The 137,968-nt window shown below is 37.7% G+C and overlaps 6 protein-coding genes across 11 annotated transcripts; 4 read left to right on the forward strand and 2 right to left on the reverse strand.

Annotated features, from left to right (window-relative positions):
- Positions 1-1,038: 1,038 nt before the first annotated feature.
- On the reverse strand, positions 1,039-34,337 carry Smg6 (Smg6 nonsense mediated mRNA decay factor). 4 transcript variants are annotated; one of them, XM_028321311.1, is made up of 24 exons: positions 33,040-34,337; positions 32,521-32,657; positions 31,290-31,450; positions 30,834-31,094; positions 30,633-30,750; positions 30,050-30,330; positions 29,610-29,744; positions 29,394-29,503; positions 29,046-29,223; positions 28,404-28,893; positions 28,216-28,326; positions 27,639-27,833; positions 22,876-22,937; positions 22,465-22,616; positions 18,413-18,573; positions 16,265-16,338; positions 16,090-16,187; positions 14,538-14,700; positions 10,855-10,972; positions 7,597-7,776; positions 4,736-4,889; positions 4,170-4,406; positions 3,549-3,718; positions 1,039-2,214 (listed from the first exon to the last, which is right to left on the reverse strand). In XM_028321311.1, the coding sequence occupies exons 1-24, from the start codon at positions 34,064-34,066 to the stop codon at positions 2,164-2,166; spliced, it is 4,824 nt and encodes a 1,607-aa protein (XP_028177112.1). In that variant the 5' UTR covers positions 34,067-34,337; the 3' UTR covers positions 1,039-2,163. The 4 variants fall into 4 exon arrangements, with proteins under 4 accessions (XP_028177112.1, XP_028177113.1, XP_028177111.1 ...); XM_028321312.1 differs by having other exon boundaries at positions 30,834-31,106; positions 33,505-34,335; XM_028321310.1 differs by having other exon boundaries at positions 30,834-31,106; positions 33,040-34,335.
- Positions 34,338-36,962: 2,625 nt separating this feature from the next.
- On the forward strand, positions 36,963-39,005 carry LOC114364956 (TAR DNA-binding protein 43). Its single transcript, XM_083287624.1, has one exon. It carries the CDS (start codon positions 37,132-37,134, stop codon positions 38,362-38,364), a length of 1,233 nt encoding a protein of 410 aa, XP_083143750.1. The 5' UTR covers positions 36,963-37,131; the 3' UTR covers positions 38,365-39,005.
- A 7,712-nt stretch (positions 39,006-46,717) lies between these two features.
- On the forward strand, positions 46,718-49,209 carry LOC114364959 (uncharacterized WD repeat-containing protein alr3466). Its single transcript, XM_028321319.1, has 6 exons — positions 46,718-47,180; positions 47,530-47,753; positions 47,836-48,025; positions 48,117-48,318; positions 48,562-48,759; positions 48,989-49,209. The coding sequence occupies exons 1-6, from the start codon at positions 46,957-46,959 to the stop codon at positions 49,160-49,162; spliced, it is 1,212 nt and encodes a 403-aa protein (XP_028177120.1). The 5' UTR covers positions 46,718-46,956; the 3' UTR covers positions 49,163-49,209.
- A 90-nt stretch (positions 49,210-49,299) lies between these two features.
- Positions 49,300-73,118, reverse strand: ssh (Protein phosphatase Slingshot). The gene is given in 9 exon segments (XM_028321320.1): positions 49,300-49,895; positions 49,897-51,136; positions 51,286-51,555; positions 53,397-53,591; positions 54,547-54,612; positions 55,432-55,595; positions 56,441-56,612; positions 72,272-72,333; positions 72,771-73,118. Coding segments are annotated over 9 exon segments (2,568 nt in total). The 5' UTR covers positions 72,825-73,118; the 3' UTR covers positions 49,300-49,550.
- On the forward strand, positions 63,742-67,378 carry LOC114364958 (general transcriptional corepressor trfA). Of its 3 annotated transcripts, none has more exons than XM_028321316.1 (2): positions 63,742-63,854; positions 64,108-67,378. In XM_028321316.1, exon 2 carries the CDS (start codon positions 64,108-64,110, stop codon positions 67,315-67,317), a length of 3,210 nt encoding a protein of 1,069 aa, XP_028177117.1. In that variant the 5' UTR covers positions 63,742-63,854; the 3' UTR covers positions 67,318-67,378. The 3 variants fall into 3 exon arrangements, with proteins under 3 accessions (XP_028177117.1, XP_028177119.1, XP_028177118.1); XM_028321318.1 differs by lacking the exon at positions 63,742-63,854 and adding an exon at positions 63,871-63,889; XM_028321317.1 differs by lacking the exon at positions 63,742-63,854 and adding an exon at positions 63,922-63,941.
- A 22,879-nt stretch (positions 73,119-95,997) lies between the features above and the next one.
- Positions 95,998-117,025, forward strand: LOC114364957 (uncharacterized). The gene is made up of 5 exons (XM_028321315.1): positions 95,998-96,235; positions 107,502-107,643; positions 112,348-112,465; positions 116,558-116,673; positions 116,904-117,025. Exons 2-5 carry the CDS (start codon positions 107,589-107,591, stop codon positions 117,023-117,025), a joined length of 411 nt encoding a protein of 136 aa, XP_028177116.1. The 5' UTR covers positions 95,998-96,235; positions 107,502-107,588.
- The last annotated feature ends 20,943 nt before the right edge of the window (positions 117,026-137,968 follow it).

A 137,968-nucleotide genomic window follows, 5' to 3' on the forward strand; every position in this document is an offset into this window, starting at 1 on the left:
TCGTTAGTACCAAAATATGCTATAAACCGCCATTACGTAACCACTAGCGCCATCTGTCCAACATCTTTTAAATTTCAAATAGAAATATCGATGACCTTTCACATGCAGATTGCACCAAATTAACATTTATTCACTAGATTTATCAGTCATTTATTACTCGATCGTCTGTTGTAACTACTACAATGATGTTATTTAGATAAATTAATTACCATTTTATCAAAATGTCTCATCCAATTGATAGATAAACACGTAATCCAACGGGTTATAAGTTTAAATCAATCATTATAATTATTTAATAGTAAACAAATGGGAGTTGTCCAGTAAGCGTTTTCCTCTCAAAGGTAAATTGGTAAATAAGCTAACGCAGCGCCTAAAGCGAGATGCGCTACACGGCAAATAAGTATAACGGGACTTTTACAGCCTCCGAAGCGGTGCGCCCGGTCGCGCCTCGGAACTTTGCCAATTCCCATTGCCCAAGTCTTAACGTCGGAATTTCTCACTTGTGTGACCGTTAATAGATTTACCATTCATACGTGTATAATGCTTATTCAATATAGCAAAGCATCTGAAACAACCTTAGCCTCATTGCCTTGCGGATTACCATCTCGCCCGTGGTGAATATCCTCAACTAACGATAATTCGATACACACTTTGTAATCAATACACGAACGGCTTTAGTCAATGCAAAAAATTTGGCCTTCTATAAATTATTATGATTTATTTTTAATTAGGAGTAGAAATCATGACAATCATCATCATATTTCTAAATAAATAAAAACAGTTTCGAAGTAATTCAATGTTTATTAAAACGTCATGATTAAGACAAAAGTAACAGCATCAAATTCGTTCCAAAAATTAAAATTAAAACTCGTTATAATTATTAATAATTATAATAGGAGTCTATATTTATTATATTCTGTTTTATACAACACACTTTTTTTCTACAATAACCTGTTTTAGAAATTTAAACACGATGATGTGTGAAGAACACAAGTAGGTCGAATAACATGTAATTTTTATTTATATAACTCTGTACTTACTCAGCATTATAGTTTTATCTTGTTAATTATTGTTTGTTGTACTAAAATTCAGAAATACTCTGGTCATGCTCGCGATACATGTAATTTTAAGCAATAACACACTGCTAATCGTAAAGTAATTATGTATACAAAACTAAAATTAGTTTCCAAAAGTAAAATTGGTTCTGCTGTTTGATATAACTACTTTTTAATCTTAACTATACAAACGCAAATCTGTGAAATGTATATTATTTCATTAAATGTATAACTTTTATATAAAAAAATCACGTAGTGTAATTGTTATGATAAACTATAGTTTTTAATAGCACACGATGATCAACGAGATGTAGTTTCCCAATGCATGTATAAAAGATATTAGGTGAACGAAGTCTAAGTCATGCTAAAGTTGATGATTGAATATAATTAATTGAAGTATGTATTCTTACACTAAACATTGCATTCAATAATTCACGCTAAATAAATTTAAGATGGGCGAATGGCACAAGACACTTCGCTGCACACATGCAAATTCATTAATAAAATTATTTGCTTTGACATATTTGCGTCTAAAATTTATTAAAAATAACTTCATTAGATAATGATGATTTAATCTTATTAAAGTGCAGTCGATTTATTCTGTACGAGTAATAATAGTCGATTGACAATAATCTATAAGTGAAAAAGATTCTACGCAAGCTGTACTTGACGTTATAGATAGGTAATACAGTATATTTTATTACTATTACCTAACTACAAATTAATAAAAATATACTTAACTTGTAAAAAAAAGTTAATATAAAATAATAGCTCAGCAACACTAAATTTACGATTTATCTAATACCTCGAAAATATATTGAAAAAAGTAAAGATAACAAAGTAAATGTAGCCTAGAAAGAGGAATCCTAAGGCTCTTAACAAAAGATTATTAACATTTAAACCGTCTATTAGTGTGTTCATTTTACTTAATCTATTCAATTCCTATTCTATTACAGAGCGCCGCACGGGGCGTCACAGCTAGCTACTGACTGTTGGCGGCGTGCTTGTAGATCTTATAATTATCACTTTCCACAAAATTAAGTCCCGCATTATCATTATCAATTAAGTTCATTATACAGTATGATCTAGTAAGTTATCGGCTTGCGCGTCAGTTATGTTCGCCATTTTTCTCATCGGTTGTCGGAGCCTGTGGATTATTCTGTAACAATAGATAATACTTATTTTTACTTACAATCGACGTTATCGAAAAAGGTTTTGAAGAAGTATGTTCCAGATTTGTAATAATCTAATGAGTACTTCGAAATTAAATGAAGCGATGGTATAACACCGTCCACTCAATAAACAATTTACCACTTTTGCTTTTAATCTGTCATTATATGACGTCACGGCTGCTACGGCCCGTTACGGAGTAATCCAGCGTAGGAGCGAAACAGTTTACACGTGCCATTCGCTACGTCACGCTTCGCGAATACGTAACATTGGTAATATGATCATTATAGTTTTCTCATTACGTGACGAATAACGTAAACAGACGTGTCATTTTGAACACAGTACATTATTTATAGCCTCGCTAATATAACACTTTGTAAATAACATACATTGAAATTGAAAGTAAATGAGTATTGGTTTGTATAGAGATAATAACAGTTATTAATTTAAAATGACACTAAAGTGGTGGCTTTAATCAAATCACAGCTTAGTGAATATTAAGGGAAGTTTTTCTCTCTATTTAATATTTCTAGCCGCAAAGGGAAAATAATTAATCGTTGATATAGTATTAATAATTCAGTTCATAAGTGCTCCTGCATAAAAAAAGAAAAGTATTCCAAATAGTTTCCGGTGCCATCAAGAGATGGCGCTGCCTGTAATAAAAATCACAGTAACGGATCACCAAAAAATCCATCTTTAAAACTCTGAGCAGTGGAATTTGTCTTAATGTTTAGGTTGATTATAAATCGCCTTTGTGTCCAAGCTAAGTCACCCAATGATGCACACGACAGCTCAAAGTAAATACTGAGGCATGTAATTGCAATAAGTGCAAGGGCTCTTTCGTGCCATGCGGATTTGCTCAAACGGTATAAAAATACACATTTATAACATTGTTATTTGCAAGTACAACGCATGCCATTCCCGCGTGCGTGATCAAATCCACATGGGACTAAATTTGGAATAAAATTATAGATTTTGATGTCGACTGTTCATTTGTTATTACTACTATAGTTCCAAAATACTGGACTGTCCTATCGATGACATTGACAGTGGGGCGCCACCGTCAATACCGGATCGCTGGTTCCGATTTTTGCCATGTTGGAAACCATATAGTTGAACGATGGTAGCGCCCCCCTGTCATTGAGTTTGGTGGGACAGTTCAGCTTGGGTCATCTATACTTACTTAGTACTTTCCCCCGGGACAAACTTGACCTTCAACGGTTTGGTTTTAATTGGCGGTCAAGCTGTAGATCCTGGCTACACAGGAGTTGCAGCGGTGGGAACGAGAGGTGGGAATGGTCCCGTGTTCAATTATTAGCTTACCGGGGGTGTAGCGTGAGTGACACCGGCCCACTGCACAAAGGATGGCAGGTCTCGCGCGGGCATGTCGGCCGCTAATGCCTTCACTCGCAAGTTGCGGTCGTCCGTCAGCAACACCACTTCTCGCACGCGGCGCACGCATTTCGTCTCTCCGTTGTCTTCGTTCCGAGCGTCTGTAACGTAGGAGTTGGTTAAAGAAAGCGTCGAAAGCGTCCTTGTTATTGTATGGTGTGGTTTGGGTCACCCAACCCTCTGGGGCAACGAACTCAACAATGATTCTTCATGCCAATGGCGAATCAAGGGATCACGTGGAAGTTTAAGTGAGCAAATAACACCCGTGGGTTGATTGACATTCGTCAAAGGGTCCCACATAACTCGCTGCAGCCTCTACTACAGCAGGCATGCTTTTAACGCGTATGCTCCCTTCAAACACTGATGCGCTTTAGTTCACCACAGCACAGAACCAGTCACTAGCGTCAGCGGCGAAATTCTCATGCAGACTGAGCGCAGTGGCCAGCAAGCGATCGTCATTTGTCGCGAAGCCAGTAGTGAGCCTCTAGTGGTGGGCAGCCGGAGCAGCTCCCTATACCAAACCTACTTTTCTTTTTTTCTTTAGACACTCACCGGCTTCAGCGGCGAGATTCTCGTGTAGACTGAGCGCAGTGGCCAGCACGCGATCGTCATTGGTCGCTCGTGGTTGGTCTCGCTCGGCGGTGAACGCCCGTGAAGCCAGTAGTGAGCCTCGCGTGGTGGCCAACCGAACCGCAGCGGCCGAGGCGTCTTCGCGCACCCACGTGAGCGCCGCCAGTGCGTGTGCACCGACGCGGGAACACTTCTTCAGGCCTTCTAACTCCGTCATCACTGATAAGGGAGACTTTATATTAGTGTATGTAGCATTCAGTCGAGCTTATTTATAGCTTTGTAGATAGATTTTATAACCCAAACAGCTGCACTGCTATTAAGCTTAATTCGTACTAAAATGCAGCCTCCGGCCAGTCATGTCCATTCACAATGATGTCAGTCACGACGTAATGTCAAAGATACAAAATATAATAACGTTTTTTTTTTTTCGTTTTGTTCAGTTCAATTTATTTACTGTAAAATAAACAAACGATATCTAAGCTTTAGAAGAGTGACTCAAATCAATACACCCCAATTTTGCCAAAATATTGGGTACACCAACAACTCACCCACTAAAGGCACCGCCAGGGTGTAGGGCTGCGCGGGCGCGGCGGCCACGGCCTGCAGCAGCGGCAGGTGGTCGATGAAGCAGTTGGTGTCCGGCACCAGCCAGCGCGGCCGGATCTCCACCTCCACGCTCACCCAGCCGCCGCGGAGTATCTCCTAAGGACAAACAACCCATATAATCAATTTTGGTCTAAAGCCCGGTCTGTGAGCACGTAGAATTTTGTCCAATGACCCCTAGCTACCCATCCTTATCGCTCGCGCGTAATTATATTGCTGTCGCGACTGTGCGACTGGCACCCGCAGTAATTGTGCGAGCGCGATAGCAACATAACTACGCGCGCGCGAGCGATAAGGTTGGGTAACTTGGGGTCATCCAGACAAAATTCTACGTGCTCACAGACCAGACTATAGTTGTTGCAGTTCACGAAGGCGAGTGAGCTTTACATGTTCTGGCATGGCTCGCTACTGTTCGTTTTTCAAAAGTTTTGATAGACATTACACTTATTATGTGCATGTACACGTACACACACAAGTAAAGCTCACTCGCCTTTGTGAGTTGCAAGAACTATAATAATATTAATAAGACACTTGAATTATTCTCGTAAGATAACAAGTCTGCAACTTAAAATAGATAAGTTTTTTTTTATGCCTAGTCAGCCTAGATATGGACTTAAAAACTAGTACAGGGACATTACTGCTCCTCTCGATTAAGCACTAATGTTTCTATACTGACTCATTCATGCCTTTGGTACACAGTCGACTTGACAATACAATTTGACAGGCCTCGCTGCAAGCCGAACCATCCTACTACATACACGCATAGCTTACAATACGTTCAATTTGTATGAAAATGTCACACCGTTTTCACATCGCGCTAGTTATATCACCTGTGTGGCAGAGGCATTAATGCAATTCTCACCCTTTCAACGTCAATACCATGCAATCTTAATGATAAGACAATTATAATTATTACAAGTTCCCATATTTATAATAATTATATTTTTTATACTACAGTAGTGAAAAACTATGTTAGTGGATCCTCAAGTTTCTGTAATGGCTTTTTTAAATGAAAAGTAACAACCCGTTAATACATGTGAACCACTTTAAAGACCATTGAACCAAAACTCACACATTAAAAATATAAGATATGGAAAGATATTCCACAAATCTGCTAAGCAATTCAAACATTAAGGTGTAAGGAGCAAGCTCCGTATATTTAATAACTTTTTAATAGCTTTAAGTGCGATCCGTTTGTACAGTCTCGCAATCGGCGCGTGTGAAATGCAAACATGAATACCATTTGACGGTCCAACGCGCGCCTAATGCGAGCGATATTAATAACACCATATTATCAGACGCTTCAATCAAATACGCTTATTATAACAAACGCTTTTGATTTATTAAATAATTGAAGCTTTTGAATCCAATGGGCACCGGCGCATGAAATGAAAACTTAACGTCTAAAAAAAGCAAAATAATTGTATGATTGAACCATTTAAATTAAACGCCGTGCATTGAAGAATTGATACCGACTGCCATAAGAAGCTTCTATATTTTTATTTTTATTTTCATTGATTGCGCGTAATTTGTCTGCAGTCTGAGAATTTTCTCAGACGTATAAATAACTTTAACTACACTCGCGAGCAAAACTATGGAATCACTTACATGAAGTTGTTTCCACGCGATCTTATGTACTAACGAATTTGTTAGTAACAAAAAAAGTGCCACCATTTTAAAGATTAAACTTTTACCTTTAAATTGATACCAAATTCATTTAAATCACACCAGTATTTAAAAAGATATCGCGGCTGATGTGAAGAAGTAAGGAAAAAGACATGTATCAACTGTTTGATACGTCGCGAGTTGCGGCCCATTTAACCCCTATAAAAGCACGTGTTTTCGGATTTTTGCTTTCACACGTTGATCCATACACATCTCAGCTTCTTTTGACACTTTACCTGGGATTCTACACCTTCAGAAGCAGCACAAATCCTTGCACTATTGCAAGAAGGGCTCAGCCAGCGGACTGTCGCATGTCAGCTCCACATAAGCCAGTCCTGGGATTCGAAAGTTTTAAGACGCGTTCGGGAGACTGGTGGCTTTATCCCGAGACCAAGTTCTGAACAGCGCCGGTGCACATCGCAGAGGGATGACCGTTTTTTCATGTCAACCTCTCTATGAAATCATCATTTGAGTGGTATCGACGTCCAGCAAGAGCTCAGAAATGTTCGTAGGATAGCTGTTAGCGTGTGGACAGATCGTCTAAGATATAAGCAATAGAATTTGACTCCAAAAAGGCCTGCCACAGGCTCGAAACTGACGGCAGGTCACCGACAAGCACGCTTTCAATTGTATTGTAATGTAAAAGTTTAATCTTTAAAATGGTGGCACTTTTTTTGTTACTAACAAATTCGTTAGTACACAAGATCGCGTGGAAACAACTTCATGTAAGTGATTCCATAGTTTTGCTCGCGAGTGTACTTTATTATTTGTTGGTAGGCATCATAAAATTATAGAAACAAAATATTAAAAACGAAACCAATGGATTAATTCTGCTTGAATTTGACGCGACTTTTGTTTTATATTTTTAAAGTTCTAAAATACACCTGTAATACCTATTTGGTTAAAGCTAGACTAGTCTCGACTCGAGTATTGACATAGACCGATTACGAATTCCTTTAACATAGACATAATACTATGGTCCACATTCTAATGATTGATGACATGCAAATATTTTAAAAATATTTTGAGTGACGTTTCTGATAACAATATATTTAACCGTAATAACGGTATTCCTGGAGCTATGATATGAAAAAGGACCGCGGTGTCCTGTGTGTAAAAAAAATATTGTAAGCGTACAAACCTGCATTCGCTCTCTGCGGCGTTCGAAATTAGCTTTCCTAGACTCCAGCTGTTCCTTGCGGCGCAGGAGTTTCTTGGTCGCCTCGTCAGCGCCTTCGGGACTCGTCTCCACCCCTTCCACCAAGCTCGTCGGCCCACTTGCTGTGCCGCTCACACTTTCTTCATCTTCTGAATCTTCCGACTGGGATAATAACCAAGGTAAAAAATACGTTCGATACTTAAAATCTGATTTTCCTTGCGAGTAGATTGGTAGGAGACTTGGCTGTCAACAAATTGTTTACATCATTACAGATAAACTCGCAACACGACGCGTGTTTTCACTTTATATGCATGGCTGCCATTTGTCGATGTTGTATGCAGCGATGTTTGGTGATAAGAAAAACGCGGTGAGCGTCATGTTATGTGGTTAAAGCTAACTCAGCTGTGTAAAAAATATTCACATGTTCATAGTGACTGTTATAAACTAAATCATAAAATGTAAAGCAATTCCGTTTAACTTATTAAATCTCTGGTTGTTTCAAAGGTTGAAATAGGCAATAATAAATATCTCGCACGTGTATAAGTGTAATTCAGAAGTGTAAGAGGCTTGGGGTCAAGCTCGCCACTGCGCAGCGACGGGTTAAATTCCTCTTAAATTACAAGACACGACCACGACAACGCTTTATCTAATGTTAAAGCTTATAAAACCGAATCTTATGTAATTACCGGACAGTTGCATAAATTTATTCTACGCCATAGCTAATTCTGTTGATTTTGCATTAAATTCAAAACGTTCATATCGCATTAAACCTTCCATTAAACCCGATGAGAGTCGAAGTAACTACGTTTTATGCCTTTATACTAGCAGCATAAATCTCGACGTAAAGTTCATCTTTACATACAATTAAACGATTCAGCTCGGTAGGAGACTTAAAACGTTAACGGCGGAAAATAATTTCAGTGCGAGCGAGGCACTCACGCCGTAATTAGTATATAAAATAGGAAGGAGAAATATGTGCCATAAAATCTTAGTGCGATAGTGCAACGATTTTCATGTGTTGTTAACAACCGATATAGCTTAGCATAAAGATGAGCTCCCATGATACCTTATTCATGCATAAACTCGTTATGTGGAAGAGGAAATCAGGCATTTAGGGAAATAGACAAACGAGTATTATTTGCCCTATTAGCCAGGTGCTGGTAATACTCGGCACACATGGGTGATAATGGGTATTCCGCATTTAATAAACAAAAAAATAAATAGTTCACTTCCTACATAGAAAATTATAGCAAGAAGGTTCATTGTATTGGTGCATGTATAGAATATATTATCTATTCAGATTGATGAGCCATAAACGCAATATTATTGACTATTGTAAAAAAATCGCCAACATTCCTGTGACCATAACATAGAAAATAAATTAAGCCTAGCATTATTCCTTATAAATACTTAAACATACGTTTATTTGCATATCAATTACTAGAAACTGCTAAAAGAGAGGCTTATCTGCAAACGATTCACGTAAGATTAAAATTAACATAGAAACGGTTCAAAAGCCAGGATTAACACATAGGATCTATTTTAATGCTAAAGTGACGAGAGTGAACCGCCGCAGGGCGCTGTACTAGTCTGACTAGTTTAAACACAAGTTGCACCTAGAACCGATTAGAGTGGTTAATTTTAGTTACAAATCATTTTTCTGCCTTTATTTATGAGTAAGCGTCGGTGACAACACGCTACTACACTTTCGTAGCATCACTCTAACAACATGATTATCGAGTACGTAAACTGTGTTCATTACATGAACTATTTATACGTAACCAGATTATTGTTGTCAAAGTAGTGAACTTGTGAGGTTATTTTAGTCATAATAATCATATATTTGAGTACCGGCCAATTATGAGTGTCAGATTACAATCAGGTTATGTTATTTACTAAGGACTTGGGGCTATGTACCTTTACAAAGTAATTTTATCGCGTGTTAATTAATAATGATGGTGAGCCAAGTCTGTTTAGTTAGCCTGAAATGTGGATAGTATAGTTATAAAAGAAAACATTAAGAACATGGTCTTGATTTTTTAAAGATTAAGAGATTGATAAAGGTGACTGAGTTTCTTCCGCCAATTCTTTTCAGCACCAGCCAAAATATTATCACGAAATGACGGTATGATAAGTAATAGTACGTGTTCCGAAATGGGGTTAATAGTAACAAAGAATTTGAATTTAAAATTGTTAATTACATTGAAATAAGCAAACTTAAAAGTTAATTAACTTGACACTGGCTATCCGTAAGCCAAGTCATAATGAAAAGAAAAAATAACAAATGAGTGCGAACTCATTTGGTCTTAACCTAGCCGCAGACTACCGACTTTCAGTTGGCCGATAGTTAGGTGGAGCTGCAATGTTAATCAGTGCGCACATATTATTACACTGATTTGGTATCATACAAATTCGAAACCGATCCAACTATCGGCCAACTAATAACGACCGTTTCCCATATTCAATCCTTGGCCAAATCGGGAATTCGGGATTTCAACTGTCAATTTTAATTCAGTTTTAGATTGAATATCCACAATTTATCCACAATTTTCTATGCGTTTACGCTTTAATATTGTTATAAACAACTAGCGGCCGCCCGCGACTTCGTACGCGTGGATCCCGTTTTACCCCCTTTATTATTGGTTTTTGGGCCTTCATTTGCGCCAGCTCGACCAGGTTTGATCTATTGTGGCAGCCCTTGTCTTTAAAGTTCACTGCTTAGTCCCGTTGAGTCTAAAAATTTCCAGATCCTTTGGAGCGTGATATCTGCTATCTCATCCGGGTGCATGATGTGTCGCCCGAGATGGATACTTCTTTTGCTCATAAGCGGGCCGCTTGAGCAAAGAACATGCATGGCCGTTTCTTCTTCTGTATGGCAGAATCTGCACAGAGTTTTTACCCCCTTAGGGATGGAGTTTCGTAAAATCCTTTCTTAGCGGATGCCTACGTCATAACATCTACCTACATGCTAAAATTCAGCCCGATCCGTCCAATGATTTGGGCTGTGCGTTGATAGATCACTATGTCAGTCAGTCAGACCTTTGAGTAAAACATATATGTATATTTAGCTATGAAAATGTAAAAACATCGAAAAACGCAGATATTTTGACTAAAAAACATATTGAAATTTGACAGTCAACTGCCGTTGACGGATTTGGATTAGAATTGAATATAGAAATCCAGCATAAAAGTTTGTAGTTTGCGGGATGTCATATCGGTAAAAAACTTAAAGCATCATACCAAGTGCTGCAGCGGGGGGTGTAGCGGCTGCGCGCGCTGCACGGCGCTCACGTAGCGCGGCGCGGCGCCCGCGGGGTACTCCAGCCGCAGCACGGCCGGCTCCACGCCCACCAGGTACCTGCGCCCAAACCATACCATACAATCGCTGACCCATTGCACGTGATTTACACCGCTCCGATATTGCCGGTAGTGTAACGTCTTTGTTATGTGTACAGGGTGATTTATATCTATGAGAATGTGATACTTTTGTTGCAACAACCTTTCGTCAAAATTGACGCTCCACCATGATTGAAAAACCAATTGTTTATTTACTTACAAAAATTTGACATTGAAAGTGTGGGTGGGGCACACTAATGCCCGTTTTCACCATCAATCTCTAATTTTTAAGTGACCCTTTTAGACAAAATTCCTGTTATGTGTTTCCTGGTTTGATGGTAAAAACGGGCGGTGATAACACACACTTTTTAAGTGTAAAATCCAAATGTGTATCATGTTACCTGATAAATTTGCGTTATGGTGGTAAATGTGCAAATACCACAGAAAACTTTTCTGCGTATTTCATATTTGCGTCATAGACGACGCTCATGATGAATGATGCTAATGTCCTCTAGGTATAATCGAGTTGTGATAAGTGCAAACATAAAAAAGACCACACCCACCTCACTCTTAATACCATTCTAAATATACATTTATTCATAAATAGCTTTATTCGCAAGAAAATTAATAGCTAGAGCTATCTTTTTGCAAAACAATATTCAAGTACACGCACAACCTTCCCATTATGAAAATAAATACATACAGATTACAGGTATTTAATAAGTTTTTATGAAACACAATTCATTATTAATGGGTTGGGAGGATGAGAAAATAATTAGATACGATCATTACTGGTCGGCATATCATCATTCAAGAATTTACTTTCGTTTAAATGGATAAACGTACAGGCTAAGTTAGCACATAATGCAGTCGGGCAGCAACAAAAGTACTTAGTAAGCTTAATTTATAGTATTCAACGAGTTAACTGACTGCAGCAGTATTTAATGGTGAGTACACACCGGGCAGACGTGTACAGCCTAATAAAGGTAGGATCAAATATTCATTGGCTCGCTGTGTGTGTACGCGGGGTAAGATTTGCAAGCGACAGTTATGTATCAGCGTGGACGCGCAACGGTCTCATGTCGCACGACTGAGTAACGTGCTGTGTTTAACCAACATGCTCTCCCTCTATGTGAATGTTACGCTCATTCACACATGTCTTAATAGATTTCTGTTAACTGGGTGGAACAACGGGACACGGCGCTTTGAAGACTATTATTATATTCTCACATACTATTACGGTTATTAGTCTATAAAGGTATTATTATATTTATTAAAATCAAATATAATTAATTAATACAAAATACTGTATCGTTGTGAAGCAGTGTTCGAGTCTTTTTGTCGCCAATTAAAAGTTTTAACGAGTGTGTAATACCTGGCATACCTACGGTGTCGAGACGAGAACACTCACGGTACATCTAGTAATACATCAATTTCAAACAAGAAATAAAGTTACCACTGCAGGTAGCGTTGCGTCATCCTCCGATCCCGACTCACTTAGTCACAAAGAACAGCCAAGTGCTGGTTCTCAGCGCGTCATCATAAGGCATAATTAGACCTGCTGGCTATAAATCAGATCCAGGACCCAGCCAATCCACTACCTTAAAAGGTACCACTAACACCTGATCTTGAATCATATCCTGCCGGTGTTGCATCTTCCTGGCTAATGATCTGAACCTGGCTCATAAATTCAGAAGAACAGGACTTGCTTGTCAATCGCGGGCACTATGCAGCGGGGCGCGACAAAGACGGCTATACTGGTAGCGACAGCTAGTTAAACATGGCGTCCTAAAATGCCTACGGTCTTCTTCCAGTGGTCCTAAAATCCCTACGAATCTGAACCTGACTCACTCAGTGCCGAAGAACAGCAGCTTGCTGGTCCTTAGCGCGTGCTCGGGGCGTGGTGCGACAAAGACGGCTGTACATTACGTCTTCTTCCATCCAGTGGTCCTAAAAGCCCTACGGATCTAAACCTGACTCACTCAGTGCCGAAGAACAGCAACTTGCTGGTCCTTAGTGCGTGCTTGGCAGCGTAGTGCGACAAAAGTGATATTATGTTCTATCACCAGCGAGGGGCTACACAATCTTGCGTCCTTTCTCAGTGTTCCTAAAAGCCCTACGGATCTAAACCTGACTCACTCAGTGCCGAAGAACAGCAGCTTGCTGGTCCTTAGCGCGTGCTCGGGGCCTGGTGCGACAAAGACGGCTATACATTACGTCTTCTTCCATTCAGTGGTCCTAAAAGCCCTACGGATCTGAACCTGACTCACTCAGTGCCGAAGAACAGCAGCTTGTTGGTCCTTAGTGCGTGCTCGGCAGTGTAGTGCGACAAAAAGTGACATTATGTTCTATCACCAGCGAGGGGCTACACAATCTTGCGTCCTTCCGCAGTGTTCCTAAAAGCCCTACGGATCTGAACCTGACTCACTCAGTGCCGAAGAACAGCAGCTTGTTGGTCCTTAGTGCGTGCTCGGCAGCGTAGTGCGACAAAAACTGACAAGCTTCATCACCAGGGAGGGCCCGCCCAGTCTTGCGTCTTTCCTCAGTGTTCGTAAAATCCCTACGGATCTAAACCTGACTCACTCAGTGCCGAAGAACAGCAGCTTGCTGGTCCTTAGCGCGAGCTCGGCGCGTGGTGCGACAAAGACGGCTATACATCACGTCTTCTTCCATCCAGTGGTCCTAAAAGCCCTACGGATCTAAACCTGACTCACTCAGTGCCGAAGAACAGCAGCTTGTTGGTCCTTAGTGCGTGCTCGGCAGCGTAGTGCGACAAAAACTGACATGCTTCATCACCAGGGAGGGCCTGCCCAGTCTTGCGTCTTTCCTCAGTGTTCGTAAAAGCCCTACGGATCTGAACCTGACTCACTCAGTGCCGAAGAACAGCAGCTTGCTGGTCCTTAGCGCGTGCTCGGGGCGTGGTGCGACAAAGACGGCTATACATCACGTCTTCTTCCATCCAGTGGTCCTAAAAGCCCTACGGATCTGAACCTGACTCACTCAGTGCCGAAGAACAGCAGCTTGTTGGTCCTTAGTGCGTGCTCGGCAGCGTAGTGCGACAAAAACTGACATGCTTCATCACCAGGGAGGGCCTGCCCAGTCTTGCGTCTTTCCTCAGTGTTCGTAAAAGCCCTACGGATCTGAACCTGACTCACTCAGTGCCGAAGAACAGCAGCTTGCTGGTCCTTAGCGCGTGCTCGGGGCGTGGTGCGACAAAAACGGCTATACATCACGTCTTCTTCCATCCAGTGGTCCTAAAAGCCCTACGGATCTGAACCTGATTCACTCAGCGCCGAAGAACAGCAGCTTGTTGGTCCTTAGTGCGTGCTCGGCAGCGTAGTGCGACTAAAAGTGACATTATGTTCTATCACCAGCGAGGGGCTACACAATCTTGCGTCCTTCCTCAGTGTTCTTAAAAGCCCTACGGATCTGAACCTGAATCACTCAGTGCCGAAGAACAGCAGCTTGCTGGTCCTTAGCGCGTGCTCGTGGCGTGGTGCGACAAAGACGGCTATGTTGTCAGCTAAACATTACGTCTTCTTCCATCCAGTGTTCCTAAAAGCCCTACGGATCTGAACCTGACTCACTCAGTGCCGAAGAACAGCAGCTTGCTGGTCCTTAGCGCGTGCTCGGCGGCGTGGTGCGAGGCGTTCGGGTCGGCGCGCACCCACGCCGTCGCCGCCTCCATATACATCAGCGGCGTGAAACCGCCCAACGAAGCGTCTTCGGGTAGTCGTACAGATACGTATCCTACACAAAGAGAATTTAAAAGCTTGTTAGATACAAACTAGCTAATAAATAAACATATTTTATGTTATATAATAAAGCATAATGTTGGAAAAAGAGCTTTTATTAGGTAATGTCATGTTTTCGATGAAGGCTGCGCGAGAATCCAACTTCTTGGCGAAATCGTGCACATAACGCACAGATTTTTTTTTGGTATGATTTACGAGAAGTAAGAATCATAATCGAGGATAACGCTAAACAACAATATGAAAATGTTAGTACTTTACTACATCGGTTCCCAGTAATGGGCCCATGGAGGTGCAATGAATCAGACCCGATGTAAAATACCTATGCCAATGTCAGGAGTGGAATTCCTGATCATCGTTTGCAACGCAAATAATGAGTCAGGCTCATCGGATTCAGTTGAAAAACCACAATTTATCTGATGCAATCCTTATCTTTTTACTGCTAATATCTGTTATTTTTATTCTTCCAATCACCATTTTTCATTAAATGAAAATATTGCAACAGATATGAAATGTGATCATATTAATGAGTCGATTTAAAAAATATAATTCTCACATATAATAAAACATACATTTTAACATTGCATACAAATGAATCAATCAACGATCGTGTGTAGTAAAGTCTATCATATGTATTATCATTGTGTAGATGTGAAATTAGATCCCCGCCAGGTTTGGATGGGCGTTGAGCAAAAAGCAGTGAGACGACTTTAAATGATGGGATATTTAGCGTCGGAATCAAACCGCGCGGCCTTCAAGGTCGCATAACGGGCGGGCGAGATCACTGCGAAACGTGATAATTTACGAATTCCATGGGCATCTGCTACAGTTACCTAATTATTTATTTATTAAGAGACAACGGTTTTTTCTAAGACAACACTACATCACAAAGCTTTTGGTACCGAAATGTTAGAAGGGATAAATTGTATCGTGTTATTTATTGGTGTACCTCTCAAATTAATTAATTAAACATTAGTATTCATAAATCGAAAGTGTTAATAATGATCGAGTCTTTACTGGCCACCTCGGTGATTTTTTGCGAGGTCTTCCCATAAAATTGTAACTTGATATACAAATGAACACAACACAGATTCCTGCTGTTAACACTGTTTAATAATATCGGCTCGAATACTGGTTTGTTTGTTACATTTATAAAATACTAGCTTTCCGCCCGCGGCTTCGCGCGCGTGGACTACATTATCTACATATTTTACGGAACCCTATTTTTTTCCAAAATAAAATTTAACCTATGTTACTCGTGGATAATGTAGCTTTCGAATGGTGAAAGAATTTTTAAAAACGGTCCAGTAGTTTTTGAGCCTATTCATTACAACCAAACAAACAAAGTTTTCCTCTTTATAATATTAGTGTAGAAATATGGACTAACCTTCTTTTGGTTCGTTTTCAAGTTCTATTGACTTGTCATCTAGAGCTTCAAGGATGTTCATGAGCTTTGCAAGCCAATCCCAAGGGTCGTTGTCGCTTCTGAAAATAAAAACACGTACAGGTACACGCTCCAAACGACATAATAACGCGCGTTCCGATAAAAACCGCATACTTACTCCATCTCGAAATTGTCGAAAGTTGGTGGTGGATTCCATATACTACTGTGGCATAACATCCAGTCGGACCACACCTGGAATAAACATTTTTATTAAATACAATTGTAGAGGAAATTCAAACTTCAGATTTTCAGATTTCGTAATAGAATAGCTGGCAAGCATGATCGAGGTTCGATATCTTCATTTAACATTAAGCTACACTCGCGAGCAAAACTATGGAATCACTTACATGAAGTTGTTTCCACGCGAACTTGTGTACTAACGAATTTGTTAGGAACAAAAAAAGTGGCACCATTTTGAAGATTAAACTTTTATCTTTGAACTGATACCAAATTCATTTAAATCACACCAGTATTTAAAAAGATATCCCGGCTGATGTGAAGAAGTAACGAAAAAGACATGTATGAACTGTTTGATACGTCGCGAGTTGCGGCCTATTTACCCCCTATAAAAGCACGCGTTTTTAGATTTTTGCTTTCACACGTTGATTCATACACATCTCCGCTTCTTTTGACACTTTACCTGGGATTCTACACCTTCAGAAGCAGCACAAATCGTTGCACTATTGCAAGAAAGGCTCAGCCAGCGGGCTGTCGCACGTCAGCGCCACATAAGCCAGTCCTGGGTTTCGAAAGTTTCAAGACGCTTTCGGGAGACTAGTGGCTTTATCCCGAGACCAAGTTCTGAACAGCGCCGGTGCACATCGCAGAGGGAAGACCGTTTTTTCATGTCAACCTCTCTATGAAATCGTCATTTGACTGGAATCGACGTCCAGTAAGAGCTCAGAAATGTTCGTAGGATAGCTGTTAGCGAGTAGACAGTTTGTCTAAGACATAAGCAATAGAATTTAACTCCAAAAAGGCCTGCCACAGGCTCGAAACTGACGGCAGGTCACCGATAAGCACGCTTTCAATTTGCTCGTACACATCTCGATTGGAAGGCGAGTAATGGAGGCGAGTTCTGTTCTCCGATGAATGCAAACTGTGTTTGCAGGGCAGCAGTCGAAGAGGTCGGGTTTATAGGCGGCCTGAGGAGCGATTTGTGCAGTGCTGGTTCGCTGAAACAGTGGCTTATGGGGGTGGCTTGCTCGACTTAACATCGAGATGTGTACGAGCAAATTGAAAGCGTGCTTATCGGTGACCTGCCGTCAGTTTCGAGCCTGTGGCAGGCCTTTTTGGAGTTAAATTCTATTGCTTATGTCTTAGACAAACTGTCTACTCGCTAACAGCTATCCTACGAACATTTCTGAGCTCTTACTGGACGTCGATTCCAGTCAAATAACGATTTCATAGAGAGGTTGACATGAAAAAACGGTCTTACCTCTGCGATGTGCGCCGGCGCTGTTCAGAACTTAGTCTCGGGATAAAGCCACCAGTCTCCCGAAAGCGTCTTAAAACTTTCGAAACCCAGGACTGGCTTATGTGGCGCTGACGTGCGACAGCCCGCTGGCTGAGCCTTTCTTGCAATAGTGCAACGATTTGTGCTGCTTCTGAAGGTGTAGAATCCCAGGTAAAGTGTCAAAAGAAGCGGAGATGTGTATGAATCAACGTGTGAAAGCAAAAATCTAAAAACGCGTGCTTTTATAGGGGGTAAATAGGCCGCAACTCGCGACGTATCAAACAGTTCATACATATCTTTTTCGTTACTTCTCCACATCAGCCGGGATATCTTTTTAAATACTGGTGTGATTTGAATGAATTTGGTATCAATTCAAAGATAAAAGTTTAATCTTTAAAATGGTGCCACTTTTTTTGTTCCTAACAAATTCGTTAGTACACAAGATCGCGTGGAAACAACTTCATGTAAGTGATTCCATACTTTTGCTCGCGAGTGTAGATTAAAATGAGCTAATCATGATTAAAGTTTCATTTGGACTTTTTGAACTGACAATATCACTTTTTGATATTCTCGACATTTTTGTTAAAAGATTTTTTTGTTTTAAAATAAACGGCAGGTTAATAAAAGGCATAGATAGAAGCCAAAAAGTTCAGTCAAATTACACGTCCGTACATAGGCGGAAAAAAAAATATTACGATTATGTCCGGAAAATTCAGGACAGTTGGTAACCCCAATCACGATAACACACGCTCGCTTATTGAGCTTACTACCTATACCCCTACCTTTCCATGATCTTTATTGCTGTAATACCTTTATCGCAGGCAAGAGCAGTAACGCGTCGGCGTGTTGCTGCGTGTGCGGAGGCTCCGGTAGCAGCGCACAGCAGCGCTCCAGCAGCGCGCCGAACATCAGCAGCGACACCCCCAGTGAGCATTCCAGCCACGCTGTGCGCTCGCCGTTGTTGCCCCCATCTGATGCCAAATAATATACGCTTCAGCAAATAGTTTAATACACAGAAACATTGTATAACAGGGGGCAGTAGCGCTCCAGCAGCGACACTCCCAGTGAGTACTCTAGCCACGCTGTGCGCTCGCCATTGTTACTCACAACCGTTGCTGCCAAACATTAGAGGGTTCAGCAAATAGTTTAATACATAAACAAAGACACAGATTTAGGTGAAAAATGTTTCACTAAGCACACCTTTTTTAGACGTCGCAAACGCTAGGCGCCACAATAAAATTTTGCCCCGGTTAGAAAAATCGTAGATCCGAGGCTGCTTATACGCACTACAGATATATCCAATAGATTACGTAGTTAAATTGGTTAGTCAGGTTGTGGGGACGTTTTATGATATTGCGTTTATAACAATCAACTCCCAAGCAGAAACCGAACTCACGACCCTCCGCTATTCTATTAGCTATAGAAAATTATATGGCATTTTTAGCTGAGTGGCGTTCAAGCATTTGTATTGCCAAAAATATTGAAAAAGACACGCCACGTTGCGTCAGGTCCCCATTACATTCGTTTACGATATCATGTTGTATTATGTACAGACACTTGATCTGTAATCACAGCAATTGAACCCGGTGCGTCATACATTAATATAAATATTATTGAGGTATAAAAATCTTATAGCTTTACCGGTAGCAGTGTTTGGCTGTTAAATATTTGCACAGATCGCGTGATGCCAGATTTCTCACCAAGAGTGGTGGCAATAATCAACAAACAATAAGTACGATGGCCGCAACACATCCTCCTGAATTATTAATTACTCGGCTTCACATGATTATGTAAACTATACTGTATAATCGAGCATGTATTCACAATGTTAACTTTTGATAGTGAAAAGTGTATTCCCTTCAAAGTTTGAAAGAAAAACTGTTGATGAACTGACAATTATTTTTTTGCATGCATTGGATACGATTCGTCACGTGTAGTTACTAAGAATTTTTTACCCTCATTTGTTATTCAAATGGTGCTTTACATTAGACTTGAGAGTATTAAGCAACATACGCAAGGCGTGGCGGGGATGATGCTAAGTGAATAGCGATGGGGATCCACGGTCACCTTCGGTGGATGATGACCGACACGTAAGTCCTGCTAAGCCGGTCGGGTATAAATAGAGTGGGCTAAAAATATACAGCACGGATTGCACTGACAAAGCTACTACGCTGGCATATTCAACATAATACATGTACACCTATCTATTTATCCATGAGCATGACAATGACGATAATAACAAAATTTATTGAATAAAAACAATTAGGTATTTATTTTAAAGCAGAATATTGAAATGTCAATCTCAAGATATTTAAAGTACCTGTCGTTACTTCAAAAAATCTTCTCCTGTACTTTTACACAACCGAAAAATACTTATCGCAGAATCTTTCCTGGAACTTCCCGAACAACACGCTCCGCCAAAGGGCATCGCCTTGCCGAACGGCGTAATTAAGGTGGTCGTCCACCATAATTTTTCTATAATAATTCAAAACATCATTACAAGTAATGGCGTAAAAGAGCGGCCGTCACAGTGCCGTCGCCAAGTCAGTTTGTTGAACCTGTCGCCGTCAAATGTGTGCATTTGTGCGGTGCGCGGGCGCAGGCGGCCGCGACGGGAGCGCAGTGCATCAACCTCCGATAACTTGTAATTTGTAATTACAAACCTTTACTGCGCCCGGACGGAGCCGCAGGAAATAGCCGCATTTACAAGCCCACGTTATATATTAATTTCGTAAATCGAATACGTTGGGGTTATTACAATTCAATTACAAAACGGTTTTATCTTACTCCCTCAGCGCGGAGTCGTCGATGAAACGCAACGTGCAATAAATCGTGTTTAAAAAATAGAATATAAAGATAATGTGTCGCGTATCATGTAGAACACAAACTGGTCCCCACTCATAATAACCGTAACACTTAACATTAATATTTTATGATCATATAATAAAGTACATAAAGTTTATTTTAAGCCGAAATGCCGCTTATTATTTTTCTATTATAATAATAAGCACTAGTTTGGTATCCTATTATATTAATGCAAAAATTACATGATTCAATTATAGGTACGTGTAGAGAGTTAGAGAATCAGTTGGTTAGCTTGGCAATAAATAGATGCATTATTATCTTATATTTGGTAATACAGATTATGTATTAGTTATGTGTGTTTCGACATCGTGGGAATGAAATAATGTGCAGTGAAATAAGCAAAAGCACGTTTAATACAAGCTACGCCTGATTTAGGCGTTGAGGTGAGCAGAGGCTGAGCAGCTTTGTTTTTGTTTTATGCAGCTGTCATAAAGGAACAAGTTTTAATTACATTTTATTGCGGTTTACAATACTTAAGTTTTTTATATGAATTTATTTGATATTGTTCTAAACGAAAATAAACTTAGGTACACGTAGCTAAAAAATAAGTAATAAATATGGTACTAACGGTTTTAAATATGCAAACGTTCGTAAAATCCATGTGGCTTAAAATGATCTATTGTAGTTATTATTAAAGGCGGTATTCAGTTCAGCGAGTTATTCATAAATGGGAACGCCTCCATCAAGTCCAATACAAATCCCGCAGCTGTAACATTTCTCTTAAATAATTTCGGTGTGCAAAAGAATAAGAGCTTTTTGTATCTTGACATTCGGCTAATTCAGAAGAACTATTATACGTTAAGTATGTGTTTAAGTGTTAACTGGCAAGATCTCTAAAATGTTGAAACTTTTAAAGGAAATTATACTCATTTAAAATAAACCAAGGTTGGTTAACCAAGTCCAATCACTTGGCTGTTCCTGTGTAGAGCTCATATTAAGGCGCAATTAGAATTATTGGAGCTATTAAAGGGAGAAATAACGAACAATATAAATGCGTAAACAATTAAGTATGTTATGTTAGGAATTTACGAGGAAGCCAACCATCTAAAGAAACCTGGCATAATAATAGATTAATTTTACACTATCTATTAAAACTGTCTACCGCCTAGCTCTGTGCGTCCAACTATAAAGTGTATAATCAATCATTCCGTTTGACAGACTGATTGTCGACTGGTCGACTGGGCTCCCGTTTAAGTAGCTGCTTGTTGACACAACTAATACATGTTCTTTGCACGCATGCACTGTTACATTGTAACTCGTAAGCGTATCGATAAAATAAATAAATCGACACTATCAAGCAAAATCTTAATAAAATGGATTGAATGGAAATTCTATATGGGTAATATAAATAGTATCGAAGAAGTTTATGAATAAACAGTTAATTATTATTGTTGCTTTTATTATTTACTCAGGACAAGCAACATTATACATAAGATATTAGGTGGCCTAGAATTGGTTTGACCAATAGACACGTTTTAGAGGATCAGTAGGATCGCGGCATACTGTTCAAAATGAAGTGATCTCCATTCTGCGCTCTTCACTTGGAACATAACAAGAGTAACTGCATTCAGCATATTATGTATAATCTATGGAGCAACGGTTACACGGCCGTAGTCTCCATTTCCTTGTATCATCGTGAATTGGCTACACAAGTAGTAGGCATACGTTCCACCATCTTACTATAACTATAACAAACGTCAAAAGCCTGACAAATTCCATACAAAAACACCGGTTATAGTTACGGTTAAAGTTTAGATGGTGCAATTGAGGCTTGATTCTCAATTACCCATTTACGGACCTAGTCTCATTTTCCAGTCTATATCGAGCGAGGTGGCTGTATCACAACAGGTGCTATAAAGGATATGTGGTCTAACTTTGAGCGTGGTGGCTGTGGTCAAACATTTTTCAGTCGATTTAGCTGTGTGTGGAACTATTCTGCACTCTCCTCTATAAGACTCGCTGCATTTTATCAGGAGATGTAAGATATCTGGGGTTACCTTTGAGCGAGGCGGCCGTAGTTTCTACGGCGAACATGTTGAGAGCTGTCAGTTGCAGCAGCCTCGCAGCAGGCGTGGGCAGCGGCTGACGGTTCAAAAGCGCGCGGAACTGTCGCAGCATAGCCGATGCGCATTCGTGGAACGTCTCCATGCTAGGGCAAAGAAACAATGTAAAATTGTTGATATCGTTTACCTTGGAACGGAAACACGGAATATTTTTGTCTTATAGGAACATCCGGTTAAAAGACTGTAAGTAATTTAACTAAATTGAGAAATATAAGTCGCTTAGTATTGATACAGTACGCCTGTCTAACCACAGGACCATGGTAATTCTCAATCTCAGAGTTCGAAAGATTATTTTTATAATGGAATATTAAGTGATGTATGTAATTAATGTATTATTCAACTTACCCAATTTTAGTGATAAGCTTTCCATGGACGTGCAAGTAACTGGTGATGAAGCTTTTATTCAACTGAAACAAACATATAAACTTAATAAAATTAACTTGAGGTAAACTTGATTAAACCTTACTGTGCAGGACTGTTTATTATCCGGCTATAAAAACTGTACGGAACTGTCGGAGCCAGATAACTGTGACTGGAGTGGATGAGCGGAGTGGGCTGTACGGATGCGGTGAAACGGAGAGCGGTGGACTGTAGACTGTTGAAGCTCCGCTGACGGTGTCTCCAATCGCTGCACTACTATACTATAATCGGTGGTGGATCGTTGCCACGTCTTCGTACCTCGTGGCTTCTATACTATGTGCGGTGTGACGCTATAAACGGTAAACACGGTGCGGTCGATGTCACACGCTATAGGAGTCCGGTCTATACGGTATCCGAAGTCGCTATGCTATACGGTGTCCGAGGTCTATGCTGTAGTCGTTATTCTATTCACTATCTTGACTATGTGCTCTTGAGACTCTTGAGTAGACTATTCTTCGCTGTACTATCGGAGACTATTCTCTTCGGTTGACTGTGAAAGACTATTCTCTTCGATTGACTATGAGAGACTATTCACTTCGTTTGATTAGAGAAGACTATTCTCTTCGGTTGTTTAGAGAAGACTATGCTAGGTGCGGCCCGGCAGCCTGTTTAAATACCAATTAACTCCGCCTATATTCTAGAATATCCCGCGGTCCGCCCGTATTCGGGAATACGCAAGTACTTACTCGAACTCGCGGGAGTCGTAAACAAACTATAAGGCGTCCGGATATGAGCCTTATTGCGTATGCGCTAAGGGCGGTTATCGCGGGCGCGCGTGCTATCGCTATCCTTTGCGCGCTCGCGCTGTCTCTGTCTTTTTTGGTACTTGCCGAGCGCCGATGATTTATTACATACCCATAGGTACGTATATTTATTTTCTGCGGTTTCTATTGATATTTTTAGGGTTCCGCTCGGCCGATTAATAGTCGTCCTGCACATACTCCCGCCGTGCAGCGACGGACTCGTCGATGCAGAAAAACAGCTAGCAGGACGACTGCTGTTTCTGCTCGGTGAAACGGTGACGGAGATAACTGTTGCGGTTTCTATCTTGCGGTTTGTTCTGTTGCTCTCGCCGGTACTAGAGTCTTCAATCTCCAGTTCTTCTCTTCTATCGGTTCGCGTTGTCTATCGACATCTTCTGTTGAGCGCCGTTTGTATCTGTTACGTGATGTTTGGCGTGATTCGGACGATATGCTGTTGTTGAAGTTTCTACGCTGTTCCTCTATATTTCTTCCACGCCCTGAAGCCTCCCGCCGGTGTGGAAGCTGTGATGACTCCTGTAGGTTTCTATTTGAGGATGACTCTCGCTGGTTTTGGGACGATCTTCGGTTTCTAATAGCGCCTGACGGATTTCTATTAGCAATTTTATCGACGTGCGTAGGCGAAACTATTGCGTGTATTTTCTCTGTAGGCGCGACGGTTTCGTGGTGCAGTAATTTATGGTGGGTTTTTCTACACCCATTTACTTTACACGGTATCCCTGGGCATCTATGTGCTCTTGTCCAGGGACGAAGACAGCGGAAGCACAAGCGGTTCTGTTTTGCAAGCTCCCAGCGTTCGCTGCTATCGGCTCTTTTTATCTTGCCGCAATCGGTGACGGAGTGGTTACCGTCGCACACTGGGCACGACGATCTCTGTAATCTTCTGTTTTCCTCCATGTGGAAGACACCCTGGGCACATGGTTTGCTATCTTCTCTATAGATCGGTTCGGGAGCGGCGAACTTGGCGCACTTCTCGGCTTCGTGCTCGATGAAGTGGCTGAACTTTATGAGGTCCGGTTCCTCCTCTGTGTGCTCCCATGCGAAGTCGTACCAGCGGTACCGAAGCGCTGGTGTGAGCTTCTCTGTTAGACTGTGAACTATTTCGGGATTGTACAGGTAGTGTGTCCGCCCAAGTGCACGAAGAGTCGCTACGCTGTTCTGTATTCGGGTAGCGAACACACAAACCTGTTCCGGCGATTCGGAGAGTGTCTGTAGTCTCCTTAAATTTTCTATCTCGGACAGTGCGATCGACTCCGGTCGGCCAAATCGCATTTCTAATGTGCGCATAATATCTTGCGCCTTCGCGTTCACTATGAGCAAAGAGGTCACGGCTTCTTTTGCTCGTCCTGTAAGTGACCGCCGGAGTCTGGCGATATTCTCGGTTTCGGTGAAATGACTCGCAGTTTCTGTGTACGCCGATTTAAATGCGAGCCAATCGTAGTGTGCGCCGCTGAAGTTCGGCAATTCTCCGATGTACTGTGGCTGCTGTCCGGCGCGCGCTGCGGTTGCGATGGCTGTTGCGAGTTCTGTTAAATCTATAAACTGCTTAGATGACGTCGGCTGCGGTGCGGTGACGGTTACAGGTGATAGCGGTTGTAAGTCGCCATCTCCTTTCAAAGATGCCGAGTCATCGTCATCATCGGACTCCATCTCTATTAGCTTGCGGCGGGCGATGGCAAGCTCTAACTGTAGGCGGGCTATCTCTGCCTCCGCCTTGGCTAATCGACGGGCGCAGTCGGTATGCGAGAGCAGTGCTCGCGGTGAGGCCGTCGAGTGCTGTCCTGTGACGTCTGTGGGTGGAACTGATGGAGGTTCCTTTCGAATCAATTCTTCCTGCGCGGTTACGGCAGACTGCTGTGATGACGTCACGCCTTCTGGTGGTGGCGTCATGGGTGGCGTAGCTGGCTGCGATGGTTTCGATTTGCCTTTCCTCGATCTTGTCACAGGCATCATCTATTTGTGCTATACTATGCCACTTCACGAAGGCCGCTTCGGTGTTCTCGAAGGTTCTATAACTTCGGGATCGGTAGACAACGATCCGGCTCGAAGGACCAGAAAAACGACCGTATCGCGTAAGAAATAAGGCTCATATCCGGACGCCTTAAAACTTTGTTTACGAGTCCCGCGCGTTAGAGCAAGTACTCGCGTCTTCCAGAAAGCGGGCGAACCGTCGATTCTCTAGTTAGTAGGCGAGCTGGAGCGGTATATAAACCGGCCGCCGGACCGATCCGTCATCAGTTTTACTCAAGACAGTTCTCCGAACAGATCAAGAGTGAACCTCCTCCGACCGAAGAGCTACAGGAAGACTTCTCACCGCGATAGAAGAATAGTGATCATAGTGACGACTTCAGCATCAGAACCGGACACCGTTATTGCTTCGTGACTTCGGATACGTTTCACCGCGCACCGTATCGACGCCGTCCTTCGACAAAGACGAGTCAACGATCCACCCACCGAACTTCAGTGTGCAACGACTGGAGACACCGTCTACCGGAGTGCCACCGTATACAGTCCACAGTCTACAGTCCACCGCATCATCGTTTTCACCGCGTCCGTCGACAGCCCACTCCGTGTACCTACTCCGCTACGATTACCCGGTCTTCGTAACCGTTCCGTATATTTTTTTGACCGGATAAATAAACAGTCCTGCACATTTTTATGCCGAAAATGCTTGGTTTTAAAATTACAGAGAGAGATCTACCGCTGCCGAGATGGTGACGTCATCACTCGGTAAGATATTAAATTAATAACAAAAGATCAGCACCAAAAATAAAACAGGAAGAATACGATGCTTCGCACTGCTATAAAGAAAAAATATGAAATATTGATTTGGACGATGCGATGGTGGTGCGATAGCTACGTGTTGCTACACTGTCCTGCGTCACTGGTCTCTAAGTTGTGAGCACCTTCTTGGACTTTCTTCAACCACTTTATACTTCTAGGGACTGAAGGTTTCTTCCTTACCACGACCGAAGTCATGGTGGCCAGGTGCTCGTCTTTTTTGCGAGCGCCTTTCAACGCTCAGCGCCGCTTTCTATCAGCTGCTTTATACTTTTAAGAACACTAGAGGTAATTTTTTACCTCGACCGAAGTCATGGTCCCGAGTTGCCGCACTGGCCCGCGTCGCTGGTCTCGCCGTTCCGAGCGCCTTCCAATGCTGCGCGCCGATTTCTTTCCGCCGCTTCGTACTTTTAGGAACAGGTTTCTTCCTTACCTCGACCGAAGTCATGGTGGCCAGGTGCTCGTCTTTTTTGCGAGCGCTTTTCAACGCTGAGCGACGCTTTCTTTCAGCTGCTTTATACTTTTAAGAACACTAGAATTTATTTTTTACCTCGACCGAAGTCATGGTGGCCAGGTGCTCGTCTCTGGTGTCGTGCTGGACGGTGGTGGTGCGGTGTCCGCTCGGCCGCACCCACACCTCGCGCCGCATCCCGTGGCCCGAGTTGCCGCATTGTCCCGCGTCGCTGGTCTCGCCGTTCAGAGCGCCTTCCAATGCTGCGCGCCGCTTTCTTTCTGCCGCTTCGTACTTGTAGGAACAGGTTTCTTCCTTACCTCGACCGATGTCATGGTGGCCAGGTGCTCGTCTTATTTGCGAGCGCCTTCCAACGCTGAGCGCCGCTTTCTTTCAGCTGCTTTATAGGTACTTTTAAGAACACTAGAGTTTATTTTTTACCTCGACCGAAGTCATGGTCCCGAGTTGCCGCACTGACCCGCGTCGCTGGTCTCGCCGTTCCGAGCGCCTTCCAAAGCTGCGCGCCGCTTTCCTTCTGCCGCTTCGTACTTTTAGGAACAGGTTTCTTCCTTACCTCGACCGAAGTCATGGTGGCCAGGTGCTCGTCTTATTTGCGAGCGCCTTTCGACGCTGAGCGCCGCTTTCTTTCAGCTGCTTTATAAGTACTTTTAAGAACACTAGAATTTATTTTTTACCTCGACCGAAGTCATGGTGGCCAGGTGCTCGTCTCTGGTGTCGTGCTGGACGGTGGTGGTGCGGTGTCCGCTCGGCCGCACCCACACCTCGCGCCGCAGCCCGTGGCCCGAGTTGCCGCATTGTCCCGCGTCGCTGGTCTCGCCGTTTCGAGCGCCTTCTAATGCTGCGCGCCGCTTTCGTTCTGCCGCTTCGTACTTTTAGGAATAGAAAAAAAAATCGTTCAGCCGAATCGTATGACATGGATCATTAAATAGCTCTCATGCCCGTCACAGGCAGGCGTCAAGATTTTTTGTACACATGTTTCGAAGTCAATATCGCGACTTCCATACTATTTTTGCAAAGATAGCGTGCACCAAATGAACGACAGTTTAGTTGGTAAGTACAATTATATCGGAATATTTCAATTAAACCAATCCCAATGACCTCCCACAAAATCTTTGCATCTTCAGAAACATCTTAATACATGTATGTATTAAGTGACTGAAATTAGAATTAATAATGGAAAGCGGCTATCAAATGTCAAAATACTGACTGAAAAATGTTGTTTCTAATAAAATTATTAAGTTATGTACTTACTTTTTTTCTATTCTCGTCAAATAGTGATAACAAACTTTCACGTGCCGAATGAAACGGATTTGATGACATTAAACTTCGCATATAATAATATACTGCGTCTAATTTTCTCCTCTAAAATAAAAATAAATAATTAGTAGTTAAAGATACTTTTAACCATTTTGAAAAATTATAAATTTAATTAAACTTACAGCGTAAATGGCTAATATTGCCAATTGGTTATATGGCCGTCCGTTTTTAGGGTTGATTTGTTGTGCTTTTGTATACCAAAACTTGCTTTTAGCGAAATTATTTGTCTCATTTACTTGCTCTTTATACCTTGCTAAATCTCCGAGGAATACATATAATTTTTGAACTGAGATCAAGGCTAAACCCACATAACCAAGTCCTTTGGGGGGCACCACATGATTGTCGTTTATGTAATCATCTACATTGAATTTGTAACACTTTTCTAACATCTGAATCAGACTTTCAAAGAAACTATTGCCTTCTTCAATTATTATATTGATTAACTTCACTATCTTAGGCTTATCATCAGGTGAGACTTGTGGAAAACTTTTCCTTAATAATTCTATAAAATTATAGTACAATATTTTCCAGAAGTGGTGTTCAATGTTATCAGCTTGGCAATATTTGAGATCAGACATTAATAGTCGCTGGAGGGCACTTTGTAGGAATTTTCTGTAAAAGGAGATAAAACATAATCATTAAAAATATGACTATGATCATGTTGCAGTTGTTTTCTTATGACTTGAACTACAATTGACATAAATTGAATAACAAAATTTTAATCGAAACATGCTCAAAACACGTGAATCACAATGTTGAATCACCTGGTTTCGGTGACGTCATCCCAATGGGCGGCCAAACCAAGCGGGCCGCGCACTATGCGCGCCTGTAATAAGGCGTCCGCTCTGTCTACCTCCTGCAATAGTGCGCGGTGGCGAGCCGCACGCGCTGCGTCTCCTGCTTCGTACCCCGACGCCACGCGGGTAGATGTGTCTTTCATTGCTGGAATAATCACAGCGAATTAATGGATGGATGAAGCAAAATTTAACACACAAAAGTACTGTCCTAGTAGTACCTACGTTTGGATATCTATGTATTAGACTTTGATAACAAATTAATGAAGATCATCTCTAGTAAAATTAAGGAAAGGATAAGAGCATAAATTGTTTTACCTCGCTCCATTCTGGTGTCCACTTTGGAGGGACTATTTTGAACAATAATTGGTCTGGATGGATTATGGTGATCATACAATGTTTTTTGGGGTTCCATGGAGCCTCCTCGTCTGCAAAAATGTAATTTCATTATGGGTATGATTACACCAAATCATAATTTATGATTGATTCATGAGTACAGATACACATAAGTACATATTTATGAACTACACTTACCCTTGGTTATTTTGCATGTGTGATATAGAACTTTGTGGCAGTATAATTAAGCCTGGTTGAGATGTCGAAGACTCCGAAACTGATTTGTCTGACATTGTACTATTCTTTCTAACACGTTGATTATTTTCAGCAGGTCTAAAAAAATAAACATATAGATTGTATATCAATATACACTTTTTAAGTAGAAGTAAATATGAAATTGTTTATATTGATCAGATCTTTTGAAACAATCCATCATAGAACTAAGCTCTGTATAAAGATACGAGCAATTAGTTAAAATAATATTATGCCTATTCAGGGTGACAGTCAATCTCGGCTTATTCCTTGAAAGGGGTTATAATACAAGAGGTCATTAGCAACAAAAGTACCACCTTTCAAAGAATAGGTGTATTTTCTTCATCATCCTCATCACCCAAAAACATGTTAAGAATCAAACTCACTTGTCATGAGAATTGTGCTTTTTAGATTCGAGGATCTCCTCCCTCCAGTTGAGAGTGCCGGAAGAGGAGACAGGGGCGGCGGGCGCTGCGGCGTGGTGCGCCGCTTGGGCCGCCTCCGCGTTCCTGCCGCGGCCGCGGGAAGACCGCTTGCGGGACCTACGGCTCCCTCCGCCACCCTCGCCATTCTTCCCGCTGGCACTCGCCACACTGGGCGCGGGCGAATGGCGACCGGCTTCGATGCTCGGCGCTCGACCGCTCGCCCACGATCCGTTGTTTCTTTTCTAGGGATAAATTGAATGTGTTATCTTTAGGCAATCTAAATATAAAAAAAAAAACTTAAATATCATACAACTAAATTCTTAAATTATAATAATCTCGCAAAAGAATTTCGCATTATTTTTTTGTAGATATCAAAACAAAGACACACTCAAGACTAAAGAAAATTAAAAAAAATTACAGTCATCAAGTAAAACTGAAAACTTGTAGCATTTTTCAGTGCAAGTATTAGTAATATTTTTTTATTAGGTACTAGAGGATTTTGTAAATAATTATGGAAGTGGAAGAAATGAGTGGCAAAGCCTACCTGGTTATTAGATGTTGATTTGGAAACGGGACATGGAACTCTAAAGCCGTCATTATCCCTGGGACTTAATGCTCGATTTCCTGAAGTGTCTCTACTATTACACTGTGACACAATCCTCCTAGAAGAAAAAAGTTTTAGATTATCAGCACAATATTTCTAAAGGCAAGAAATATAAAAGCATTATAAAAATAATCCACACACCCGTCTGTACTTTGTTCCCTGCTATAGGACCGTAATGATCTCCAGCGATCTAAGTCATCTCCGCTATTTCCAATTGTAGAAGAGCGATTACTCTTGTGGCTGTCTCTTCTTTCTCTGTCTCGGTGTTTCAGGTTTGTGAATATCGATTCATGTTGCACGCTCACGTTGCTGTCTCTTCTGTTTCTGTCTGAGTCATGCTGTATACTTGCATTACTATCCTTCCTGACACGTTCTTGTTTCTTTTCAGAATTTTTTTGGCCTCTGCTTGAACTTCTACATGATTAAAAAATACTTTTAAATGAAAAAGTTAATAAAAGTTCAATGAAGTAAAGGATTTCAACAATGACTCATTTACATTGAAATGTAACTAATAATTATTGTGAATGAATGAGTAACAAAGAGGCATTTTTGAAAAAATATCTAAGCTACTGAGGAAAAATTTTATGTCTGTATTACCTACGGTCCTTGCGTTTAGACCTTCCACTTCTTTTAGATTCACGGGGCTCTACTGGTTTATTTTCTTGTGAAACAGCAGATTTCATATTTTGTGAGAAACTAGTAGAAGTATCACATACTTCATCTAATTTAATATTTTTTTCTACTTCTTCTGTCCAGTCCTGCAAAACATGATTCAGAATTAAATATCAATAAGCTAAATGTGGATTTTGAGTGAAGTGGAAAATATGACTAAGCTTAAGCCTGAATGCAAAACAAAGATTAAAAGTAAATATGAAGTACTAGCTTTCCGCCCGCGGCTTCGCCCGCGTGGAATTTTGTCTGTCACAGAAAAACTTTATCGCGCGCGTCCCTGTTTCAAAAACCGGGATAAAAACTATCCTATGTTCTTTCCCGGGACTCAAACTATCTCTATGCCAAATTTCATCAAAATCGGTTGCGAGGTTTAAGCGGGAAAGCGTAACAGACAGACAGACAGACAGACAGACCTATGTTCTTTCCCGGGACTCAAACTATCTCTATGCCAAATTTCATCAAAATCGGTTGCGAGGTTTAAGCGGGAAAGCGTAACAGACAGACAGACAGACAGACAGACAGACAGACAGAGTTACTTTCGCATTTATAATATTAGTTGGTAAAGTTGGTAAACTAGTTGGTAAATAGTTGGTAAATATTATACTAGCTACCCGCCCGCGGCTTCGCCCGCGTGGAATTTTGTCTGTCACAGAAAAACTTTATCGCGCGCGTCCCTGTTTCAAAAACCGGGATAAAAACTATCCTATGTTCTTTCCCGGGACTCAAACTATCTCTATGCCAAATTTCATCAAAATCGGTTGCGAGGTTTAAGCGGGAAAGCGTAACAGACAGACAGACAGACAGACAGACAGACAGACAGAGTTACTTTCGCATTTATAATATTAGTTGGGATATGATATATTATATGAAGTATGATTTTTTTAATAAACTTAATAAAAAGGAAGTCAATCAGATACCTTCCTTTTCATTGAGTTTATTAAAAGGCAGCATTGTGTAACCACAATTCATTATGAGAATTATCATAATAATAATGTTTCCTGTGATAATAATGTATCCTGATATTAACTGATGCAATATTGTAATTACAAGTACTTTTCAATCACCACATGCTCACAAGAACTAACAAATAGGTAACTGTATGTTTCTAATAAACTGAGAAATTTATTTTAGGTAATATATAGTTCTGTTAACTTACAAGATTAGTCATATCCTGAAGACTTGTTGTTATTTGTGATATTGTCTCATTCTCATGTTCAATATCATTTTCCAGTGTTTGGGGTTCTATGTGGTTATTGGACACATCATTTAGTTTATTCATGCCATTCTTAGATGCTGAAACATTATAATCACTATTATAATTAAGTTCATACATTTCTTTACTCACAGTAACTGCCCACAACTCCGTTACTAAAAGTCAGTTAAGCCTTTTTCTTTCCTTAGAAAATGAAAAAGTTTATTTGATCACTGCCATTAAATAAATCTCACATAATATTAAATTAAGGTGAAAATCAGTGGTTTGATATTCTTATGTACCTATACTAACTACTTTGTTAATGTAATGTCTGCCACTACTGGTTTGTCCTGAATATTTTCATTTACTAAAAATACAGGGATGACTGACTTTTTGTCTAAAGATAGTGGACAGAGTATTTGATTCATATTCAGTTACATGGCATTATTAGCCTGCAAAATATGACTATTTTTTGTTACTTACTACTATCATAAAAGTCTTTCTCAGTTTCAACACTGCTAGTCATATCTGGCGGGTCACTTTTATTATCTAAGGTATTTGGATCATACAAGTTCATGTATGAGTTGCTGGGGGTAGATCGCCTAGAATTTTGTACTTCATAGTTTTTCAAATATGAATTTATAAACTTTTCTCTATCAAAAGTTTCATTTTCTCGGAGGCGACCTCTACCTCTTGAAGGTAAAGTTTGCGACCAGTTCAAATTAGAATTATAAAATTGACTTTGATTATAACTAGGTGCAATAGAACTATTGGAACCATGTCTGTCTCTGTTTAAATGATCCATGCTTTCAAAACTGTGGTGCCCAGATTGCTCCAAAAATCTTTTCCTAAATCTGGGGGGTATATTGTCTAAATTCACCATGTACTTAGGTCTTGATGAGTCAGAGCTATAGCCAGCAGAATTTCTACGACCTGAGGGAGGCTTACCTCCAGCACCAGTCAAATGTCGACCTGTAGAAGTTTCCATACTTCGACTGTCACGGTTTCTATCAACATGATTTTTTTCTTGGACACAATGTGTGGGAGATATTGACCTTGTTTCTGAGGCCTGCCTATGCTGTCTATTAGAATTGATATCATTATTCGATCCTTCTTTGTATTGGTCACCATATGATCTGTCCCTTCTTGGACCCCCTCTTGAATAGGATCCTGCACCACTATTAAATCCTGATTTGTCTTGTCTTTTGTACATTTTTCTATTGAACTGACTAGAATTATCAGACCTCATAGATGCTTTAGCTTGTCTATCAACATCGGAATTTGAATCTCCAGATCTTGGTACGTACAATAGTTGTTCAGGTTTCTTGTTACGTGAATTAAATTGCTCCTTAGAAGGTTCACTTAAATCATCGTTTACAGAATTCTGCGACCCGTAATGGTCAACTTTAGCATCCAAACCATAGCCAGATCGCCTTAGAGGCCCACTGCCAGGTTTGTAGAACTTTTGTTGTGGTTTGTTTCTTCTTTGATCTCTGCAGTCATCATCCATAGTATTTATTCACTATATCGGGCAAAGTATTTAAGAAAATAACATATTGTTGAGAAGGCAATCTATTTACGATTTCTTCAAAAATAATATGCGATAAAACACTTTAGGTTATGACAAAATTATCGCTTGATTTTACAAAATCTGCATATAATAAATAAATTCGGCTAAATTAATTCCACTTATTTTAGTATTGATAGCAAAACAAATTAATTCTTATCACAATTTATTGAGGACAAAATAATGTTGCATTTATTTTCAGTTTCAATAGTTTTCATTTTATATCTATCAGCCACAGACAAATAAACATGAGCAATTTGCAAAAGTTTGACCAATTGGACCCTATAGTTTCGAATACTGTCAAATTTCTATTGGTTCATATGCCAAACAGCTGACCAATAAAATTCGTTCTCTGCACTGATGAAGGTTTGATTCTCTTTGGTTGTAATGGCGCAAGTACACTATGCGTGTAATTAGCCAAGACGTAACGGTTACTTTTCTCAAAGAGTAAAGTAACTTTTCTCCTCTCTCCTCGTGTGTGTCGCCCATACTTCGGTGTGTTCGACTTGGACAATTTCCCGCTTAATGTACTTTCCACCCATAGCTGGGCATTAACTCGTTAATCCGTTAATCGTTAATTAACGAAGTTAACATTTCTATTAACGGATTAACTTTTAAGTTAACTTTAAAAAATGTTAACGGACTCGTTAACTTCCGTTAAATTATCCGAAGTCCGTTAATCGTTAATCCAGTACCTACTATTTACCAAAAAGATACAGCAGGCACGCTGAAAAACGCTAGAAAAACGCGTTCTGACAAGTACGTTCGGGCTTCCAGAACTTCCAGAACCCAAAACAACAGTTTTTGTAACCTCTAACGACACTTGTTAGTTAGTGTGTGTGGGACAACTCTTGCAAGTACTTGCAACCGAGTTTAAGACCAGTTTTCCTCAACCGATTGAGCTGAAATTTGGTATACTTATGTAAGTACCTACGATGACATTGCAATGTTATGGTATCATTGAGCTGGTCTGATGATGGAGTCATGAGGTGGCCATAGGAGCTCCTAAATGAAACGGCGGCATCACATCGAATTTGGGTTCGTTAGATTTATCTTTTCGAGCACTTTAGTACTAGATGATGATGGAGTCAGGAGGTGGCCATAGGAATTCCAAAACGAAACGGTGGAAACTTATCGAGTTTGGGTTTGCTGGATTTGTCTTTTCAAGCACTTTGGTGCTAAATTGTATTGTAATTGAACCAAGGCTCTGAGATTGAGATACTACTAAAAGTGTAAAATAAAATAGTAATTAAAAAACATTTTTAAAAACAAGCTTTTATTCTGAAATTCAGTTGTAGGTACTAAAACGAAAAAAATAATTGTGCTTATGCAAGGTTCAAATAATTTCGAAAGCTTGTAGTGCAAACATAAAAGAGGAATAAATTTCATGCGCGATACAAGCTGTAGAAATTATTTGAACCTTGCATACAATTATTTTTTCGTTTTATTATCATGTGTTAACGGATAACGATTAACGTTAACTTGCGTTAAATCTTGCGACATGTAACGTTTTCACGTTTAACGAAGTTAATTTTTTTATTAACGGTTTAACGATTAACGAAGTTAACTATTTGATTAACGGTGCCCAGCTATGTTTCCACCATAATATTGTGCTCTCTTTATAGGAGTGTGGCCAAGTGTGGCAGACAATGCAAAAAAAATTATGACCAATAGAAGCTTCTAATAATTTTATGTTTCATTCATCACTAAAAATAGATAGATTCGATTCCGATTCCGGAAGTTCGGAACTTCAAAAGGTTTAGGCATTTTCTATAAGTCCGGACACCTAATTTTTGGAACCAAAATTACTAAAACACAGCAAAAATTTAATGTTCATGAAGCGTTTGATTGCGTTTGATAAAAAAGTAGCTTTATGACAGCTTTTACGTAAAAGCACAGTCGTTCAACAGCGTACGTCAGCTGTTTTGACCAATCGTATCGCAGAATCAGAAGCGCGTTTGGATTGGAAACGTTAAAAGTTACCGTAATCGGGGCTCAGCTTTGCGCTTCAATTACATTTTAGCATCGTTTGAACTCTCTGTCTCATCTGTGAGATCTGTGGCTATAGATGACCCACGCTGAACTGTCCCGCCAAACTCAATGACAGGGGGGCGCTACCATCGTTCAACTATATGGTTTCCAACATGGCAAAAATCTGAACCAGCGATCCGGTATTGACGGTGGCGCCCCACTGTCAATGTCATCGACAGGACAGTCCAGTATTTTGGAACTATACTACTAACTAGCTGTCAAAATGATAGCGCAATACGAAATTTGTCAAAAAGCAGATTTTCGTTTGTCGTCCAATCCAATAGGCTAGTTTCCTAAAAAAATTTTTTTTGTCCGTAATGTTTAATATCAAAAAATATTGATAGATATGAATAAACGCGGAAAAACGTTTCATTTTTACACATTTTTATTTCATTTTATTTATTGACAAAGATCTACCAATTTTCTTATTATTTTAAAGAGAGAAATAAGTATACCACTGCCACTAAATGTAAAAATTAATTTTCTGTTACTTACTTACTTTAGGACTGTGACAAATGTTAATAAATTTGAATTATGCTACCTACATTTTTAAGTTCATCGCCTTTTAGGAGTAAACGAATATGAAACAAATAATCTTTTCTTAGAAAGATTACGTAATTCGGCATTTTTTAAGCTGCGTGGCGTTTTTTTTTTTAACATAAATTAATTGGTAACCCTGATGATGTAAAATGTCAATTTTAGAAAGTTGTCTATTAATGTAGTACGATCACATTTAATTGATACTTGGCGTCTAATAAAATCTACAAAATCCCTAAAGAAAATGTATTAAGTCTAGTTGGTCATACTATGTTTTCAACCTGCAAAATTGCAATGGGTACATAACCCGTGGCTGACGTTTAATTTTATTTATTTATGATATGAAATTAAAATTGTACATTTGTATAGTGTTTTAAGAATAATATCCGTGTTTATTTTTATCGACTTTTAATAATTATATAGTTCATGAATAAGAAATAATGTCCTTCGAGTACTTGCCCGTGGCTGAAGACGAAAACGAAGAACCCATAGAATTGCCTATCGAAGAAGATGGAACATTAATGCTAACTACTGTGTCAGCACAGTTCCCTGGCTGCTGTGGTCTAAAGTATCGACACCCAGAAACGAAAAACATCAGAGGGATAAGGTTAAGAGATGGCAGATTGTATCCTCCCCCTGAAGGATGGGGCAACCAATTATACATTTGTAGCTTCCCTAAAGAAAATAAAAGAAAATCTGGTGAAAACTCCGAAACCTCTTTAAACAAGAATAAGAGGAATGATAATTTGTGTTCTGATTTGATTGTCCTTGGCCTACCTTGGAAAGCGACTGAGCAAACTGTACGTGAGTATTTTGAAAAATTTGGAGAAGTTTTAATGGCTCAACTGAAAAGAGATCCTAAAACTGGAATGTCTAAGGGTTTTGCTTTCATACGATTTGCCTCCTACACTTCCCAAATGAGAGTTTTAGCGCAGAGGCACATGATAGATGGTCGGTGGTGTGATGTTCGGATACCGAATTCTAAAGAAGGCTCAGTTGCATCAATGCCCTGTAAAGTGTTTGTGGGACGCTGTACAGAAGAACTGACTGCTAATGACTTGAGAGAATACTTTTCACAGTTTGGTGAAGTAACTGATGTATTTATTCCAAAGCCATTCAGAGCTTTTAGTTTTATAACATTTTTGGATCCAGAAGTAGCGCAAAGCTTGTGTGGGCAAGATCATATAATTAAAGGTGTATCTGTAAATGTTTCTAATGCATCACCCAAACAAAACAAGAGTGGTGCTAACCAAAGGAATTTACCAAGTAGAAATTATGAAGAGGGGCACCCGCACAGCGTGTCGAACAACAATTCTTGGAGCAGCCGTAATATGGATATGGTAAATATGCAAGCTCTTGGTATGTCAGGTCAACATGGACAGACAGCCGTGGCAGGTGGAGGTGGGCAGGCTCAAGGGGGCAGCATGCCGATAGGGATGGGTGGGTTGCCCGTGAACCAAGCTCTGGTTGCAGCAGCTCTAAACCAGGCAGGCTGGGGCCTCATCAACAACATACCGTCAGGTGGCTCCGAGCAAGGTGCCTTCGCTGGTCCCGCTTCATCTGCTCCTCCCGGTCCACCAAACTTCCTCTCCTGGATGCAACAAGGTACTTCAGCACAAGGACCTTCTAGTCAATGGGGACAAAGACACCAGTCCCAAGGCCACTCCGTTTGATCCAATATCTGATTCAACAAGCTCATGATAATCACTGTGATTGTAGCAACAATTAGATAAAATGTCATTTGTTTTTAAATACTTACTACAAATGGGTTGTTCTGTTGGTGAAGAGTGGTACCTTGTGTGCTACTGATGTTATTTATTTATTATGGATTTGCTTGTGTTTTGTTGATTTTCTTAAACCTATAAAATATAATACCTAAATAAGGTTGGTGTAGTAATACCCCACCCTTACTTTGAGTGGTAGATAAATTGTGTATTAATTAATATTTAATATAAATGTTGGTGTGCTTTTATAATTTATCATATTCATTATTACTTGATGGCCTCTTTCACTTTGATTATAATTTTTTGCTTATCATGATCATTGCTGTTAGCCAGATTTATTTATTTTTTCAAAATAATGACTAATTCATAAAAGATAAATCATTGAATTTATTAGGTTTGTATGGAAACAAAAACTTCAAAAATATAAAAATGCTTAGTTAAAAAAAATAGTTGCCACAATTCAAATACTTTTAATAAATAACTACCTACTTTTACTTGAAAGCAAGCAACAATGTGCTTGAAGTTGTACCATACAATACATAAAAATTTTGTTTGCTTGTTGAAAGATTTCAACTTCAAATAATGTAAAAAGGGGCTATTTAGGTGTATAATGTGCCTACCACACATAATAATTTATTTGTTTTTAATGAGTATCAGGTTTTTTTTCTCACAAATTGTGTAATTTAAATTATATTTTAATTTCACAAATTATATTCGATGAAGAATACAGGGTGGGCCAAAAACTTTTGCAAATAGCAACGCTTGATTTCTCGATAACGGTCCGAGGTTGGGACGCGTAGGTGATGTTAAACTGTGCATAATTTCGTGAATTTTTAGTCACTATTATATGGAGCGTTTCACGGGACAACAGTGCTTTTTGTGTATTTTTTTTACCAATGTAATGATTCCTGTGGAACTGTTTAGAACTGGCAGAATACGCCGTGTGTTCAATTGTTAATTAATCAGAGCTTGGGTTGAGAAGTTCGAGCAAACGGGATCGATAACCAACATTAAAAAAACATTTTGGATACGGTATAATCTGTTTACTTAGGATGACAAAAAATTCATGAAATTGCAGTTTCCCTCCACCCACGCGTCCCTACCTCGAACCGTTTTCGAAAAATCAAGTGCATTGCTATTTGCAAAAAATTTTGGCCCACCCTGCACTTTCTTCTAACCTGCTATAGTAGGGAATTTAGTGCAAGAACCCCTCCACTTTGGTATAGAAGGCTCATTTTTGCAACAGTGGTTCTTTGGGTGCTCCTGAGTGGATTTCCGTCGGTAGACATCGGGAGCCCCCCCTGTGGTAGCAGGGGGAGGGGGGGCAAGTTTCCTTCCGCCGCGCTTCACTTTAAGGCCCATATCTTCAAAACTATGGGTATTAGGGCAAATGTGGTATCATTTTCGGATAATTAAATGATGGCGAATTCATTTCTAGAACAAACTTTTTGCCTTTTCATACAAAAAAAATGAAATATTGAGTAAAATTCACAAAAACCAAAAAGTATTTTTTTAAATAAACCTCGTTTACTTTTAAACCACTGGAGATAATCTAATAAAAAAAATATGACCTGAAAGCTACATTTATCAGGATTATAAAAATATAACATTGTATGGTACTTTTTTCGCAAAAAGTAGGTGAAAAAAATTTTTTCTTCAGGACACAGCGGGCGAATTTTATTGCGCATCGGAAAAAAATATTTATTTTATCCATGAATTCATACTATTTGGTTNATGTAGCTTTCAGGTCATATTTTTTTATTAGATTATCTCCAGTGGTTTAAAAGTAAACGAGGTTTATTTAAAAAAATACTTTTTGGTTTTTGTGAATTTTACTCAATATTTCATTTTTTTTGTATGAAAAGGCAAAAAGTTTGTTCTAGAAATGAATTCGCCATCATTTAATTATCCGAAAATGATACCACATTTGCCCTAATACCCATAGTTTTGAAGATATGGGCCTTAAAGTGAAGCGCGGCGGAAGGAAACTTGCCCCTCCTCCCCCTGCTACCACAGGGGGGGCTCCCGATGTCTACCGACGGAAATCCACTCAGGAGCACCCAAAGAACCACTGTTGCAAAAATGAGCCTTCTATACCAAAGTGGAGGGGTCTCCATACAAATCATTGCACTAAATTCCCTACTACTAGTACTATTCACATTAATTGGATTGACAAGGTAGGTAGGGTCCTGTAATGGCTTAGAGTTAACAGAAAAAATAAGTAATGGCATTTTTATCAGTCGAAAGATTTATCATTAGTTTATTTTTTGCCCGATTGCGACGCGAATTATAAACTGGCATTAATTTTTATTATATGTATAGAGTGTCCCAAAATGGGTGACCCAAATTGCTATGGGATGGAATTACGTTTTATTTATTTTCTTAAGTTTAAGCTTATAATTAATCCGTTTTGAGTTTATTTGCACCTATTTTATGTTAATTGAAAGTGATTGTATTGTTTCACTGTAATAAAACTTTTAAAAATAATGACTAGACTGGGAGTTCAGAGCACTTTATTATTTTTTCTGTTCTATTATATTACGGGTAGATCAGAGGTCAAGCTGCCTCCCATGGCAATTTGATTCACCCATTCTGGGACACCCTGTATTTATAGAAAATGAGATTTTGTAATTTAAAAATGGGTACACTCGTCATTTGTTTTTGTATCGTATCGTACGTGATACACATCGCCTTGCATACACATCCATCGTTTCATCCCGAAAAATAGTGCTGATGGTTACTCTATTTGTAATTTTTTTCACCCTGTGTCTACAAATTAATGCATAACTTGTAAATTAGCTGATTGACTAAAAGATTCGAAATGCTTTCCTAAACGCCTTAACTTTTAAAGTATAATAAAAATATTTTTATATCCCTCTGACAGGGCAAAAACGATTATTATAAACTATCATACCTTTTTGTAGAAACAGAAAAATCTTTTGTTGACTTGACCTGACTTACTTTTTGGGTTAAAAGATTCAAAATCCCTTTTCTACTATTTATCGTATCAATATTGACTTAATTTTGTAATCTTTAGTTACCAATCCAATGTGTGTAGTGGTGAACGACCAACAGCGACAATACAAATAAAAAAAAAACAGATTAGGTGGACTTGGATTTGTGAATCATATTCTGACCAATGAAATCAATCAACCATACACAATCTGAATACACATCTTGAATTTGCATCCCACTTAACATCAGGTGCGATTGTGGTCAAATACCTGCCTTGATATGAATAAAAAAAATAAAAAAAAACATACTTATTTTATTCAATAAAACACAAATTTAAATTAGAAAATCAGGAATATGTCCCAAAAATCCATTTGAAACTTAATTAATTTGAAATGCTTAATACAGGGTAGCCCAGATGAAAATTCACTTTTGAAAATTCAAGGAAACGAAAACTGTACATTTTTTGTAGCACTTTAACTATTGCAATTTAAAGGAAATTTAGTGCAATTTATTTTAAAATTTACTTTTAATTTTATAATTTTTATCGTACATGTGATTCCCTTGACGTTTACAACATTCGGTCAACATACATCAACATTTTGGAAAACTTTCGTTAGAGTTTCCTCGAAATGGATTCAGGATGGATGAATGCTGCAGAGTTTTTGGATTATTAGAGTATACTCTGCTCATAAGGTAACCCCACAAAAAGAAATCTGCTGGAATGAGATTAGCGCTTCTTAGAGGCAGTGAGATTTCACCCCTGCTTAATTGGTTTGTTGCATTGAAAGGATGATGAATTTTTGAGAGCGCTATGCTGGTAGGCTGAAAAGCTTTTTGATTTCAAAGCTGCAAGATTCGCATGGGGCTACGTGTCACACTTCAAATGAGAGCATTTAGATGGTAAGAGACATGTTCCCACAAAAAATAATTTCAGGCAGGGGTGACATCTCCTGGCCACCAGGAAGCCCTGATCTCACTCCAGAAAATTCTTTTTTGTGGTGTTACATTAAGAATAGAGTATACTTTTATAATCCAACAACCAGCAAGTGAAGCAACTGAAGCTGAGCATTCGGCAAAAAAATTAAAATAGGTTTCGAGGTAATTCTAACGAACGCATTTCAAGATTTTGATGTATGTTGATCGAATGTTGTAAACGTCAAGGAAATCTCCTGGACGATGTAATTTAATAAAGGTAAATTAAAAAATAGCAGGCAGGCAGGTGGGCAGGCCTCCTACTAGGTGGACCGACGATCTGGTAAAGGTCGCGGGAAGAGCCTGGATGCGGGCGGCGCAGGACCGTTCATTGTGGAAAACCTTGGGGGAGGCCTTTGTCCAGCAGTGGACGTCATTTGGCTGAAACGAACGAACGAAATTAAAAAATAAATTGCTTTAAATTGCAATAGTTAAAGTTCTATAAAATGTTTCCTTGAATTTTCAAAAGTGAATTTTCTTCTGGGCCACCCTGTATTTCATACATGCCTACTTACTGGCTATTCTAAAAAGTGTTATTCTGTTGGGTTTTTTTTTTTTCAATTAATATTATTTGATGACTATAATGAAAAATGTATAATAATGGTACGATTTTTTTGTTTTGCCATAACTATAATAGAATCAAACAATACTTCTAGAATTAGGGGAAACTGCTTTTGTACATTAATAGATAATATAATATGTTTTAACAACAGACTGTTGAAAGTTCATATGTACTTGTATAGTAAAAAAATAGAAATCTATTGAATTGTTATCATTGTTTATCAATAATGTTGATTATAATAAATTTATTGTGTGTTTCCTCATATGGATGTGGGTATGAAACTTGGGAGACAGATTGTCTATTTTTATCAAAGAATATTTTTGTGAATATGCAATGTGGTATTATTTATTGAATGGGTAGATAAATGTAAAATGTATGCAATGATACAATAGCCTGTGTATATTGTTAGAAAAGAAAAAGGTAAAAGAATGAGTTGTACAAATTTCAAGACTGTAAATATGGAAACAAAGAAGTCATACTTAGCTGTTATGCAATCAGTGGTATCCTAAAGGTGTCTATATATAGAATATATGTAGCGAGATTCTAGACGATAATACGCCTAGGTACCTACCTAGCTTACGTATTAAGACAAAATAATGTTGAACAGATTTATTGTAGGTACCTGATTTCTGTCCAAGAATAATATAATAAAACCATGTTACTGAAATTAATTTTAAATTCTTTGAACACCGAATCACAGGGCAAATAATTAACCAGTCAAATATTACCAGTCATTTGCATCACTTGAATTTACTAGGTATGTACTTACCATAATAGGTAGTATACCTATAAGTACGAGCATACATATTACATTATTCATCATTTGTAATATCAAAGTAAGCTTGTCTATAAGAATCATAATTATGTCCTAGATGCATTTGTAAAGTAAAAGGTACTTCGCACATTTTCTGATTATCGGAATGCCAGCATCTTGCGAAGGAAGGAAATGAAATGTAATTATGCTTGTATCCGAAATTATTAAAAATGTCTGAACAACCTTATACTTACATGTAAGACGGTAATCCTTTTTTTAGATTATGAAAAAAGCATCCTTTCCACTGAAAAAAAGAAGAGTAGGTACAGAATTTCTGCAGGGTGACTTGTAAAGGCTTAATAAATAATACACACAATTAAAAGTCTCAAGATTTCTCAATATAAAGTATATCATAATATCTCAAATGTTTGACTTACCTAGGCTTCGACATAAATAATGCTGCAAATGAACCGTATAGAAGGTTCACTCATTACAAGTCATCCTGTATATTCAGGTTAGTTAGACATAATGATGGACTTGATTTTGTTTTTATTATGTATCTTATTGTTTTGGCAAATTTTTGTTGTTTAACTTATTCACATAGCCATTTTATTGTTTGGTTCTAATTTATATGCATGTCGATTGTCGGTATTTAATAAGATTTTAAGTGTGTTTTACATAAGCGAAATAACGTTTCTATTTACAATTTTACATAGTTTTCGAGCCTGTAACTTACAAAAGTCAATTTCAGTGTAAAGTAGCTTAAGTTCAACCTATAATAAGTACTAATGTCTCAGCAGGACAGTCTTATTGTATTTAGAAGAAAGGGAGGTAGGCATTTTGGAAACCTCTTTAAAAGAGACATCCATTTACAAAATTTTATGTGCCTGGCGTGTTTAAATAATGAATTATTTATATACACAAAATATATTAATGATTAATCGCTACGCGATAGTACTACTACGTCACGAAAGCTAAAGATGTGTTGCCAACCTACCTTCTTAGTACTTATTACCTACACTTTTTCCTCACATTCGCTTGATTAGATGGATTTATATTTCCATAGTTAAAGTTTAAAGTTTTCTGCCTACCTATACCTTGTTACCAGTTTAACTAAAGCGCTAGCCTCCATACATCTTGAATGCAAACCAAATCTTGATACATGAAGAACCTAAAGTGACTTAATTATTGTACGTTGGTCAATAATGTGACATTCATGTTTACTGTTATTTTTCAATAGAATCATGTTTGGGGATCTTTTATATTGTTTTATTTTCATAATACTTTCCTGTAAATACTTGTTTGGGTTTCGCGGTGTTATTAGTGTTCGTTCGGACTCTATAGTCCTCATTCATGTAATTAATATTAGTTAGGTAGTAAGTGACAAAGATCTTTAAGTACTGCTTCTGGTATTGATTGTAGGTTGCGCAAAACCGCACTGTTGCAACTGGATGTTTCAAATGAAGAAAATGTGTGTTAACCCTTTTCTTTTCCGATCCAGAATTTTGATTCTATTGAAAAAAGAAGATAAAATTATTCTTCTCGGTAATAAATCGGTGCAAAAGACAATAATTCTTAATCAGTACAAGTACTTATGTAAATCGGATAAACATGTTCTGTTTGAAAACCGCAAAGCCTAGCTTATCATCTAATTACTATGTAACAAATGAAACCAATATTAAGCTTTCAAGTAATTATATATTTTTAAAGCTCGTTAATATAATGATTATACTTTTCACCAATATAAAGGTACAAATTCATGTGCAACATAAGTCGCTAGATAGTCAACCTCGTAGTCGAGAAGGATGAAGTCTTGAGGTGCTCCGCGTCATGGCTCTTGCATGGTTCACATTACGCCCGGTGGATAGCAAAAGTGACTATGAAAGAGTTGATTGTAAATTAGTAATAGTCGTCTATTTATTGTCTGAGTGTGTTGTATTTATGTGGCGTAATATTGTAAATACCACTTAGAGTGAAATTATTGTGGTCATGTATGTACTATTTCACATAACTAACTTACTAAGTGCAGTAAACTACAAGGCACAGCGGGGATCATCCAACTCGGATAACTTTCGTCCATGCCATATTAATTTGTGAAATTTCCTCGCCACTAAATTCTTTATAGTGTAATTTGTTATGCTTAGCTAACACCATCATCACAGCATGGTTGCGTGAGATCCCAGGATACGCCGTGCTTAGTAGTCAGTTGTCAAAAGCAATAAAAGAAAAATTATACCAACCGAATTGTGAACCTCCTCCTTTTGTTGAAGTTGGTTCATAAATTATCTCAACCCGCCACGTGACGTCACAGTTTGTTATTTATAGGTAGCTTGGGGTCATTGGACAAAATTCTACGTGCTCGGCGACCAGACTTTATAAACAGGCACCACTTGCTACCACTGATTCCGCGCCAAAGGATTCTGCTTCTTGCACAACCATGCGGTGTTCTGGTGACAGACGTTAATGAAGCGTATCTTTTTATTTCGATTTATTACATGTTTAAAAGACAAGGTGCGCTCACTTGTGACACTGAATAATTTATAGGCCATGACGCTCTAAAGCACGGTTTGAATTTTATGAGTGGAAAACGTTTAATTAAGCGTGTTATGTAATTACAATTTTATGCACTTGTAATATTAATGATTAATGCACATCCTCGTCATTTCTGCTCCGTGATATTAAAATTACTAAATACCAATGTGCTGGCAGATTTTGTTATTTATACATACCTAAACGATTGTACATTTTAATTTGAGTGTGGATAATGAATACTTATTGACATGAAATAAAATTTATTTAGCGTTGCAATTTTGTTTCATTTCATAATGCCATCCATTTTCAATTGAGGCTACTCTTGTTGCTGTGTGTACAAATGACGATATTTATAAAAACTAGAAGAATAGGAAAAATATCTGCTCAGTGTTTGTAACACACAGCAACATGAGATTGGCTTAAAATTGATTTGAAAAAACATGAAAAAAAATAGTTTCTCTGAAATGGTGATACTTTTACTAAATCATCCATTAGCCTTAACATCTCATTAAGTTTGAGACGCCCTGTATAAAGTACCTACCTACATAATTACTTAGAAGAAAACAGTGTTTAATACTCGCTAAATTTGTCTTTGGCTTAATTATTACTTTGTTCGTCTTTGGTTACATTTTGACTTTCTAAAAGTCACATTTTAATGACGTCACAAAAAAAATTGTCAAAATTTTTGTTGTTGATAATGTGCAAAAAAATCATTGTAATTTTTATGTTTCGGAGAAATTTTATCTAAGACTTAACATGCAGAGTCATGGAACCACGGCGGAAGATTCAAGCAGGACCTATGGCTCCATCTAGCATGAAGTCTGCAAGGAAAAGCTTTGCAGTTACCAATACGTACATAAAAAGTAATGCTAGCGCGCCCCAAAAGGAAATTATAACCGTACATACGAGCACTCCTCATGTAGAGAAAAGATCATTTCACGCTGAACAAAATCAAGTATACCAGGGTGATGTAAATGTCCTTTCAATTATGTAAGTGAGATAAGGCCCCATAATGCGATTTGAAAATCTACTTCCTCCAAGGCTGGTGCAGATATGGGCTCGAACCCACGACTTTGGCGGTTGCCGGGCGCCTGATCTTTACCACTGAGCAATGGAGACATTGGTAAACCTGACAAAATTATCTTCTTTATCTCTAATTCTGATACTAATTGTTTATTATCGTATTTAGTATGAGTAATATAGTGAAAGTCACGGGAAGCCCTTATATGCAGGCAGCGCAGCAGCTGAAACGAACGAAGTAGGTACGTTAATCTATGTGATAACTAGGAGATTCAATTCTTAATTTAACACATACTTACATACCTAAAACCTTCCGCAGAGATACCAACAAAGATATAATGTGTTGTAAATATACGGAAGATGTCAACGACATTGCTGCTGGCTTCACAGACGGCACCATCAGGCTTTTTGATTGCAATACCGGCAACTGCACACACACCCTGGTCGACGATGAGTGTCGAGCGTACCCAGGCCCTGTTACCGCCATCAAACATCGCCCAGTGAGCAAAGCTCATCCCATAACAAATATGCTGTTGTCATCGTGTTAGTACCTACTGTTCGTCATCTCTTTGGTAGAAATCCTATAATTATTTTTCAACGTCGCACTTAAAATATCTATTTTTAGATGTAAATGGATGCATAAAATGCTGGAAATATAAATATGATCAATGCCTTTACACAATACGAGAAAAGCGACAGACTTTGGGACTGTGTTACCACCCACATTATACGAAATTTATAACCTACGGAGACGATGCCAAGCTAAATATGTACGACGAGGAAGCGCAGACGCAAGAAAGAGCATTTTATTCAAGGTGTCACTCACCTTCACGTTAGCTATAAAAAATAGAATTTAAGGTAGGTATTTATGAAAATAGATTCAGTACCTTGGCTTTTTATTTACAGTCAAAGAAAGAACATAGTAGACGGACACACATCAAGAATTTTTGCGTGTGCGTTCAATCCTAAATCTCATCACGAGTTGATATCGGGCGGCTGGGACAACACTGTTATGTGCTGGGATGATAGACAACCTTATGCGACTAGGTATTTTTTCGGTATACATATGTGCGGGGAGGGACTGGATTTTGATAAGCCAGGAAAACAGGTAATGCAGTAAAAGAGCTTTACGTAGGTAACTAGAAGTACTCTAAAGCTCGTTTTCACCATCAATCCCTAATTTTTAAGTGACCCCTATGTAAACAAAATCCCTGTTATTTGTTACCATAGGGGTCACTCAAAAATTAGGGATTGATTTGTGAAAACCGGCATAATTCCTTAGATTAATGGAATTCAGTAGACACAATAAGTAAGTGGAACAAATTTATGTAAAATGTTTTTGACGTTTTAGATATTGACCTGCTCTTGGCAAGACAAAGAAAGTATTCAACTTTGGGATTATGGGTCTTGTAAACTAATCGAAACAATAGTACCTGACAATTACCAGTCAAAGCTGTATTGTGGCAAATTTGTCCCGAGAACCAATCTAATTGTTTGCGGAGGGTCTGACTCGAATATGATGAGAGTTGTAGATATTAATCTGAAGATAGTAAGTTCATATAAAAAAGAACTTTTATTACGTAAATGTAAACGTTTTTTGGGTGTCTTATTGTATATGACATTGATGATGATAGATAGATAACACAATGTATGTAATGCACATAGTTATGTGTAGATGTGTTATTGAAAAATCGTTTGTAGTTGTAATTGTTATTCGCGGAAAATCAAATCTAGAAGGCCGATTGAAAGAACTAAATAACGATGATGACAATTTTCAGACAGAATGTTCAATTCGAAATAATCCTGGAGGGATATATGCATTCGACTACGGCACAATTAGAAGGAAACCAAGAAAAGTGCCTGAAACATACAAAAGGATAAGCGAAATTGAAAATACTCCAAGAGTCGCCTTTGTTACTGGCAAAAGGCTGCAAACAGTTGATTTCGGATAATATTAAAAGTCTTAAAGCTGTAAAAATCTATTTATATAATATTTATAGCGTCAGATGTGTCAATTTACTTTAATTTATAATAAATCAATTTAATATGTATGTCACATTTTTATTCATCATTCATAAATTTTTCACACATGGTTTTAAAACCGATACTCTTACGGGATAAGGTGTATGTACAGAAACTCAAAACTTAAAAGTTGTACATCAGTTCTATTTTGAATTTATTCTCTCTTTAACATTTCGCTACGCACAAACAGCCGTTTAATACAATTTACGTGATAGACAAATACACTGTGATTTCATTTGTAAATAGTTATAAAACTCTAGAAAGATAAAATATCGAGTTTGGCAAGAATTCATAATAAATAAAAAAACATAAATACTTCTACATAGTATTATACACAGGATTTGAACATCTATTACTCGACCGATTCAAGTTGAGCCTCGTCAACGGATGGGTCTTTCCGTGTTGCAATTGTTTTTTGTTTTGAGCTTTCGACATCACAGTTGAGACCACCACATCGGAGTAGTCGAGCGGCGCCAGCGACACCACGGTGGGCGCCGGCGGCGGCCGCTCCCCGCCCGCGCCCCGCACCGCGCCGCAGAACGAGTTGCGCACGCGCGCGCGCGTCTCCGGCCGCGACCGCCGCGCGCCGCCCGTCGGCTCGTACTGGTCCACCAGCAGCCGCACCGACAGGTCGCCCGCCGCCTCGCGCGGGGCCTTGCNGGCCGGCGCGCAGCCACGTGTCGGCGGGCGCGGACGCCGACAGCCGGCCGCTCCACGTGGAGGCGCCGCGCGCGCGCGAGCGCTCCATGCGCGCCGCGGCGCTCGCGAGCTCCTGCAGTATGGCACACGTCTCGTTGAATTTGCGCTCGTTGTCGGAGATGTCGGCGCGCGGGCGCAGGTCGGCCACCACGGCGCTGTCGCTGGAGCTCCAGGAGCTCTGGCGGCTGGGCGGGGGCGCGTCGTCGTCGCCGCGCGCCGGCGAGCCGTCGAGGTTGCGCTCGAACGAGTTCGAAAAAGCGTCACTCGGTTTCGTTTTCACGTCCACGATTCCACTGTCACTTTTCACTATATTGTCACTGTCGGGGGCGTTCCTGCCGTCCTCGCCTCGCGGCCAGGGCGCCTCCCCGGGGTCCCACGTGTGTATGCGGTCGGCCTCGGAGGGCGCGCACTTGAGGGCGGAGGTTCTCGCCGGCGAGAGCTTCGCGTCGGCGGCGGGCGCGTCGAAGTTGAGGCGCTGGTGGCGGCGGAAGTCGCGGCGCTCGGAGGCGGCGTTCTCGATCTCGCTGACGATGTGGCGCACGCAGGGCGCGCCGTCCTCCTTGAGGCGGATGATCTGGTTGGGCGAGACGCTGTAGGAGCCGTGCGCGCAGGGCATGAGCATGTGGCGCGTCTCGGAGGCCAGCGAGAGGTTCTCGAGCGAGACGGAGGTGGGCGCGCGCAGCTGGGCGGCGAGGCGCGTGTCGGGCGCCCAGGAGCGCGGCCGGCCGCAGTAGGAGCCGGTGAGCGCCAGCACGAGCGGCGTGGGCTCGGACGCCTTGTGCTCGGCCTTGGCCGACGCCTTGGGCGACTTCAGGTTGGTCTCGGACTTGGACCGCTGCAGCTTCTCCTTGTTCTTCATCGCGTCGAGGATGCCCTGGTACGTCTCGAGCTGGCTGAGGAAGTTGGCGTTCGGTTTGATGCAGTTCCTTTTCGCCTTCACGTGCTTCAGGGCTCTGTCGAAGTTCCAGTTGAACGCCTTCATGGCGTAGGCGATCACCACGGAAGCGGACCGGCTGATGCCCATTTTGCAATGAACGAGCACTTTCGAGCCCTCGTTCCTGGCTTTGTTGATGTACTTGAACGTGTTGTCCCAGTGTTTCAGTAGATCAGTCTTCTCGTCGTCGTACACTCTAATATTTAAATAGTCGAACATGCCAGGGAAAAAATTGTCAATTTCTCTCGTCACATTTAAAATATGTCTCACCCTGAAACAAACAAAACGGTAGTTTTGAATGAAGCGTAAAATTTTTATTTTAAATCTCATGTGAAAATCAGTTCGGGTCCGATGCAAATTTCCGTTCCGATCGTTCGCCTGCGAAGTGTGGAATCGTGAATGTACGAGTGTGATGTTTACCCATTGCGTTGCAGCTCCTCGAGGTTGCTGGCGTTCCACTCGGAGCCGAGGTAGACGTGGTCGAAGACCTCGGTGGGCGCGTCCATCTGGCCGAGGATGGTGAGCATCTCCTGGTCGATGAAGGACTTGTACTCGGCCAGGTCCATGTCGAGCTCGTCCTCGAGGCGGCCGCGGATGGCCTTGCTGGTCACCTCGTCCAGGTCCACGCTCATCATGATCTCCTTCAGCGTGCAGCGGATCACGCGCTCCGTCTCGTCTCTCTCTCGTGGCCTGGAAACGATGCGATTATAACATTAGATATTAGATACGTTGTTTATGTAAAATTAGTGACCCGACCCGGCATCGCACGGGTGCTAAGTATACATATAAGTAAACCTTCCTCTTGAATCACTCTCAAAAAAACCGATCAAAATCCATTGCGTAGTTTTAAAGATCTAAGCATACATAAGGACAGACAACGGAAAGCGACTTTGTTTTATACTATGTAGTGATTATGTACAGTTATGGATGGATTTTATCATAACTTCTACATAATAATGGACTGAAAAATACACACACTTTTGAGATGAAACTCTTCTTTTTCATTACTTCAGGGTTAATTTTATCAAATTATCTAGTTTAGGATACTGATATTACGTTTTAGACAATAAAATATTAACGCTACGTGGAGGATTATACTTTTTTGTTTGATTTGTTTATCAAGACAATGTAAAAATAATAGATTTAGATCAGCACAAACAGTGTTATAGCCATCTCAGCTAGTCCTTATTTCAGATTTCTCACAAACATTGTATCGTTTTGCTATGTCCGTGTTACAAGGCAAATAATATTGAAACACTAACGATTCTGTTCCTCAAATTATCCTAATACTACAGAAATATGATAATTGATCTTTGCATGCAAGTAACGTATTTTAATTAACGCATCGGCCGACGTCCGATCCTTTTCGAGGCCGAGAAACGAGGTCTAGGCGCTCGTATGCGTGATCTGTTACGTACAAATACCGTTCTTTAATTATAGCCTTTTAGGTAATAAACATCGAATACTGTTATTCCATGTGTTTCCTTCCGCTGAATTTTCCTTATTGACGTGTGTGTGGGCCGAATATCAAAAGTATGCCGCTATGTTTTGATTTAGAACATTGTTCAAATGTTCAGTCACTGACTCAGTGACTTATGGTGAAGAATATTAACTTCCGGGATTGATCCAGGAAAGTAACTCGTGGTTTTATCATTTTTGTAACCAGCATATGTCTCACTTAAGTCGGGCAAGTTAACAGGACCAATCAAAAGTTCGGAATAAGTGTCACTGGAGTGCAGTCCAGATAGTCATCTGAGTCTCCGCGAGGCGAGTGAGGGCAAGAAGCCTCGATTTAGCCAATACTTTTTGAGGTGTAAGGTGTGGTCGCATTCGAGCGCTGCACGTTACTAATGCGCCTTGTCCTATCAATCCCCAAGCGGTCATACCGCGACCGCGTTATAATTATCTATTGTGTCTCCATTCACGGCGCTTGAAGGGCTACGGGGTCATCATCAGAAATAGGACAGTTGACAAGTCTAATTTTATCAAAAAATGCGAGCCGAATGACGCGAGGGAGTATTGGACCGATACCAGACAAACTCGTTCACACTGCTCCGGTCCGGTAATTCTAGCATTTCATCATCATCATCATCAACAGCCCTTTACAGTCCACTGCTGGACTATGAGCCTCCTCTACTATAGTGGAGGGTTTTGCCATAATCTCCACGCTTGGCAGGCGGGTTGGATTGAATTCTAGCATTTACCGAGGGATAATGTTAGCTTCATACAAATTGTACAGCCACTAGCCCTTCCGGGAGTTTTACCGGTCCGGCGTAGTGGCAGAGTAAATACAAATAAGTAGGTCATCTTCATAGAAACGCCCGAGCGCGGTTTGTATATGAGCGCGCCAATACGTACTGACAAAATATAGCGTTGATTAGCGGTGAGGTGCGCTGAATTTTGTCAGTGTGTGCGTGCGCGCCGCATACGTATTGGCGCGCGCTCACATACAAACCGCGCTCGGTGCGTTTCTATGAAGACGACCTACTCATTTGTATTTACTCTGGTAGTGGGGACCGGGCCTAACTCACTTGAGTCTCAGCGAGTCGGGCGAGGGCGGGCGGCGGGACTCGATGCAGTCCATGGCGTGCCACTCGTTGAGGCAGGAGCGGTCGGAGTCCACGTGGCCCTCGTAGTAGGCGCACCAGGCGTGCGACGTGCCGCCCGCGAAGTGGTTCAGCTCCCTGGCGCGCCCGCTCGCGCGATGCAGGGTCTGTAGCGCCGACCTAGAAAAAGGTAGAAACTGATTGTAAACAAAACATTTTCTTATTTTTAAGGATATTTATTTATTTAATGACTTTATTGCACACACAACAATGTTCAGTACAAAAAGGCGAGCTTAATGCCTTATGATATGTTCTTGTCAAGTATGCACGGAAACCTAGATGTTAGACTTTAAGGCTCGCCGCAAATGGGTCGCCGTCGCTGGTCACCGGTGGCTGTAGTCTGTGGCCCATTTGCGCCTAGCCTAATGCGACTTGAAACTTGTTACGCTTGGGCAGGTTTTGGATTTTTATTTTGGTGTATCTGATACAAATAAGAAACATATAATAACAACAATAACAAGACTTTCATCGACGACATAAGACTATCATCGATGTCCTTTGGAACTGTATTCAAACCACTTTGTTATATGTAGCTCTTTTATTAATTTCAATACATAAAATGTGTAGATTTGAAACTGCCCCAGGTCACTAGTACATAATCTCGTAAGATTATCAAAGAGACAGTAACTCTCTTGGGCTGATTCTAACTGACATTGTCCTGAAGTAATGGTATTTAGTGGAAAAATGTTGGGATGTCTAAAATAGCATTCAATATTGTTACTGAGGATAAAATTATTTTTTATGACTTTTGTATAGAGCGAGTATTGCGAGCGAGTAGACTATTTACCTAAGAAAATTCATACAAGCCTAGTTAGTATTCTCACATTACACCTAAACAGTTGACATAATACCAGTATCCTTTTTCGTGTTGTGCAAATAAATATTCTGGTTACCTATCAGTTATTTCTAGGACACATATACTGTACTAGAAAGCTCATCAAAATAGAACCGTTAATGCCCCGTAAAGTAGATAAAGTAAATGGTTAAAATTAAATAACGAGGATCATTACACACATGGAATGTGTAGATAAACAAAAGTATTTAGTTTTAGTGAGCACAATACGATTCCACTCACCACATGGCCTGCACCGACACCGGCTTGAATATGTGTTGTTGGTTGCACACACGCACGCTGAACCCTCTGTGGACAATGAATCCCTAATTAGTTATTGTTCTTAGCTCACTTAAATGTATGTGGACAAAATGGTTTCTTGTTATTATACAGCGGACTATCATGTTTGGTAGCGTTACTGTTACGTTTAACAGCATGGCTTTGTATTGGCATAATTCACAAAAGAGTTATTACGAGGTTAGTAGGATAGAAATGTCGTCATCAGTAGCGTCGCGTTTTAGATTTTCGTGACTCGTCTCCTCTTTGTATGCCATTTTACCGGAAATATGAATCATTTACTTGCATCTGTAATTCAGTCAGTATATTTTCATTAAATCTATAACTGATAACCGTGAAACATAAAAATATCTCACGCTTACCTAACGCCGTCAAGCTTGATCAACCTGTCAGCAAAGATCTACGGCACGAGGCAAACTGCGCCTGTGTCCTTTGCTTTGTTAATCTAAGCAGCTAGAAAATAAGCGCTCAACCATCCTGGTTAAGCTTAACCGAATTATCAGCGAAAACCCAGTTTAGGATACGTTCGCTTCAGTATAAACTGGAAGATAAAACGCTAACCTCGTTAAGCTTGATCGACGTATCGGCGAGGACCCGCAGCACGAAGCCCACGCTGGAGCGTTCGTTATTATTTACTAATGTAGCTGGAATATAAAGCGCTTACCCAAGCTTTTTCGAAGTGACGACAAGTTCTTTATATGCTTTTTAAAAAGAATTTAAAGTGTTCTGTGCTCACCCATCGCCGTCAAGTTTGACCGAAATGGCGACAAGGACCGACTGGTCTGGCTTGTGACATCACTAGACTTTCTTCAATGAATTTAAAGCGCTCACCCATCGCCGTCAAGCTTGATCGACGTGTCGGCGAGGACCCGCAGCACGAGGCCGACGGTGGTGCGTTCGTTGCAGTCGATGCCGAGTAGCGCGGCCTCGTCGTCGCGGCACACCACCACCAGGTAGCGCGTGCGACCCGCGTGAGCGCTCTCCAGTTTCACCGCCTTTGGACAAATTCACACTTAGAATAGAACATAAAAATCTTTTTTCGACACAAAACAAACAAAAATAATAACAAACTTAAAATAAACAAATTAAGTATTTTGTGCTAAAAAGGTGCACACGCGCGCCTCGACACTGGTTTTCAGCGGGTTCACTTTGGTAAACTAATCAAAAACATGCACTCTTTTCGAAAATAGCCATCATTCAGTTTCAGCGACAAGTTACGCATGCATTTTAATTTATTAAAATTAAAACTCGCCAATTAATATTACAGGAATTTTACATAATGTAAACTAGTTTTCTGGACAGCCAGACCTTTCAAAATTAGATTGATGAGTTGTGCAATAGGTAAGTTGATCCAGTTAGTACAGTAGTAGTTACAGTATCTAATTAAGAGCACATTGAATATTTTATAATGTAACAGAAAATAATATGACTGACTGACCTTATGCTCATAACATCTCATTATGAGCATAAGGGCGCCTTCAAATTAGTTAGAGGCGTGAGGAAGCGCCACAGTGGCGCCACTGCTGCGCCAGCGTTTCCTCATGCCTCTTTACTTCTTATTTGAATTTGAAAGTGCCATAAAGCTTCATGCCATATAAGCTACTAGCTTTCCGCCCGCGGCTTCGCCCGCGTGGAATTTTGTCTGTCACAGAAAAACTTTATCGCGCGCGTCCCTGTTTCAAAAACCGGGATAAAAACTATCCTATGTTCTTTCCCGGGACTCAAACTATCTCTATGCCAAATTTCATCAAAATCGGTTGCGAGGTTTAAGCGGGAAAGCGTAACAGACAGACAGACAGACAGAGTTACTTTCGCATTTATAATATTAGTTGGGATTTACCATTTTGAGCGTCTCTTCAGGTCGCAAAAGATAAAACATGGATTGTAGGTGGTGCTGTATATCGGGCTGGGGGTGAGCGCGCGCGGGCGACGTGCGCTGGTCGGCACAGCCCCGCTCGGCGCCGCCCAGCACCAACGCCGCTCCTTTGTTCGCGAAGTAGCACTCATTGAGGCTGCAACAAAAACATTAACCCATCAACCACATGTAAATAAGACCACCTACTAAAATATCTATCAAGAGAAATTACACCTAAACGCACGCACATAATATAAGTAGTACCGGCACGCGCAACACGTCGTCCTTCAATCGAGCAATACAATATTCGCATGAGGTACTCGGCAATAATTATTTTTTAAATATAATGCAACCGCGAAATGTATGAATGACGCCATTTTTAGTAAAGTTGCCGCAATCCGTCTTGCCGTAGCGTTTAACCTCCCTTTCACCGGCGCGGGCGCAGGCCGGAGCTGGGCCCGCGCAGGGACGACGCGCTGGCTGGAGTGCACTCGACGCCGCGCCGCTCCACATAAACACGATTACTCATTGGGGACTCTACGCAACGCAACGATAAACTCGCAGATGGCATCAAACAATAATAAAAACAGAACACTCATCTTATGTTTATGATGAAACACCGAAATTAATTTTACAAGTTCTATGAAAAACCTCACACAATCATGTTATATCAATTGAGCGGGAAAAGTAAAGGAATAAAAAACGGCACATAAACAGGATAATTCTAATAAAATAACACTGTGTGCTATTTTAATCTACAGTATTTTCAAGGAAGCGAATGTGCTCATTAATTAATACGAAGAACGGTAATGGGAGCATCTTGCACCGTATAAAAATATTTTGCGTTTGTAAATTATTAATAAGAAGTTAATGTAGCTATATTTGAATGCTAATGAATTATACAGTACATTATATTTCCTATTTTTACTAATGTATGTGTATCCTGTAAAGATATGTAGGTAATGAAATATTTACTAGTATGTAGTACCTACTCAAGGAAAACGGTAACAAAATGGTTAAATATTTGTATTATGTTGGTGGTGTGCCACACTGCATTACTACGATTAGGCACTCTTATTATGGCTAAAAATATAAAGACAAAGGTGCGATTACGGCCGCGCAGTGACATTTAACTTTATACGGCCCGTCGAGCGCCTTTCAAAAGAGGTATTTGTATCGGACGTAAAACGTATGATGAGGTCATCCGAAAATAGCGCTACGGGAAACATGTGGGATGAAGATAGTATAGCTATACAAGGGAAGGTGAGATGGGCGGTTAATAATAGAGTGAAAATAATAGATTTGTGGTGACGTTCGTGAGGATAGGCTGCAATTCCTAACGTTGCCTTGCATTAAACGGCAAGGGCGATTGTTCTCAAGGTTCATTAAAAATAGCGGCGGCGTTTTGCCAAAGCAAAGCGGTGTTGCCCACCCATACTAGTCACGGGAGCGCAGGCAAATCGCTCGCACGGCCAACGCAACTTTACCCGATTCGGGCAGATAATGGGCTCGGTGCAAGGCACGGCGCCCAGTAGCTAATCAGTGAATAGATTTAGATAATTAGACATCATATCTATTCTCCAGAAAGTGATCACATCACATTGCAGTACGTCAAGAAACCTAATAATCTTCTTTGGTTTAAATTACTCGTGTTTGTTGATTTAAGATTTGTATTATTAATTCAAACGAAATTGAATGTAAGCTGAATTTTATTTTTCTTTTGTTATTGGGATATTATAATCTTATTATTATTACATTATGCCCATGTTGAAAAATTTGTTTCTGAAATTCTGATCAATCAAAAAGATGCCTCTCAGTTTATTGCAAATCATAAATCTAAATTCGTTGCTAAGTTGTATACTGAATGGAATAATTAACTTGATTACTGCAAACTAATATTATTTCAGAACTTCTATAATTTGCAAAAGAAAGGTCGGATCCATATTTGAATGATTGTGTAACATTATTAATTTATAAAAGAAGCTAAAGATCTTAATATTTCTTCCTATAAAAAGTAGTTAAGGTAATTAATTTGTAATCAGTTGTCACATACCGACATTACTTTATGAAATTTCTTGATACAGAACATACTTTACATTAGTATGTTATTTACACTAATACGATACGACCAACAACAAATATGTAATGAAAATAAATGGATTATTTAATACACATTTACTAAATAATATTTGGTCATAAGTGTAATCTTAATCATGTACTCGTACGAGACCACTCCTTTAAAGATAAGTTCTTATCTAAGTCAGGTATACATTAAAATTAAATGTTCCCTTCGATCTCTGTAAGTTTAACAATGTCTGCAGACAATATAGTAGTTTTCAATTCGACATTGTGATCTCCATCCCAAATTATGTAAAAACACGAAAGGAAACCGAATTTCTCTCAGTTTTTATCGAATTCATTTTGAGCAAGATATTATGGACATTTAGTGGATACGTAAGAAACTTTATAAAGGCATTACATTTGTACTATTTTTTTCATTAGTCGTGGACTACATACTTAAGCAGCAACAACAACTTTTCGTCAGTCGTAGATCCCTATTCGATGACGCGAGAACCGCTCCTGGTTTTACCAGAGCTTCTTGTCATACGATAAAAAATCGAATCAGAAAATTTCCATAAAACATAAGGTTTATTGTGGATGCCAACGAGAGTGAATCTAAGAGAGATGAAAAGACTCTCCTTTTAGTATTTGAGGACTTATCAAGAGCTTTCACGTAATATTGTAACAAAATATAAAAAAATATAAAAAAAAAAAAATGTCACTCGTTTCCATGAGGTATAACTTGGTGATTTCTTTTTGAGAGATTAAGTTTTAAAAAATCCTCTAGAGCGTTATTAAAATAGTAGGGAAACACAATTCAAACCGCGAAGAGGCAGTAACAATCCGAAGCAAACCTGGTCCTCTAAATTACCAGATTGTAATGATCCTACCTATTTCCATAACATTTAGAGTAACGATATCATAATATGGTTCAATAAAAGCTTTTAGGATATTAATGGGCAAGATCAAAATCTCATTACCACTGATTACATGGCGTCTAATTTATTGTGTTGATGATATTGGCAAACGTAGAAGTAGAAGGTACTTCTACTTTCTCTCATAGTTTAATTTATTATTTCAAGATAAATGTCGTACATAAAGTTTAATGCCATTCATCCTATCGCATTCCATGAAGTCAAAGTAAACAATGCAACGTGAGGTAGGTACTAGCTTGTCTATGTCTGTATTTTGGTTCAACTGGCGCGATTTATTTTGAACTAGGAAGGTATACCTATTAGTTTACTGTGTGTGCACTTGAATTAAAAAAAACAACAACATGAATGCTTAAAAACAAAGTGATATTCTATTTAATGTTATGTGCCTCGAAAACATTGATAAACAGAATATAATAAATGGTTTACGACTTATTAAAAATATGTTTAAACAATATTTTTAAACTTATTTGCGTCAATTGTACTATAGATCAAGGTAGGTATATGAATACATAACAGTTTGTGGTAAGTTTAGTTTGCGAATTTTGTCATGAATAAAGTTCACTATTACCTGAAAGCGACCATGTTAAAAACGAATCATTGCAATCCATCCGTCCAACGTTTAATAAATAGCACACATTTGTCACTGTTTAAAACACTTGCACAAAAACATAGCGACTTCGCGGTCGCAATTATCGGTACGTATGCAGTACACGTGTGTTGATGCGAGGCAGAGGCGCGTATGTCAACCAAGCATGGTCAGACAAGAGTCACGGTGCACCGCGCGCTGCGTCCCGACCGACAGTACGAAAACGATGCGTGCGCTATGGACGTAACTTGCTCGCTGAGCCCACCCGACGAGCGACATCATTACTTCCCTCCGAGCCGAGCACAAACTGCCGCGTAAATATAGAAACTGGACGCTGAACAGGAACACGAGGCGTTCAGGAGCACGCCCGCTATACACGCGCAATGTTATTGCTTGATGGCGAATATAAATAAAATAAAAGATGATGAAACGCCACAAATAACATGTAAGCTTTGTCTGCGCACTTTAATACGAATTAAACCGCAGACCACAACATATAATCTAGTCAATTATTATTGAANCTGTGCGGCACCTTTAAAAGAGCCCTCCGAAGCTTTAAATCTTATACTTACCTTTTCAGAAAATCAGATTGTTGTCAAGAACAATTAATTAATTACACGAAAGTAATTATTGATTTGTTTTTCCTAGATGGAAAATAGAGACCTGGTACACCAGGTTGCGCCCTAATCACTAACCACTTGACCATAGAGTCAATTTATTGTCTTAATGGACTATGGTACATTTAGTTTTTGATTCCATTTATTATGGTATCTTCTACTCACAGACAAACAGCGATAATAGAATTAAATATGAGCTCTACCTGAACTTTAATTTCTCTCATTTGGGGGTCGTTGCGGGTCAAATGACAAACGTGACCTTCACTGGTTGGGTTTTATTGGCGGTCAAGCTGTAGATCCTGGCTACACAGGAGTTGCAGCGGTGGGAACGAGAGGTGGAAATAGTCCCGTCATTTGGATGTTTGCTCTACATTGAAGATTTTTATTAGCACGTAAGGCTACATTTTGGCGTCCAGTTTCTCAGCTCAAACACTTAATATTCCAACAATGAAAGTGAGAGCTTGGTGTAGGTAATATTTTATCATGGCAGTGTAGAGTCACGCTCAGGCGATTAGAATCGTACTGTTTGCCTGCCATTAGCGAGGTATGCGGGCGATATCTGGCAGATAAAGATGTCCTGACTGACGGTTAGCGAACGACATTGTTTTTCTATGCCCTCGCCACATCAGGGTAAGGTGGCATGCTATGTATTGTAATAGGAGGGTTTTGCAAAATAATGCATAGGTTTGTGTTGTCTTACTTGCAAGTTTCAGTTCCACCCGTATTAACAAACGATGTTTGCTTAAGTGAAGCAGCAAATCGAACGCACAGCGTTGAATAGAGAGAGCTCTGTGATTGGTTCGTGTGTCACCTTGTGCGTCCACGCGCACTGTGAGACCTCATAGTAATGTTTGTGAATACGGGTGTAAGAGTCAGCACATTTTTGTTTTACTCCTATTCAACTGCGAAAAACTGTTTGTGTTTTTTCTACACTAAAAATTGCCACAGTTGATAATAATGTAAGCTCTACCAACTCGAATAGAAAAGCTTCCATCTATTTTAGGCCTATCTAACTAGTACTTATCTTGTCATAAACTTTAATGTGATAGTCCCAATAAAAACGAATTAATCATAGGCTCCGTCACATTATCATTACTATGATGTGCTTGGCATATAATGTAAGTACATTATACTTGTATATTATGTTATAAAGTATGACCGGTGCCGAGTTATCGCGAGTCAATGACCGTGACTTCCTAGATGCGTTGGGTACAGTCACTGGCAAAATTATTGTGTTGAATATTATTGTAGAGATGTAAAGCTCAAGTTGTGTGTTTAAACTTTTAGTTACTTAGCTATCTCTACCTAAAGATAAACTAAAAAGACTTACTTACTCTTTACCAACGTAGGTAATGTGAAAACTATTAGGTAGTTAGCTTACTTTGACTATCAACGAAATCTATGAAGCAATTTTGATTACCTACCACTCAAAATTGAATATTTTACCACTTGATTACCTAACACTTTCAAAGTAGGTAATTTTAAATTGCAATCTTGCAATTTAGGTAAATATTTGAGTACCTGCCTAACTATATTTTCATCACAAAATAAGTCGGTGTTTATTGAAGTAATTTTTATTGAGACTTTTAATTGATTTTATTTAATTACCTATCTCCGTGGCTTCGCTTGTTTCAATTAACCAATCGTAAGTACTGAATGGCAAAAAGATTTCAATTAACTGACATTTCCTGTGAGCTAATAATAATGCTATGCTTTCATACTGTGATAAAGATGAGAACGATAGCCTATTAATTCAATTCCAATTCATTGGTTTCTGCACGTGGCTTCGCCAGCCAATTCAAAATGGTACTTAATTTTGATTTAATTTTAAAAAGCCTTTTTACACGTCCCAGTATTATTTTAATACTACCACTGCCTCGACAATAAAAGGGCCAGCTGAGAAGAAGCAGCGCAAGAAACTCAATTGTCTAGCGTAGATTTTCGTTCCCGAAATTTATTTTTAAGAGTAATGAAGGGTCAAATATCCATCTCTTATTCACCCCCAAGTAAGTAGGTCAACCCTGACAAATTACAAAATTATCATAAATATTAGGTAACAAACTTATCTAAAAACTACTAAAACCGTTTACTTTTAAACAGTTTGCCTTATCTGCTACCAGTAAACTACTATCAGCACGTGGATAAATGTTTATTACTGTTAACTTTTCAATATTATCGATTACAAACATACTTAGTCGAGGATTTTTAAAGCAGATAGTCGCAAATATTTGTTTGGCTTGTTAGTTCGACATTTTCAATTGGTTGCTTTGCGGGTTCGAAATTCCGAATCTCTCGGCGGATAAAATGTTAGGTTCGTTCGTTTCAGCCAAATGATGTCCACTGCTGGACAAAGGCATCCCCTAAGGATTTCCATCCGGTCATGCGCTGCCTAAAAATGTTAGGTACCATTTTGTTTTGTTGTATTGTAAGGAAGGTTATGATGACATTTTATGCATTTTGCATTATCAAATTACCATGGTTTGAGGAGTTGGGACCCAGAAAGATAACTTTATGTACCTAACTCCTGTTTCGTAACGATTAGAGCTCGCTCTTATGCGATATTGTGAATTAGGAAGCCATTGGCTAATATAATATCAATACGAAACAATGTAAAAGATACAAATCGATCTTTGACCGGCAATGGCATGTTTACGTTTGTTTACGCGCATAAACTGCATTGTGTGCAATGTCATTCATATTGCTGACTTTCGCTGAACTTAGCTCAGTCCAAAGGTCTTTGTTGGATAAACAAACGAATCCTCAGATCAGCAGTTTTTATTCATTGTTATTTCATTGTATCATGAGGATAATACAAGCCTTAGTACCTAAGTTACTACCTGTTTAAATTATTTTAGGATGGGCGTTGGTAGAACCGCTTTTGTGATGTTTGTATAAAGATCAATATGGCAACAACATTTAAATAGTAGTTAACTTATTAATAAGGAAGTACTTATAGATACATTCGCTTTCGATAAAACATTGATACACTTTCTGGCCCGTGACCTCAATCTGATAGACTTTGAACTGAACAAAATAACTATACTTATTGACACAGCCCGCTCATACTAAAACACATTAGAGATGTTTAGTCATGTATCAACGTCGTATCGAGTCGTTACTCAGTGATATTAATTTCTTTGAACGTTCAAAAGCAGTCGTGTACGAATCGTTCTTGACATTTTGATCGGCTGTCGCCATTTGTGAGTTCGACGATCTCTCCTTTCATCCATAACTTGTGAGCTTACAAATGAAGGACATATTGAGTGCATATATTTGCGAGTGTCTTGGTAATAAAGAAACAGACATTTCCCCGGCATTTATTTGAAAAGTGCAATAAAAAAAAGTGGGTTCGATTCCCGCCTTAGGCAGTGCAATTATTTGAATTTATAATTTACAAGTGCAAGCAAGTTACTATTTTAACCCGATAATAATTGAAACTCTTTTTCGTTACAGATGGATAGCAGCTCGGAAGCGATGGAGTTGCGGCGAGAGCTCGACGCAGTCAGGAGTGCCCTGCAGCAGCAATCCGAGTCGGTGCTGAAGCAGCGGCATCAGCTCGTCGAGGCAGGACAAGCCCTAGTCGCCCGGGACAAACAAGCAGCCCAGGAGAGACGAATGAGACAAGACCAGCTCGCCCTAGTCCTCCGCTCCCTCGTCCTCCTCGAATCTCGCCTCACCAGAGAACAACGACAGATCCACGTCGCGCTCCAGCAAAAAGAAAAAATAATCAAGTCCCAGCAAGAAGAAATAACCAAACTCAAAGCCAGGAAATCTTACTGCAGCAACTGCCAACAACTCCTCGGGTTCACCAGTGAGCAAACCAATATTGAGACCGACCCAGAATTCCAGAGCTTAGAGAGCACCGATTCCAGATTCCAGAACAACTTTGTGAGGAGCTGTAGTTATCGCGAACGAAATTCTCCACCGGTTTTCCAAAAGAACACTAGACTAAGTAAAAGCTTCCAGCTGCCTAAGAACGATGTTGTCTACGGCAACAGTAGTTCCAGTGAAGAAGGGAACCATGGTAGCATTGGCAGCAAAGGAACGTTTATTAAAAATAAACAAGCTTTCGTTCGAAGAGACGTATTCAGGAGGTCAAGAAAATATTCAGGAAGGAAGAACAACCAACTGAAAAACTACAACAATCAGCTCAACAACAGCAGTAGCGCTGAAGAGTGTGTGGGCATGAGCTATCAAGTAAACCATGACGACAACGATGTCACAGCTAATCAGATAGCTAAGGATATCAGAAGGGCGTCGGAGAAAATTGATCAGCTCATTGTAGAAGCAGCTAAGAAAGAAGTGTATTCTACCAGTGATTCTGAAAAAACGTATTCCACAAAAATGGAACGAATCCATGGTATTAAAAGACAGGCTTCTGATGAAATCAAAGCGAACAGACAACAGTTTATGAATAACGTTCTCAAAGAAGAAAACAATGAAGAAAAGCCATGGTACTGCAATGTGAGCGATCCCGAACAAGATGGAGATTGTCTAGACCAAAGAAGTATGTTGAAAAATAATAAATCAAAATCCACCGACGATCTCTTGACCTTTGACAACGGTATTCTGAATAAAGAGATCATCGTTTCTGCTAAAAACGAGATACTGTGTAATAACATATTAAATAATAACGATGAAAGATTTAATTCAAGACTCGACGATAAGAATAATAACGTCGAATCTAATGCCGCTACAAAGAAGCAATCAGCTGAAGAAATAAATGAAAACTGGTACGCAAGTACAAGCGATGCAGAAGATACTCCAACAAATGAGATTTATAAAAATAACCCAGTTTTAGAATGCGTTAATCAAATTCTGCTTCAAAATTCATTAGACGATAGCAGTAATGATAACTCCAAGTCAAGTGAGGCTCCAAGCCCAAAATCATCAACTAAACGTGTTCAATTTTCAACACTTAACAGCATTTCTTACGATGAGAAAGTGAGACCTTGTGGTAACAATCACACTTTGCCACGATCTGATAAGAGAGCAAATAAAATTGTGAAGTTCAGTTTGGAGACAGCGTCTGAGCACAGCTATGAAGTGCCGAATACGGCGCAAGGTTTCCAATATGAGATCCAAAGCATATACAGCAATGAATATGAGCCTATACTTACTAAAGCGACTGAATCAAAGCCTGTGCCATTACCCCGTTCAGTGCCGCCTACTGAAAGCAAGCCCAACGTTCCCAAAATAAGAGGTTCTATTGTCAAGAATATTGCTGCAAATATAGAAAATCGCACAAACAATGCTGATAAGAAAGCTGACAATGAACTTGGGTCGATGAAAATATTCAATAAGCGAAAAGTGCCACGAACTCCTCCTGCGTTGCCACCGAAGCCAAAGAACCTTTCTGCTAAGTGGAAAGTCGAGAACACTGTCAAACCAGCAACAGAACCGTTAGACTCTGAAGCCGTTGCGGCCAATCAACGGGTTGCAGATGTTAAGATGAGAAAAGTGGGACAAGTAGCAACCATAAACAACGTGGAACCGGACTACTGCTCCATTTCAGAGATAAATGTTCCAGTAGTCAGCAATGGTAAGAGGGAGTTGCTACTCACACAGCCAACGGTCGAAATTCATAATGAGCAGTATCCGATACATGCCGTGAGCCAGCGCAACAGCGTGGCTAAAGTGGTATCCTTACCACGAATTCAAAACAAAATTAGTGACAAAGACATTCCAAAACTTCCACACGTCACTGAGATCATCATCCCTGATGAAGATGAGAAACCATGTGAAGACCAACCACGTTCTTTCCAACACAACACTGACAGTTACTTGAAGAACTTCAACATGCATCCTCTGCAACCAAAATTGGACCCTCGCGCTTCCATCCAAATGGGAAACACAGTGTCTTCTATACTATCAGAAATCAACAAAGGAGGTAAAAGTGGCACTAAACAGATCAACTTGACTGAGCTCGACAACCAGTTCAACCATGTGACAGATAAGGTTCAGGCGACTAACGCAGAGATGCACAAAGCCGAATATTTTGAGGACATCGACAAGTTCGATCTGTCTCAAAATTTTGAGGAATTCAAGATTGATGATGAACTCGGTAGCATTGTTGCAGAGGAATATCGCATAAGCTCTGGAAGCAGCGATGGTTCGATGTCCGATGTGGTCACCGAACATCTTCTGACAGTCGTGCCTGAGAAAGAAAATAAACATGATGCGGCTAACAGCAACGCTGATGAGAATGATACATTTCTTGAAAACAACGAAAATTTAAGCAAGAGTTTGTCAAAAAATGGGAAGCTCTCAAACAAGCCTGATTTGCTTTCAAATATAGAGAACTTAGAGACTGAATCTGTGAGGAATTCTGACATCGAGTCCAGTAACTCTTCAGGGAGCAACAGTGGCTCCTACAACACAGTAAAGTGTGAGCCAAGGATGATCCTGAACAACAATGTAGAGGTGAACGGGAATAAGACTAAGGGAGCGTTTGATTTTTTCCTTGAGTCCTCTGGTCTCAGTTCTAAATCTATTTTTACTCCTACCAAGAATTATTTGGGTACGAGACCGCCGAGTGCTAACCACAAGAATGTGTTGAAGCCTAAAGACATAAAAATGCGAGTTAAGAATCCCATTACAACGAACAAAATCAACGAAAAGCCTATGACGACTGCTATAAAATATTTTGAACCCTACGTGTAATCTTGTGCATAATCAAATAATACTAATGTAATGTAAACTTTTACAGAAATGTAAAATCTATTTATTGTAAAAATGAACTTGCCTGCATAATATTACTTTATTGTATTTATGTTGTTGTAAATATTTTAATTATTATACTTTAGTTATTTTTCAATTATAAAATATTTAATACTGATTCAAGTTTTATTTGACCTGTCCTTAAGTTAATGTTGAAAAGGATAATTGACAAAACAGTAAATGTAATTAATAATAATATTTATTTAGTCTTATCATAAAACAATTTATGTACAATTACAGAGTTACTTAAATACTAAAATATAACACTATTTATAAAGTACATAATGCAGTATTTGTGAACTGCTCGTTAACATAATAGTAGGTATATTTACAAACAAGAAAACAATACTAATAGATGAGGCAATAATCATCTATCACAGCTAAGCTTCTTTGGCTTCGTCCAAGGCCTCCTTTCAACTAAGGAAACGGCTGAATTCTTCAGCCATTTAAAAATATGCTTCTTTTTCTTCTGCACTCCTGAATTCACGGTATCTGAAGAAGTGAACGTCACTTGACCCGAGTTCTGCTCAGAGTCATCTGCATCACTAGATTCTGCATTGTATGCACCTGAGAAGTCGCTTTCAGAAGGTATCCTCGCCATGGAAATGTCGGCGAAAGAATCACGTCGTCTCTGGCTGTGGTCCCTTGAATACGGCTTCCATCTGGCAGCCCGAGATGTGACCGTTCTCAGGTACTTCTCGGAGGAGAAGGTCTCGGTGGGTCGGTCGACGAGGGCGGGGATGCAGGTCAGCCGGTCCACGGCCGTGTCCAGGTCCACAGGAGCGCCCCACTTCCGGTCCAGAGCGCGGAACGCAGCTGACAGGTGGAGATGAAGTTCCATTTTCAAAAATAGATGTTGTCTTGTCGAAGAGTTATCAGTGAATGATGCATTTGCTAAAATTGCTGGACATTATAAATGGGTCAGAGTTACCCCCTCCCTTCAAAATCATTAATTAGGTAGATGTATAGTTAATTGATTTCAGTAGGTAGTTATGAGGTGTCTAATGTGATGATTAACTTAATGATTGGGCAATTAACGGTAAAGAGTTGTTGATTCAACATTTAATAAACAAATTTCATTCAATTCATTAATGGCGATACTACTGAAAAGTAATTATTAGCTCATTTAGTAATTACTCGTATTTAATATTGGTAATAGGTATATTTAATAGGTCTATTAGTCAATAAATTTTATAATTTCTCTTCATCATTGCAATTATATAAAATACTTCCACATTTTGATTAGTAGATTGTAATAGGTAGGTACTTAGTCAGGTGGGATAGGTGGTAACAGTAAGTCATTTAATTATTTACTTACTCCTTATGTTTGTCAGAGAGCAATTGAACGTCGACGCAACATTCCATCCATTCTAGGCGTTAAGGCTTGGTATTTCTTCTAAAGTAGGTATTTCGCGCTGTCAAAATCTGCGCGCGCAATTCTTCGCCGAAAACAGNTTGAGGTCAAACTCTGCGATCCGCTTTCAGATTTGAGTTTTTGTCCCTGATATTTTAATATTAAGTAACTTTTTAAAGGTGGAGTACTCGTGTCAGCTATAACAACGCGCTCGAACCTGCAAATTGAAAGGATCCCTTCTCCCAATAACCTTTAAGGATATCCGTTTGCAGTTTGTTTGTAACATTTACCTAACTCGGTTCTACAAGAGCATTGGCCATGACCAGCAAAGTGTTTTACTCGTAAGTGTGCAATCTGCCGCAATTCCGCCCCGCAGATACAATGCAAACGATACAATTATACTTCCAACAATACGGAATTTCACAAGTTAAAAGTTAAACTAAATAGATAGGTTACTTACTTCGAGTAGCAAACGTGTTTGTTAAATAAATAGAGAATCGTACTTTCACTAAGGATACGTCGTACTGATTGTAAATTCCCGATTTACTAATTGCAAATAATCGATAAATATGAGTACGAACACTGTCATTGACCATTAAACTTTCAAGTTGACTTGGTTAAGTGCCCTAGATATGCTAGAGTAAAATGACTGCCTTGATGCACTTTAGAAACGCACTTCCTTCAAATCCTCTGAAGGCCTTCTTCCATAGGTTTATGTTAAGACACTTGAAGAAAATAAGTCATTTATGATTTGGCGGATAATTAATATTTTAAGGGTCAGTGTATGCCCAAAGCCAAATGGAAAATGGACAAGAGAGATCAGAAGTTTTGCAGTCGCCGATATGATATCACCACGTCTCCGAGTCCCGACAGTCCCGGCACAGTGGTCAAAGTTATATTTGGACGTGTGTAAGTACTTTAAACTAGCTTACAATTGTTTTTGGGAAGAGGTGGCAAATAGGCTGGTAGATCACCGGTAAGCATTCATCATCGCCCACATAAACTACATCCGAATCAAGGAATCCTGCCCTGACTCTGTGTTGCCTGTATTTTTGCTAAATATCGTCTATATTGGTAATTTCTTCGTTATATTTTATGTAAGGAAATTACATGTGGTAAAGAATAAGAGGTTCTATAAAGAAACTAACTATCTAATGAGATAAAATAACCGTTTGAGGATCTTTTAAGATGGAAGCTGGACAGGACGCGCTTTTAAGGTATTATTTTATGGATCAGAACTAGAACTTACATTATGAAACATCAATGTCGTCATTCAGACCCACTTTTGGCACTTTTGGTCAAAAGTGATTGATGACCAAACATAGTGAACTAATAGTGGAACCTAAATCTATGAATAAGGTTCACAAGAATCACAGCTGATCACAGCGGCATTGCCTGTCCACAATTATGACGTGTTTACATTTTTATTAAATTTAAATTAAAACTCTATCAACGCACAGCCCAAACCACTGGACGGATCGGGCTGAAAGGCATGCAGATAGATGTTATGGCGTAGGCCTCTAAGAAAGGATTTTACGAAACTCCACCCCTAAGGGGGTAAAACGGGATCCACGCGTACGAAGTCGCGGGCGGCCGCTATGCGCTATTAGGAAATACAATTCTTAATCGATCAATCATCTTCACAAAACAATAACAGACCTGAAAAGATGCAGATGCGATGCGATAGGTGATTAGATGAAGCAAAACTTACTTAGAAAATGCCAATACACTCGTATCTTATGATCGAAGGAGTTATTTATACCGATACGAGCTCCTAGAATTCATTGCCCTGCATCTGGTTTAGGTAGTTTTCGGATATACCCTTTTAAACAAGGAAAAACTTGTGAATACAAAAGCATATTATCGTTCAAAATATACAAAATATAGGAGTGGAGACTCCCCTTGTGCCAATATGAGGTTAAAAAAAAGAAATAAAAAAATGCAGAACAACAAAATATTGGCCTCATATTATTTATTTTTTGCAATTAAGAATTTACAATACAGTCGTGAGCATTTTTAAATTAGTGGTTCAACAAATTAACTAAAATGAATGGCCTAAATTATTAGGACACATAAAATTGACCATATTTTTTTCAGTGCATTGCTCCAAGGATTTTTTAACATGTTATTATTTTACTAAGAGAATAATTAAAAATAATAATTAATAAACATGGAGCTGACACAAAATTTATCAAAAGTTTTTAAAGCCATATCAAAGAAAAAATGTGTTGAATTCAAAATAAAATGTTTTTAAATATTTAGACATCTAAATCATCTATACTTATAATAAATCTGTAGAGAAGTCAATTCTGTACATGAAATATATTTTCAAAATAACTATCAGGGGGTGATTAGTGATCGATACTGATGCCAAAAATGCAATCAGTAAAATTTTAGTCTGTCTGTCTGTATGTTCCTTATAGAAACAAAAACTACTCGACGGATTTTAACGAAACTTGGTACAATTATTCTTCATACTCCTGGGCAGGTTATAGGATACCTAGGAATTCCCACGGGAACGGGAATTAGCGGGAAAATCCTTTTGTATGAAAAATCTAAACTGCTTAAACTAAACGCTTGAAATTTGGCATGGTGGTACCTTAGTAAACTTTAAGGTTAGTTACAACAGGATATTGCAAAATTCCCACGGGAACGGGAGTTAGTGGGAAAAAACATTTGTATGAAAAAATCTAAACCGCGTAAGATAGACTCTTGAAATTTGGCATGCAGGTTAAAATTAAAATAATGGAAATATGTAGCTCTATTAAACTACCAGTAAGTAGTCATAATTTTATTGATTAACACAAGAATCTGTGACATTTTCAACAAGTATTGGCACATTAATACATAACTAAACGATATTTATTTGGCTAGTTTGGCTAGTAATGATAAGTTTATGAGAAATTGAAAGGGGTAAATAGAAATACTCAATTGAAAATATTTATTTTAGATCACCAATGACCATAGCTACTCATAGGTTTACGAAAACTTACTAGAACTTTTGCAAAAATGTTTTTTAATTTTTTTCTTATTTTTCCTAAATTAAACATGACCATGTCCATTGTCCACCCTACGGCGCTGGCTTATACTCCCAAAATTAAACTATAAGCACGGTAATAATATAGATAGTATTACCGTGCTTATAGTTTAATTTACGGAGTACAATATTTAAATAATTTTAATAGGTGTGTCATCCTACTACAACAACATAATAAATCATTTTAACTTTATCTGAAACTATGTCTAGTTTTAAATGACTGGCAACAGCCATATGTTTAAAACATATCATGGAAAATAACTAAATAATTTACAGGTAACAAAAGAAGACCATAAATGATAAAAATTGTTTTAAACTTAAATTTTTTAATCATGTCAGTTGTCGAATAAAATCAAAAAGGAAATTATCTAGTAAAAAATTTTTTGATTACATTTATAGTGATTCTTAACTATCCCTTTAACTAACTAACCTTCATTATTTTTAATTTTATTTTACATTGTATTATAAAACTGCAGATAATGATATAAAAACAAAATAATACCTACCTCTTGCTGACACGATTTCCTGCATCGTCTTCAATGTTTTCATTCGACTTTTCAATCTCATCCTGGAAACAAAGTAAGTGTTACACAAGTTATATTTAACTTGTCATTGTTATAATGAAATGGAGCAATGGATATTGATAATAAAACAGATTTATAAAGACTATATTAAAGTGGGAACTACAGACAGAGCTAGGTACATCAATTAAGCTATAAGCTATTTTTCACATTTAATCTAAAAAACAATAGTATTGACAAACAATGATTGTTTTATTTTAATTGCATTATTTAAAAACCAAGTAAGCAAATGTGCATAAGTTTTAACAATTACGTTTTGATGGCTCTATATCTTTTACTTTGGATCAAGAAACCAAAGTTTGGTGCAACAAGAAGTGCTGTACGTGTAGCAAGGTAGGTATTGCTAGACGGACTCTTGCAAGTCCATCTGTCAATCTTTTGTGCTCCAAGTACTAAAACTTTTTGTGCTTATAATGTCACTCACCGTTTTTCTAGGTGTCTGCACACTCGGTGATCGTCGAATTGTTACAAGGGCCATACCACATTCAAGCTAACGAAACATTTTAGAGTTAATGCACAATCACAAACAAAAAGTGAAATATTTGACTTAACAAATTCATATTCTATCTTCTGAATCATTAAATGTAAAACCTAAATTTGACACGAAGAAACTTTAACAGAAATATGGGCATAGCTTTTTTAAGCATTCACGAATTACTTTTATAATCGCCACAACTTAAAATGGATTTTTTTTATTGAAATTCCTGAAAAATACGGATGATTACGAACAAGTAGGAGTTTGTAGGAGTTTTTACAGAGTAAAAAACAGACATTTTTCTTTTTTTATTAATTTCACGATCCACAGATAAGCAAATTTTATTAAGAAGTCAAGGATCTTCTATTTAATGGAGTGAACGCTCTGCAGGTATATAAACAAAAACTATAATGTACTCGAAAATGTTATCAAGCACTAGTTTATTCTAGACTTGAATAAACTTTATTAAAGACTGATACTTGATAGCTCAAAATTCATGACCGATAGCAGACTATGCCGAAAGCACCGGGTTTTTAATAAATCCCAGACATACAACACTGACAAGCACAGAGCCCCGATTACGGTAACTTTTATAACGTCTACAATCCAGACGCGTTTCTGATTCTGCGATACGATTGGTCAAAACAGCTGACGTACGCTGTTGAACGACCAATCGTATCGCAGAATCGAGAAGCGTGTCTGGATTGTTGACGTTAAAAATTACCGTAATCGGGGCTCAGTGGGTCTAGTCAAAACGCACTTTAAGGCCGGGTAGCAGAGAAAATGGCGAAAATGAGGTTTTCATTTTTCATTTTTGAGGTACTAAACAGTAAAATTAAAGGCTAAGATTTTTATTGGGCATAGTTGAGGATATTTTCTAGGGCTATTAACGGATGGAAACACGATTTGATGAAGTTGACTCGATAGAATAAATTCCCAAAGTTACCTCTATTCGTTTTCTAATTATGGTTTTATTTTTAAAATAAGCGATTTGAGATTCTAAATCTCTTACTAAACTAAAGTTCAGAAATAACTTGAGGGCTTTTAACGGATGGAATTTTTATATTGCGTCTTATTTAGTTACTATGTTAAAAAATGTGGAAAAAATCGTCCATGACGGCTTGGACAATCTCAATCAGTCGCGCGGTGGCGCTTACGGAGGACGGACGCGTGTCAGTTTTTTGGACGTGACAGTTCGCGATTTGTCAATATTTTTGACAATGATGACTTTGATGAGTCACAGTATAATAATATCAGTGTTACTGGAGAAAGCTAAAATATTTGATAATTAAGAATTATCAATTTTGTCTACCTATTGAAATTTAAATCGTTCGCATCCTTTTAAACGAAGACTCTACTCATGATACATAGTAAATTCCTTAAATATGAGACAAAACCAATGAGTTAAAATTACATATTAATAGTACCTACATACAATCGTCTTACACTTATTAGAAGAGCACACTGATACAAATAAATAATAAAAAATTAGGTCAGAGGGTCAAATATAGGGGCAGCTGCACGTCACTGAAAGACGATTCTGTTTACTCGGCATCTGGGCTGGAGAACATGAACCCTTGTTTACAGATGCAGATGTAAATGGAGTTATAACTGGACAAATTTTACATGAAATGTTTAACAGAAATCAGTTAAAAGACACATACATGGAATACCAATAAGGTTGCGGAGGGAAAGCTACCTATTATAAACTAGCGGCCGCCCGCGACTTCGTTCGCGTGGACCTCGTTTTACCCCCGTTAGATATCATGTTGATAGATGGCGTTTCACGGCTTCCCCCGAATGAATATTTACGAACGTCATACAGTAGTTTGTCCAGCGCTGTAGATTTTAACCAATGACGATAGGTAGAGTTCGCTTTTTAGACACGTCTTATTTATTTATTGAAATTTATTTGTCACATATCGTCATAAGTTAGCCTATATGTTAATCTGGGTTATAAACAATAATACTATAAAGTTTCAACAAAATCCGTACAGTAATTTTTGCGTGAAAGAGTAACAAACATCCAGACATCATGACATCCAGACATCCGAACTTTCGCCTTTATAATATTATAGTAGGATAGGATATTCACAATCCAAACTAATATTTACTATTTAGCATTTACTTACAGTAAATATATTAGTTTGGTTTTCACAATCGAACGGGTGCGAATCGACCCCTTTGAGAACTAGTAATCGCATACTACTAGTTCAAAAAAGAGTCGATTCGCACGCGATTTTAATACTTCTAATACATCCGGGCGAAACGCCTACTAAAAAAAAATTATTATTGAAAGGGGACGTTTCGCATATTCGTGCGAAGGAAAATCGTGCGAAACTACTACTAACCCAATAGGGGGTAATAGGATGTGTTGGTAAAATATGATCAGTTAAAAAAATAACACCTTATATAAAAACCGAAAAATTCTTATTCTTATATTATTCTAATTATGTAAGAGCATAATTATTAAAGTCGAAGTCAAACATTCTTTATTTGTGTGGACCTATATTAACGAGAGATTACAAGGCGTCAAATATTTCAAGAAAAAAATTAAAAACTATTATAAAGCTAAATTTTGCTCTCATGGAGCCTTTACCTACTCTGACAAATCAAGACTTAAAGAAGAAACTAATAATAAAACTATTTAACTGTCCTGCAATGAAAAGCTTGATCGGGTACAACACCTCAAGTTATTTTAGAACTTGATTTCATTAAGGGACTCTGAATATCAAATCGCTTAGGTATCTAAAGTCAAACGATTCTGAAATGTCAAGTGGTATAAAGTTGGGACTAATAAATAACCCATTAAGATAGTAGCGCCCTCCTGTCAATGACATACCTGGAACGATAGAGTATTGGACAACTAATAAAAATGCTTAGTCCTAAATGACTGACGGATATCGTAGAGACCTGAAAGTTGGAAGGTGTGTTCTTTGTATGACGTAGGCATCCGATTTTCCGAAATGGGGTCAAGAAATGAAGGGGGTGAAATAAGGGGGCAAAGTTTGTATGGGACAGTGATTATTTGGTTCAATCTACTTGAAATTTTGCTTAACAATTCCTTAATATTATAATTTATGACAAACGTGTAAAAGGGGTAGAAAGTTATTTTGGGAGTCTTACTGCTTTTGATTTAATTACTTTTTATTTTTACAAGTGTTTGAAAACTCCATGTCAGATTGCAATCAATGTCAAGTGAAATCTCAAATTGAAATGTCTCAATTTCAATGAGGAGGCTCTGCATTTATTCCTAGAATTCCCCTAACACCGTCAAATTACCCTTTCGAATTCAAGACAGTGCAGTTTCCCATCAAAATCTGCTTCGTAATGACTATAAACAAAGCTCAAAGTCAAACTCTAGCGACCTCTGCATAAACTCCCATGAGTGCTCAGAACGGGTGCCTGCGGCAGGTAACCGCGTGTGATGCTCATAGTGATTTTCAATACACCAAATACAAGAAAACACCCAGACCAATACAAAAAAATATGTATGCAATTTTAGTATGATATTTTTATTTATTAATAAACAAAAAGACTGAACAAAATTGATGCGTGTACTGATTAAGTCCGCCACAGTGCATTTGTTACTTTGTGTGCTGAAGTATAAATAAATAAATAAATTAATGTAATTAACCACATGCAAAGTTTCGTGAATTGCAACAACTATTATTTATTATCCAAGCTCTAAATAATCGCTACTAAGAGTAACTGATCATAAAATGTTTTTCCAATCGCTCAAGCTCCCGAGGACCTAACGATAGGTCGGGTGACGTAATCTTGAAAATTCCGGAAGGTCGGGTGACGCCACGCCTCTTTGAACCGTGTTTACTTTGGCAGTTATATTTTATATTTATTCGATTTTAAAATATATTCCCAAAAATTCTGAAAGTTGTTTTAATTTGTATCACTTGGATATGATTTGTATTAGAAAGTGCTGTGAGTGTGACGCTTGAACGGAAGGATGTCAACCTAACCTAACCAACTGGTATTTCTATACTGTGTAGCCGCGAGAGCTCTTTGGCGCGCTGTCTTCGGCGAAGTATTGCGCGCGCAGATTTTGACAGCGCGAAATACCTACTTTAGCAGAAATACCAAGCCTTAAGGAATATCCGGACTATGAATGCTACAAAAATAAAAAAGAAGTATCCATCGTAGCGCTACGAGTATCTGCATAAACGGTAGCGCGTATGCTACGGCGTGCTACGAGCTGCTACGAGCAAATGAAATTCTCGGTAACGCATTTTCTTACATAACTTTTCAATTCCTATCATTGGAGGTCCGAAAATATTTCTCATACAATTTGATACCATAATGATCATTCTTCATAAAAAAATTAAAACCTACATATTTAAAGACATAATCATTGATATTCATAATATCACTAATCATACACTTAGTTTTTACTAATATTTGTTTTCATATATTTTTCTATACTAATGATCGAAACTCATAATCATTCGAATAAATAACTATAATATTCATAAATGTGATGTATCCTAATATATGTTTTCATAAATTTATTACTCATAAGTGTATTTATCCATATTATTGAAATACATGATGTCTATATTCGTATTAAATCGTATTTTAATATTAAATTAATTTGAAATGGTCCAAAACAGGCAATATTTTGTGCCACAAAACTAACGTGACAGAAACGAATCGCTGCAAAACCGACTCCACGTAGTCTTGTCTGCCCTACCCCTAGAGTGTAATTTAAAAGCCGGAGGCGCGGAGGGAGGGCAGCCCTCGCCCGCTGTAACGAGGCTCAGGCGCCCGGGCGAGCTGGAGCGGCTGAGGCTGGTCGCCGAGGCGCCGAAGGCGCCGATGGCGGTCCAAAAAGCCGAAGCTGCGGAAGCAAGCGTGGGTGCCTGAGCCTCGTTACGCAAGGGCGGAAGGGCTGCACATCCCGCAGCGCCGGAGACGACGAGAAACCAATACATGCTGCATGCTTGCTTTCATACTGCATGCTCTGCATGCTTATCTACTCTATTAAATTATATATGACTTTTTTAAAGATACGAGTATGTCTGTTATAAAGTAAATTATTCTGAACAACAACATTATGAGTTGAAGTATGTTCTTAGTAACAACATTATTAATTAAAACAATATGATCAATGAATGTTATGAAGAAAAAAGATCTGAAAATAAAAATTATGTATTTTAAATGGTTCTTGGTACTAACAGTATTGATAAAAAAATTATGATTACTAACTGTTATGAGCTCCGATGGTAGTAATAAAAATGTATGAATAAAAAAAGTATGAAAGATAAAATTATGAAGAGAGATTATTATGAACACAAATCGGTAGTAAGACAAAGAATAGGATTTAGAATTTTATGTGAGCCAATATAGAACCGAAATTCTCATTATGGATGTTGGGCGCGTCCCACTCACACAAGTTCATCAGTCTATGTACATTGTATGTTGATTAACGTACCGCAGCTTGTTAATAGGCAGTCGTTATGTTACGAGGTACTCATTAATTGAGTATTGGGACGACGGCCAGTTGTAAAGCGTTGCTTTAGCATATTTTCCTTTCAAGCATGTAGATGTTTATTATTCAATCTGCAGATTTACTGTTCAATGCATACTGATTACTTGTTTATAGTTTTAATTGTTTGTGTGGTTTACGTTCATCAGAGTGAAATTAATTAAAGAACAATGTTTTCGTTTGAGAGATTATAGTTACCTAGGTATTTGTGGTTTCATATTTATAAGCGCTACATAAATTGGACGTAGCGTTCGAAAATCAATTGTTGTAGACGCTTAATATACGAAGTTGAAGGGCCTCTCTGGCAACGTCCCTCGCTCGTTAGCCGTCAGCATTTTTAAACGAATGTGTTATGAACGAATAATTCCTTCCTCAAAAATGTGTTGAATCATCAAGAGTAAAAATCGAGCATACGAATATAATTAAACTCTGGTTTTGCATGAAATTCTTGATTTACAAGATACAAAATCTTTAAGAAACAGTCAAATAATGAAGTATGAATCAATTTGACCATCAATACTATGGTTTTTGTGTTCTTTTAGACTAATAAAACTGTAATTATTTAAATAAACCGTAAACATTCAAGTTTGAGTTAATTGGATGTGCCTAAGTGTATCAATTGATTTAAAACTGGTAATTGAATCAATTCAAATCTTTCTATAATGCGATTAAATGATGATAATGATGTGATTGTATCTCCGTAATAGCCTGAATGCAATGATTGCAGTCATAATCTTAATTAATCCTCGCAGGTGCATTTAATGTACGTAATTACAAGCAATAAAGATATTATGATTATGATCCGATTTGCTTCTGTATTCATGGCCTTATAGCAAGATACTGTACATGTAGTCTGCCCCTTTAAAGGAATTTTCCTCGATTTCCGTAGCATCAATACTTCAGAAGTTTATTTCCCCATTCCATTCTATTTTTCCTGCGCGCTGAGTTTGCTAAATGATCTATTTGGTGTTGATTTTTAAAACAATGTGATGTATTACTGTTATGAAGTATTATCGTAATACTTCGTATCGTAGAGTCATATTGAATGTTCATAATACATATTGTATTATAACTACATAGACATTGAATGTTGACTATCAAGCAACTGGTTGAGAATATTAATTAACCCCTCCCTACCTATTCATTGAAATATAGATCTTACCGTTTGTTACAATATTTGCCGTTGAAGTTTTTCTGATGTTGGGATCGAACAACCAATGGCTTGTGTAAATTCGTTGAAAACTAATTTAAATAATGGTTCCGTAAGGTTGCCTTTACATTCATTGGTATTACGCGATCTCGAGGTCCCATTACTCATTCCAGGCCGAGATTATATTACGTTATGGGAGGTCGAGCATCAATAACGTCGAGCGGCGGCGAACTTTTTAAAGGAAATCGTTGGAGATTATTTTTAGAACAAACGAAATATAACTCGCATTTAGTCAAATCGTTAGTACGATAAGAAAAAGGATTTTCCATTTTGATGGACTGTTGTGATTACTTTTATTGCCGCCCCATTTTTACTTAACGTACCCGAAGATTTATTTTTGTCTGTTTTTACTTTACATTAGTTAATGTTTCAAAACCATTCCATAATAAGTACCTAGAAAGTAAAGGCGCAGGAAACCCAAATCCAAAATTTTACAAATCCTTTTGTCTGTTATGTAGGTATTTTATCTATATCTATCTATATCTATATCTATACTAATATTATAAAGCTGAAGTTGTGGAACATGACGCTCAACCACCATAAGGAGTTAGAGCATTTATTTTACACAATCTTGGTTTGTCTATATATACTGGGCAGGGTAAAAAACTTCGTCACCGCGATGCAGGATTGTATGCGCGGTGGAGTTTGCCATAGTAAGATCGTAACAGCGCCATCTGTTGGTACGGTTTGTAGTGGCGCAATTTATTAATCACAGTTTGTTTATTTGGTTGAACGCGCTAATCTCAGGAACTACTGGACCAATTTGAAAAATTCTTTTTGTGTTGGATAGTCCGTTAATCCCTGAAGGCTTTAGGCTATATATCATCACGCTAAGACCACTAGGAGCGGAGCACCAATGAAGAATGTTTCAAATCAGTGATTTTTTTCCTTTTGAGAGCTGACGCTGCGTAAACGGTTAAAGTTTCGCATAAATTATGTATGATAGGATTTTCCCCTTTAAAAGTTCTACAAAAAAGTCCGCTACAGCATATGTCTATCTTTTATGGTTGGCTCACTGTAACCTTTTTGTCTGGATGTCTGGATGTTTGTTCCTCTTTCACGCAAAAACTAATAAACGGATTTTGTTGAAACTTTACAGTATTATTATTTATAACCCAGGCTAATATATAGGCTACAATTTATGACGATATGTGACAAACTAAATTTCAATAAATAGTTAAGAGGTGAGAAATATCCTTAAAAACGCCATCTATCGACGTGCTTTTGACGGTCGTAAACATTCATGAGAGCGAAGCCGTGAAACGTATCATTAGTCCTAATTAGGAACTAAATATTACATTTATAGAACTGTTCATAATATTTAAAATTTAGTCATTATAGATATTGTAATTGAATAATTCACTGTGTTTAAACGAGCAAATCAAAGTCTAAATTAGTGACCGCCATCTATCGACGTGCTTTTGACGGTCGTTAACATTCATGAGAGCGAAGCCGTGAAAAGTATCATTAAAATTTTATGTAATTGAATCATTCACTGTGTTTAAACGATCAAATAGTATTCAAACATTTAGATAATAACGTTAAAAACCATTTAAAAATCCTATGAGAACTTTTTCGACTTCTACACGGACGAAGTCGCGGGCAAAAGCTATTTGTAAAATCATCATCATCATCATCATTTCAGCCATAGGACGTCCACTGCTGAACATAGGCCTTTGTAAAATAATTAGACTAAATTATTAAAAGTGCCTACCCAAAGTCATTAGTCCACGCGGACGAAGTCGCGGGCACAGCTAGTTTTATTAATAAAGGTAAGTACTTACTATACCAACAGCAAAACACATAAGACATTCGAAGTATACAGTAATAAGGTTTTAGTTTAAATGTATGAAAAAATACTAGTTAACCTTTTATTACTAAAACCAAACCTCAGATAGCTCTATTTCTCATAATGATCATGTTGTGTACCGAGCGCGTATGAAACGTGACGGTGGAACGCTCGCGATCACTTCTGCCAATAAGAAACACATTGTCGCAGTAGCAGACTCGGGGGATGAGAGCACAATACACACTGATTCCTGAAATACATTGTACTGAAATATAAAATAGGGTTATAGATTAGACTTTAGTCTATTGTTATTATTAAATACAAGTATGTATAATATGTAGTGATTTTATTAACACCTCTTTTAATTGGACTAAACAAATCCAACTAACACGGTATAAACAGAGGTTATGAATTAACAAAATAGAATCATAGGAAAGGGTAAAGAAAGACAAAACTAATCAATTCCGGTTCACTGTTATTGGGTTGGAAATTTGTATAAAACACCCTGAGATTCATATTATTCCAAACAATGTATTTATTTTATACATGTTCGCTAGACTGCCTCCACGTTTTAGCTTTATGGTTGATAGCGTCCACAATGTAGCCTTTATAGTCGGCGGAAAATTAATGTCTTCTATGTATTTATCAAATATGCATTCAAGTCCGATATTAATGGACAATCATTAAACAAACGACCAATTTCAGTAATTGTACTCAATAGAATTAAAGTACCCCATTAATACATTTACAAAACATATATATAATTGAAAACGATTAAAATGTAACAAACGATGCCATTTGCGCTCTTAATAAAAATGGATTAAAAAATTAAATTGCATGGAACGTTTGCATGCATAGAGAGATATGCAATTAAGTTGCATATTACACGAGCTTAATCTAAAAATCATAATCACACGCTTCACTGAACAGGCTGTTTGTTAAAAGCTCAGAGATGGCGAGACGGGAATGGATCAACGAACGTTTGGCTTCTAAGCCCTGAAGTGAATAAAATTGCTCAAAAGAGAGCACGCTCCTCGGAGCGGATGCAAGCCGGTGCTCCTTACTCACTGTTTCCGGAAATAAAATACGTGGTTCACTGTAACACTTCTTAAGATTGTTTTGTATGAAGTAACAACATTTTTTCAGATAAGGCTTGCACACAAAGTCACAAAAACATAGGGCGCACGTAATCTACACCTTAACTAAGCTTTGATTAATTACTCTGTTCAAACTTAGAGTGTATCTCTTAAAGACGTGATTTTAGATCTTGGTATATGTAAATTTTTTTAGACTTTTCAATCATTTGGTTCACGCATGTAGTCATTAAAACTCAAATAGGTAACCGTTATAATTGACCATTCAGACAATAACTCATTTCAATGTGCTTCACCCCTTCAAAAGGACCCGTTTAGGCCTTTATACCCTGCTCCAAAAGTCGAGATCTTAATTAAGGTGAGAGTGTTAAAAATTTCACATATTCCACGAGTTCTTGAGTTCATAGTGGTGAGGTAGATTGTGCTTAATGGGCGCGACGCCGGGTGCGGGCGCTGCGCGGTCGATGGAACAAGTTATAAAATAAGCCGCGAGGGGCGCCTAGAGCCGTCTCACACCGAACGGACCACGAATTCTGTCTGGCTGACATAAACACGACACAACCTCTGTCTGAATATGTAACCGTACGAGCCCTGAATTTCAATTGTGGATGTGTTTAAGGTGAGTTGGCACCGACACCGCGACGGAAGATTTGGGAGATCAAAAGTCAAGTTTCACAGCGTTTCCATCGTTGCGTTGTTTTGATTCCTTCGTTGCTTTTTTACAATTTATAACAATGAAAGGATGGTATGTGTGTAATACTTTTAAATATAGGTACATAAAAGCTAAATTATGCTAATAGTGCTATTATTGTTCCCACTCACACAAAATGGCGTATTATTTTTGTCTTTGTCTCACTGCTAGTTACGTGATGCAAATTTCGTCCATTCTGTAGCCATAAATTGTTAAAATATGAGTGCTTACTTGAGCTTAATACACTGTACAGTGCTGTTCCGCTCTCGGTGTGAATCAGCCCTAGACTCGCCGTCCCGTAGCCAGCCTCGAGTGCTGGACCTCTGCCAAACCTTTGCACCGCTCGCTCTATGGTCCAACCACGCGTGGTTCGACTATTCAATTGCTTCCTTGATAGTGGAATTCAGAATGTAATTTCTAAGTCCATATACAAAGTGCAAACATTTGGCGAAGACAAATTAGCCGGCAAACAAAATTTAAAACATGAACTTTTACGGAGATAATATTTATAAAACACTAAAATCAACAAAAGAAATATTCATTAGTACTATTCGTCTAACAGAATAATAAATGTTACATAGAACCAAGCAAGCTCAAGACCCAACAATAACAAAGGATCGGAAGTGCACCCATATTTCGTGCTTAAAGTTTTATGGGCACTCATGACACACCGGAGGAACTTGTCCGCCCGTTCGCAACTTACAAAGCCCGTTCTGTGACACGAGCGACTCCGGACTCGCTCCTGCTATTGACAGCCTTCAGACGAACTGAGCGGAGGATTCTATTAATATTCCGAATGGATTCAAAGCTTAAAAGCAGCTATTACTTGCCGTGTTTTTCTTACTCCTTAGGCAATTTTTCTTGACGGATTTATATTTTTTTCACGGTGCCGTGGGCGATAATTTTCAATATCAAATAAGTGATGAATTTCATTAATATTTTATCATAATAAACTCTAGATTAATGTCAAGTCTAAAATTAGTTTAGCATAATTTCGCAAATGCTATGATTTGTTTATTGGACTGCCTGGTTAGTTGCAAGATATATGTTCGTAATACCTTATTAAATCATTACAGTCCGGAAGCGTGCACATGTGACAGGCTCATTAGTGGTAAAGATGACAGACAAGATTTATCGGCTGCCCCACTCGAGCAGTCGAGGCACCTCATTAGCCTGCAGCGGTATTACGTACACTCTGATGACGTAAAATACCAATAACGATCGTACATCATTCCGTCAGATTCGTACTTCAGTTAATTATCCAGCCTATTATTAACGACTTCAGGTCAGGATCCGCGTAACCGGGTTTTTCGTCCCATTGCTAAAACTTATTTCGTTGCTGTCTGTAAGATGGATGGCGTTTATCTCATGGGATACACCTGAACTTTGCGTTCATGAAGATAGATTATCATCTAAAGATTCACGCAATTTATACATTAGAGCGCAAGGTACATAATATGTACCTTCAATGGTTCAACATATTGTGTTGAACACTCATTATACCTTATACGATACATACCTATCTACAATAATATTGTTGTTCCTGCAAAGAAGCCTAACCATCCGTTGTGTCACATCAGTATCCAAGTTGGCGTGACAAGATTTATCGGAATTATCCGTGCTCGGCCGCGTCAAGGTGTCTCATTAGTCTTTGAACGTCATTAAGCTGCGACGGAGCGCCGATAAAGATCGTACATCATTCAGCGATCTTTGCTTCACTATCAGTCAGTCGCAGATAAAGTAGGCCTGTGTGTATTATCTTTATCAAGTGTTCAACTTACCTTCCGCCTAAGTTATATTACAATTTATGCTTATTTAGTTTTGTTTATGTTGTAAAGTGTATGAAAAGCACAATAATATCCCTATGATTTACTCAGTGTTTCCACCAAATTCAATACAGTTTGAGCGAGAAATACCATTTACTGATTAAAATATAAATACCTTATTCTCTTAATAAGAAATTGAGCCTTACTTCATCATAATAACGATTTATGCTTTCAATATCTTCACATTAATGGTGTTGTAAATATTTATATCGGGGATTTTTCTTGGGATTTAATTAAAGTATCTCGTTACCAACATGGAGCTCGGGCGCGCGTAGTTACCGCACAAAGAAAATAATAATTAGTGGACGGACATCCATCGAGAGAGCGGCTTGTTTGCTCGCAACCCACTTATATTGCTTTGTTGACATTGTAGCGCTATTGATTGATAGCTAGAATTTATGCTATAAACTTCTGTATATAAAGATTATACCTATAACAGGAAAAATAAAATTATGCCTACACTGAAAAAGTTTTATACGAGTATTCTGAAAAATAATACATTACTTCAACAAAAGGAGGAGGTTCTCAATTCGGTTGCTGTTTTTTATTACTCCCTGAAAATCTATAATTCGAAACGTCAATACAAACATCTACAAAATATAAATACATTTACATTTTCAACTAATAGTAGTACACCACTATTCAGTTCAAGGTATAATTAAGTTTGCACATAAGTGCAGCATGCGTTAGCACATGCCCGCGCACTTACTATTCAACATTCTCACTTTGCTATGCATTAACGACGGTAATGTGCTTAAGTTAAGTTGCCTTCCTGTATGAAATTACCGTGCTCTATAGCTGTTGAGGTTTATTATAAGGAATTTAAGGACTTAAAGACAGTAAAGCGACACTAGAGTAATTGTTTGCGAAATTAAATCAAGAGTTTTAGTTGAAAACTGATTCCAGTAAATACTCGTGTTTCATAATACGCATAAATGTTTCACTCTGTGTTAATAAAGCTTGCGCAAAAACTGCTGACCTGTTTTGAATTAGTCTGGGATACGCATTTGATGTATGAATATGTAGTTACCCCTAAAAACTAAGCAGAACAATGTTTCAAAGCAATATTTCAAAGGATTGCGGAGCAGGAGCAACTAAATATAACTAGTACGGGCAAGGGTAAACCGTGCTGTAAAACGTTGAACTGAGACTCGGATGTCAGGTTCAGAATAAAGCCCGGTATTATTCTGGCTGCCGTTCAAACGTTTTGATGTGCTCGAATTGTTGCGATAACATAAAACTGACGAATCATCTCAAAGCCAGAACTTGTAAGACGTTTGCTGGAAGGAAATGAATTATCGGATTTAATCTATGTAACGTACTACAATTAATTCCAAAAATAAATTAAAATTCAATAATAGAGTGCCAATTAAAAACCGAAAAGATCTAATTTTACCTCATTACATTTACACTTAAATCACGAGATTTCTATTCAATATAAAAATGCCTTATCAGGGACCTTTTATTTTCATCGCAATCTTCATGCCCTGACTTCAGAAATGCTAATAAAAATATGATTGGGATCACTGCCAGCGATAATACGCTGAGGATTAAGAAGGAAATAAAACACGTCTCATTTCGGTTTAGAAGGAAACTGAAAGGAAAGTCGCCCTTATGGTACGATACTGAAACGCCATTTAAATATTTGACGGCTTCTCAAATAGTTAAGCAGCTCCTAAACTTACATTTCGCATACTCAAAACAATATCTGAGCAGTTCTCAATTTTTAAGCACCTCTCAAATTAAGTTGCACTCAAACGCCACTCAAATGAATTTTCGCATACTGAAACGCCATTCAACGCTAAGCATTACTCAAACAACTGTCAAATCGTCCTAAGCAGCTGTTAAATTTGAGAGTGCTTGCGCGGTATCTTAAATCCTATTCTTATACCTAAATCGACCTAAATAGTGGTAAATAATGTGTGTCATCGTTATCATTTCTTTCGAGCCTCGAGGAAATACCTAGATCTAATCGCAGGAACGCAATAAGGCTGAACGCTATTGAAAAATATTATTATAATGACATGCAATTCCGAGCGAGGTGCCGCGTCTCTAAAGAAACGGTGTTGTTTCTGGATTCATAATTTGGAAGCTCTTTGAAACCCCTCACCAAACGCCATACAACCAGTGGACCAAATACTTATTATAATCCTACTGTTCTACGCAACGGGAAGTTATGAACGTGTACTAGGTGATATCTTCCACAACGAACAGCCCATCGTACTAGTGCACAAAGTAACAACCAAAATAGCTGCTATGAAATCGCTTTACATAAACATGCCTATTTCTGAGTGTATTGGCTCTGTGCACGATTACAGCGCCAACTAGCGTCCACAACTTTGTGGGCTCTGTCACATTGACATTTAGGTCGTATATTTTGTGAAATGAAAAAATAACAAATATTTTCGTCTAATAAATTGTTGTGATACCACGATTTGGGTGGAAAAAAGGTTTTGAAATCATTTTGGTCATTCAAATCAAATGAGGTAAGTCCAAAAATTTTGATTGTGTCAGGGTTTGTTTACTTCATTTACGGCCGAATACTGAAACACTACTTAAATCTGTCACTCAGCTGACAGGCTCCTAAATTTAAGTATCCTTCAATTTTAAATGGTATTCTCAAACGCTACTCAACGGATTTGAAGCCGTGATCAGCTAAGCAGCTCTCAAATGTTTACATAATGGCAACATTTACCAAAAAAAGTATGTTTTCATTTACACAAATGATAACTTTACGTCTTTTATCCATTACACGCAGCATCGTTTGGTTATGTATTGTCTTTTATGGAAATATACTCAATCAACTTAACATAGAACAGTTTATTTTTAGTTTCTATTATATATCAATCTCGTTTTATCATATAAAAATTAATGCTTGCATTTTTATTTAATTAAAAAAATAATTTTAAATACTCAAATGAATTTTCGCATACTGAAACGCCATTCAACGCTAAGCATTACTCAAACAACTGTCAAATCGTCCTAAGCAGCTGTTAAATTTGAGAGTGCTTGCGCGGTATCTTAAATCCTATTCTTATACCTAAATCGACCTAAATAGTGGTAAATAATGTGTGTCATCGTTATCATTTCTTTCGAGCCTCGAGGAAATACCTAGATCTAATCGCAGGAACGCAATAAGGCTGAACGCTATTGAAAAATATTATTATAATGACATGCAATTCCGAGCGAGGTTCCGCGTCTCTAAAGAAACGGTGTTGTTTCTGGATTCATAATTTGGAAGCTCTTTGAAACCCCTCACCAAACGCCATACAACCAGTGGACCAAATACTTATTATAATCCTACTGTTCTACGCAACGGGAAGTTATGAACGTGTACTAGGTGATATCTTCCACAACGAACAGCCCATCGTACTAGTGCACAAAGTAACAACCAAAATAGCTGCTATGAAATCGCTTTACATAAACATGCCTATTTCTGAGTGTATTGGCTCTGTGCACGATTACAGCGCCAACTAGCGTCCACAACTTTGTGGGCTCTGTCACATTGACATTTAGGTCGTATATTTTGTGAAATGAAAAAATAACAAATATTTTCGTCTAATAAATTGTTGTGATACCACGATTTGGGTGGAAAAAAGGTTTTGAAATCATTTTGGTCATTCAAATCAAATGAGGTAAGTCCAAAAATTTTGATTGTGTCAGGGTTTGTTTACTTCATTTACGGCCGAATACTGAAACACTACTTAAATCTGTCACTCAGCTGACAGGCTCCTAAATTTAAGTATCCTTCAATTTTAAATGGTATTCTCAAACGCTACTCAACGGATTTGAAGCCGTGATCAGCTAAGCAGCTCTCAAATGTTTACATAATGGCAACATTTACCAAAAAAAGTATGTTTTCATTTACACAAATGATAACTTTACGTCTTTTATCCATTACACGCAGCATCGTTTGGTTATGTATTGTCTTTTATGGAAATATACTCAATCAACTTAACATAGAACAGTTTATTTTTAGTTTCTATTATATATAAATGTTGTGATACCACGATTTGGGTGGAAAAAAGGTTTTGAAATCATTTTGGTCATTCAAATCAAATGAGGTAAGTCCAAAAAGTGTGTTTAATTTTGATTGTGTCAGGGTTTGTTTACTTCAGTTATAGTTGTAGTTTTACAGTAAAACAAAAAGAAAAAGCTACTTTAACGGTTTCATTATATAACAGTAAAAATATATTTAAATGTTCCTGTATCGCTAGTAATAAATTAAATATCGTTTTCAGATCGAAATGAGTATTGTTTTGAAGACCGGGTTACAATATCACATTCCAACCACAAACCGTATTTAAAGGAAAATTGTTGGTATTGGCTGGACAAGTCCGAGATGTAGAAGAATTAAAAACAAAACAAGGGCAGAGTTCAATAATTCACGCTCTCATCATAAGGCAAACTTCCTGTGCACAACAAGTACTGTGACTCATTTTTGTACTACCACGTTGTATAGTCTAGTTATTTCCAAATTGTAAACGGCTATTAAACCAACCCTATCGGAATACAGTCCACTCTTTTATTTAAGTTCCCAGTAGGACCCTTTTCATGCGATTAATTAATGATATTAAAATGTATTATGTAGAATCGCTTTGCCATTGACAGATACATCTGATGACAGAGCTTACATTATTTCTAATTTTGACCACCATGAGCGCTGCGATAGATTATGTTACCCCCACCTAGTACTTCGCACCCAGCGAATATGGGGACATCGCATAGCAGCATTTCCAAGAGTTGTTGATTTGTCAATTTGATACTCTGTCAACAATGATAAATGTCAATTGTGGTTACGTTTCGGTCCACGATCGCCACTTAATCGATTTCAACAATAAAAAGTATCACCTAAATAAAAATGCAAGCATTTTTTTATATGATAAAACGAGATTTATATATAATAGAAACTAAAACTAAACTGTTCTATGTTAAGTTGATTGAGTATATTTCCATAAAAGACAATACGATAACAATACGATACATAACCAAACGATTCTGCGTGTNGTAGAACAGTAGGGTTATAATAAGTATTTGGTCCACTGGTTGTATGGCATTTGGTGAGGGGTTTCAAAGAGCTTCCAAATTATGAATCCAGAAACAACACTGTTTCTTTAGAGACGCGGAACCTCGCTCGGAATTGCATGTCATTATAATAATATTTTTTAATAGCGTTCAGTCAGGCCTCCGTCACTCGCCTATGCCGGCCGAGATAATTTCCTACAGCGCGCGACAACTTCAAGTTGCAACTCAGTCATGGCCGCCACGCGCCTGTGAGCACAAGCGTATTTCTACACGCTCGGTCGATCATCATCACAATCAAGGTTTATTGTTCCAACAGCACTGTTATCCTTCTTTAATGGAAAATCGTAATATTTAGGAATAATAATTAACTGTAGTAATTTAAATAATTAATAAAAACTACACTTTTTAAATAATTTTGAATACTTATGACAAAAAACTGTAGCAAAAAAAATATTTTAGCTAATATAAACATTAATTTTACTTCACCGTGTCTATTTTCCGACACTACACCTTTTAAAACTGTTTGTCCAATTTTAAATTATCGCAACACTGAAGTTTATTAATAGGTACTTTAGAGATGGTACGATTATACAAACACCACTAGATTAAAGTTTACCAATCGTAAATACAATCGCAAATGCTTCTTAAAATTAAGTTTTTATTTATTTTACTTTGCTTATACAACCCTGACGCTTGAGCTGTGAGGTAGATCAATTCTGAACACAAAAAAATTGCGCTCNGTTAAGTACCTAATGGTTGACGTTATCTCGGCTCTAGATATTACAGAAGTTTATTTTCCTATTTTTCAAATATACTTAATGTTATTGTTTATCTTTATTTTTAAAAGATAATGTTATGGATAATGCACCCCGTACTTGTTATGGCTGTGCTCATAAACTCATTGGATGATATTATGATACTTGATCATAATATTAACCAATGAGTTTAAAGAAGCTTTAATGAAATCATAAAAGCAAGCAAATAAATCAAGGAAAGTTCACTTTGCTTTACCGTAGCCGAGTCAAAGTAGATTGATTCCAATGGATGCATAATGTATCTTGGAGAATAGAACCGCATGGTTCTTTTGTTGAACTTCGTGGAAGGTTTAAAGAAAATTTTAATAAGTAGGTAGCTAGGTAAATGTAATGTCAAGGTAATTTTCACCTACCTGTTTTAATATAAAACCCATTAATGAATAACGATACATATTGGTAACCAGGTTTACAAGCATATTTATTTATACCAATCACTAAATGTGTCGCGCTGCTCATTTAACACTAATCGTGTAGATGTAGCCTTCTAATAAACCCAGGGGAATTATACTGGTTTAAAACTAAACCGTGGCAAGGCTTATTTACTGGTTCAGTAAATCGTTTAACCTCGTACTAATATTATCTGCTTTGTATAGGCTCGGAATAAACTTGATAGGGGGTTTAGTGGTGCCACGAGAGGGAAATGGAAATTGTTTTCACTGAAACGAATTAATTGAAACGCAATCGGTGAACTTCATTCAATGGACAACACGCATAAGTTGTAATATTAAGTTAAATTATGACTTAATTTAAAGTTTAGATCACACACATTACACTAGTTTTTATTTCACCTCAATCCGTCCAGTATTACCGAAGATAGAGCCTCGAGAAGTTTACGGACCTTTTAAAATTTTCAAAAATTTCCAATATTCGCGCGTGACGTCACAACATGATTTTGCAGCCCCCACACGTTAACCCATTTACCACTTTTTGTCTTTTTCCAACTAAAATAAAATTTTACCTAACTGGCAACTGATGTTAGTTGTCATCGTTCAATCACATTTCAAACTAGGCGCTAAAAAAGTAACCATTATTATGCCACATTTATGCACCTAAAAAAATATAATTTTTTTGGAAAAATAACCAATTTTGTGTCTCTGCTCAATAACAAGTAAATAGTCCAGTTATTTGTTGATTTTACTTGGAAAGTTTTCCGGAATTTTCGAAAATTGCTGAATAAATAGATTTCGCTATGTTCTTTCCGAATTTTGTGACCTCGTTAATAGCCGCGCGCGCGTCCGCCTTATTGAAAAAAATCCGCCTTAAAAAAGGTTGTTGACATCTACTTTTTTCATTTTATAATTTTTGGCACATAGACAAGCTTAGTTAATGTATTATTATAAAATATATTCTCTAATAAATAATGAATAACCCAAGCTTAGAAGCTTTGATAAATGTGATAAATTTAATGTACTGTAAGTTAAATAGATTTAGAGCTGTTGTGAAACAGTCAAATTAATGTACCTACCTGCTAAATTGCGAGTTCTTTTTTCTTTGATCATGGCAGGACACGCTGCCGGGTGTCCTAAATATGCTGAAGTATAAAAAAATTCGCGTTGCTGAAGTATAATTTTTTTTTTGTCTTGTTTGTTTCTACATTACATAATTGTATCCTACAAATATTATAAATGCGAAAGTTTGGATGTCTGGATGTCTGGAAGTTTAAAATAAAATAAAGTAATGTTTATTTCTCGCCTACATTACAGATAGTATTATTATGATAACAAACAATCAGGAAAAACAAAAAGTAAGAATGTTGGTGGGTTGATACCTGAACTAGGAAGATTCCTGTGTCTCAGGTTTGTTACTCTTTCACGCAAAAATTACTCAACGGATTTTGTTGAAACTGTACAATATTATTGTTTGTAACCCAGATTAACATAATATAGGCTATAATTTATGCCGATCTGTGACACTAAATCTCACGCGGGTGAAGCCGCAGGCAAAAGCTTGTCGTGAAATAAATAGGAAACTACTACTATGGGCCTCATAAGAAGGCTCAAGGTCACCCAAAGGGTGATGGAGCGGGCTATGCTCGGGGTTTCCCTGCGTGATCGAATCAGAAATGAAGAGATCCGCAGGAGAACCAAAGTGACCGACATAGCACGCAGAATTGCTAAAATCAAGTGGCAGTAGGCGGGACACATAGCTCGTAGAGACGATGGCCATTGGGGCAGAAAATTTCTTGAGTGGCGATCACGGGCTGGAAGACGTAGCGTGCGCAGGCCTCCTACTAGGTGGACCGACGATCTGGTAAAGGTCGCGGGAAGTCGCAGGACTATTCATTATGAAAAACCTATGGAAAACTCAAAGGCCTCTTGCCTTTGTCCAGCAGTGGACGTCATTTGGCTGNCTCGAGTGTCATTGTAACTTATTAGACTGCTAAGCTTGATGATAAAAAGAAAAATATTTTATTCAATGTACATAGTCTGGTCATAAGTTCTGTCATATGATAATAACTTTTGAGTTTTGAATGAAGGTTTTAAAAATCATTTTTTACTGAATTAGAATTAAAAAGAAAAAATGTGCGATAGTTCGAATTTTATTGTATGTGTGTGTAGGTGTAGTGGACGCATAAAGAAGTCCGAACTGCAGTTGTCACGTTGCATTGCTACGCGCCAAAGCTGATTTTCGTTGTGCTGAAAAAAATTAGTTTATCTTTTCATTAAATGATAGGTATATAGGTGTACCAGAATCTCATGGCAAACAAAAATATTGAAAAAGTGTCTTTCATATTATGGCAAATGTCTATGGATTTATTGTCACCTGTCAAAGTAAATCAAGTGAACTGTCAGTCGCTGCAGAAATTTTGTAATCTCTTCATGCCTATTTGTTATTTTTGTGAAAAAGTCGAAAAAGCTCAAGCAAGTCATATTGTTTTCAATGTGTATTGTAAAATAAGGTATAATTCAAAGTCAATCTTTGATTTTAAAGCGCGTCGTTGAGTTGACAGTAAGTTGGAGTGAAATTGGATACATTTAGTTTATTACCTAACTGCGTCAGAAGGGTTTTTTCAACCGACTTCAAAAAAAGAAGGAGGTTCTCAATTCGACCCGTATGTTTTTTTTTAAATATTATTCTTATGATAGCTGCTTTATCGGGGGTTTCAGGTGTACCTCACAAATTGGTGCAGAGGAATGGTGAAAATGTTATGACCATGTAAATAAAATTGAAAAAGATTTCATCAAGTAAGATGTAAGAGAGAATAATTGAAATGGTGGAAGAGCAATCTTATCTATATATATAAAAGAAAGTCGTGTTAGTTACTTCGCTTATAACTCAAGAACGGCTGAACCGATTTAGCTGAAAATTGTCAGGGAGGTAGTTTAGAGCCAGGAGAAGGACATAGGATACTTTTTATCCCGTTATTTATTGCCATTAAGGCGGAACAAAGTTCGCCGGGTCAGCTAGTTTATAATTCCTCTCTATCTTGTATCTATTCACCTCTTTATCTTGATCATCTATTGAAGAAAAGTGGAATCTTTGGAATCGTTTTCTAGTTCTGAATGAAGTGATTAGTTATAAGTATGATACATAATAAATTAGTTACTTAAAGTAATATACGATTTACTTATTTTTCAAGACATTTTCCTATTATTATTACTGACGGGATTGCTACCATGTACCTTAGTTTTGAGTTTTCAATATTTCGGCACTGTTACAAGCGCCATGGTCACGGAGTAACAGAAGAAATTAAAACCAGACATCGTTCAGAAATGTGCGTTCAAAAGACCTGAGACTTAAAAAAATCCCACGTTTGTGTTTTTAAACAGTAAGCGAAAAAAAAGTGACTTGAAAATGGAATACAAAATGATAAGTTATGGTAAATGATAAGTCTTTATCAATGAAGAAGCAGAAGTTCAATTTCATGTATCCTCCATCTAGGCTAGTTTCCATCGTCACTCAAAGTTTGAATGCGGTCTCAAATTTGGGCTTAATTGAGGTATTTTTTGGGTGAGAGGCATAAGAACTAATGCCGTTTTATATCAAAAATTCATACTTAGAGGTACTCAACCAGGTACAAAGTATTTCCTTGTATGTTAATCTGCCACTCCTTAGTATCTCCCGATATCCCCGCTTCGGCTCCCCTACTAACCATTCTAACCATTGTACACAGATAATATCTTACATGCAGCTTTTCATGTTACTACGTCACATTTTCAAAATCCGCGCGGAAAATCGCTCCTAGCGGAAGAGCGCACTTTGAGCTTGAATATTTCAGTCATTTTTAAAGATATCAAAAAAGTAAAAATACAGTATTCATTCTAATTTTTTGTAGTTTTTTTTGGCATCTTCAACAAAAATTGTGCGCCATGTCCATTGGATGAATACATAAAAGAGAGAATAATATACTAAAGAGCACAAAAGCTTAATGATACTAATATCAATAGTTAATTTCAAGTGTCATTAAATATTTCGCTGAGCTTAAATTGAAATTTCAAATGTATTATGTGTTCCAAAAGTATATTTATAAAGATGAGTAGAAAGTAGAGTCATATTATCAAGTTTATTACCTGCAAAGTTTATGGTAGTCTTACGTTATACTGAAGACTTTCACTGCTCTTGCAAAAGCTTTTAAGGTATCAAGTCTTAATGATTTGAATTATATGTTTCACCCAAGTCGTATTAATCAGACAAATCCAAGTTTATTACACTTGTTTGTGAGAGTTACAATGAACATCGTTAAGTTGTTGTAATAGTACAGTCGAGTGCACATCAACTATTCTCTTTTTTATCATCTCATCTATTACAACTAGGTACATAAGATGCCAAAGTGCTTAGCTTGGTGGGCCTTCATGTATTCATTAGAGAAAAAAACTTACCGAATCATTAGTATGATCAGCAAAAAAGTTATTCGTAACACGAAGGAAATACGGTGTTCCTCAGAAACCCTAATATTATTTAATTAATCTCTTTTTCGCCTCATTAAGATAAAAACCTACGTTAAATGTTGAGAATAGCTCCATTCTCGTGCGGTTGTTTCTAATATCGCACGCAAAGTTTTCTTATAATCCAATTTCCATACTCCAGACAATCGCGATCTTTACTCGAAATGTTTTAATTAGCTTTATTAATAGGAGGATCGTGTGCAGACAGAATGCACGGGGGTGCAGGCTCGGCTGGGCGGGGGCTGCGCGGCGCGCGGGTGGGATGCACCTGGGCGGCGGCCGCCACGTGCCGCCCGCCCGGGCCAGTCGCTCCCGCTCCGCCGCCGCCGCCGCGCGCCGCCGCCGCGCTCCGTCAGCGACAGGTGGCGCCGACGCCCGCCGCTCGCCGCCTGCGCGCTCCACCCGACGCCATACACGGCCGGCAACATCCAACTTTCATAAACCGGTTGTTTCATAAATCCCTGTGAGGTGCTCGTTTGTTTTCGAGATGAGGATCACCAGTTGATCGCAGTGCGAGCGGACCCCGAAATGCTGACCGGCGGATTTGGATTTTGAACTGTCACCGGTCGTTGGAAACTGTAAGTGCGTACGGGATGTGTAATAAATTTTAAAACACTTAAAAATAAGAATTTGTAATATTCGTGAAATGCTTTTCCTGTTAATTGCTTAGAAAAGGGTCGAAATTACCATACGTCAAGGGAAAGAAAATATGAGTACATTATTAATTAGGTTGAGAGGGATGAACAATTTGAGAGCAATAGCTGCTACGATTTGTGTTCCAGCTCGTAGCTCGTAGCGAAACACGTATTGTTTAAAATAAAGCGTATTTGAGTATGTGTTGCTACGAAATTAGGCGCTCGATCCTCGCGGCGGCGGAGGATGAGGAACACGACAGCCTATACAAATGTTGGTTCAAACACTTACTGTAAATTATCCTCTTACGAGTAAAATGGCCTGTATCTGAAATTACACAAGAAAGTATTGCTATTATCATTTATCAGGGTACATAAAACATAATACATTCAGCAAATATGATAATAAAAGCGATAAAGTTTAGTATCATGCTATTCGCAAGCTGTTGCTGAATTGATTATATTTTATGTTTTAATTTCTTTCACAGTAATATTAGATACGCGTACAACGAAATGTTTTGGTAGTAAGCTGACGATTTAACTAAAAATCGTTACTTCGCTTAATTCTCTTTCGTGTTTTTCCTCAAGTCATAATTAAGTAACCTATTTTCTGGGGTAAATTAACTGAGATTGATTCTTTTTTTGTTAATAGATGTGAGTCTACTTCGAAATATCCAACCTTCCCGTTCAATATAATTATAATGTAGCTTTTTATCTATAATAACTTTTGCTTCACTAGCTTCTGCCTACAGCTGCGCCCGCGTGGATTTCTGTCTTTCGCAGAAATCGTTAACTTTTTAATGGGTTTTATTTTTTGCGTCGAATCTCTCAATTATCATTTTTCTAAAATTAATTTTTTTTTATTAAATTAGCTAAGTATCTACCAGATAAAGTGTTCTCAAACTCAGTGCAACCGTTTAAAAATTAGCAGGAACAAGTAGACAGAAAAGTTAGTTAAGATAAAAGCATTTTCTTAAAAGCTGTTATTTAGACATCAAAAACTGTCATTCCAATTTTATTTCTACTTGTATGTATAGACATAAAACATTTACCTAGTTGAGTGAATTTTCAAATGCATTTTAAGTACTCGCACACCACACAGTACATAAACTCCGTGCAATTTCGAAATGTCTTTTCCAAATATAACATTTGGCTAGTCAACTTACTGCATTTTATATTTCTGGGCAGAAACTCTTAAAGATTTTTCATCTCGATTTTTGGCTCTGAAATGACTTTACTTTATGTTATCTTGTTCGTCTAGTGTTCTGCCATAAATTTAATGCTCTAACAAGGAAATTAGGACTAGTAGAACTTAAGTTAAAAATGTTTGTATATGTTCCTAATAACTAACGCACATAAAAACCTACTACAGGAAATGTGAAAGTTTGTAAAGATAGATGTTTGTTATTCTTTCATGCAAAAAATATTAAAAGGATTTTAATGTAATCTGGTAAACTTTAAGACTCGGAAAAACATAGGATAGTGAACAAGTCTTTTGTAACACAGTCATATTCATGAATGCAAAGCCGCAGACAAGAGTTAGTAACATAATAAAGTGAGTAGAAAGCTTCTAAACTGCAATATATCATGTCAAGCTTATTTCCTTAATTCCTCGTGTCAGTTGTGGGCTATCCTGATACATCGTACTGGTACATTGAACAACGAGACAGGTTAAGTGGCCGGAACTCCGTGTAATTGGGGGAACTCTCGCGTGGTGCAGGAAAACAGGTTGACATATAAATTCCCGCAGAAACAGGAATCCACTGGGGAATGGCTCATTGAAATCTGTAGCTGAAAGGCCACTGATTTCTGATTTGTATTTATTCAATTAGACCTTAGTGATCACTTTCAATTTTAGATCAGAGTCGCATGAGGAGTAGACCTACTAAAACATCAGAGCCGGACTTTATCATGTGAACCTAAAAAGTAAAGTAAACACAAACATTCACTCTACATTTTTCCGTCTCTCTCTGAGTTAAAAATTACTATAGGAGATTTGCGTGTTATTATTTCTCTGCTGAACTTTCCATATTCACAAAGTGAAACAAACCTTCTTGCCGGCATTTCACACATTAGCTTTTAGCGGGTGGCAAAAGGTTTAAAGGCGATATTTTCTTTCACGCGCTGCCAAGGCACTGCGACTGCACTTATTGGTTTATACTCGGCGCAGCCGGCGCCTACGCCAAACCAAAAAGAACCCGACGCAAATGTTTGAAAACATAAAACTGGGTTCAATGAAATAGTCCAGTCACTTCGATAGGCAGTATTGATTTATTACTTTTGCACTGCTTCTTCAACTGTATTTGTTTAACCCATATTGTGTACGGTATAGAAAAGTATTTGTTTTATATTACAATGCCGGTAAAGTCTGAAATTAAGTTCAGAGAAAGCTTAATAACTTACATTTAATTCAAATGAACATACTATACCATTTAGGTATTCTCACTGAATTATCGAATTGTGTTGAATGATTAACTAGAGTAATAAGTACGTCGAATCCATCTGTGAAATCACGGTTAATTAATACACACTTTATATGAATAGAGTAATTACCCACATAGGTAGGCTAGATACCTTCCATATCAGTGGCTTTGACAGGTGGTTGATGTCTCAATTAGCAATGCAATGATAAATTGGTTTATTAAACGTACCGTACTCGAAGGCAATTTGAAATCATTTTAAATAAATTGTGGTAAAAAAATAAACATATAATCTCAGTCGGTGTGACGAAAAAAAGGAAAAATCATCCTATCAATCAAATCATGTCATGCCACTTGAGGCACGTTTTATTTGCGCCCAGTTGAAACAAATAGAGAGCGGAAACTATTCACAACTAAACTCCACCTTGCCGAGCGCGTACGTCATGGAATTTATGGTTTTTCGATCGAAAAACTTCCACAGTGATAGTCCGTTTGCTTGGAAACGTGTATCCTTGCCAAATACTGCTATAGGACCCATTTAACACCCAGATTAATAATTTATACGCTATTCGTCGTCTAAATATTATGATAGAGAATTTAACCCAATTAAAATAATGATTATGAGAACAATGTTACCCGTCTAGAAAATCTAATTTTGAGGCATCCAGCAAATGTTATAATGTTAGGTTAGTGAAACGGCTGAAACACCATATAAGTAATACAAAAAATAGGATAAAAATTGCCATAGTCACTTATCCTTAGAGGGAACGATCCGAGGAAAGTTCTGTTAATAAAAATAATATTTACCTTACAATAATGGCACTTCATAACCCCAGTCGGGTCGATTGTTCATTGAGAAGGTTGCCACTTATTGAAGAACGTTTCTTCTCCATCGCCTGTTGGTACTTACAGCGTGAAGTACAAGTCTTACAAGTCCTCCTTCTCCTTCACTTCACTTATTGAGTCGGTGACACACCAGTTACTTTCGTTTTTCAACGAACCCACATAATATTTTTACATGCTATACCTACCTACCGACTCTAAGTTTTCATAAGAATGTTAAAATTAGTTTCCATCTCAGTTCTGTAACTAGTAATAAATATATAACTTAAGTCTTCCTAGATTTCAAATTTCAATTCATACGTTATCACATTGAAGGAGTTCAGACAATTTGAAAGTTCATGAATAGTAATGAATGTTGCAGAGGCGCAGCGCAATGGATGCTCGTACCGCCCGCACTTATGTTTGCTTCTATCGCCCATACCCAAGAAACGACCCCATAACTTTACCTTTCCTTCCACCAATTGGTATGGTATTATAGCTTTACCTGAATTTTATTGTTGTACTTTTATTGGATTAGTAACATAATCATTGATAGGTACATTTTATTTCTAATCTATACAAATGTTACCTGAAGAAAATTGAAGTAAACCATATCCACCATACAAAGTAATTCAATTTTATCTATTTCGAGAAAAAAAAAACCTTATTCTTTATATGTGGTGCATTCAGGTTTATTCAGTTTTAATTAACACTGTTTTATCTGATCATGTCAAAACTTTTGGTTAGTGCATGGATAGAGCGCAAGAAATAAGTTGAATGAATAAACTTTTATACTTTTAACTTTATGTGTTTGGTGCAATAAATCTGCTGTTCACTTTAACCAATCGTTTTTATAAGAGAAGGATCATTTATTGATCGGTCATGTATGATATGTATATCTGAAGATTTTTTTTATTTTGATGCCATAAAGACGTGTTTGGTTTGTGATTCCGTCATGTCAGTTGCGGCCATTGTATGAAATCGATTCAAAACTGCAACTCCAATTGTATTTTGCATGGTCTAGCTAGCAAATGTTACATTTACTACACGATTGTCTGCACACCAGACATGGAGCATGTCCCATAGGGATAGAGCAAAGCAAATCAGTGACACTTAACGACGATTTATACTAATGGTACCGATAGCCAAACAAAGCAATGAGATACCTTAATCAGGCCTAAGTAATAGAGCAATAAGGTTCTAATTGTAGTACACTGTAACAGTAACGTAAGGAATTACGTTCCCGTTTTGTTCCCAGATACAGTTGAGTCAGATAGTGCAGGTGCTAGGTGGCGTTTTCGAAAGGTTATAAAAAAAACTGACAACAGCTTAAGGCGACCTCTATTGGCCTTCAACGATCCAATACCATCATTTTTCGTGTAAAGGATATCTTCTTTAAAATAATAGGTAGCCATTAGTAAACCCTGAAGACTTACCAGATAAAGCTGTTCTATCCAGATTCAAGATGCTTTTTAACCCATATAATGCCCAGAACTATTTAGGTCTCAGATTTTTATGTAATTTGGCATATTTACATTTTTTATAGGCATCGCAAGAGAACATGTAGCCATTATGTCGCTTTCGTACCTCTGGGCATATATGGGTCTGTTTTTCTAACTACCTACTCTTCGTCTTATCCAATAAATTAATAAACGCGGTATCGCCAAACAAAATAAACTGTAACTGTATGCGTAAGTGAATAACACACACGAGTCATTCCTACCAAAGGAACGAAGACAGTCCGCTTTGTAACAGTTGCGTCATTCCGACCCTTTGAATATTAAGTTAGTATACTACAATCGTAACATAACTATGATTAATGATGGTGAGCAACTATATTTTGTACTCCTTGGAGAGGCGAGAAAATGTCGTCCATAAATTGGAGTCGATGGTTATGAGGTCGCAAGTGCGTGACATCTATTGTAGCGTCGCGGGCCCATCGTGCGCCCATTCATCATAATGTCACAAATTTCACGGCACCCTGTATTTTTATATTTCTTTTCTGCGAGAACAATGCAATGGAATCTTTCGCATTACTTAACTGAGCGGTTGACGCGTAAGGTATTCAGAGTGAAAAGTTTCAAGGTACATTTTGCGAATATTTTCATTAACGTTTAGGTTTATTTCCAGTTACAGTGGCTGCCTTACATATCCATTAAAGGGATGTTTTGCACTAGTCCTGTTAATTGCTAAATAAACTACCTATATAGAACGAATAATGATAATGACGACCCAATTATAATAATCTCTACCAAAAGCCATGCATTATAATAATTATTAGCAATATGATAAATTCATATCATATTCAGTGTGGCATTTGCGGTTTCACTTACATGTAATTATCTGAATGGAATTCAACCCTTTAATGTTACCACAATCCCAACTAATCACTTAATCATACATACGTCAATACAGATATTAAGTAAATTGAAAATTACTAACATATTATTATGTTGAATGCAGTCGGAAATTAATAAAGTTTGGTGAACGTTAAAATGGTTAAAATGAAATACATCTAATATTTTACTCCTGATATCACAAAGTCGATGACGAGTACATTTTCGTAACTATGAGTTCTAAAACTTACTAAATTGTTAAGCTTTTTTTGTGCAAAAAAAGGTTGCATTATTTTCCTTCTCCCACCCAATATCAAATTATTAATAATAAGCTCACTATAACACTCAAAGCAGCGAGCAAACGTCATTTCCATCACTTCATCAGGGCCCATGTTTGTGGAGCAATTAAATCTCCTTTAACGGGAATATTCGGGATATCAGCCGTCCTGGTGTTTTGGCAATCATGACCCGTGTCGGGTCGCGCGAGTCCCGCCCCCCTCGATATTTCAGCGACGACGCGTCTCGGCAGACACAGACAAATTAATTGTAGCCATTGTAGTCTTGCAATAACCATTAAATATGAACCACCTGTTGGGCCACCTTTATTTTTTGAACGATTCGCGACGTCGGTGCACCCAGATAGGATTTTGTTTGCTGGTCATAATTTTTTATTACTTAACGAAGATTTTTTAAAATAAAATGTTGAGACTGAATTGGACATTGCATTCTTCGACCACTATGAGGTAATTATTTTTTCAATATCCTACATTAACAAAATTACCAAATAAAAGCAAATAATAGGCTGCTTAATTTCATTAAAAGTTTTCCCCTTAATTTTCTAGGAAAAATAAAATTTTTCTTGAATAAATTTAAATTTTTATGTACATTTCAAACGCCACCGAGACTTGCTTGCACCCCTACTTGTTGAACGACATTTGTAAATGAAAGACGAAGAGCTTAACCATTTTTATTATAGCTACTTTTAAATTATTATGAAAGTTTTACATTGTACAGCAGCATCCACTCGAAATACTAAATTAATTCTATGAATGTTTAATGCAGTCTCATTTGGATAGTGGATATACGAGCATCGCGTTACAGTCATATTTGCTAATTTTGAAAAGAGTAGCGACTTGGGGACCACTGAGGTGCATAATGAATTGCATAGACTCAAAGGGAAAATGAGAGATCCAGTCAGTTTTGGCGCTTTGTGAAAATGATGCCTGGTATTCGTTCGTTTAATGGAATTTTCTCGTATAGTGTTTCCAGTACGCTAGATAAAATATATGTTTCACAAGAAAAAAGCAAAAGATCCAGCATAATACTCATATTGTACCACTCTCTCCAACTCCGAATACTTTTGTCAGCAATAAATATCACCATAAGATCTTATCCGTTCGTTGTGGACCCAATATTCTCTTGTTCATCTTCGTAAGAATAGTAGGATGCCTGCTTACTTAATCCAATAGTGATTGGATGCGACCCTAGTGATTAGGGTTTATGTCTTTGCCAATCTATAAAACATTTCTTACCCTAATATTATTATCTTTACTGATTTATTAATAGAACTATTATTATTCTCTTGCAGAACTAATAAAATAGGAGAGCTTTTAATCCAAGGCATAAACAAGATAGTCCCTCACAAAAAACACTTTCCTAAGTGAAAAGCACGATCATTTTTTATGTTTATAGGGATGCCACTAGAGGCCTTTATAGTTCCGTCAAGCCTTTTATTTTACATGTCTTTGGGGTGACATTTAATAGGGCGATAGTTTTAACGTATTATTTAGTGTGGGACAACCGCTAAAGAGAACTCTGTTTGGTGATTTACAAAACACAAAATGAACTAAAATAAGGCTGCGGTTTCAATTAAAAAGCAAATAAAGAGGCTACGTATGTGCAGGTATAGAAGTCATACAGATATGTGAAATAGGTAGGTATGCTAACGAAAAAGTGTATGAAAGTGCTTTAAATCTGGATTCTGATTTGTAACGTAAAATTATGAGGAAGACCCCTTAGGAAAACCCCTAAGAATAGGGTACCAAAGAGTAGCTATACTATAGGACTGTAATCTGCTAATAAATTGTTCAGACCATAATTGTAATTCCTAAAGCTTGCTAATATTTTTTTCATAATGTTGTCTCATTCATTTAAATTAATTTAGGTTGTATCACTCCTTCAATTATGAAATAGAAATTGTTAATAACTAATAAACTAATAACAGTTCTTAAGCTACGTTATGTAATACGTTGTATAACAAGTTCTCGTAGTTTCAAGAGCTGTTACTCACAACCGAAACTATCTTTGCACATACTGTCGCTGCCGTGTTCGTCTCAAAAATACTATCTATCACGCATCCCTCGGGCACTATAAATATTTCAGGAATAAAAAGTTGCTTATGGCACTCTGGAATAGCGCTGCTTTTCATCAGTAAAAGAATTTTTGAATCATTCGTAGCTCTATTCTATTATTCTGTCTTTTAGATACGAAACAGTAGATAAGAAACCTTAATTTTACCTATTAAATTATGATTTTTATATACAAGCTTCTATATATTTTATACAAGCGCCTACTAAAACATTTGGCAGAATAAAAAAGATTTTCCTCAAATTATGTTCTGTTCATGTAACTTTACTTAGAAACATGTTCGAGGGAAAATACGAGCTTATCGGCATCGAGCTTTCTTGAAAAAGGCTCCCGATTGCGGCGCCTAATACGACAGTGGAATGTTTGGCGCGCAGAACAAATCCAAATATTATTGGGTTAGCTCGTTCGAGCACCCGCAGACCGCACGAGTCAGGATTAATGGTCCATACATTCTATGTAAATTGGGAGTCCTGCACTGCGACGTTTATAGGCTGACGAGCCATATCGATTCACCACCATGAGGTTTTTGACTCGGTAATAAAACGAGAACAGCTTGCACTCTGTGCATTAAGATACTGCCGTACACATCGGGTTCTTGTCACAGTTGAAGTGGTCTACCGTTATTGATTTTGGCACAGATTATAAGCCGAGTTCTACGAAGACAGTAGCTTTTTATTAAAGGCAGTTTAAACAATTTTACGATCAAAATCTAGTCATAATTAAATTAATTGGGTAAAACTGTAATTCCACAGTGAATTATATAAATAAATAAATAAATAATTAAAGTTAAAAGATTTCTAAGAAAGAGTATCAAATAATGAAAAATTGATCTTGTTTACTTGTCCCAGGAACATGAAACGTAATTTGGTGAGAATAATTATGGGCAAACAGTTTTACATAAAATCTTATTTAAAACAAATGTTTTCGTCCTTTCCCGGAAAAATATATTTGCTTTTCTGTCTATGAACTTCAAATACGCGCTTGGCCACGACCACAAAGGCTGTCCCGTTGTTCCGCGCGGTTGTTTTTCTGAGTGTCACATCAAATCGCTCTTGTTTTGTTTGCGCTCGACAAATGGTCGCAGATTGCGGTTACGTACTAGTACTTATCCAGTATAGCGAGTATGCCAACTTATGTTATTAGGTAAAACTATTGAGATCAGCCTTATGTACCGAATTACGCTTCACACGCACGCTTCTTATTAATAACAATATTGGAAAATAATCAGTTGAAGAGGACTCTTAAAATTGGTCGAACCGTCTATGGAAGTAGATCTCTGAGACAAAGATACTTTTGTGTGATTTCCTTACAATTCGCAATTAACAGCTCTCAGAATTTAACGGTTCCTTAAATATTTTACTTGTGACCCATCATCAGCTTTTCACAAGAGACAAGTTGATTTCAATATATCGGAGTCGTTTTATTTTCTTGTAAATAATTTCTTTGCGGGTCAGACAGTTTAGCTCTCCTTTGGGATTACCCAACCTTCACTGTTTTAATGGCGGTCAAGCTTAACATTGATTCGATGTCAGCAAGATTTATGGTACTTCAGTATAGTTGAGTGATAATGGATAACAAGTTAGTCATTTTCTTAAAAATAAGTCGATCCCGTTATAATAAATTACTCTAGATATGTATTCTGTTTATACTTTGAAATCGTTGGTATCCTATTAATACAGTGTGAGTCACGTTAAAGTGTACATATGAAAATAGATGAAACTAGACCTATTTTTATCGACAAAAAAGAGGTCAAAAATTTTTTGAGATTTTTTTTTTAATTTTTTATAGATTTTTTTTCTTCCAATTACTTATTGTAAAGAAAACGTAATAACTTTTAAACTAAGCGGTATATCTTGATAAAATAAAAACAATAATAATGCTAAATAACAGGCAATACTAAAAAAATACATAAAATACACAAAAAAGGCCAACAAATAATAAAAAAAATACTTTTTGAAAAAAATCCGCTTAAAAATTCGTGTTTTTTTGGTTATTTAATAAATATCTCCAAAATATGCCCCTATAACCGGTAGTTTTTATTACTTTGTATTATTCTCTATCGTATTACCTTCGTAAAACGAAAAATCGCATGTCTCTATCCCTATCACAACGTTTGCAATGATCGTTTGAACTAAGCCTCTCCGGGCGCGCCATTCAACGCTTCGTTAACAATAAAACTGAAAATGGCTCTAGATTTGTAATTTTGATAAAGACAAGTTAGATTTCAAATAAAAACAAAAGATTTCGAAGTAAAATAAGCATTTTAGTAAAAATTAAAATTGTCTCTACCCGTAGCGGAGAATAATGTTGTGGCAGGCCTTAGTTCAAACGATCATAGCAAATGTTGTGATAGGGATAGAGACATGCGATTTTTGGTTTTACAAAGATAATACGATAGAAAATAATACAAAGTAATAAAAACCACCGGTTATAGGGGCATATTTTGGAGAAATTTATAAAATAACCAAAAAAACACGAATTTTTAAGCAGATTTTTTTCAAAAAGTATCATTTTTTATTATTTGTTGGCATTTTTGTGTATTTTATGTATTTTTTTAGTATCGCCTGTTATTTAGCATTATTACTGTTTTTATTTTATCAGTATATACCGCTTAGTTTAAAAGTTATTACGTTTTCTTTACAATAAGTAATTTGAAGAAAAAAAAATCTATAAAAAATTAAAAAAAAATCTCAAAAATTTTTTGACCTCTTTTTTGTCAATAAAAATAGGTCTAGTTTCATCTATTTTCATATGTACACTTTAACGTGACTCACACTGTATAAGACTCTACTCATGATACATAGTGCATTCTTCAAATATAAGACAAATCCAATGAGATTCTTTGTCATTATTTTTACTACGTATTTGTATTAGTGTGCTGTTCTAAAGAGTTTAAAAGTATTGTACAGTCAACAGCACATCAGCCGAACACATTTTGTTGCAAAATAACACTTAATAAATCGGAATAAGATGTGCTGTGCTGTGGTCTGTACAAGATTTTAAATATTGTTTTAAACTCATTAGATTTGTCTTATATTTGGGGAATGTACTATTGTACTTACTATGTATCATGTATCATCTAAGAGTAGAATCTTATTTTAAAAGGATGCCAACGATTTCAAAGTCATCCTGTAGAAACACATTGTATGGAACCCAATGGAATCATGTAATAATTTTTAATTTTCACTACTGTCAGCGTGTCGTGTCAGGTTAATCCACATCTACCTGCATGTCACCGTAATCCTATAATACTCTGTGTATTCGCAGGTCGCGGTAGGCGGTACGACGAGAGTGGCGTGTCGCGGCATGTGGCGCCGATGACGCGGCGCGCGCCGCGCGACATGCCCTGCTGACATGGCTCGCAGCCGCTCCGCCCTCCTTTCGTTGGCAGCTCTCGCAGCACTCGCCGGTAATCCACTTCCACTTTTTTAGTGTAGGCTGTAACCAGTAGTATGCTAAAAGTTCTTATCATCATCCTCATCATCATCTTCATCATCATCATCAGGTCATTAGTCTCCCCTAGAAGGTGATCCTCTTTAATTTGTCAGAAAAAATGTAGGTATGGCCTACACTCCCTACTCTGGCCAGACGGGTGGGGAAGCCGAATGTTGGCAAATTTCTTCCTTAGACCATTCAAACACATCTCCTTCCCTGTACGTGCCCTTCGATGGAAAGGCCATCGAAGGGCACATTATTTGGAGGTGATTCTGTTCTACCTACTCTGCCAGAACCACACACCAGCACCTTACTTGTATAACTACGTTGTTCACATTCCGAAACATTGATACGCTTTAAATACACGTTGTCTGTGGTATCATCAGGCTCAAAGCGACGCATGATAGCGTTGATTCGCACAGTGATTAGGCTCTGCGGATATGCCTGCACAGTTGCTCTGCTCGTTTTCATTGCCTATGTATACCTACGTAAAACCTAATAGTCTAGTTAGAAACGCATAAACGGTCTTAACGAGCCTGCCTACTGCTAATATGGCATGACGTGCTCGGGTTTGTAACTATTTATTTATAATGCCGTATTAATCAATCATAGCTCACGGTTCATTAGCAACTAACACGAGTCAATAAACTGATAATTGTTATCAAATTAAATTACCTTAAGGTATCCACGTGTTACCTGATAGCTTTTCATCCGGAAAACCGCGTTTATTAATGTCACTGACTTTAGTAGGTAAAAATGTTTAAATTAATATGCTTTAAAACTCTAGCATCGATCGTGGCAAGAGGGATCGATTCTTGCACAAAAACATTTATGCTGAATATACCTATCTGCTGTTTTCACATAATTCATATGTTTTTTGGAATTAACTAATAATATTATGCCCATAGTAACAACTTTTGATTAGTATAGGACTAGATAATACACTAAACTGCCAAGAATATTTCTTTTAACTCTATCAGAGTGCAACTATCTAGCACAAACAACCCGTTCAGAAATAACGGAAACACTTTTACAATGCAATAAACGGGGAAACATTCAATCTAATTCCGGACAGAGCTGTCTCAGATGTCAGTCCCTGTTTCCGTACATTTTGCAGGCCCGTTAATTCGGGAAGGGAGGGCTCAGATAACATTATGCCCTCATCACACATGTCGTATGCACTTTACACGTTCGTGACGGAGATTTTTGAATACAGAATTAAAAGCAATTTTTTTACCGACTTCAAAAAAGGAGGAGGTTATATGTTCGGCCCAATGTATGTTTTTTTTTTCGTTTACCATTTCAGGGGTAACAACTTCCAAAGGATATTCGGAAACCGTAAAGGTTTAGGTTTTCACTACCAAATGAACCATTGTTTGTTTCTTTTGTGGAATTGATTGGGAAACAAATATTTGTGTTCTTGGTCAGTGTATTCCGTATCAAATAAATTGTAGAAAAAGCGAACTGTGTGTCTCTTAAATAAGTTTGTTATAGTTTATAATGTACGATTGACAATACATTACTCATTAAATTTTTTTTTTAAATAACTAAATAGGCATACCTACTCACTTTTTTTTAATTGCTTTTTTACTTATCAATTTATCATAAACGCCTCTCAAAGTATAAAAATAAGTTCTTAACCTTACTTAAGTGAAGATATCAGGTGGATGACGACTATAAAGGTAATTGAAATGTAAACAAAAAGGTTGCTGTGGTGTAGATCAATTTACCTGTCTAATGTTACCCATATAAATTCAACCGCAATTTAGATACAATCTGCTCTGTTTATTTATTACAGGAGACCCTAACTATTTATTAGAAACTGACTAAAAATGTTGCATTTAAAGTAAAAGCTTGCGAATTTACATTCATGTTTATAAACTCATTTTATTAGGCTATACAAAAAGAGCAGACAGTTCAACAGTGTTGCTGTGGTTCTATTCTGAGCATTATTTATTTAACTTTGCGCTGGTCTGCATAACTAAAATTAGTATTTTATTGGATTCGTGTTTGAGTGCAAATAGGAACACGAGAGCAGTGTATTTCTGTCAGTATGAGAGACGCGCATTGTTTGTTGAATATGTATGTCTACGTATGTAGATGTTTCGGAATGAAAACAATGAATGAATAGGTGCCAGTCAAAGCATTCTCTATCGGAAGAGGCGAACCTTGAAAGCCCCTGTCGCCCGCTGTGTTCTTTCACCTTTCCTTTGTGTTGCTAATTCTATGGTATTGGAAAAATATCGAAAGAAATCTCTTACCTGCCTTTTGTTTATCATAAGATCTTTTTGTTCTTTTATTAATAAAGAAACCATGTTGCCGATTGATGTCATGCTTATACATATTTATGACATTACTCGTATCATGTTTCGAGTCCGTATATTGTACCATAAACACATACTTTCATACCAACTATGCTTTGATACGCTACGATTTTCGTAGTAATAATATTGTAACGCAGTGTCGTAGCAAGCTGTGCACTTACTACGTGCTGACGCAGAGTGTGCTACGGCGCTACGGTGCTACGATGCTACGGCGTAGTGCTTACCATTATTATTATCATAATTATCCTGCTTTCGCCTCCGAGATTTATTTTACCATGTAGTACCCCTGTACGACAAGCCAATCCGCACACAATATTCAGCGCAGTAGTAGTAAAAAACAAAAGAGCGGGCAACCCCACCCCTACCACGCTGTGGGCTCGGTGTCCGAGCGGTCTCATTCCTTTGTGCGCACGCGCAACGACCGCACGCAGTATAAGAAAAATGCTTAAGTGACGTCACCAGGACGTTTTTACCGACAAAAAACGTAATTATTTTAAGTTGTGCAGTGTAGTGACGAGAATTAGACCCAACATTGAATGATCAAACGAACTTACCAAGTGAAGTTCGATCTAAATTATCCTGTTTTCGCCGAAGAGATTTAAGGTCCCTCCCAACCCGAAGATTTCTATATCTTCTTCCCTGGAGGTAAACGTCAATGTCATCTCTTCTCTAAATATAATGAGACCGCTCGGACACCGAGCCCACAGCGTGGTAGGGGTGGGGTTGCCCGCTCTTTTGTTTTTTACTACTACTGCGCTGAATATTGTGTGCGGATTGGCTTGTCGTACAGGGGTACTACATGGTAACTTAAATCTCTTCGGCGAAAACAGGATAATTTAGATCGAACTTCACTTGGTAAGTTCGTTTGATCATTCAATAATAAATAACGTTCTAGACAGCTTGGTCTGCAGTGGGGCCTTTGCGTTCAATATTGGCTTCCAATAATTGACCTTATTGTTTTGTACATTAACTAGGACATAAGGCAATAACTGCGAGAATACCGACTTTATAGCTTTCCGTAACGGTGTAATGTTAGTTTTATGACCCACCTTCTACTTTTCTGAGAAATTTCTGATTACTGTGTGAATTTCCCGATCCGAGTATTTCAAAGAGATTTGTAAACCTCCAGATTAATGTTTCGGGCGGGCTGAAAAGTTAATCGCAATGAAAATAAATGAGGCCATTTCTGTAAACATTCAGATAGGTACAAAATATTCATCTGAAATTAAGCAGATGTTTCGTTAAACTCTATTGCAGGTTTATACTCTTCACTCTGAGTTGGTCCCAGCATGTCAGGGAAGTCAGTAGGAAGGTGATCGGCTCAATGCGGGCACTCTACCGCTTTAAAAATTTCCTCCCTTCCAGCACTAAGATCTTACTTGCTCAGTCTCTGATCCTGCCTATCCTCGACTATGGTGATGTATGCTGTACGGACATCTCACAGGAACTTTTAAACAAGCTGGACCGCCTTTTGAACAACTGCATCAGATTTATCTTCGGTCTCCGCAAGTTTGACCACATCTCACCTTTTCGCTCGCAGCTTGGTTGGCTTCCCATCAGACAGCGTAGATATCTTCGTTCACTTTGTATGCTTCATTCAATTCTTTTCAATCCCGACTCTCCATCTTATTTAAAAGATAAATTTCAGTACCTCCACTCCACTCACAATAGAAATCTTCGCTCTAGTCAGTCTCTTCAGCTTGCCACCCCTCATCATAGCACTGGCTTCATGTCCAACTCTTTCTTAGTCTCCGCTGTACGGCTCTGGAACGGCCTTCCGGCCAAATTACGCAAACCTTCTTCCAAATTTACTTTCAAAAAGGCTTTGCGCAAACATTTCAAGGAATGACCTTTTTTTCTCCATTTTCTCGCTATCTCAGACATGAGTGATGTGTACATCTATATTATTATTATGTTTATGTATTTATGTGTATGTCTATTATATTTATTTGTATTATGTTATTTATTTTATGTAATCTTATGTAAGTAGGTTTATTATCAAAAAATGTAAATTTTTTGCACCGCCTTACTCTTTCTGCATGACCCGTGGTTGACTGGCAGAGAATGCCATCCGGCATTAAGTCCGCCACAGTGCATTTGTTACTTTGTGTGCTGAAGTATAAATAAATAAATAAAATAAATATATTTTTATTATGATGCATCATCACGATTTGGTCGACTTGACAAATAAATATCTCGAGTTTTATTGTATAAAACTTAGTTATATCAACCTAAACAATCCAACGAAATAATTCCACGAAAAACCAACTTCTGTTCTACGAAATGGTACCAGTGCGTTGTTGATTAAAGTACAACATAAGTTGTTTATTTTTAATGATGTTTGCAATACACAGGGTGTTGTGTGTGCGCGCCGCAAGGCAGTGTGCAGGGCGGCGTGCAGGGCGGCGCACAGGTGCCCCCAGGCGTGCCGCACACCACCGCGCCCCCTACCGGCGTCGGCGGCGTCCGAAGGTACGACAATGGGGATGTTGCCTGGGTCAAAAAGCAAGAGTTTTAATTAGTCCGTCAGTTAACTTATCAAAAAATACTCTACACGTATTTTTCACTTTTTCAAACTAATGAAAATTTAAAGAGATAAAGCGCCCCAAAGTTCATAAGAAGAGGCCCGTGACGTCAACGCTTGCTTAAAAATGCCGCACGTTGTGACGTCGTGCGCAACTTCAACGCACCATAACTATGTAATTATTTGTTAGATTGACAAATAAAAATATACATGTCCAATATTTTTTGATATTAAACATTACGGTCTAAAAAAATTTTTTTAGGCAACTAGCCTCACTTTTCACACTATGTACTTGTGCCTACATCGATCGAAAACCACATATTCCGAAGCACAAAGATGTTGAGAAATGACAACAGTTAACCAAGAAAAACCGTGATTCTATTAAATTATCTTCCAAACTCTTTTCAAATTATTATTGTCGTTGGTTTGTTAATTAACTTTAATAATATGTTGTGTCATTTTATTTACACTTAACGACTTTGATGCTTGGTAACTAATCTCCCATTCTGTTTTTATCCATTTACAGTCTAGGAAACCCATTTTATACCCACATCCTTTTTCCTATACAGCACACCTCGCTCTCTGCCAAAGTATAATATAAATGACTGTTTTTGTTGATCAATCTTAATAAATTATTCTAACTGTTGTCCCTTCACAACATCTTCATTTCAATTGAATGCATCATAAGCAAAAATACTACTCACAATCACGACGCATAAATTATGTCTGGAAAACTTCGCGGGGTCTTTCGGAGAAAAACACGCATAAAAATTTTTGGGGCTACGCAAGATAGTTGTAAACACATTCACAAAATAAAGGGTCATTGTATTATATAGTTTATAGGTCAAACTTCGATTCAGAATTAAGAGATTGTATGCGAAGATTGAAGGACGTTTTTATAGTTCCGATGTCAACATTATATCGCAGAAGCCAAGTATCATAATAATAAGAAAGAAGCAGTAACTAAATTGATTTGAATGAATAATAATAATATTCCATTCATCGCTATTGGATTATCTAAGTACTTATACACTTATACCGTATCAATTTACGAGTAGGTATAATATGGCCGTAATTCAGACTGAGTAATCCTATGGTATTGCCAAATAGACTGTATCGACGGTCGATATGGATTTCTTGGATTTAAGTACAAATGTTAGGTAACTTTACTACGCCAACGCTCCTCAATCTCGGGTCGCCATGTACATATATGTGTTGGATTCATTGGATATCCAACACAATCGGATCGCTCCCAGTTTGCTATTTACACCAGAATGGAATACGTCTACAGTGCTGTGAGTATGAATTTAGATTATTCTTAGTTTATATGATAAGTTACTAATCTAAAAATACAATAACAATAAAACACATTATAAAAATTACAATAAAACTTATTAATAAAAGCTATCATTTTCTTTAAAGCAACGCGATTGATTTGACATTATTGGGACCAATAAATAGATACACAATTTTGAATAAATTTTATCCTTTGTTGCACGTTATGTATGATCTCCGAGAGTCGAGCGTCAATAGTTACCGAAAGGTTTTATAACAAATGGGTACAATCAACTTTACTGATGACTGCCGCAGGCTTAAAAAGTTTCAATGCTGCCGAAATACGGCGATTATTTTATTCCAACCGATATTATCTGATATAAAATTTATAAAGGACCGAGTCATCAAATTTTTTAATTAATCCACAGTATTTACAACTCACTAACGTAGTTATTTGTTGAACATTGTCACTGTTGGCTTGTGTATTATGATATTACACTGTGGAAATGAAGTAATCCAGGCTTGCAATGTTGTCAAAGGTTCGCTTAGATAATTTCACTGGCGCACACTCACATTGTGTTACGTAAGCCGACACATCGCAAACGAAATAATCTGCGTGTCACGTGGTATAGAGCCGTTATCGGAGTTTCATTACGGAATGCCTGAAGCACAGCACTGCAGCGTTAGATAGTCGAGTCTCCACTTCGTTAGGTAGCCACTACGAAATTGCTCTGCCCTATTAATCACCGCTACATTCAAGAACAGATTCAATTACAGTGTAATCTGATCTTTATTAATAAGAACCTGACTATGACGTCGTTACATGGGGGAAGTGAGGCATTTTTCATCTTTTTATACAGTGACTAATTAAAATTCTTGGAAAGCAACTATCAATCATTAAGTGGACAAAGTAGTCTCTTCCCTGTAACTATGTGAAAAAAACAGTCAAATAAGTTTCAATTGGGTCATACGAAGAGGTATTGAAGATTTTCAGAAAAAGAAATGGAAATGCCTCTATTGTACATATGAGAACTAATAAGACAATGGGCAGAGAGTTCACATATTGCACAGGTGTGTTTAACCGCACACGATCTCCAGTACTGTGTATCTGCTTATATTTTACCAGATATGTATATTACGCAGCAAAGGCAAGCCACTGTTAGGTACTTAACAGTTTGTTAATATTGTTAATATGCTAAGCACATTTTGGTTTAAATTCAATATCAAAATCAGGTCAAATAGACTAACAGTGTTAAGACTTAAAGGGACAGGATATTTGCGCAAAATACACTTGAATTCAACCCTTTTTGCCTACACTTGTATGAAAACATTAATGTAATGCTCAAAACACGTTTATGTAACGGTGAAAAAGAAATATAGAGTTATCTAACAATAGTAATTGAACAAATAATAATAAGTTGTGTAAATAAAATGTCAATTTCAATTTTGGTTTTATATTTCACAGAAATGTTTTCACTCAAATGTACGTGAGCGCTAGTGTTGTTCGCGCAATTATCCTTTCACGCGAGTTTAGCAGATCCGAGCGGAGCCGGTGTTAGAACACACAGATCAAGCTCCAATTCCATTGCTCCAATGCCGATCACTCATAGAATCGAGGTTGCGTAACATGCTTCCGCACGCCTCACAGCGGTTATCTACCCCAGTTTTTCAGTTCCCACAATCTGTTTGGTCCCATTACTTACTAATTGACTATTTTTAAATGTTCTTTTACGTGTTAAATATACATGAAGCCAGCTTATATTTAATATTTTATTATCCGCAACGAAATGGCTGCGACGAGACAATGTAAGTAATTTATTGCCTAGAGGAATATTAAAGATTTTTTTATCATAGGAGCCAAAAGCAGAAATAAATTCCCATAAAGCATCGATTATTACCGATGGTTGAAATGTTTTATAGTTTCGCTGCATGAAAACAGACATTACTTGTGATTATTTGCACGTTTCAATCACCAGTAAATAGTAGTTTGTACATAGGATTTTTCAGGTTATGTGACCTAAAAAAAATAGGTACAAATTGTTATTTTACAAAGGCAGTTACTACTTGCTAAAATTTGTATATAGGAGTTTTGATAAGCCCTTTTCATAGCTCAATTTTTAAATCATTAAACATTTTCCAATTAAATAATTTTAGACCGCTAGGTGTTTATTCTAATATTCTTATAAAATATTTGATATAATAATAACTTAACTTTTAAAATTATTATTAATTATTAAGATCTCAATCAAGAATAGTGCGAAATTGAATTGTTTTGTTCAACGCATTTCACAAGATAATGTTCCTTTAGAATGGCCACAACCACCTGTAAATCCGAATTTTGTATCGTTCCTAACAGCATTGATAATTGTACGGTTTGATTGAATTTGCTTTAGAATATTTCCATTTGTCACGGTAGTTACAACTGCATTCGCATGAACACTTATTTAGGCATCTGCACGAGTCGCAATAAATATCCTAATGGCGGATAATGGTAACAATTCAATTTCGCTTTTTTGCTACTATCAGTATTGAGGTCCTATTTATGTGGACAGTAAGCTTCGGCATAGAAGATTTTGGCTTCACGCCAGGTTTGTGATCAAAGCACCTTCAGCAATTCTGCTGTGTTATAACGTGCTATGGTGTAATTTTTTTCTCCAGTAGAGATAGCAGCGTTTAAAGTAGTCAGATAAATTGGGGCTATGGCTAGCTTAAAGATAGCGGTTGGTCCTGAGAGGCCTAGTTTGAAACAATTCGTTTGCACACAGATTCAGTCAGTATTCCAGAGGGCGCGGCTACCGAGACTGGCGCACCCGCGGGGATCCGACGCTTATCAATTCACTCTGGCGCAGCCGGCAGCCTCTCGGCATTCGCAAACAGCTTGGTGAGAACAATAGTATCCGTTTCTAGTTTCCACAATACAATAAATCCCGAGCGGCCAAATCCTGTTGAAATTCTCTTCTGATACATTTACGACTGAATCTGAACTGGTCGTCTCTGAAGTTTGTTGGTCACGGTCCTGCTTTGGAACAAACAGAAAATATGGCTCATTTTTCTTGGAGAACCTTCAGTATGAGAATGTCTCTCTCGACTATGACATGTGCGTGTACGCAGGAAACGCCGAGGTGTACATAGTACTGGCGCTGCTGATCGGTTTCGTGACGGTGGTGGTGGGGTGCTGGCTGTCGGACAACTGCTGGTCGCCGGAGCCGGAGGACGCGCTGGCGGGCGGGTGACCCGTGGCGGCGGGCGCGTGCACGCACGTGTAGCGCCCGCCGCCCGCGGAGGACAGCCCGCGCGAGGGCTCGCTGTCGCCCGTGCTGCCCGCGCCGCCCGCGCGCGCGCGCCCCGCGCTGCTGCACGCCGCCACGCACCTCTGCCGCGGCGCCTGCCTCCGCCTCCCCTGCGAGACGCGACAACCGGTTTTTTGACCCGAACTCTCGCAGGGATCCTGTCGCCTGCATGAAAAGACTAACGGAAACCACATTCCGACTATCGCCAACGGTGACGTGTGTGATAACGACTTCAATGTCGTCATTTGAAAAATTTTTGACCTCGACTTTGTGTATGTGGAAAGTGTTCCCAAAAGTGAAAACAGTGATACGGTGCAGGTAATCATTTTAATGAACTGTAAGAGCTTTGACTAAAATTTTATGTATTCACTATGATAGTGTATGTTATTTAACATTATAACTGTATTAAAGGTACTACGTGATGTATCGCCGATCGAGCGCTCGGGATTAGAACCTAGAAGACTCACTGTACTTATCGGATCTCTCATCGTAGGACGCTTCTAGCGGTCTAATTTGGATTCACTGATGTAACCTTACCTGACGTGGTGCAGCTACGTTTCTCTTTGTACCACTTTACTATTATTTCTAAAAGTATGTGCCTTGAAACGCTTTCCTCGACTTGACTCGTAGTTTAGAGCGTGTTTTGAACCATTTAGAAGAAATTTCTTCTCTCTGTCTGTATGGACAAGTAATCCCATAAGTGCAATACACATCATGACCGTGCCTTTACCGTTCTATAGACTTTGAGAGGGACGTAATTAACAATAGGTTTTAAAATACGCTTTCCTCGAAGGAGGGTCACCTACCAACGATTCTTTTGTATTTTTGTAAAAAGTCCAGCTTCTTTTTTTATGTTTTATATTAATTAAGACGCAGTTAATAGTAATAGAGGAAAGTGAGTTAGGACCAAAGTCTTTCACTAAAAGTGCGTCAATTGGATTAAACTTACTTGAAATTACCATCACAATAGGATAAGATTCGACTTGAAAGACAACGACATGAGTACATTATCTACTGTAAATGTAGATTTTCGATACATCTTTTTTGGCAATTTTGTATACATTATTGTAAATTTATTATTGAAAACATACTTACATTGATACTTAACATCTATCCATCTAACATTTTTAGTGATTCCTTTATAAAAAAATGTCCATTCAAAGCAAAATTCTCTCCATATTAAACCACCCGCAAAATACTTACATACAACGATTTCAACATACCACCCAACAAGTAAAGTCTAGAAAATGACATATAAATGGATAGGTACAACTTATTTCTATTTTGTAAATCTTTTAGCCACTTTAGATCCTATGTTTTATTTGATCTTGTAAATGTTTCTATGTAGCTCAATTTATTTTTGTCATAAATAAAATTATATTATAACATCTTCTTTAATTAAGGGCTTCACGATTAAATCCTTGGTTTGATAAACTATGCCTAGTTAATTACCACGTAAGAAAATACAATAGATAGTTTGTACATTTTGATAAAATGAAATAAGGAAGACGCGTAGAATATTAGTGTATTAGAAATTCTGCAGCGACCGATAGTTAGAAAGCTTTACATTTTAAATTAACTGCGGTTATCGTAAGCTTTAAACCTACGTAGGTGAACCGTTGAATGCCTACCGAAGCGCACTAATACTTTTTTTTTGTAAAATAATTACGACAATCTTAGAGTAAGAAATATTCCGACTACGACTTTTCAATTACGTGAATTCATAAGAATTAGTGTGTAACTTAATGTGGATGTACGGATATGATATTTAAATGTCGTCTGATAATAGCTAGTCTTCATAATCTTCAAGTGCCATATCCTTTGAATCAAAGGGCATATCTTAAAGACCAGCTTTGACTGGCCTAAGTTAGAAGTATAACAACTTACTTCTGACTTTCGCCAGGCGCTGAGCTGCGGTTGCCTAGATCTAGATTATCTTCACGGTTAAAAAGATATTATGTATTAGTACGATTTTTCCGACAAACATTTTTCGTACATAGACGAGTATAATATTTTTTGTGATATTTTAATTTTTATTCACTTCATTATTTTTATTTAATCATGCAGGGTGTAAAGGAGACAGGTTAAACAAGTATCATTATAGGTACGTCCTTTTAAAAGTTAGAAACATGATGAGAGGAGTCATTCAATAGTTTTTGCCAACACTGAAACCTGTCTCTTACACCCTGTCATGTGCAGGCTACTCATACCTACATATTTCCATTTACAATTATTTTACACTATTATGATCTATATTGTTTTGTAGTATTAAACTAACTTAGTTGTAAATAGTTAGGTCGCGTTGCACATTCAAAGCAACACGCAACAAAGTTGATATTATAAAACATTGTAATAAACTGTGCCAAAATGAATGCCATGAAAATATAACTTTTCATCGTTGTGCCACACTTTTATGTTGATAGTAGAGCATAGTTGTCACTTTCACACGGGCTCTCATTTGTATAGGTCTAAGCGAAACAGGTGTATTGTATTAGTGGATGAGAGACCTACCATAGACATGTACAGTACACATTTATAGGTGTGTATGCGATACGTTAAATTATGTCAAATCGGTATAATACTCGTTGTAACGTTAAGGAACCCGACTGAATAGTCAAATATTTTAAGCATTGTATAAATTGTCGGTAGTGAGTAGTTTGTCGTAGGTAAACATTTTACTCGAATATCTGGTCAGGGGAAAGAGAACAGAGTAATCCTTTTGACGTTCCAGGTTTGTAAATTTTTCAAATAAGTGTTTTAAAACGTACTTATTTATTGAGTTCACGGACGGCTCTTAGAATAGGTGATTCTTTATTCCACATATTTTGATTAAAATTCAAGCATGTATAATCTTTCTTGTGTATACATAAGTACTTTGATACATTGTAATTTGTTCGGTGTAATTAATTTTAAACAACAAAGGGACCGCCAGTGTCAGGGCCAAGCCAACGAGCGCGCCTTATTAACGGTGGGTCAAAATAAATATTCGAAGGGCGAGTAACGATTTTTTAATTCAGTTACCCACTGGATAACAATTTATAAGCTTCTTGCGTATTAAAATATTGTGGTTTACATTTCGCTACATAAGATATTTTAACCATTTAATCGCAAATATAATTGTTTAAACTGGTCCAACATTGAAGCTGTAGTTGAGTAAGTGTATTTATTGACTAATTAAACAAAATAGTTACCAGTAGGCACTCGGAGCCGCCCTGCTTCTGTTGCTATGTAACAACCTACCACACGTTAGAGTTGATTGTTACAATAATTAATTATTCAACGTGTTTGAAAATTAAACTTACATCGTTAACGACACTCCACAACCAACAAAATCTATAATCAAACGCTGTATTGTATTGTTGTTAATGTGATTGGTTATTTACATTTTATTCAAGTAATCGCGGTATTATAGTTACCGATTTATGTGAAAATTGTAAATATTTGGCGAATCACTTGCGGTTGTTTGTTCACTTTATGGAGTGTGATTGGCTTGGCTGATTTAGGAATTGAGAGAACTCATAAGCTCAAAATACTTAGCGATTACATAAGTATACATTATTATATGTCATTATTTGTCACGAATAAATTCAAATAAATGTAATAATAAAATCTCCCTCGTTTAATTTATGTCCGCCTCTTTTATTAGCATTAGCCGTTATAAAGTTTAAGTTACTACATATTACACTAACACTAACTAGTGTAGTTATAGGAAATGGACCTATTATACTTGCAGCAGATGTGAACCATTAGTTTACGTAGCCAGCATGGGCCACCATTAAAATAATATCGTCACTGCATACGTACCTAAATAGAACTGAAAATGACCACGTACTAAGTCAGAACAATTAAACATGACGCATATTATTGCGCTGTATTTATTAAGTAATCACAGGCCATCACAGATTCTCAGTCTGAAAATTTGTTTATACCCAAATACATAAAATAGGCGTCTACAAAAATTGGTTGTTTATAGGCCCCTCGCCGTAACCGCAATTTCACGGGTGTCAATTTCAATAGTTACTTAGAAAATGGATATCAAGATGGAAGCGGCCGCAAAAGGGTGTTTTAGCGAGCAAACTGTTTCCATAGAAAATATAGGGCATGACGCTCTTCGCTCCGCTAGCCTGACACAAAAAGGCTTTCTCGCTCTGGTCCCGCTCGCACATGCCTATACTACGCTCATCTACGTTATTAAAAGAACTCTCTGGCTTGTAGACCAATCGACTCGAGACTCTTGTTTAGATGGCTGCCGTGAGACACTTCCTGTGCCCGACCATTGTCTCGAGACGCCTTCCCTTTATTACAAATGTCGTGCGGACATTAGCATTCATTGCCTTTTCTTAGGTTCTTTAGTTTTTGTCGCCAGCGCCAAGATTACTTTTCCTGTTCAACCGACAATTCTTCGTTCTATATAAGTAAGTTATTTTGAGATTTCCAAGCTAAGGGCACAAATGAAGTAATTACAAGCTTTCAATCTTCGAGAATATTAGAAAAGTTAAGCATCCTATTAAGCTTAATAAAACAGTGTCAGTAATTCATAAACAAATACTCACTTTAATAACATAAACTGGATGACGGTTATAGAAGTAAGTTGTAACACAATTATAAAGTTTTACCAAAAGCTTTCCAGTTTCCTCATCTCTCTTCTTGCAATCTTGAAATGAACAAAATATAAAAATAGGTATACTGATGAGAATATTATTAAAGTAACAGTCACTTCTCACTTAAAAATAGAACATATCGACTGCCGATTATATAACACCATGGCAATCGTAACACCATGGCAATCGTAAAAAAACTAAGAAAGGAGCGATCTACGAGTAGATATTTGGCATGCATTTGATCGCCCTTTTATTTATCGTAACATCCATCACCTCACGTCAGCTTGCTGATATATGGATTGTCCATATGTTACCCGAACGTGAACTACATGCATGCAAATACGATTTCGATTTATGGAACTTCCCCGTCAGATTTAGCTGCTAACTTCTCTGACTTGTGTTTGAAAAGAATAATATACATCTTCGGAGAAAGAAGTTTTCCAATAACCAATATTTACTTGTAACTACTGAATAAATGATTTTTTGTACAAAAATACTATCTACACGATTAACCGTCCGATTAAACCATTTGAAATTAGCACTGAATCAATGAGCAATACTCATATTTATGAGTGCACAGTGAAACTGTTTTCTTTTAATCCTAACATTTCTGTGCTACATTGTTTTTCGCTTTTACTTTGAAGTCTCGAGCTCTTGACTCGATTGTTCTGACGAGTTGTTAAACAAATGCGGTGCAAAGCCGCTGTCGTCTAAACGACTCATTTTATTCTTTAAAAATACTGACGAGCTTTTGTGCTGTGAAAAATAAAATGTACTTTACGTATTTGGTATTTAAGTGTCTTTATATTTTCTAGTTACTCAATTATGAGATAATAAATGCGTTTCATAAATCTCACAACTATTTTGGTCATACCAAAAATAGTTGTAAATGTAAATGGAAGGAAGCAAATACTGTGTACAATATTTGCATTTGTAGTAAAAGTCATTTATTTTCTGCAAAGAAGCTTTCATAAAAGCTTTTACCTCACCTCGACCCCATAAAGGTGGCGGGAAGGCGCTGGATGCAGGCCACCACCAACTGGCCATTGTGGAAATCATTGGGGAGGCCTATGTTCAGCAGTGGCTGAAATGATGACGATGATGATGAAAAGCTTTTATACGTCCCTATACTTACTACTAGTGATCTCAATACTTCTTACGAGTATAAGAAAAAGAAGCTTTCAAATATAATATTCTGTATCAACCCTGTACAGTTCTTAGATAGAATTTCCATGATATTTATTTTTCAATTAACCAATCACGAAATGCCCTTCGGGTCGTTTCGCTGTCTTTCACTCCGCGCCGTTTATTCAGCGACCAATTCATCTAATATACGGGGAATGGAAGAAAAACCGCCCCCGTCGCTGCGGGATGGCACTACGAGGGAGGGTATGTAAGGTCAGCGTTATTAATGGACTACAAATCGGTGCTTTATATGGACATGTTTTATAACTTTCACTCGGCCGTAATTCTCTTGTATGTACTTTATACGATAATCGGTGTTTAGCATTTGAAAACGAAACATGTGCAATATTTTGACATATGTACCTATCTACTCTATTTAGATTCTAATTGGTAACATTTCACCAAAATCGTCTTTACCTTGGCATTTAACGTGTGAAATGAACAGACAAAAATTGAACAACTTAACATGTGTTGAACAGATTACGTAACATTGTCTATACAAGAAACTGTCACATATTATTAGAAAATGCCGATGCAAGCAATAGGTCCAGTTTATTTTGGTAACTTTATAAATATCTGAAAGCCGAGAGCCTGAGGTACGGTACAAGAATGTTATAAAAGGAAAGTTGTGAGTAGAGTATATTTAGAGGAGGTAGAGTTAAATCTGTTGGTGCATCTTTGTTTGGAAGCATTATTTCGCGACAATCTGTGTTTATACTTACATTTTGTTTTTATTAGCAATTTCAATACACTAACAATAAATTTGCAATAAACCGGCAAAAGCAAATTCCATCAATTGAGTCGTATAAAATTTGTAACGTGTGAGTTATTAAAATATCATTGAAAAATACAAAATTGTTGGAACATCACACACATCTATACTTATAATAAATCTGTAGAGAGGTCAATTCTGTACATGAAATATATTTTCAAAATAAGTATCAGGGGGTGATTAGTGATCGATACTGATGCCAAAAATGCAATCAGTAAAATTTTTGTCTGTCTGTCTGTCTGTCCGTCTGTATGTTCCTTATAGAAACAAAAACCACTCGACGGATTTTAACGAAACTTGGCACAATTATTCTTCATACTCCTGGGCAGGTTATAGTATACTTAGGAATTCCCACGGGAACAGGGATTAGCGGGAAAATCCTTTTGTATGAAAAATCTAAACCGCTTAAGTTAGACGCTTGAAATTTGGCATGCAGGTACCTTAGTAAACTTAAAGCTTAGTTACAACAGGATATTGCAAAATTCCCACGGGAACGGGAGTTAGCGGGAAAAAAGATTTGTATGATAAAATCTAAAGCGCGTAAGATAGATGAAGGGGGTAAAACGGGATCCAAGCGTACGAAGTCGCGGGCGGCCGCTAGTGTTAAATAAAAACAGATCCTAATCTAAACACAAATAAAAGACAAAGAAGCACCCGTTTATTAGTGATGTTGCAAACGTTATAATAGCCTTATTTAAACTTAGATAATAGGAACTACCATGAATCCAGGAGATTTACCGCTCTCTAAAATAAATCCCACAATCCTTTTTAAACTTTCAACTTTGCGCAATCACCTACTTGGAGATTTTAAAGAGATTTAAGATTTCTAACTTAGCAAATACTTAGTAGGTAGGTACCTGCTTACTTGTTATATCAACCTAGGTATTCCAACCCGTACTTTATGTTATAAGATACGACCGAACGTATCATATATTTGTAAATGTGTTAGGTAATCTCTGCATAGACATCTTTACTATTCCCAAGAGACATAGGCCATCTTTCTGCCAATGGGTGTGTATATATTACACATCTCGCGAGGGAGCGGTATCTTTGACTCCACGAGCAGAACCATGGGCAAAAGACTCTCATATTTTTTGGAAGTTTATTACTCTAAATGTTAACCACACGTGTGACCGTGGTGGCACCGTGCCCGAAATTTGTGAAGATAGAAGCTGTTTTAGACGGCGTACCGGAGAAAAATGGTCAAATCCATAGAAATATTACAACACAAATAGAATAAAAATAGTACATTTTATGAAAGCTGCACGTGCGTATAGAACGCACTGAGGAGAAAAACTGATTTTTTTTTATTCACAACAAAGCTCTAGGCCTGTATCTCACCTGATGGTGACGATCAGGCCAAAGGTGGAAGCGAGCTTCACCCGGAATCCTCGACCACGGAGGAACTGCCTATCTTACCTCTAACTGCCGGAACACAACAATGCTGTTATTCACTTTATTAACATTAATTTGCTCAGAAATTTGAACAACTACTTAGTGACGCAGAAATTTAATTTAGGTACCTATGAAAACCATTTTCTTTAAAATATACTGACAAAAACTCTCAGATATCGTAATTTTCTTGAGGATGGAATGAAGCTTAAAACTCGATTAACTAGCTAACGACTGGGGAATTCATAATAATCCTGGTGTAAATGCCTTGAGTTTTATTATTAGGTATTCCTTTCTAAAGCTTGACTGAGAACGCGGCGACCCTCGATGGCCTATATCTGTCTGGTATCGGCTCAGGAACATTTCATACACCTACGTTATACACAATCGCTGAGCGCTTACGGATCGCTTACTTGATTCAACCGTGAATAATCCCTGTGGCTTTTACCTTTTACTACACGCCTATCGCATACTTAATGACGTTAGATATGCTCTACCTACTTACCAGATACTGATTTTTCCATATAATCAATCATATTTCTATATATTATGGGAAATATATTTAAATCAGGATTTTGATATATTATTCGTGCTCTCTCTCTCTCTTTATTTCCGTGTTTCATGTCAAGGAAATGAAAATTCTACGGGCTTGTTAAACACCTTGGCTTCTTTTGATGCGCTATTAGGAATGCTCAGAATTCTGTTACAGTATTATTCTTCAAATTAGAAACAGACTAAAAAATTGCGAATAACTTATTTTTATTTCAACCCTCACGGTCATGTCAACCACAGAATAGAATATTTTTAAAACAAAGGTGTTGAAGAACAGGATGAAAGCAAGAAAATCCCACCACAGGTTGCCGTAAAACGCGGGCGTGTTTAAACGAAATTTTACTCCTGGGCAAGGGATTAAAATTACAGAGGATAGACGGACAGGGTCCACGAATTTTTAATGAATGAACGATATAAATATTTTATGTGTCGAATATACTCCGCCAATTTTTCCTTGACTCGGTAGAAATCTGGTTAAATACTTCCTTTCCTTTCCTTTCTTCCTTTTAGTTAAGAAAATCATTAAATTTAATATCAAGAAAATCTTCCGTTAAAATTAAACTAGACTTTTCTTCTTTTCACGCTTAAACCACGTTAAAAACATGATAAATGCATAAATATTTTTGGACATTACCAGACAACCCAATAGATAAAATTATTAATACCTTCTTAAATACTTTTTTACGGTACATAATATCATTTTTACATTAAACATCCATACAAATATAACAAACAGATATAGGTATAATCATGTACACAAATATACTCGTAAAATAATGTATTATATTATAAATGTCAAATATACATACACGTTTCTTGTAAACCTACATGAAAGTAAAATACCGATTCCACAACCATGATGATACTTACCTTTTCCATTAACTCTTCTACCTACATCAAAAGCAGGTGCATTTCCCATTATAAACATTTTACATCCGCAGCTGTTCCCGACCGCTGGGACCGCTTAGAAAATTTCGGGACTTTTTGCCAGTCAACTGTGTAAGCCTAAAACAGAAATCTTGTTCATAATTCCAACATAAAGTTAAAGTATTCCTCAACCTACGTAATCTATTCCCAATCTGCTATCGGAAAATTCAAGTTTTAAAGTTATTATAGGTAAGGAATTAATCCAAAACACAAAGTTGATCACAAAATCTATCGAAGCTTTCACGTCAAGAGCATCCGTAACTTCCAAAGTATTATATAGCTGAAACTTATTTGGCTTCTCACTTTATAGTATGTTTTATAGGAAATTTATGAGCCTGGACGCGCCCAAGATGGTAAACGCCTTTAGGGCGAAAGGTAATTTGTTTTAAGTTATTTATTTATGCTCATTTTACATCTTGGATGAATGAGGTCTTAAGTGAGATTGTTCACGAGTAAAATAACTCTATGGATGGTAATAAATACGATTTATACATACTACGTGTAATGTCTTAAAGCGGAAATCTACGAACATAAACTTATGAGAGCCACATTTTCACATTCTTTGCGTATAGAATATAAATAAATATTATGTTTTATGATCACGGAATACATATACGTTACGATTTCAAACGCCCCATTACTTTGTAAGTAGTACTTACATAGTAGTAGGTATATTTAGTTCTTCATTGGCATATATTTATTAAATCCAAAACGCTATGATATGAATGCTAATCAAAAATATAAAAATATTGTCAAGTGTCACATTAAATAAAGATTGGCATAACCACTCAGACAACCATTCGACGGTAACTGGATATACGTCCGAAAGTAAGCCACTTTAGCGTCGCCATATCGCCCGAAAATGATTGAGGGAAGGGAAAGTCTGCGCGAGTACCTATCGGCTCACGATCATTGCAAACATACACACATGTATAAGAATGTTGTTTGCGTAAGTTAATACACAGATATATTAATAATCTTTCAGTTGTTCTTTGTGTAGCAAATTGCCAAATACATTTTGAATATTAACTTTCATAAAGTGTGAAAATAAAATATATAAGTATAAAATTAGGATCCTGCTATTTCAGTTTCAATTGCCTTTCTCCAATATTCTTAACTCGATTTGTCGGGGTATTCAATAACTTGTAACAACATTGAAATAAGCAAAAGGTACGGATGAAATTTCATTGCTTTCAAACGTACAGCGAATAAATGGAATTTTCTCCCAGATACAGGAGGCAATGCATCTGACCCCATGATTTTACTCGAACAAAAAACTTCCTGCCCTACATCGCTATGTAAAACGTTTGTTATTCAAGATACTTTCGTTCTTTCACTCGTTAAGGGGTGTCCGATGATTTCTGTTCCAAAGCCTTTAACTAAATATGTAGTACCTAAATAAGTAAGTATGTAATATAAGTACAAAAATGCTGTATAATAAATAGATGTGTGTGTGCTTTCAAAATGTTTAGTCTATGAATAAGGCTTTTAGACCTTGGGCCAATCTGACTAATCCTCAATTTTCGAGCTCGACAATAATATTCCAGCATATTAACACCGTTAATATCTCATCAACCAATCACAATTTACGCAATTTATTTGTCGCCTGTACTAGTCTGTTAATCTTGATGTTGGAATACTAGCCACGTTGGAACTGGGCTTCGAGCTTGGAAATTTACTGTACCTTGATTTATTAGACGAGAGTTAGTAACCGGACTCTATTTGAATAACAATATTATATGTCTGGTTGATTAAATGACTCACTCATGCGCTGACTATTGAATGATATAAATCGATCCTGTAATCTAAAAGAATATGTACCAACCATCAGTTAATTTAAAGAATTACTTTCATTCATCAATCATCTATTAAAATTCCTAAATGATTTATAATCAATCAGCATTCTCGGTGCTTAGCGAAGGGAATACTTAGTAGGAAATTGAGGGCCCTTTTTCATTTTGGATGTATTTATGAAAAGAAGGAGGAACGGCGCCGCCTCCGTTAAGGAGGGCCGCGGCCTGGTTAAATTCATTATTCAAGGGAATTGCGCGTGTAACTCATCCGCGTGGAGGCTCCAGCCTCACGGCGCAGCTGATCTGATTCCACGAACCTATTACTACTGTACACTGTACATATCACCCTATAGCCATAAAACGTCAAACAATCATTTACCAGAACATTAATGGTTATGTTTTTATTTAGTTCCTCACAGGCCACTGAACATGATAGCCGAGTATTAATTTTGCTCGGTTGATTATATTGTGTACCATTCACCATTGTTTCATAACATATAATACTATGGCTGAGTTGCACCACCTAACTTTAACGGTAATAATGACGATAACCGATGTATTTTGTATGGAGTTTGACAGATTTTAACGTTTGTCAAAGTCAAAGTAAGATGGTGCAACCTAGACTAAATATTTTGATACCAAAATAAATGAAAAAAAATTACCTGCATTGCGAAATTCTAAAAATGAAAACTTATGCACTCTATTCGTCAATTTTCAACACACAAAAATAAATCTGAAATCAATTAGTACACATAGTCGTATTAATGTTATTTAAAATAAATCCTCGAAAAAGTTGTAAGTATTAAATTGTATTATAACTCTGTGTGAATTTATAATTAAACTTTTGTTCTGATTACAATACGCAATAGGGTTGAACTGCAATCTGGCTTGGAATGTGTTAACCAGATTATGTCAACTACACTGGCCAGCAAAAGTAAGCATGCATCACACTTTTTACCTATGCCCATTAAATATACCAAAAATATTTATTCGCAGCTCCAGGGCATCTCCCTGCAAAGTCCCTTTGCATGTTTGAACCGATCTCTGTGTGACATTTAAACCCTTTTTCCACATGGCAAGACTTTTATTTTTAAACAAATATAGCGGGATAATTAATTTTCAAAAGCTTGCTTACACTTCATTTGGTTTAACGAATATACCTACAATAGATTTTCTATTACGCCAGCTTTCACGCATGTCGCAGTGATTATACTGATAATACAATAATTGATGTAACTGAATCTGAAACTTGAAACGAAGATTGATTTAGAACGAGCACGAATTATCGGGTAAATCGCGTTAGTTTATCCATCGACTGATAAATGGCAATACCTCCGAGTAAATCATCGAGCCTCGTAATTAGTGGACGGCCTTTACACATTTCAGTGTGATTTGTCATTGACTCTCTTAATTATTAGGAACACAATTAGCAAATCCTTTGTGAATTGTAAGACAGTTTCAATTTAGTTTGCATTATGCATGTTACGAATTTATTATTTTCAGTATCATGAATATGCCCAAAAGATTATTTTGCATTAGTCACATGTAGCTCGCTTATCTATACTTATAATAAATCTGTAGAGAGGTCAATTCTGTACATGAAATATATTTTCAAAATAACTATCAGGGGGTGGTTAGTGATCGATACTGATGCCAAAAATGCAATCAGTAAAATTTTTGTCTGTCTGTCTGTCTGTCTGTCTGTCTGTCTGTCTGTCTGTCTGTCTGTCTGTATGTTCCTTATAGAAACAAAAACTACTCGACGGATTTTAACGAAACTTGGTACAATTATTCTTCATACTCCTGGGCAGGTTATAGGATACTTAGGAATTCCCACGGGAACGGGCATTAGCGGGAAAATCCTTTTGTATGAAAAATCTAAACCGCTTAAGTTAGACGCTTGAAATTTGGCAAGCAGGTACCTTAGTAAACTTAAAGCTTAGTTATGACAGGATATTGCAAAATTCCTACGGGAACGGGAATTAGCGAGAAAAAACATTTGTATGAAAAAATCTAAACCGCGTAAGTTAGACGCTTAAAATTTGGCATGCAGGTACCTTAGTAAACTTAAAGCTTAGTTACAACAGGATATTTCAAAATTCCCACGGGAACTGGAATTAGCGGGAAATTCCTTTTGCATGACTGACTCACTGACATACCCACGCACAGCCTAAACGGCTAAACGTAGGCACTTGAAATTTATAAGGGACGTAGCTTAGGTACCGTAGAGGTGCACTAAGAAAGGAATTCCCGAAATTCCCACAGGAACAGGAATTACCGGGAAAATCCTTTTGTATGAAAAATCTAAACCGCTTAAGTTATACGCTTGAAATTTGGCATGCAGGTCCCTTAGTAAACTTAAAGCTTAGTTACAACAGGATATTGCGAAATTACAACGGGAACGGGAGTTAGCGGGAAAAAACATTTGTATGAAAAAATCTAAACCGCGTAAGGATAGATGAAGGGGGTAAAACGGGATCCACGCGTACGAAGTCGCGGGCGGCCGCTAGTTAATCAAATAATATCACGAAACAAACAACTTCAATAAAATCTTTACTGGTTTGGCATCACGACGTAAAATATAATTTTGTTACCACACTATTCAAACTTCCAAGTTTCTCATCTAAAAAAACATCTCTATTCGTTCAACTTAACTTCTGATAAATAAGTTGCCAAAGAATCCGTCACTAGCGCTTACGCTTCTCACATAACACACATTGTCGTTAACTAGCAAAGTTAACCAACTTTTGATATTTTGGTCACGTCCCATAAATAAAAGTTACATCGGAAACTTCTACAGAAGGAAGAGTCGCTTGTTTTCACCCCTAAAAACTAGAACAATGACTACCGTCGTAGGTATTGATAGGTACATTTTAAGGATTCGCATTTTATTAAAAGGGCCGATGCGCAGTGTTGTGGTGAACCAATAAAACTTTGGGTAATTTATCTTAGCTTCAAACACAACAATAAGATTTTCGGCTTTTGAGTTCCTGACTTGAGACAGCAAGAAAGTTTGAAATAGACTACTTTCGCGAACCTCACGGGAACCTCTTTAATGGAAAAACTTTAGCATAGGTTTCTAATTACTCCCCTTTGAGCGTGTTAAAGGTTAAGAGATATACCTCCTGCGCTATTCAGAACTTGACGGTAAGAAGTTGCTCGGTCTATGAATCTTGATTGAAAACGTTTAGACTGCTGGCAGTATCAAAAGATCACGATTCTTAGCGACATAACTTGGAGCAGAAATGTTTTACCTCGATGAATGGTCTATTAATGTTTCTTTTGAAGGCTACTGTAGAAGGAATCTCAGAGCACCGACTTGGTCGCGGAATGAATGGCGAGTTCTTTTCAGCGGAAAAAGTGTCTGAAAACATCTCGCATTCATCAACAAAACTGCATATTACGTACTTTTCGCGTATGTCTGTGTGTACGTGTATAGCCGCTACTTTTGGACTGGATTCAGCCGTGTGGGAATTTTTGTTCAACTGGAAACCGCAACGCGATAATATCTGAACAGCGAGCATTACGAAACTGCATATTTGAAAATGGGGTCGGAGACAATGCGTTATCTTTTTTTGTTAGATAGTCGGCAGCAAAATGTTTAAAACCTGCGTATTTTGGAGCGTCCAGAGTCAAACACAAGTTTATCAGTTACACTTGTACTGCTTGTACTTATACGAGTAACAAATAATTAGATAATAACCCTAAGCTCGAGAACAGTTAACCTGTAACGCCCCTGGGTCTGCGGGTGTCTATGGGCGACGGTAATCACTTACCATCAGGTGATCCGTTTGCTCGTTTGCCTCCTATCACATAAAAAAAAAAAAATAATTTAATATTTTATAGAGGTAAATATGAATAGGTAGGTAATACCTTACTTACAAGTACTGTAGTTTTGGATGATAACGTAAGTTTTATTTATATCTTCTTGTTAGTTCAGATATAAAACACAACTTTGCCCACATTTCACAGTTGAAAACTCCGACAAATTTTATACTACGAATAATAAACCTTAAGAACGAGCCTGACTTGGAAAGATTTCTTTTTAAGTTCAGGAACCCGTTTTTAATTTAATTTAAGAAAATATGAAGTATGTCTCTACTGTTATTCAGGAGCTTTATGTACATTAAGCTAACTACAAGCGAAGTTATGTGAGGTGCTAAAAATTTCTATCGGCATACGAAACCATACTGTAACTAGTATCATTAGGAGATAAGGAAAAAAGTATTGGCTTGGCGGGGCCTTTATTACGGCGATAAAACGGGAGTTGCGAGCCGGTTCTGCTACACCAAAATTCTATCGAAAGGCACAACTCCTTGGTAATTTTTCTTAGTGATTTGTAAAGTCAGTATGTTCCTAACTTGAGTAAGATAGACAAGTTCGCTTCTTAGTTGAAAGTTATTATGATGCGGCTAGCAAAGTTTCTTGGGTTCAATGTGAAGTTGCTAACCCGTGCAAAAGCATGCATAAGTACTACTCGGTTCATGCTTGAGATTTTGAATATTTATGAGGTGTGTATTACGTACAACCTAAAATGTATTCCATGTTATTCTTTTTTGTTTTACTTGACATGTTTTTCTTTTTTAATACTCGTAGTTTCGCGTAACAAATTCTCGGTTGAGATGCTAATACAAGCTTAAGGCGATTAGAGTCCTCAATGACCTTGGGCGTTTGACCTTCACGCCGCAAGCAACACCCGCGCACCCCGCACCAAAAACTCCGATTTGACACCGATCAAAAATACACGGGCATAGGTAGATACAGAATAGAAGCTCTTTCTTCATACATTACTGCCTATTATTAACTTAAATTGATGAACCTTGATGTCGGTGTCATTTAACTCAGGCGTAAAGGTATTTAATAAAAATAAAAAATCCATGAACATTTTGTGCGGGATAAAATTTTCTAATGCTTTTGTCGGTTCAGTCGTTCTCGAAATTTGAACAAACCCGACTTTATTACAAGCTTTTATTTAGCTTGCAATTTATGATGTACCTATGTAGGTAATTACATAAATGTTTGTTCGGGTGGAATCTTGCAAGCTGAATTAGTTAGACTAACTTCCTGACGACAACTAGGCTAGATGACAAAATTTCAATTATTTGTCCGTCAGACAGATAATTAGACTTATATTTTTTATTTTCTTTCATAATTAAATAATAACAGTGCTACATCGAGTTGAAATGGCGCGATACGCCACGCTTGAGTAGAATTTTTACTCAAATGTGACGTCACGCGACATTTCAACTCAATATAATACTGCAATTATTCGATTATGGAAAAAAATAAAAAATATAGTCTAATCTTTTCTAATTATCTGTCTGACGGACTAAATAGAATTTCAATTTCATTACCCAGTCATCATCCCTATTGGAACGCATTAGTACCTACCTATTGTCTATGGCCTAAAAAAGCAAATGTTTCTGCTTTTGTCTATTGTCATTCTCTCTGTGTCACTTATGAAGAATAAACTGAAAATGTATTTGTCTTTTTATTAGGAATCCTTCATCAATTTATTGAGTTAAAATTTCGGATATACATGTAATACGGGTGACAATTCAATATTGTGATGACATGGAGCTGATCTGATGGTAGAGCTGGAATGCCAGTGGCCCCATAGCAACACCGGGATTAAACGATTCCATCGAGTTTAGGCTCGTTTGATTTGTATTTATTTATTATTATACCTAAATAAATAATTTCATTACAATTTTCTAAAAATGCACAAAAACTTAAAAATTTTGAAAACGGTGATATTTTTACTGGGGTCAAAATTGGACGTTATATATATATATATTGAGGTTTCCCTAGTTTCCATGGTTTCATGGCGAGGCCTATTGATGGTTGAAGGGTTATCCATTGTTTTTGGGACACCCTGTATAAGCAAGTAATTCACCGACGGACTAATTCAAACTCTTGCTACTTTCTTGCTTTATCCACGAAACATCCCTATTCATCGAAATTAATACGATCTACAAACGGAAAATCTCTGCTACTACGCTGCAGTAAATTGCCCATCATAAATAAAAAGATTTTTTTAAAACAAGCTCTTGTATGCTAATAATTTTGGTTTCATGACATGCTCCTAAAATTCATCACCTTATAAGAGGATTTCAGTTTTTATCTGCAAAACTTTTTAATAATATAGGTACCTACGTTTCATGGTTTGGTAATTTAGGGAAGTTTATTTGCACTTAACATGAAAAATATGGTATCAATGTACTGAGTACCTATGCACCTTCAGTGGCAACAACAAGGTCTACTGGGTACCTATAGTCTACTAAAGGCATGAAATAGATTAATTTCACTAAAAATTAAAACCAACTCCAAAACGAATCACCAAAAGGTAGGACACCGACACCGACTCCGAAAATGGCTAATTTTGTAATNTATGAACGATTCTGACATAAAATCTATTGTCGAACAAAAGCTGAGTTGCACCATCTTACTTCAACTTTGACAAGCGTCAAAAGTCTGTCTAACTCCATACAAAAAACACCGGTTATCGCCAAAGCTACGGTCAAAGTTAGGTCACGTCAGGTAGTGCAACTTAGCCAAAGAAAAAAATCATTTTGATCGCTAATGTCAGTTTGTAGCGAGTGACACAACCTCCCCGTCTGAAGGCCAGCGGCCGACTGCCGCCCGCACCCCGCGAAGGCCCCCTCAACAGCAAAACGTTCGGAATTTATCAAAAGTAAAATTTATGAATGAAAGTAATGTTCGATTGAAAAACGCAACGTGTCATTTAAAGATTAAATAATTCCCAATCTATTCGTGCAAAAATCTTTTAAATTAACATAGCCGTTTTGGAGGAGTAGGGAATTAAAGTAAAAAATCGATGTCCCGTATTTATTTTTTTGATCCAAAACAAAGACACGTAGCGAAAATTCAAACGTCACAAATGTAGTCCTTGAACTGTTGTATAACATACATTTTTTTCAACTATTTCTGTCCAGCAGTAAAAGAGGAGTAGGCTTTACAAAATGCCCATTTAGCGCGGATTGAGGACACTAATCGCCTTAATATCACTATAATCGTCTGTTATATGTGCTAATTAACAAACAACAACACACATTAGACCTTCCTCTGGCAAACAAATGGCGCTTAAAATTAAGCAATTAATTTTTACTAGATTTTGTTTGTAAAACCTTTTGTCACTTACCAAACTTTGTTATCAGTACTAGAAATAGTTAGGTATTATAACCGTATAACTGCCACTATGTGTCCGCCGTCTCATTAAGAGTTCGTCGTGTAACGCTAACTACTTTCAAACTACGTGTCGTGCGCTTGGCGCGATAACTCGGCAAAAACTCTCACTCACTTTTGGAACCTGTGACGGATTGTGATCTACTGCTATTTTTAACCTTTGACGTGGAATAGCTATAGATATTGTAAGGGATTAATAACATACCAGTTATACATATATAGATGCTACCTGACCCAGCAAACGTTGTAGGTATTGGGGTATGAAAAAAAGTTTACATCCTATTCTTAGATCTATTGAATATAGGTACACACAAAATTTATCAAGCCATTTGTTAGGTTTTTTACAAACATGTGATACGGGAATTTAATTTTATGTTAGCAGAAAAAATATAAAGGCTCAATTTAGGAATTCGCAAGTATAACAAAAGTCTCAGATGAAGATTTAAGAAAACATTAGGACTCTATTATTGTAGGTGCTGAAGCTTCTACGAGTATTTATGTAATAGGGACTATTGGATTGAATCATAATACAAAATAATGTCAGTAACATCAACGTTTATTGACGCAGAAAACAGGTTTGTTGACCCCCAAAATAACATTATTATTATTTTCGCCTTTGCCCTTTTCTGATAAAGTCACTATCTCTGTAATTTTATTGTTTAGCCCGATTTCGGGGGCTGAAAACCGTCCAGCTTTTTTAAAGAAATAGATGCGTTAGCTATGGTACTGATAAACATTTAAAGTTTTAAAAGATTACATTAATTTATTTTCTGTAATTATAAGCTAACATTATTATTATGCAGTAAATCTAAAGAGAGATTGTTAAAGAACATTTATAAGCAAATAATTAAAAAACAAGCATTAATTTAGTTATACAATTAAAATGGTAGGTACTCCTATTTAGTCGGGCCCAATACTTATACAACTAAGCAATTACAACCTAACATAGTATAGAACGAAATACATAATACATTTCCAGTGCTAAGTTTCGTTTTTGGTTTGTTATCGTAATTTTACATACCGGGCGCGACGAGTTTCGCAATGAAAACATAAAAACGCTTAGTCCGTGTAAAACGCGGAGTTTTATGCAATCTTCACTGTGCAAACGAAGTGGCGTTTCAGCGGGTGTGAATTGTTATATCCAGCCCGGGGCGGCCGGTAAACAACGGCAAAATAATTTCATTTGCATATAAAATTTTATATTTACGCCACTGCCACTTGCAACGTAATAAGTTTCATATAATCATTACCCGAGTGCAGTGTCAAACAATTTTGCAATCCATTCCTTTACATGGTCAAATGTATTTATTTGAATTTATTTAAATTGGTACCTATGGTAAACCCATCTAGAGGTTGAAAATTTAAGACGCATGTATGAATAGTACCAATACACTTACCCTACGTCTTATTCCATTTCTATAGGTAGGTACCACTGTCATAAAAAGACCCGCTTACAGCTTAGTTGTTATTAATAAATGCCTAACAAAATTGGGATAAACACTTTAGTAGATGGGCTTTTAACATAAAAGCGGCAGGCAGTCCACATAATGGCTGAATTATGAAGCTTCTTATTCTTCGTATCACGAGTGATTAGCAGTAGGTATAGATATAAACCGCAATCATTTACAGTCGAATTATGAAGAAGACATTAACGCTGAAATGATTCACTTTCAGTATTAATGGGACCAATTTACGGTGAAAATAGGTACTGCGGGTTGGAGTCTCCTACGCGCCCGCCCACACAAAACCTGTATGTTCGCGAAGTTTTGTATTAATTAATCAATAAATTAACTAAGAGATTCGTTCAGATATCAGTAAAAATTAATAGATATTAGGAAGTACTATGAAACGATATGCATATGTTTTTAACAACCAGTTCTAGTTTTGCATTAATTCAGGTTAATTCTAATAATATGTTTTCTACGATAAAAATATACTTACTGTAAAACAATTTAAGAGTCCTTTTTCATATTAGTTTCATGTTATTGCAATTGCAACATTGCATTGTAATTGAGAGTAATGCAATGGAATAGGGAAAGTATTACGGTTATGAATTCGTTACACCAAGTATTTACAAAAATGGAGCCCCTAAGAGCGTTACACGGCTTCTAATTATCTCCACCCGCACGCAATATTGACATTCCCTTTTTGTATTCCCGGCAAATATAATAGGACATCACGCTTCTCATTAGCTACTCTTATTTTTGTATCCATAAAGCTGGCGGCCGTCGTTTCCTCGTATTCACCCGAAAGATAAAATATTTAAGGGCCACAATTCCTTTACCGCAGTAAAATATATTATGTAAGGGAAAGAATCCTGTGGTGTTTTTAAAATTTAAAATAGGTAACAGAAAAAGCGTTGGTATGCGTTTGTAGTGGCAGGTGACCGCAGTTCCGTCCGACCGGCCATTGGAGCGCTAGGCCCGTTTGCATTTTGCATGAGGACTATTGTTTGGAT

Source organism: Ostrinia furnacalis, unplaced genomic scaffold, assembly GCF_004193835.3.
Source record: "Ostrinia furnacalis isolate ACB-3 unplaced genomic scaffold, ASM419383v2 OfSCF7521, whole genome shotgun sequence".
In the NCBI taxonomy this organism is placed as follows: domain Eukaryota; kingdom Metazoa; phylum Arthropoda; class Insecta; order Lepidoptera; family Crambidae; genus Ostrinia; species Ostrinia furnacalis.

Bases quoted from the DNA above. Each gene is read 5' to 3' on its own strand.
- LOC114364959 (XM_028321319.1), top strand. From the start codon at position 46,957: ATGGAACCACGGCGGAAGATTCAAGCAGGACCTATGGCTCCATCTAGC. The intron at 47,181-47,529 runs GTAAGTGAGATA...AACCTTCCGCAG, and splicing joins GTAAATGTCCTTTCAATTAT to AGATACCAACAAAGATATAA. The intron at 48,760-48,988 runs GTAAGTTCATAT...GACAATTTTCAG, and splicing joins TAGATATTAATCTGAAGATA to ACAGAATGTTCAATTCGAAA.
- LOC114364958 (XM_028321316.1), top strand. From the start codon at position 64,108: ATGGATAGCAGCTCGGAAGCGATGGAGTTGCGGCGAGAGCTCGACGCA.
- Smg6 (XM_028321310.1), bottom strand. From the start codon at position 34,066: ATGGATGATGACTGCAGAGATCAAAGAAGAAACAAACCACAACAAAAG. The intron at 30,331-30,632 runs GTAGGCTTTGCC...ATTTATCCCTAG, and splicing joins AATCAACATCTAATAACCAG to AAAAGAAACAACGGATCGTG. The intron at 16,339-18,412 runs GTATTACAGCAA...TGTTTATTCCAG, and splicing joins TGCTCTTGCCTGCGATAAAG to GTGTGGTCCGACTGGATGTT.
- LOC114364957 (XM_028321315.1), top strand. From the start codon at position 107,589: ATGGCTCGCAGCCGCTCCGCCCTCCTTTCGTTGGCAGCTCTCGCAGCA. The intron at 107,644-112,347 runs GTAATCCACTTC...TGCAATACACAG, and splicing joins AGCTCTCGCAGCACTCGCCG to GGTGTTGTGTGTGCGCGCCG. The intron at 116,674-116,903 runs GTGAGAACAATA...GCGTGTACGCAG, and splicing joins CGGCATTCGCAAACAGCTTG to GAAACGCCGAGGTGTACATA.
- LOC114364956 (XM_083287624.1), top strand. From the start codon at position 37,132: ATGTCCTTCGAGTACTTGCCCGTGGCTGAAGACGAAAACGAAGAACCC.